Below are 144179 nucleotides of genomic sequence, written 5' to 3' on the forward strand. Positions count from 1 at the left end.
TAATATAAGAGAAAGTGAGGAAGAGCCTTGAAGATGTGGACACAAGGGAAATTTTCCTGAACAGAATACCAATGGGTAATGCTCTAAGGTCAAAAATTGACAAATGGGATCTCATAAAATTCTAAAGCTTTCTTTAAGGCAAAGGACACTGTCAATAGGACAAAATGGCAACGAACAGATTGGGAAAAGATCTTTACCAATCTACATCTGATAAAGGGCTCATATCCAATGTATACAAAGAACTCAAAATTAGACTCCAATCAAATAACCCTATAAAAATGGGGTACAGAGCTAAACAAAGAATTCTCGACTGAGGAAACTCAAATGGCCCAAATGACCGAGAAGCACCTAAAGAAATGTTCAGCATCCTTAGTCATCAGGGAAATGCAAATTGAAACCACCCTGAGATTCCACCTCACACCTGTCAGAATGGCTAAGGTCAGAAACTCAGGAGATAGCAGATGCTGGAGAGGATGTGGAAAAAGAGGAACACTCCTCCATTGTTGGTGGGATTGCAAGCTGGTACAACCACTCTGGAAAGCAGTCTGGTGGTTCCTCAGAAAATTGGACAAAGTATTACCTGATGACCCAGCTATACCATTTCTGGGCATATACCCAAAAGATGCTCCAAAGTATAAGGATACATGTTCTACTATGTTCATAGCTGCCTTATTTATAATAGCCAGATGCTGGAAAGAACCCAGATGTCCTTCAACAGAGGAATGGATACAGAAAATGTGGTACATTTACACAATAAAATACCATTTACCTATTAAAAACAATGAATTCATGAAATTCTTAAGCAAATGTATGGAACCTAGAAAATATTATCCTGAGTGAAGTAACCAAATCACACAAAAACACACATGGCATTCTCTCACTGATAAGTGGTTAGTAGCCCAAAAGCTCACAACACCTAAGATACAATGTATAGACCACATGAAGCTCAAGAGGGAGAAAGACCTAAGTATGGGTGCTTCAGTTCTTCTTACAAGGAGTAACAAAATTCTCACCTCAGAGAGTAAGTATGGAGACATAGTGTGGAACAAAGACTGGAGGAGGATTGTCTGGAGACTTCCCTACTTGGGGATCCTTCCCATGTGCAGTCACCAAATGCAGGCACTGTTGTAGATGACAGGAAGTACATGCTGACAGGAGCCTGATATACCTGTCTCCTGAGATGCTCTGCCAGAGGCAGATGTTCGCAGCTAACCCTTGACCTGATCATGGAGTGCCCAATGGAGGAGGTAGAGAGAAGACTGAAGAGGCTGAAGGAGCTTGTGGCCTAATTGAAAGAGTTCCCAGAGTCTAAACCGCCAGCTTGGGAACAATCTTGGAGGGACTCATGGCTCTAGATATATATGTACTGGAGAATGGCCTTGTCAGGCATTGGTGGGAGAAGAGGTCCTGTGAAGTCTGGATGCCCCAGTGTGGGAGAATTCGAGCGTGGCTAAGAGGGAGTGGTTGGATGGGTGGGAGCACACCCTCATAGAAGTAGCGGGGGGGGGGGGGTGGGGGGGCAGGATAAAAGATTTCTGGGGGCAGGATGGAGAAATGTGATAATATCTGAAATGCTAATGAATAAAATATCCAATAAAAATAAATAAATTAAGAAAAACCCTCAAAATAATATCCTGTATCTTATCAGACTGTAGTAGAGTAAAATTGGAAATCAAAAATAAAAGAAACTATAGACCTATAAAAAAAAAAAAAAAGAACATTAGACTACACAAATTTTAGATTAAATATTACCAATAGTGAGAGTCTTCTCAGATACTGAAACATTTGGATATGTAAGAGGACATGAGGACCATAAATATTCACTTATCTAATCAGCTTCCCTTTGCTTCATAACAAATTTCCTCAGGCTTAATGGCTTTCTAAAAACTACAAAGCTCTAATGGGTAGAATTTGAAGCAAATAATTTCTGCTCTCATTTCACAGGGCCAAAGTCAAGATGCCAGCTGAGTTATGGGCCTTTCTGGGGCCCAGGCCTTCAAAGACCACATCTTTGTGACAAGACTTAATTCTATCTATAAGACTCTCATTTGCCTGTTGACTGCCAGCTGGAGGCCACTCTTGGTATCCTGTGCTAAACCCTAGCCTCTCTTTTCAAAGCCACAACCAGGCAATCCCATCTCACAGATTCTCTTTCATACTTTAAACTATCTTAGCCATGATCCTGGTCCTGTCTAAGAACCCAGTTGATTACACAGCTCCACCAAGGAAGCTCTCTGTAATATTACAAAGGACACAAGGCAGAGGGTAAAACCAGGGCCATCTTAAGATTCTTGTACCTGTATCAAATAGCAAAGCTTCCGAAAATAATAAAATCAACACTATAAGAATTATATGAAGTAGAGATAAATTTTTATTTATATTATAGATTCAAACACTCTTCTCCTGACTTAAAACACTCAGAAAATCAGTAAGAGACTAGAAACTTAGACAGTATCCATCAAGTTGACCTAATTATTATTTTTAGAGCATTTTACTTTTCAAATTCATGTTGAACATCTAATAAAAGAAGCCATATCCTGTACCTAAAGTAAGTCTCAATTATTTTAAATAAAATGAACAAATACAAAGCTTCTTCTCTGAGAGCATGAAATAAAAATGAGCACACAATTTTTAAATTTGTAGAAGGTGCTGGCATGATAATACACAGACACACACACACACATGCACACAGACATCAGAAGCCCACAGACATATGCATGCACATATAGTCATGAACACACATAAGAAGATTTCAAAAGGTGGCAATAAAGAAAAAATTAAAATAGTGAAGGATGTTGCCATCAGGAGAAGTAGCATGCCCAAAGGCCCTCAGGTGAGGACATCTGAGGAGATCAGTATGGCTGGCTCACAATAGAAAGAAAGGTATAGAGATAATGGCAGATGCTGGGAAGGTCCATTGAGCATGGTCATGGAAGTCACCTATGAAAGCAATTCGGTGGTCTACTGGCAACAACCCACATGACACAGTCCCAGAACATAACTCCTCTGCCTCAACCACTTTATCAATAAAGCACAGTACCAACCACAGTGAGCAGAGTTTTACTCTGCAGGCCCCTCTCACTAACCTGTCCTTCAGGGCAACATACATTCAATTGGTTTGAAACAAACCAGAAAAGGAGAAAGTAATAAAACCAACTCCCATGTGCTCAATACTAAGATGAAATTTTTGAGATTTTACAAAATGATGTTTTTTTTTTTTTTCTCCTCTGGCTGAACTATTTTAAATGCAGTTTTATAAATTTGCTCCCCTAATCATATACCCTAAAAATATAGTGCTGCCGCATATAATTATAAAATCATGATCAAATGTAACTCAGTCAAATTATTCTTGCTTATTGAGCCTGGAGTTTATAAGCAAATATGTTGAAGTCTTTCCATACATATGTGTACACACACACACACACACACACACACACACACACACGTGCGCGCTCCCACGAGCAAACACACACATATTATATATATATGAAATCAATGTGTTTGTATCAATATACAGCATTGGTGGCACTTATTCATGGATAATAACAATTTAACTCGAATCAGTCTTGTTATAGTTTCATTGAGGCTGAGTGCCTGTCTAGTATGCAAAACAACACCACCAACAAAGCATCTTTTTTCTTTCTTAAACAGTAAACTTACAGAGGGAATTGAATAGCTACTTAGATGTCAAACATCCTAAAAATCACTGCCAAGTGTGACATTAAATGAAATTCAGCAGTCTAAGTGGTGTATTTTTGTGGGAACCAGCTCTGGAGGGGGTCCCACAAGGGTCTCTTGCTTGGCTGAGGACAGAGTGCAAACAGCTGCCTGTGCCCCTGCCTCTGTCTACCGGTGGCGAGTGGTCCGGATAGGAAGAGTCTGCTGCTGCCTCCAACAGTGTCTCTGATGCTTGACTGCTCCCAGAGAGGGGCGTTTGGGAGGCGTTTTGGGAGAGCTTGCATCTTCCCCTAGTGTTACCAACTCTGCTGAGCCTGGAGGTGCCTGCTAGCTAGCAAGGAAAAGAGCAGATCCCTTTCCCAGTGTTACAGCTCTTGCTGAGCAGGTGAGGTGCCCCAGTGAGGCTCCGGCTAGCTGGCAAAGAGGAGAGGGTCCACGAAAGAAGCTCTTGGGACATCGGGATGATTGTCGCACTCACTTTACTTCTGAGTTGGGCTAATATATACAGTTTGGGTGGGTTAAGGTTTGGCAGCAGGTAACCCCTATTGGTTTTGTCTGAGAGCGTCATCTACATGTGGGAGAGCCTGGAGCACTATTCCTACATGACAGATGGCCATAGACCTCTCTGTGGGAGGGGCTGTGTAGGGATGAAGCTGAGAGAGCCAGGGGCCCAGGAACAAAAGCTGAACACCTTCAGTCCCATGGGGGTCCCTGGGGTTCCAAGCTCATTCAACCAGGACACCGGCTGTCTTTCATAGCTCATCACCCCACATATTTGTATGATTATTTTGATTATATTTATCATTAATACAGCTAACTCATTTTACTATGAAATTATTTAAACTTTCCATAAAATGTAGAGAACACTTCAAAAGCAACCAGACTATTGATGGTAAAATGGTTTCAGCAGGGATGTGGCTACCCAGTGTTCTTTCAGTATGCATTGGCTCTAGGTTTCTGATCAGGAGCTTTGGATCCTGGTTAGATCATTCTTCGTAGATCTATCATTCTGGTAGCATATTTACAAATAATAGTTTATCTAGGCCACAATATTACTCAGTAATGGATATGTTATGACTCTTATAATGCCTCCCATGGGCTTTTTCTATGCTGTCCTGTTAATTAAAAACACTGTTATTAAGCTATTTTTCTGTTTTCTTAGTTTAAAGTCAGCAATTCTCTTTTCCTTCATGTTCATTTTGAGTTTTCTTTACTTTCTCAAACTTTCTTCAATAGCAAATCATCAGTGTGAAACATGGAGACCATGCAGTGCTGGTGACTCCATTCAACAAGTTTCAGAAAAACATGATTTTATGTCATCCTATAGGTCACAAGACTGAGCTTATACAAGACTCTACTGTGATTCATCCTCCTAGACTTCTTTTCCAACAATCATGTTGAACAACAGTCATACATTCATCTCTTGAAGTTGGTGAGACAATTTTCTTTGGAAGAAGTCAGTATGTTCAATCACAGATGTTTCTCAAATGGATTATCAATTTTGTCTCATAGCCTAGAGCCTTTGGCTAATCATATACAAAGATAGATATTAAAGTGGATGTTACTATTGGGGACATTTTTAATGTTACTGTTATTGAGCATTTTCTAATCACAATACATTTTGTTGAGTCCTGGGCCAGTATAGTTATGCTTCATAATAATTCTAGGAGCAAAGTGCTAGCCAGTTTTTGTGAGCTTGGCACATTTACTAGAGATGCTAGAGTAGATGGAACCTCATTTGAAGAATTGTCTCCATCAGTTAGCCGATGGGCAAGTCTGTGAAACATTTTCTTCCTTAGTGATTGATGTGGGAGAGCCCAGCTTACTGTGCGTAATGCAACTCTGGGATGTATAAGATGGCAAGATTAGGATGCTATCTATAGGGAGCAAGCCAGTAAGCAGTGATCGCTACTTTAGTTTTGCTTCAAGTTCTCACCTTAAACTTCTGTGTGACTTCCCTTGATATCTTAGAAAATTAAATAAACTCTCTCCTCCCAAAGTTTGCTTTTATTCCTAGCATTTTTTAAGGGAACTGAAAAACAAAAAAAGTTGTATATGGAACTTGTATTTATTTCATGGCCCTATAATACATTATCAGAGATAATTTATATAGAGAAAAGCTCATTTCCTTTATGACTCAGGTCTTGGAAATTCAAGAATAAAATAGCTTGGTACTTTGTGCCTCTGAGGAGGCAACACAACATAATGAAGACATGCAGAGGAGCAAAACCCCTTACTTTATCAGTCAGGAAGCAGAGAGAGAGAGTGGAGGCAGAAGGGAACGGGGGAGAGGCCTGCCATAAGCTTGTGGAGAGGGAGATGGAGGGGAATGGGTGAGAGGAGGAAGAGGGTAAGGGAGCCAGAGCAAGCACAAGAGGAGAAAAGACCAAGAAAGTGATAGGAGGCAAACAGACCCTTTCATAGTGAGTCAGGCATACCTGGCTGTTGCCAGGTAACTGTGGGGTGAAGCCAAGATGAAATGCCAACACAAGAACTTACAATCTTTGTTAAGGACAATAATCTCAGTAATTGTGATTTAGCCCTGTCTCCTCAAAAGTTTAATCACCACCCAACAACTTCAAGTAGGAACTAAGTTGTTACTACAGAGACAAGGGGTCATTTCACTGCACCATGTTTGAAGCCAAGTATAAGTGGGAAAGGGAGGGGCACAGCAATTAGGATGTCTACATGAGATTTGCCTTTTGAATTTGCTTAGTTTTTTCACACAAACATCTCTTACAAGATCATGCTCAGGTAAAGTTAAACAGGTGTCTCACCAAGTGGGGAACACTTAGTAGAGCAGAAAATGCTGCTGCATAGTTCCATTGGAGAATCTTCTCCTTGAGCTTGCTTCTGGAGCTTTGCTGGTTTGACACATGCCTGAAGGTACTGAAGAGCTTCAAGCAGCAGTTAATGCTGGGAGTAGGGCATATGTGAGCTCAGTAAAGGTGCCAGAAGTTCAACAGTAATTGAAGACTGCACAGAGAAACCAGTCTGTGAAGCCATGTCTCAGAATCATGGCAGTGTGTTCGCAGGGGCCATTTGCAAAGATTCAACTTCTGTACTGATTCATCAAGCAGCAGTCTTGCTCTCAGGGCTCACAGCTTAGCACTGGTTCACTAAAGAACTTATGCCACCTTGGGGTTAGCTCATTAGCATATGAAAGCTGTCTTAGACTCGGCTCTATCTGAGCTCCTTTGTGGCTGGTTCATTAACACTTGCTCTGGGACCTAGCTCCAATCTTTGCTGCCAGGTGGCAAGCTTCTATCTTACAAGCATTATTTTATTCTAAGTCACACCAAATGCTTTTCAAGTTGCACAAAATGTTTTCACTTAGATTCCTAATAGAAAGTCACTTGAACTTTGAGTAGATTTTAACATATGGTCTGACTGTGCTGAAAGTTATTTTATGTGATTTTTTTTAATGCATCTGCATTTTTATCTGTGCACTGTCACATGTGGTTGTGGATAGAAGTCTCCATTCTTGGCATAATTATTGGTTCATTACTTTTAAAGGCTGCTGGAGAGGGAAAGGGAGAGGGAAAGGGAGAGGGAAAGGGAGAGGGAAAGGGAGAGGGAAAGGGAGAGGGAGAAGCAGGGAGAGGGAAAAGGAGAGGGAAAGGGAGAGGGAAAGGGAGAGGGAGAAGCAGATGTAGAGGAAGAGAGAGAGAGAAAGAGAGAGAAAGAGAGAGAGAGAGAGAGAGAGAGAGAGAGAGAGAGAGAGAGAGAGGATCCTTGACCTGACCTAAGGTGGGATCATGTTTATTTACAGTAAGGGGCATCTTGTTACCCTCATATGTGGATAACAAAATCCCTATGGTGGAAGATGGAATTCAGAAATGAGATAAAATTACTTGCATAGTCTTTAAGGGAAGCTAGGAATTATAGTCCAGTAAACTATCATTCCTAACTCTGAGAGAATATTAAAAACGCAGAGCATAGTATTGTGACTGTTTTTGCTGAGAAAGTTCTTTGTCAGAGGGGTATTCCTGGGTCCATTGAAGAAGGGTTCGGTTGGATTGGAAGAGTCTTAAGTTGATCTGATGCAATGTATCAGGCAATTTCTATCCTGTGTTCCTAAAGAGGAATTAAAAATGATTGAAAAATAATTTTTAGAGGGCTGGAAGCAGATGATTTGGTTACAAAATAGAAAAGAGATTTCCTAGGAAGGTTGAGGGAGAGGGTGAAACAATGAAAGAGGGCACAGACTTAATTCTGGTAACTTAATAGTGACTGGTCCCATTGCCAGGACCATTGCATCAAAATGAGGTAGCGGAAATAGGATGAGCTACAGAATACCAAAGGAAAGGAACAGGAGAAAAATAGAGGACTATTCTAAAGAATAGTATTCCCAAAGCACTATAGATGAGCTGAGGTTGACCAGAATCTCCTTCATCTAAGTCATCTTATCCTGTATAATCTGAGGATTTAGGATTATTACAGAACCTAGTACAGTTAGTACAGATGTTCCTTAGTCTAATAAAACAGAGACACAATGATAAGCAGAGAGCTGGATTGTTCTAGTTAATCTATGGGTATTGACTTAGTTGATTTATAACATGTGGTCACCTTAACCAAGATAGTGGTGAAGTAAAATGGTGTGCCCTTTTTGTAACCTTAGGAAACATGAAGGCTGAGTCACATGGCTACCAAGATAGTGGTTGCCACATGGTTGTTGTTTACTTTATGGTGAGCCTAACTCATTAGCCAAGATAGCAGCAAGTCTCATGGTACTCTGAGCTCACCAGGCTCATACCCCTTCCTATACAAGAGTTGAATCCAAGTTACATGCATGCTAAGATATAGAAAATTAGGATTATCTATATATTCTTTCTCAAACACATTCAATAAACTTATAAATCCTAAACTACAGAAAGTTCAAGTTTTAACAAAACAGAGTCAGGTGGCCAGTCTAACAAAGGACAGAAATTTTAGATGAAACATTTAAACAAACATGCTTAGGTCTGGGGCAGACAGGCCAAATCCAACTCTAGAGCCAGTCTCTTCTGTAAAGCAGAGCAGCATGAAACACATTTTCAATATTATCCATACTCCAAAGATATTTGAATCTTTCTTTTTTATTATTATTATTATTAGAATCTTTCTAAGACTGAACCTAGAGATCTACATATCAATAACCAATTTGTGTGTGTCTACAGCTGAGAGCAGACAATCTGCAATGCTATTAAAGATACAAGCAGGATTTTCCAGACTTGGAGGGGAAATAACACAAGTAGCTCAAAAACATAAGAAAAAAAAGTTTTATGCTATTTTAGAGCACATTTGGAGGCCCAGAAGAAACTGTATTCTAGTGCTGAATTTTACTGTAAACTAGATCCTTGAGAAAAATTTAAGGCAGCTGGAAGTTTTATAGGGGAAGGGACTGTGGGACCAAATTGCCATTTCATCTTAATGGAGTTACGAAAATGGATTAAGGTATTAAATGTAAAAGTTCTGAATTTGGACCAGGTGTAGCCATTTGTCTAAAGTATACTGAGGCCAAATTTGCACTGAAAAGCAAAGGAGAGTAACTGGTGGTTTTACTGCTAACTGGAGCCTCCAAACAGGCCAAAAGAGCCTCTTTTGATGCAGAAAAAATGGGAAATCGTGGCTAAACCTAGGACCACCAAACAGAGCTCAGTGTTCAATTGCATAAAGCACACTCTATGTATGGAAATGACTGAATTCTTCTGGGACCTAAGGTGGTGTCCCAAACCTATACAATCCCAGGGTTTAGCAGTTACACAATGAATGGAAGGTTGTAAGAGCTTTCTGCTAAATGAGTGGTCTCAAAGCCAGTATAACGTCACCTGTGCCTTTGACTGAGTGGGTCCCTGGTGAAGCTTCAGGGAGCTTTGAAGCCTACGGCACTTCTGATGTAGGTCCATAGATCACTTTGTCCTAGCATTTTGCAATGTTACATATGTGTTTTACTTGAATGTATAATGGTACCCCCATTTAGGTCCAACTATATTAGAACAGTAAGGTGAGAGAGGAAGGGCAGAAAGTGGAAAGAAAACGATGCCTGGGAGAAATAGAGAGTATTTGAGAACTAGGAAGGTTGGTCCATTAGTGAGCTTTGAGTTGCTAGTAGGCTTACATTGTCTATCCTAAGTTTTGGCACTATATGTTAGATTATTTTTCTAAAGCAGCCTAAGAAAGAAAAGGCAAGAAGAGAGAAAAGCTTGGCTGACTGTATCCTGAATCACATATTCACAGAAAGAGGAGAATCTTGTCCTTCATGTGTGCTCAAAATGCCTCAAATGGAAGATAAGATGAAGCCTTTACGGGGCCAGAAGTTGGAGGAAATAGCTTTTGTGGTCTGCAAGGGAAGCTGGGAAGGATAGTCCTTCAACAAGAAATTGTCAATGATTGATGCCAAAAATTTTCAGAAATTTGGAGCATTTTGATTTTAAGATTTTAAGACTAGGCTTGCTCATACTACATATCCCAAAATTGAATACAGTGGACATGATCATTTATTTTACTACCATGGGATTTAGTGATTTTTAAAAAGTATGAATAACTTTATAAAAAGGAGATGAAAAAAGACTCTATGGGATTTTGTATATATTTTATTCATTACAATGCTTATTCCTTTCTATCATTTATTAGAGTTTATATGTGTGTATATGTATGTATATATATATATATAAAGTATATATACATATATACTTATATATACATACATGTGTATATAAATATCATGTATCTTTTCTATATTATACATTGAAATGTATATTATTATAGATAGATTCTTATGTACATATTGAGTATGTTATACATAATATATAGTGCCTTGTAGATATAATATGCCTTCATGCCATATAAAATGTTATGCTGATAATAAATGTTTTCATGGTTTTGCAATTTTTAAATAAATTTGTAATGATACTTTATAAAATACCGTCTCTTTGTTTTTTTTTTTTTTTTTCAGTTTCCTGCATTAGACCTTTACAGTAGTTTGTTGGAACTCACACTCTTCTGTTTGTGTATTGCCATAAAGTTAACTATGTTATTTCATTCTAATGGGCAAATTCCATCTCACATGGCTTTTCCTTTTTTAATTTTATATTAAAACATATCTACTTGTTCATACTTTATTTTAAAATGTAATTTTCAAGTTTAACAGTCATATTTACTCATGACTCATTTCATTTGTTCATTTGTGATAAAATAATAAATTTATGTAGCAATGCCTTGGCTAGACAGAATAGGCTACTGGCAAATAGAGGAGAGTGGCCATGTAATCTACCTGCCTTTGGTGTAAGATGGTTCTAGAGAATTCTACAGTAGTGATGAGAACAGGAGATAGAAACTGTTCAGATGATATCAAAGCAGCAGTTCTCAGAAAAGCTGGAGGCCCCCAAAGCATAAGAGAGTGCTGTTTCCTGGTTTCTTATTATTTCTTCAAAATAAAAACCTGTGCCTCCAGAGAGTGAGATACCATGAAACACTCATCCATAAATGAGATGCCTCCATCAATTTCCTCTCCTCAGAGCTCAAGGAAACCTGGGGAAGATGTGGAAAGAGTATATGGAAACAGAAGACACCAAGAAACAAAGATCTAAAGCAAAATGAGCAAAGCTTGTATGAACCCACAGAGTCTGAAGATGCCTGAGTCTGTACCAGGTCCTCTGTGCTTATGGGATGGCTTCCAGTTTTGTAGTTTTATGGGATTCCTGAACATATAAATGAGTGGGTCCCTGATTCTTGTGCTTTCTCTTGGGCTCTTTTCTTTCTGTTGGTTTGTCTTGTCCAACTTCACTGTGATAATTTTTGTTTTGTTTTATTATATTATTACATTATATGTTGTTATATTTTAAAATGAATAAATACATGAATCATGACTAGGCATTAGGGGTGAAAATTTACCTCAACGCTACATACAATTATGCAAGTGAAGTTGAGAAGAGACACCTAAGTACATGTGATGGGGTCAAATGGACCAGATTATACATTGGCTTATACTGCCCACTATTCATTCTCTTTCTGGTTTCTTCCAAAAGTTTTTTTTACTTGGAACTCACTATGTAAACTAAACTGGCCTTAAACTCAACAGATACACCTGCCTCTTCCTTCCTAGCACTGGAATCAAAGGTGTGGGCCAACATTCTTTGCCCCTGAGATTTTTAAAAGCTCCCAAACTAACAGCAGCCTCATGGTACCCTTGGTCCTGATATCTGTGAATGAAATTTTCTGAGAAAAAACTTGGTGTGGCTGTGAACAAAACCTTTCTAGATTAAATTTCTGTTACCATAGAGATTAAAGGAATCAGAATTTCAGCCCTGTGAAGAGATCAAATACCAGGTAATTCCTGAAGATACTACTTTATTTGGGGCTGGTTTTGTCTTCTGGGACAGTCATTCCTTGTATCTCTGTATCTGAACTAATACTTTGTGATAATAAATGAAAAACCTTTGAGAAGCTATTAATTTAGTAGAATGCTAGTTTCCATCAAATCAACAGTTAAGAATATTATCAGATTTGATCTTAGAAGTATAGAATAGCTCCCCTGTCTCGTTGTGCTCACCTCCCTGGTGAACCCACGAATGTATTTTAAGCTCGCCTTGCTTTATGATTTTCTTTGTTCTGTAAAACTATTTTTAAAATGCTTTAAAACTGCTTCCACATTGAAACATGGAGTTTTCAGTAACCTAAGTCTGTGTTTCTATGCCATGGTCACTCAAGATAGCTTCAGAATAAACTATTATTACAGTAAGCCCACTAGAGATCACCATTTCTCCACAATTTATAGTCTTTATTCCAACTTGTATTTAAAAACCAAGTGTCACATCAAGAGTTTGGGTTAAAATATGTTTAAAGGCATAATCCATCTCCTGGTATCTCACTTGACAGCTGCAAGGGAAGATTTTATGCAAGCAAGTAGTTAAACAGTTTTGATAAATTGTCTAGGTCCTTGGACTCCTAGAATAGAGTTGGAAAATATTCAATGAGATTTTTCCATCAAGATCAAATTTTACTTAAACCTAAAATGGTCTCATCAAGCATACAAGATGGTAGAACTTCTGCACTGTCTCGCCCTGTCATCACTCTATATAATAAACCTTTTGATCTTTTGTAGTACTAAGCCTCTGTCACTTCTTAAAGATATAGAGTAAACTTTCTTTTTAGTAAACCTAATCTCATGAAACTGTGCCATGTGTCTGATAATTAATTGTTTTTATGTATTCATGATTGTTTTCATGTGTTGTTTGTATTTAAAAAATTTAGCATACAGTAGTCACTCAGTTTTTTAAATTATTCTTTTTGTTGGTTGTGCATTAAACTATTTGAATATTATGATCATATATTAAGCCCTTGTAAATAACATACTATTTTATAAAAATGAGTACCCCACATATTTTTACCCATAAGTGATATTTTTGGTAATATTAAATGATTTATAAATCTTCATTGATAGGTACATAGATTTTGATAGTATTTCCCTCCAAAACAGTTTCTAAATATCTGCTTATGGAAATTTTATATTATTTATGTGTAATTGGTAATAGAAAACTCGTGGTTCTCCAAAATGTTTTTTATAAAAATAAAGAATCTAAGGTTTTCATTAAGATTGAATATATATATGTACATATATATATGCTTACTAGATATTTATATTAGATATTAGAAGAACTTCATGCTCTTTATTTCTTAAGAATGATGTTCAAAATTTTGGTTTATTATTTCATAGGTTTAGAGGCTAACTATTTTGTCTTGGGCTAAGTTTTAGCCTTCCTTCCCCTAATCTGGATTTGAAGTAACATCTCATAATAATGCATAAAAAAAACTCCTTAGATGATATTAACTTAGCAGAATATTAGCTTCCATCAATCCAAGAGCTAAGACTGTCAGCTGAGGACATCTTAGGCCTACATAATTGTGCCTCCCATCTCATACTATTCTCTCTGGTGTACTCACCAACATATTTTTTAATTTGCCTTGATTTACGGTTTTCTTTGTTTTATAAATCAATGAAAACCCAGTGAAAATCCGTACATGTAATATATATCCATTTTCCTGGGCCATGGTCACTCAAAATTGCTCCAGAATAAACTGTCTCTTATTACCTTTAAGATGAGAGATATGATTTTTACATTAAAATTGCTCTGCTATACAGGTGCTTCTCAATAAACTTCCACTTATGAATCTATAATAAACTCTCTAAAAAGCACCCTTATGGCCCTTGATATCTATTATTTTAATTTGTGAAAAATGAACCCCAATGTTAGTGGCTATAGAATCTTTGGTAGCCAACAAATTTTCTGGAACTCTACTCCTCCAAGACAACCTCACCAGCAGTTAAGAAAAATACTGTTGGTCTCAAAGACACTTATAATTGGCAGATATTTAGTTCTCTAATATAATAAATCTAGACAGGATGCTGTGGTTCTCTTCATTTTCTAAAACTAGACAACTAAAGATGTACTTATGTGTCTTTTAAAAACAAAGTTCTATTTGCAGTAAATGGTAATTAAAACAAAGATGCACAACTGGTTCAGAGTAAAAAAAGAACAGAATGCTCAGCCCTACATGTGGCATCTACCTCATACCTCCTCCTCATGAGGCTCAAGGATCATCGCAGAGGAAGAGGTAGAATGACTGTAAAAGCCACAGATAACATATTAGTAAAATCAAACAGGGTCTTCTGAATGCAACAAGGCAGTTTTAAATATGAACTCACAGTAGATTTGGCAGAATACAAAGACCTGCAGAAGCTCAAGTTAGACACAATTCTAGCACTGAGAAGGAAGGTGGACACAAAGTTCAATGAAATTGGGAGCTGAGGAAAGGGAAGGGTAAGTATTCTCTAAAAATGTTGTCCCTGGCAGGTGGACTACACAACTGTGGAAAGTCACACCTTCAAAAGCATGTGGACATTAAATTGGACTTGATGAAATGGGGGAAATGAGGACACAAAGTTGGGGATATAGTGAAGACAGAGCTGGATCTGGGAGACATAGTGCTGAAGATGAATGTAATCAAAACATATCACACAAAGTTAAAGAACTAATACAGATATTAAATGAATAAAATGCCTCATAAAATTCTTCATAAATATAATTTTGTATTTCTCCCCTAAATAGACATGTTTTTTGTTTTGTTTTTTTGTGTGTTTGTTTGTTTGGTTTGGTTTGGTTTTTGCTTTTTGTCTATTTTTCTATTTTTTAATTAATTAATTTATTTATTTATTTATTATTGGATATTTTATTTACATTTCAGATGGCATCTGCTTTCCCTATTTCCACTCCCTAGAAAACCCCTATCCCATCCCCCCTCCTCCTTTATGTTTTTATACACTTTTTAAAATGTTAATCAAAGGCTTTATAAGTTTGATAATGCTCAATAAGAAGATGCCCATGCAATCAGAAGTATAACCCAATACCCAACATAGGTACACCAATTATCTTTGACTGGTGGAAACATGCGAACATCCACCTTCGTGCTCCTCCTGTCTGTCTCTCATCTTCTAGCTCCTCCTTTCCTTCTCCTTCTCCTTCTCCTCTCCTTACTCCTTCTCTTCCTCTCCTTACTCGTCCCACCTAAGTTCCTCCTACATATCACCCTTCCTGTTAAAAATAAAACTTTTCTCTCAAAATACAATTAGAGCATAGCTACACCAATTTGTGTCAGTAAGGTACAAGATAGATCTAATACCCAGTCCATCATTTTGCTGACTAACCAGGACATCTGTCATCTCTCCTAACTAAAAGACTTAGTTCTGAACCTGGCTTTTTTCTTGGCTTTAGAAAGAATGTCAGCTGAAACCATCCTCTCAAATTTTTTCTCTCAAAGTAAATAGCCAGGATTGGCTATGAGACTATACGTCCTTCAACCCCGTCTGAAATCTAGAATGACTGAGTTAACTGAAATTATGGGAAGCATAAAGCATAGCTTCCACATCTTGGCCAATTTATGGAGACCGCTGAACACCTGGACAGTCCCTATACTACAAAACGTTGGAGCATCCGATCTTCAGCCTTCTGGCCCAGGATCATCTGACAGACCTGGTGATACAGAATTATTAAGGGGTGATTACTCTGTCTTGGCAGATATAATCAGTAGACTATTCTGCAAGTGTGTCCTTTTCTGGACAGTAATTTGTAGATGAAAAGAGGCAATTCTTGCCTAGTGGCTGTCTCACCACAACTGAGTAACTCAAAGATGCTCAATTTCTTTTTAAAATCCAAGACAGGAAGCTGTCAGGAGCAGACAGGTCTCTAATCAAAATGAACGTTAATACAGAAATGCTTGTAATGTGAATTCTGTGGACTTCTGACATTTTGAAAACCAACTATCCATGTAAGGTAATCTGGACTGTTGTCTGTTAACTCTTCTTAGCTATTTCTAAATAAAATATAGAAAACACCCTAACAATAAACTCAGAGCCATGAATTTGCTATAGGCCCTTAACTCACAGGCTAACCATCTCAAATCAGTTAAAAAAGTTAAAGAAGGACTGGGTCTAAGCCTTGTATTCCTAAATGTGTTATACAGGCACAATGGATTTGAGAGTAACAATATTAATCTCACTTTTATATCAATAAGAAACTTGTGCCAACGAAAACCGTGAATTTGAAATCAAAGCAAATTTTTTACCATTTAAGAAATTATAACTTCATCTTAATAACAATTATACATATTTCTACCAATAGGTTATGGCTATGCAATAAATCCTAGCTAATCTTCCCTGTTCCAACAAAACCACTACTTTTCCCTAGAAAGCCAGCCCAATATTAACCACCTCAGTCCCCAAGCCCAGGGAATAGGAACGCTGACTCTTCATTAACTTCTTCAAGCTGATTATGGGTGTTGAGATATTAGAAGAGGGGCAGAGGAAAGAGTAAACTGATAAGCCTCTGATGCTAAGTCTTCATTGCATCCAGCTGGAATTCCAGGACCTCAGAGGTTCCAGCAGGTCTGCTCAGCTAGCTTAATGAGTAGATACACCGAGGCTGTATATTCTGCAATATACAATTCTCAAAACAAATTTTAATATCAAGATAATTTTTTGTTTGAATTCTGGAATCTTGTCTTCCGGCAGCCTGCCTCTGTCATGTCTAATCTATATAATTCTGAAAGTTTCTATGAGGGTGTGCTCCCACCATCCTCCCATTCCTGCTTCCTTGCTCTTGAATTCCCCAACACTAGAAAATCCAAACTTTCAAGCACCAAGGCTATCCACTTCCTCTGATGCCTGACAAGGCCACCCTCAACTACTTATATAAGTGGAGCTATGAGTCCCTTCCTTTGTATTCTCTGGCTGGAGGTTTTAGAATGGCTACTCCATCTTGTTTCTTAGGACCATTTGTGTGAAAAATTGTTTTCCAGCCTTTTACTCTATGGTAGAGTCTGTCTTTGTAACTGAGGTGGGTTTCCTGTATGCAGCAAAAATGCTAAGTCCTGTTTGCATAGCCAGTCCCTTAGCCTGTGTCTTATAATGGGGGAATTGAGTCCATTGATTTTAAGAGACATTAAGAAACAGTGATTGTTGCTTCCTGTTATTTTTGTTATTAGAGGTGGAATTATCTTTCTATGGCTATCTTCTTTTGGATTTGTCAAAAGAGGATTACTTTCTTGCCCCTTCTAGGATATAATTTCCCTCTTTGTATCGGAGCTTTCCTGCTATTATCCTTTGTAATCCTGGGTTTGTGGAAAGATATTGGGTAAAGTTTTCTCTATCTATGGTAATTGAGAGTTTTGCTGGGTATAGTAGCCTTGGTTGGCATTTTTGTTGTCTTAGGGTCTGTATGACATCTGTCCAACATCTTCTAGCTTTTATAGTATCTGGTGAGAAGTCTGGTGTAATTTTGATAGGTCTGCCTTTATATGTTACTTGCCTTTTTCCCTTACTGCATTTAATATTCTTTCTTTGTTTTGTGCGCATGGTGTTTTGATTATTATGTGAGGGGAGGAGTTTCTTTTCTGGTCTAGTCTATTTGGCATTCTGTAGGCTTCTTGTATGTTTATGGGCATCTTGTTGTTTAGGTTAGGGAAGTTTTCTTCTATAATTTGGTTAAAGATATTTATTGGCCCTTTAAGTTGGGAATCTTCACACTCTTCTATACCTATTATCTTTAGGTTTGGTATTCTCATTGTGTCCTGAATTTCCTGGATGTTTTGTGTTAAGAACTTTTTGCATTTTGTGTTTTCTTTGACAGTTGTTTCAATATTTTTTATGGTATCTTCTGTACCTCAGATTCTCTCTTCTGTCTCTTGTATTCTGTTGGTGATGCCTGAGTCTATGAGTCCTGATTTGTTTCCTAGGTTTTCTATCTTCAGGGTAGTCTCCCTGTAGGTAATTGCTGCTGAAAACTCAAGGTTCCTCACTCCAGGCTGTGGGTAGTTGGCTGGGAGTGCTCTGGCTTCCTCCAGTGGGGAGTTAGGCCTGGCTGCTGTGGCTCCATACTTCCTCATGGCACGGTCCCAATGACATGAGAAAGTCCATGAGTTTTTACTGGCTTTAATGTCATGGTGAGTGGTAGATGGATCTGGATGCACCCCCCCCCCCCCAAACCCAGGGCAGACCTGAGCTAAATAGGAAGAGAAAGAGCAGGGAGGTGCTAGGGGCTCAGGAGGAATGCTTAATTGGCTCCACCCTCTGGCCTTCAGGTACCTCATTATTATGTAAATATTTCTAGGGCCTACTGCCTGTTAATCATGCCCTCTACCTGTGCCCTATGTGACTGAAGGGTACAGGTTGAATGGAGGTTGTCAGGAGCCTGGGTTCTGGGGGCATGGCCGAATACTCACAACTAAAGAACCAGGATACCCTTTCAAGGCCCAACATCTCCCTTTGTGATTTCTTTATTGTTTCTACTTCCATTTTTATTTCCTATATGGTTTTGTTCAATTCCTTCACCCATTTGGTTGTATTTTCTTGTAATTCTTTAAGGAATTTTTGTGTTTCCTCTTTAAGGGCTTCTACTTGTTTACCTGTGTTCTCAAATTTTTTTAGAGTGGTATTTATATCCTTCTTAAAGTCATCTATCATCATCATTAGAAATAATTTTAAGTCTGAATCTTGCTCTCTTAGTGATATGGGGGATTCAGGACTTTCTAGTGTGGGAGAACAAGGTTCTAATGATGCCAAGTACCCTGGGTTATTGATGCTTATGTTCTTGTGCTTGCCTTTTGCCATCTGGATCTCCTTAGTGCTACCTGCCCTGTCTCTGACTGGAGCCTGTCTTTCCTATTATCTTGGTTGTATCAAAACTGTGTGGGGTGGGTGTTATTACTGGGGTTAGAGCTGGGGCCCAAATTCTGCTCAGTGCTCAGGTGCATATAGGAAGAAACCAGTGCTTCTGGCCAAGAGTAAATTGCTGGGTCCTAGTGGGTCCCAGTTACTCCCTCTTTGGGGCGGGTATTGCTATCTTCTTACCTAAGATACTGCCCAGGTTAGAGCTCCTGGGAAATCTGCTTCCCCTGGGTTCTGTGAGATAGGAGGCAGAGCTGCTGCCCTGGATCTGCTCACCCCGGATCAGTGTGGGGCCCAGGCCAGGAGTGTCTTCCTGGGTCCTAGTGGGTCCCAGTTACTCCCTGTTTGGGGCAGGTGTTGCTGTCTCCTTACCTAAGATACTGCCTGAGTTAGAGCTCCTGGGAGGCCTGCTTCCTCTGGATTCTGTGAGATTGGGGCAGAGCTGCTGCCCAGGATCTGCTCTGTGCCTAGGCCCAGACCAGAAGAAACCAGTGCTCTGTGCCAGGAGTGAATTTCTGGGTCTTAGTCACTTTTTTTTTCCTTTCAATTGCAGAATGTTTTTCCCAATATAATATTTTTATTGATTGCTTGGGCGTTTCACATAATAAACTCTGATCCCATTCACTTCCTGATCTTCCCAGCTTCACTCACCCTCTCTTCTAACCATTTCCCCACAAAGAAATTAAGAAGAAGAAGAAAAAAGTCCAATTTGTGCTGCCCATATACTCACTGAAGCATAATCAAACTCTCAGTGGCCAGCTCCTTAAAGAACACTAAGTCTTTAACCCTGACCCCTGCTAGAAGCCATCAGCAGTGAAGGGACACATTCCAGGATCTCTATCACAATTTTGTTAAAATGTTTCCTGAAATTCAGATGTGAGGAATCTTTCCAACTTGAATGCCTAAAATTTCTACCATGTTTCTCATAGGGTGTGCAACTGGAGCACACTAAAGAATTACTGAAATAGTTGTTTAGTGATTAGAGGGAAAGGTTTGTTGTAGATAAATATTGAGAGAATATTTACATGCATCTGGAAGAGTTCAGAGCATGGAGAAAAAGACACCAACTGGTCATTGTTAGCATTTCTTCTAGGCTCTGCCCCACAGTTACCGGCAACAACCAGATGTGCCTGACTCACTATAAAAGGGGCTGCTTGCCCTCTCCCCTCTCTCTCTTTTTTGCTCTTAACCTTTTTACTCCCTTCCTCTCTTCCCCTTCTTTCCCTTCTCTCCCATTTACTTCACCCCCCCTCGTCCCTTTCTCTCTCCACATGCTCATGGCAGGCCTCTACTCCTCTATGTTCTCTCTTTCTCATTTCTTCCCCTCATCTCCCTTCAGGGTGCCTCTGTCAATCAAGACCTCTCACATGAGAACTATGCTTGCTTGATGTGATCTGTCCAGGAATTTGCTGCCTCATCTAACAGTCATGTCTTGGGATAGCTATGAAAGAAGGAAGAATAACAAGGACTAGTGGAGATCATGGGGCCCAGGCAGAGTCCAGAGAAGGATCTGGATCAGCCTTGGGGCTATGTCAATGCTGGAGGAGTGAGGCCAATGAGAAGGCCAGGAGAAAATAGAGCTTTAAACTGTATAACAAGTATGTTTGAATAGGGTCCAAAGTGTTGGAGGAATGCTTGCTTTTATCTAGCCACAAAAAAAAAAAAAAAAAAAAAAAAAAAAAAAAAAAAAAAAAAAAAAAAACAACAAAAAAACAAAAAAAAACAACCCTTTCTATAGTCTTGCCAGACTCAATTTTAGACCAAGCCAGTGGGCCTCCCCTTTTCAGGGGAAATAGTATACTCTTTGTACCTGACACACAGAAAGTTGGATGTCCTAGCATCTGAAGTCTTTCACCAGTTAATAGCCCGGGTATTTGTTTTCAGCAGCAAACAATGGGCTCAGTTGGACAGTTTCAGCTCTCAGAGGAAATCGGTGTACAAGGGAACAAAATGCACTTGGAAATGGCAAACTGGAAACCAGGAAGTCTTGAGTTCCCAAAGCAAATAGGGAGTCACAAATCAGTCACCTGTCTCGTGAAAGAGCAGCCTTTTCCTACTAAAAGAAAAAGTGTAAACCTGTGTCTCCCAACAATTTGCAGGAGATTAGTTGACTCAGCAAAATCAGTGGCAAAGTTTGAAATGAGGGCCAAAGCAACTGTAAAGGCTGGCAAAATGGTTCAACGCTTAAGAGTATAGGCTTTACTTCTAGAGGAGCAGATTCAGTTCCCAGAATATACCATAACCCATCTGCAATTTCAGGTCCAGAGTATCTGACACATAGACATGCACTCAGGCAAAACACCCATAGCCATAAAAGAATAATTATTATAATAAATACTTTTTTAAGTAACTGCAAAGGGATGTAGCTGACAGAGCCCACAGCAATGTCTAGGACTGAGCAACTAGCTTCCTATCTACTTAAACATGATGTATAAGGAACTTTAGAGGCTTCAAAAAGAGGACATGGATTTTGGAAATTTTGATTTTGAGTTATGGAGACCATGACATGGCTCCCAGAATGCACCTTGGGGTTAAAATAACAAGTGTATATCTCAGAGCTAGAGCCCAAACTTCTTAATTGAGTAAAGTCGCATTTCAATTCTTGCTCAAATATTATTAATAAATTATACTATCAGGTTTTGGAAGTGAAATCTGCCAAGTCTTACATTCATGACATGGGCAGTTAAGCCTTCAGTGTGGTGGGGGATCAGCCTCTCCCTGAGCCAGTCCTTTGATCAACTTCAAAGGACTTAGCTAGCCAGGTCAGTGACCTCAGGCTTCCTGGTGTCTACATCTTTGCACCCAGTTGCTAGGCACTCTTTGAAACAATAAAAGCAGCTGCCTGTAATGACAGCTTCGCACCTATAAAATTCACCCTTTCTTACTTCTGCAAGTAAGTGTATGCTTGCAAGCAGCTGATAGAAAAGCTCATGGAAGCTCAAGGAAGTGACCACTTGTTCACACCCAGGCTACATCTATGGACAAAAATCACTAAGATAAGAGCTTTCAATGGTTTGTTTGGAAAACTAAGATTCTGCCTAATGTTTTAATAAAAATATCTCATAATTGCTTCTAATGGCATCACAGGTTTATCTTGCATGTTAGCAGTTTGATTCCTAGTGAATACATGCCATGACTATTTTAAATGATTAATTTTCTTTAAATGTATATATTATTTATAATCATAAAGAAGATATGCATTTGATTTTCTGACAAAACTCAGGAGACATAAACATGCCCTAAAGGAGGCCAAAAGTGGTTATCTTGTGGTTTTGGCTTAGGGCACTCAGAGTTTATAGACTGAATCAAATGTTATACTAAATCAACAATGTTTGTACCATGAAATTTAATCTGTGGATGTATATGCTTTTTGTAAAAATAAAGTTCGGAGTCACCGTGTCTCAGGGTTGTATTGTGGTTGGGGTGTTATAATTTAACCTCTGTTCAATAGAATGTTGAATGGAGTCAGCACAGAAAGAGTTAAGAATTACTACAACCACCTCAAGGAGGTCCTGAGATAGGAGATTATGATATCATAATTTGGACTCCCAATCCTTGTGAATCAGGCTTTCCAATGTAAGAAAGAGAACTTTGCTGTGATTAACCAGGGAATTCATGTGTTCAGGGAATGGGTGTATACCAAGCCCTTGCTGAGGTAAAAAGAGAAGCAATATAATAATAGATAGATCCATTATCTTTTAAATAAAAGACAGACACGAGTATTAAGTAAAGGCCTTTGTGTTTTTGAAAGCTGTCAAGATTATATAATGTTGTTCCTTAGAGTGAGTCCTGGGCTGTATTAACAATGGCTCAGCTGTAGTGCCATGGAAACTTACCTGCTAGCTACTGTAGAAGTAAATAGTTTTAAATTAGTTGATACCTTACCAAAGAATGTAGGCTGAGCCTATTTGTATGCCTTTTAATTTGTGATTGAGTTTTTGAGAGCTGAGGAGAAATGAGGAAAGTAATAAAGCAGCAACAAGGAATAAAGCAGTCATCAAACTCAAAAGTAGTTCAAGTCAAGGTGCTGTGCTTTGCAGGCTGTTTGTGTGTTTTTAAATCTGACTCTAATACTTTTTTAAGCATCTGGTTATTTTGTAAATTTAATACTAGTAAGAATAGATCTGAAGAGAAAAAAATCTATATTTACACTATGTGTTGTAAATTAAACAATTAGCTGTCTTCCTATTTCTTGTGGTGAACAATTCAAAAGCGACTAACTTGGGCAGAATCATTTCTTAATAGAAAAATGATATTTTATTTACTTTTTATAATTTTGAGATGGGAGATATATTGCTGCCTTCTGGTTTTTCTACCTCAAATGGGTTTTGCCATCGTACTGATAAACTGTTTCTGTGAACTTAACACAAGCTGCAATCATCTGTGAAGAGAAAGGCTGAATGGCAAAGGCGCCTCCCTCAGATGTCCTGGTAAACAAATCTGTGAGATCACTGCTTTTGCTTTTTATGCTAGTGAAGGAAGTATGCTAGCTACTTTTCTGTTTCTGTGATAACACAGCATGACAAAAGCAACTTGAGGATGAATTATTTTGGTTTACACATTGTTCCAGAGGTTTAGATGTTAATAATAGTAGGAGAGGCATGGCAGTAAGAGGCAGAAATTGAGAGATTGCATCTCAACTGAACACAGGAAGGAGAGAATAAAAGGGAAGTGGGGAGAGGTTATAAATTCTCGAAGCTCACCCAGTGATGTTTCTTCCAGCAAGGCTCCATTACCTGTTTAGCCCCATAACCTTCCAAACAACACCACCAACTGGGGACCAAGGGTTCAAATATGTGTCCAGTGCAGACAGGTTTTATTCAAACCACCTTAGGATGTGAGTTGAAAAGTTGGTTTGATATTAAGTAAATATTTCATTTTATAAGTATTCTGGAACCTATGGCCTCATAAATTTTTGTCATATATTCTCTTGAGTTTTTGAAAGGATGTTTATATGGTTATCACAATACTTGAGAAAATTTATACTAGGATATCTGTGCCTGGATTTTTTATTGGCACCTTTTCACTGTGACTAAGGTCTTTTAGGTTTGTTTTGTTTTTAATGTCCCTTTCTGTCAGTTTTAACAAGTCCTCAAAATGAGTATGTCAATTCTACTTAAACTGTCAAATATAATGTCATAAAATTATTCCAAAAAGCTTCTTACCATTCAGTCAGTCTATAATCTCTGTCATTTTTCTACATTAAAAGCTAACATAATCTCTGTTTTTTTTACTTATGTGGGCTTGACTAACTTATTACATGTTTCATGTAATTATATGTTACAAATAATTGCATATTACACATCATTATACTGTGTCATATTTTCCATTAACATTTGCAATTGTACAATTTTATAATATACTACATAGAATATTAATACATAAATATAATAGCATAAACACAATATTAGCTTTGAAAATTGTATTAATTCCTATTATTTTCTTTTTTCCCCAAAACACTTTATTTATCAGTATTTGTATATACATACATACTTATACCTGTATACATATATACATACATATATGAACAATAATTAAATAAGATATATTTGAAAAGTATTGGGGTTTAGAAGAGTGGGAGAAAGGAGAGAAAGAAAAAATTATGTAAATACAGTGCTTATATATGAAATTCTCAAAAAGGAATCCATTTTAAAAAAAAAATGTTCAGCAGATTAACTTGCATTGTACAATATGAAAATAAATATGACCTATAATTATGTTGAAGGACATTTTAACTCACTAAAAATTTTGAAATTTAAAATGAAAGCAATAAAAAATATTTTACCCAGCATACTAACAAAAACCACAATAACATTTTATAATTCAAAGTATTTCTGAGAACAAGAAAATGGATTATCAGAAGCTAAGTCAGCAGAGCCAGGGGGACACTGTGTGTGTTATTTCTTTTCTTCTCATTTCTTTTTTTCTTTCTTTTTTCTTTTTTTTATTATTATCAAATCATAATTTTTACTTTTTAACACAGGGGTTATAAACACGAAAATGCAGGATGTGGGGAAGGGGATGACACAGGAGCATAGATGTTCGGGGGAGTACAGATATCTTTCAGAACAGGGTATCAGCTGGGTGAAGTTTCAGGGGTCAGGTCACTATGAGTCTGCCTATGCTTCACTTGTACTTATCTAAGTTGGTACTATCCACCAAGGCTGCCTATTTACAAGGTCTATAACTACTCAAGCTGGTAGATTTCCACAAAAGCTGCCTGTTTACAATAGTTTATAGACATCTGTTTCAGTGTTTTTCCATAGAGACCCAAGACTTTGTGTTAGCAGGCATGTATGTCAGGCCTATTGCTGATTTTAGGCCTTCAGTGTATAAGCAGGGCTGCCCCTGACATCTCCTCCCTTCTCCAAGTATAGAAGGGCTGTGGCGATTCTAATCTTTCCAAGGCAGGGATAGAGGCCTGACCTCCAATAATTAAAGGGGACCTTGTAATGGCTCCAGTCCTCTTGTCATTATTCAGTGAGGCATGAGGGCCATACCTGTCCCAATGTCTTTTTCCTGGAGAGGGGATACTTTTGACATCAACCCCTATGCAGTCAAGCTTGTCCCTCAGGGAACCCAGGAAACATATTTTTAACTTTTATTTATATTCCCTTGCAGTGCTTAGCCTCGCAGCCTAAGCAAGAATTCAGATCGCCAGACAGAGGGGGTTCTGTGTGGCCCCTCACTGCTTGGTCTAGGGGCAGAAGTCCCCTCTTTTAGGTTGGGTGGACATGGGACTTGGGGGCACCCTGGATAGAGTAACATCCTCATCTAGAGTCTTGTGGTCCTCCATAGTTAACATATGATAATATATCTGAATAGATTTTGCTATTAGATTATCTATTTGTTGTTTCACAAAGTTAGTCAGCCTATTTAAGGCCCAGGGACCAAAGGAAATAAGCAAAAATAACCTAATTAATGATCCCAACATGGAAGGAAGTAGGGTTACCAATCATGGAGAGGTTGAAGACCAATTCTTGTACAAGCTCTCATTTTTCTCTTTCTCTCTCTGTCTTTTCTCAAGACCTTCTCTGACCTTTTTCATGCTCTCTTTAATCATCCCTGTTTTGTCTATGTAAAAGCAGCATTCTTCTTTAAGGGCTGTACACAGTCTAGAGCTGTACACAGTCTTTTCTATTGTAAAAGAGAAAATCAAGTCCAATAAAGTCCTTTGCAATTTGGGGGGATTGCATCAGACAGTGAAATGAGGGATTTTTTCAGATTAGTGATATCAGTCTATAGCTGTTTGACGTACTTGTCAAAGGCCCATTGGAGGTCTGAGTAGTATAAGTCCAGAAACCAGCATCAGAGTTAGAACTCCTAACAGCAGACATCACCAGTGATTAATGTTTAATCTGGAAAGTAAAAAAGAAGGGAATTCTTAGGGAAATTTCTCTTCCCTGGATGTCAATTGTTATTCATCTTATTTATAATTGGGCCTGGTTTTTGGGGGGTATCTATTTAGTTCATTAATCTTTTTGGTGGCCATTTAGCTGTGCCTTCTGTGGTATCAAACATGAATATCAATACTCGGCCCCATGTAGGAACTGGGTCCTGGCCATTCCATTTAAGAGTAAAAGGGTCCTTCCACATAGTTGTGGCTTAGTTTTTATTGGTGTCAGCGATGCCAGAGGCAATCAGCAGCAGATTTGCCTTGAGCTTTCAGTTTTAGAAAGAGTAAACAAGGCATACCCCTTCCACCCTCAGAGAGTCATGAAGACACTATTTAAAGAAATATAATTCTTTATTAATAATTTCTTTTATCAAAGGACTATTATAAAACAGCCAACTATTAATCAATCTATATGAATCTATATAATATATAAATTAATGAGAGCTTCTTCTACTTTTTGTAAAATTACTCCTCTTTTGTCAATTAATTGTTGATAGAAATTAGGATTTGCTTCTCTCTTGAGAATATTAAACAGAGACATAAATTCTTTTGTGAAGAGCTTAAAATAAGATCTTAGCCAATAAGCATCTCCTGGAAACCTTTGAAAATCGATTGAAATAAGTAAACTATCTTTTTTTTTTCAGACCCATTATCTGGGGTTTTTTTGAGGGGGGATATTTTACATCTTTACCTTTCACTGTTATCTCCACTTCCTTTCTCCCCCAAAACCCCTTATCCCATACCCCCTCTTCCAATTTTTATGAGGGTGTGCTCCCATCATTCTCCTAATCCCGCCTCCCTGCTCTCAAATTCCCCAACACTATGGATCCAATCTTTCGGGGAACATGACCCTCCACTTCCATTCTGTCAAATTTTGCTTCATCTATTTTGAAGATCTCCCAGTGTCTTGTCCTTTCTGTTGTGGTTTTCTGACCTTGACCAGTATTACCTTTTAACTGGCATTACCATTCAATTTGTATTGAAGGTTTATTGTCTGTGACTTGGTTTGTCTCTGTTAGCTGGAGGTTTTTAATCCATTTTTCTAAACTGTTAATTTTCTCCTTTCTCTTTTCTTGCCCTTTGTGAATTGAATACTTTTCAAACATCCTATGTTAGGACTATTCATTGACATGTTTTGTATTTCCTTGCAATAGTGATCTCTATTTTAACTTACCCCAGTACATTTTCAAGCATTACTTTCCTTTCACAGATAGCAGTACTCCACAAATGGACAACTGTGTTGATGCTTCGGCAGAGTGCTGCCATCACCCTGTGCTTCACTTGTAAGCGCTGTAGCCATAGGAGTGGCTCCACAGGAGGTGTGAAGTTCATTCCCAAACTCAAATGTATGGAAGCTCTTTCAAGCATTATAATTGGTTATGCAATTAAGAAAACATCCCATGTTTTTGTGTACTTAGACACATCACTTCTCTGATGGTCATCACTTCTCTGACGGTCATCACTCCTTCCTGCCAGCCTACCTCCTTCTGGAGCAATTCCTCTTTTGGTGTGATGAGTTTCTACAGCATGCCTTACGGGAGAACATTTTCCCCCTTATGCTTTGCCTCTCAGTATCTTCATTTCTTTTATTCCAGGAAATATAATTTTTTATAATGCATTTTTTTATTCTTTAATGGTTTTTACAGTCCAGACTTTATCATCCTCCTCATGGTCCACCCTCTGACTGTTCCACATCCCACACCTCCCCACTGCCTGGTCTCCAACATGATGTGCCCACCCCACTCCCTGGGGCCCCAATTCTCTTAAGGGTTGGGTGCATTTTCTTTTACTGAGTCTGGACCCATCAGTCCTCTGCTATATATGTGTTGGGAACCTCATATGAGCTGGTGTATCTTGCATGGTTTCTGGCTCAGTGTCTGAACAATCTCATGGGGTCCAGGATAGTTTAGACTGCTGGTCTTCCTACAGGATTGCCCTCCTCCTCTGCTTCTTCCAGCATTTCCCTAATTCAGCCATAGGGGTCACCAGCTTCTGTACATTAGTTGGGTGTAAATATCTGCATCTGACTCTTTCAGCTGCTTGTTGGGCCTTTCCGGGGGCAGTCATGCTAGACTCTTGTCTGTAAGCACATCATAGCACCAGTATAGTGTCAGGCCTTAGGACCTCCTCCTGAGCTGGATCTCAATTTGGGCTTATCACTGGACCTTCTTTTCCTCAGGCTCTTCTCAATTTTGTTCCTGAAGTTCTTTCAGACAGGAACAATTATGGGTCAGAGTTTTTACTGTGGGATGGCAAACCCATCCCTTCACTTGATGCACTGTCTTTCTACTGGAGGTGGGCTCTACAAGTTCCCTCTCTCCACAGTAGGGTATTTCATCTAAGGTCCTTCCCTTTGAGTCCTGAGAGTCTTTAATCTCCCAGATCTCTAGTACATTATTTTTTTTTAATTTATAAGTTGGTCTTCCCTTTAAGCCCTTAAAGGATGACATTTCATTATTCTTTTCTTCTATTTAATTTAATGAAAAATTAACTTTAAGTATTTGGCTCTGTATATCCTGTCACTTTTTCCTAACTGTTTCCAATTTTTTTTCCTGTTATTTCTCAAACTGTTCCCTACAATTCGCCTGAAAATTCCTTCAAAGGCAGGGCTGAAGTTCTTCATCTCTACTCTTTGGAAGCGATTCTCCATGGTTCTTTAACAGCTCTCTTTTGCCCCCTTTGCTCATTTCTTAAAATCATAGACAAGCATTTGTGCTAAAATATAAAATTGTTCCACAGGTTCATGGACTTGGTAGTCTTGCTGTGTGTCTGTCATTCTTTGTGTTTGAATAATAGCTTTATTCAAGTTAACCCCTGTTCTTACCCGGTCACTTCAGCATCTCCAACGAGTCCTCTGACTCAGCTGTTTGTCTTCACATGCACTTAAATGTGGTCAAGTTCTCACTAGCACACACATGCTCCCCACCTTCTCACCCACATCCTGCCATAGCCTTTTAAATTTCTCTATACTGTGTGTTCTATTAGGTTATTTCCTGAGTATAGATCACATTTTCTCCTGTATAAAAGACAGTGTGTGAGGTAAGAGGCCAAGGCAAATGTGCATTCAAATCAACATAGATGCCCAGGAAGTGTACTGTTAGTACTGACTTCAAAGGCACACTTACCCTGTCCTGTCCAGTCTCCATTGGAGCCAAATCACCCCAACTTTGAATGTACACCTAATATGAACCCAAATGACAAGAGCTTTAGTAACTTTGAACTCATCAAGATCTTAAAATATTTTGAAGTTACACATGGAATTTTCCTTGCAGGCAAGGCTTTGGAGAGCTATTTATTCCTTGCTAGAAAAACAAATAAACAAAACCCCAGAAACCCCTCTGAGCTGAGCTGGTATGGTATGAGTGCCAAATTTAACAATAATGCATGCTTTTTGACATCTAAAACTGAAAGGCCTAGGGCAGCCTGACCACGAGATGGTTTTGTTCCTTCTGCTTCTCAGGATAAGATTCCATAGCCCTTTTATCAAGAAGAGCAGACACAGTTCCCATTTATCACTAAGAAGTGGCTTTCAGCAGGCTGTAGGCATGCAGAATTATTGAAGCAGGCTGAGCTCTCTCACTTGCCAGGTTGGGTACACCACTCTTGGTGTGAGTTGATCTTACTTGCCTGTGAAGCTAGGAATACCACTCTTGGTGTGACAAAGGCTGCCTCTGCAGCCTGTGAAATTGCAGTGGGCTATACAGTCCTCCCCAGTGCCTAGCATACCAGTGGAAGCATCCACTGTTGGCTGTTAAGTGTTTATCCATGAGACTCCTCTCCTACTGATAGGCTGAGAACATGTTATTAGAACTAAAGATGGGGGCTAGAAAGATATCTCAGTGCTTAAGAATATTTGTTGCTCTTTCAGAGGACATAATTTCAGTTCCCAGTAACACACAGTGTGGCTCACAACCATATGTATCTTCAATTCCAGATCTGATGCCTTCCTCTGCACTCTGCAGGTATCAGGTATTCATATGGTGCACATATATACACATATATACAGGCAGACAAGGCATTCATACATCCATCAAATAAAAATATTGAAAACAGGGTGGAAAGATGGCTTGGCAGTTGACAGCTCTAACTACTTTTCCAAAGGTCCTGAGTTCAGTTCCTAGCATCTACATGGCACCTCACAACCATCTATAATGGGATCTGATGGCCTCTTCTGGTGTGTATGAAAAGATTGACAGTGTACTCATGTAAATAAAATAAATAAATAAATCTTTTTTTAAAAAAACACTGAAACATAACACTTTAGGCAGGACATTTTATTTCTCTGCATGAAATCAGTCTTGTTAACTTTTCTGATCATAGTGACTCACATTTACCTATCTCTATTCTGGCACATTTATTGACTTGTATGATGGTTCTCATTATTGTTCAAACTAGAATCACCTGAAAACCAAATTTAAATGAGGAGCTGTCTACAAATGAATTGGCCTACAGATATGTCTGAAGAGGATCACCTCATCGAAGTAGATAGGACTATTCAACCCACTATGATGGAACCATCCTTTCGACAGCAAAGAATTCAAGCTGAGAACAGGAAGAAAGCAATGCATGCAGTCACTGTCTCTGCTCCACTGCTGAGTCTTCCATACAGTGATGGACAGAACCTGGATTGTAAGCCAATAAACACTTTCTCTCCTCAGTTCCTTTCTGTCTGGGTATTTATTGCCACAACTAGAATGATATGAAGCCAGAACACGTCTCTACTCTTTGGAAGACCATTTATTCAAAGTGTGCTCCTGTGGGCTGGGCATCCCTCCCTGGTAACTTCAGTTCCATTCTCTTCATCACACTTTGGGGGTTGTGACAGTCAACTTAGTGAATCCCCTTATTCTTTCTTTTCTTTCCTTCCTTCCCATTCCTTCCCTTCCCTTCCCTTCCCTTCCCTTCCCTTCCCTTCCCTTCCCTTCCCTTAGACTGTCCTTGAACTGGCAAGGTATGTGGTATGTGTATGTATGTAAGGGCTTTGTGGGGAAGGCTGTGGAGATATATATATATATATATATATATATATATATGGGTTATATGTATTTGTGTGTATATGAAAAAGAGATGTTTGATGTGTAGATATGTGTGGTGTATATATGTGAATATTTGTGCATATATGTGATGTGTATATGTGTTTTATATGTGATGTGGGTGTCAGGCATATATGTTTCTATGTATGTGGGGTGTGTGGTGTGTATGCATGTTTTGTGTGTATCCTTGTAGGGGTGTGTGTGTGTGTGTGTATGTGTGTGTGTGTGTGTGAGAGAGAGAGAGAGAGAGAGAGAGAGAGAGACAGAGACAGAGACAGAGAGACAGAGAGAGATGTGGGGAATGTAGAAGGGAAAGCTTTTCAACTGTATGAACAGTGCTATGTGTGTGTGTCATGGTGGGAACATGTAGATCAGAGGTCAATGCTGGTGTGAGGCCCTATCAACCACCCTGTTGAGACACGATCTTTTACTTTGTGTTTCCACTGCTTATGCCAGGCTGAATGACCCATGAGCTTCTGAGAATTCTTTCAACTCACCATGAAGCACTGGAATACAGGTATGTACTACAATTCCAGGTTCTGGAGATACGAGCTCAGGTTCTCAACTTGCAAACAGTGGTCATCTTAGCAGATCTAATGCTTTTAAGTATTTATGTTCCTAGCTTGAAAATTGTTTAACTTAAGTTTAATTTTCTGTAGTAATTTTTTTCCTCATGCCTTTGTCGATATGAAATTTTAACAGATTCTTAATATTTTCAACTAATGAAAAATTGCACAAAGATGAGAACTCTGGAATCTGCCATGAGTCTTTCAGTTTATAGAGGAAGAGTAGAATAAATTTTTATTTAAAGTGTTTTAAACTATTTTAAGACAATGAACTCCACAAAAGCAGGAAATATGCTGAGCCCTGTTACCTGTTGGGGTCATTCCTGCAGACAGAGGATAGCTTCAGATGTAACACGGCACAATCTACAGTCCTGTCCTCCGAGGGAGTCTCAACAACCATGCTGTACTGTGTTCTAACTTAATAGGTCTTTTGACTGATTTTCTTTTGATAAAAAGACTGACTCATGTATATTGTAAAAGATAAAAGAAAATAAAGCAAGTTTATTATCTCATCACCTAAAGGTAGAAAATGATGCAGGGGCTATTTGATGTAATCTTAATGATAAAATACCAGAGATGTTCAGAAAGTACAAAACATTTAACTTCATGTTTTATTTATTATAAAATATCAAAATGGATAAGTTGGTAGCAATATAAATATCACAGTGTGACATGGGGTATAGTAGAGTTTGGGGTCCCAATAATAGTGTTATTTGGGGTATAAAACATTTATTTTATTTTATTTTATTTTATTTCTTGGCTGTATACAAAATAATGTCCCATTATGTCCCTCAGTTCACTGTTCTTTCCAGTACTCATTGCTACCTGCCTGTTGGTACATTTTCTTCTCCCTACTATTTTTTCCTTCTGCTTTTGTGTTCTTGTTCCTCTCTTTCTCTCTCTGTCTCTGTCTTAGTCTTTCTCTCTGTCTCTCTATCTCTCTTGTCTCTCTGTGTCTATCTATCTCTCTCTGCCTCCTTCCCTCTTTTCCCTGTCTCTCTCCTTCCCTTCCTTCTCTCTTTTCTCTCCTTCCCTTTCTCCCCTTCTTCCTCCCTACCCCTCCTTCCTTTTTTGCCTCTCTCCCTACTTCTCTCCCACCTTCCTTCCCTTCCTCCTTTACTCCCTCTCTCTTTATCTCCCTCTCTATTCCTCTCTCATTGATATCTTTTTCTTTAGGGTATCCCCAAGAAGTAATATACTGAGTTTTCTTCATCCCAGAATTTTTATTTTTCTTAACATTTTAATACCTATTAATAAGTCTCAGAAAGCAGAAGCAGAGGTCAGGTTTTTGATGGTTTCTGTAGTATAAGTGTTTAATGAATAAGGACTGATCCATACACCAGGAAGGCATACTCAGGGGAGTTACAAAACAGCAGGGCTTAGCAGATCAATAATGACATGCTGGTCCTTTAGCCTACTGATCACAAGGTCACTTGTATGCCTGCATGGAGACAAGCACAAATATGATATGGGTCAGTCTCACAAGAGGCTAATGCGTTACTTGTTACCATCCAATCTGATTACCATTTGTTCACTAGTTGGTATCATGTATAAATCCAGGAAAAGAGCTCTTTGCCACCAACATTTCCTTACAGTGGCTAGGATCTGGTGGTCATCTTAAACCACAGAACCAAACAAATACAGAAAATTGAAGGAAACAGCATGCCCTTGATCTGTGTTTCAAACATTTGCCAGTGTCTGTTCATCTGTTTTTATGGATTCTTGTATCATGATCATTAAATTGTGCTTTAACTAGAAATTCTTTCCTAGAGGGTTTCTGACATACTGCCCTTCTATAAACTCAATCTATTTCCTCCTGTGTATTCTCAGTAAGTCTCCTATCATGTCGCTTATTATGACAGAAAACCATGTTCACAGGATAAACTTTTGCAGTTTGGGGCTCTTTTCCTTCTAGGGTCACCACTGTATACAGTTTCTGGATTATTCTGTTTTGAAGTCCATGTCAGCCCCAGAGCTGCTAGTTCTTACATCTTGATTTAAATCACACCCCATCTTACACTTTCAAGGCAGTCAACAATGCCATCATATTGCTACTTTCAAAAGTGGAGGCTGGAAAATGTACTTAGACAGGTATTTGGTAAATCTGAGAAAATTTTGCTTTTTTTCAAATGCTGGTGTCCAGCACCCATAATCAGGAATAATAACACATATCTGTAATGATTTATATATAGTAAGTCATCAGCAGAGTTCCAGTTTTCCATGCTTAGATCTATCTATCTATCTATCTATCTATCTATCTATCTATCTATCTATCTATATCAAAGTAGAAGTCCCTCCCATGGAGTTGGAGCCTCATAAATAATTGCATGAATGAATGTGAGAGTTACAAAGGCTGTGACAATGTCAGTTTGTCTAGTATCCCTTAGGGTTCCCTCCTAGATCCCTAACAGCTAAGTTTTTGCAGAGGGTAGAACTTAGCTGAAGACTAATTAGAGACTTACTGGAAAAATGAACTCATATTTTATAAAGTGTCTCTCCTAGAAAACTACCTTAGAAAACATTTTCTATTGCCTACAAAACCCATCTGCTCTTAGATTACAGCATCAGTCTAGCATTAACTATAACTATAACTCACTTAAATGAGATCACTTCATTGTTTCTTCATTAGTTTTTCAATGGCCAAGTCCTGATTATACAGTGTCACTCATATATGAGAACTAACAAGTACAGAAACTAACTACTGAAAATAATATAAGTATATTATTGTCTATACCTATATATTATTACTAAATACCATTATTAGTGTTACTGGTAAAACTTTTTAAGATCAAAACTTAAGATGGATTTTTATGTAACTTTATAGTTTCATTTTTTGACATCTTGTCTTTATTTATAATTTTTGAGATTAACTTTAAGTAATGATCCAACCAAGACATATTTATAAAATACATCTTTTCAGTGGTTCAGGAAAGGGACACAACAGTCCTAACTCTCTCTCTCTCTCTCTCTCTCTCTCTCTCTCTCTCTCTCTCTCTCTCACACACACACACACACACACAGAGAGAGAGAGAGAGAGAGAGAGAGAGAGAGAGAGAGAGAGAGAGAGAGAGAGAGAGAGAGAAGAGAGAGAGAGAGAGAATGAATGTGGCTTTCTGGGTGTGGCACAATGGGAAGAAAATCATGACAAATCCTTTCTGGATTTCCTGATGCAGTAGAACAGAACACTAAATTCTAGAACAGAACACTAAATTCTTTCATCAAGCCTAAACAAATTTCACTCTCCACTGCCAATGGGAAGTTTCCTTCTAAAGGCAGAGACACATTTGCATACCTGGGAAAGGGAAAGTTGATTCATGGTCTCCGCTGGCTTTTCCTGCTGATAATTGTCCATGTTTCCTCCTTTTCCTTCAGCTTCTCGGAGGTCCTTCACCACATCCATTGATCCATCCTAGGAGGGTCACAGATCGTGGAACAACCACAGAAACAGGAAAATGAACTTCCTGAGTACACTGCAAACACAGAAACCTGTTTCCTCTGCTCACATTAAATTGTCAAAACCCAATTTTAAAACGTTCAGTACGGAAGTGGCTATCAGAAAGGCTGGAAGAACGTTGTCTCCCAATTCCACATGATTTTTTGTGCCTAAATTTACTGCCATGCAGGGACTAAAGTTTCTTGTCCTGCTTTCTATTTTATGGGGCAGGGTCTTTGACCTTTCCAACACTCAGCATTCATGGACTGCACCTGGGAATGAAGACTCCTCACTGACTTGGAACTCCACTTCAGCCCCTGTAAGTGAAGTACTGAGCCCCCGAGTGCTCTCGGCCACTCAGAACCCCTCTACTAAGGACCCTGCAACTCCTGACAGATCTTCTGAAGACACTAATCTACAGGCAACACCGCAGCCCTCTGAGACATTCACCCCTCCTGAAGGGAGGAGAAGCCCAAACCCCTCATTCCTAGAGAAGACAGGAACAGCAGTGTTATCCCTGCCTCTCTCTCCACAGGACAAACCTAACATCAAGCCCAGCCCCGGAGCAGGGAAGGTCATGCTTGCTAATGCCACGTTGAAATTCCTTCAGAGTTTTTCCAGAAATTCTAATCAACAAGCAGTCTCCCCTAAGTCGGCAGGAGATATGGGAAACAGGTCTGCAAAAGAAACACTTCGCAGGAGAAGTGACAACAGTGGAAATCAAAGAGCCAGCTATCAAAAATCCAGTTTTGAAACAACTAGAGGGAAGTAAGAAACATTCTGTTCTTGTTGTGTCTCTGACTGTACTGTCTATACAAGTGAATGCTTCAGGTCTCTTGTGCTTATAGAGTTGTTCACAGTTCGTAGTTCCATCAGGTATCAAAATCACAGTCAGAGTCTTAGGGAAGAGAAGGGAAAAGGACAAAGAGTTGAAATATCTTCACTCTTCCAATTGTTGTTCAGGATGAGGAACAAAGGGGCACGCACCATCAAGGTGCCGAGAACCACACACACATGTTACTATGAAAGATGATCTTGAAAATTTCACTTAAAAGAACTTAGATATCCTTGGCTCATAGAACAGGTCATGAAGAGATCATATTTCAGCTATCCCAGAAAGTCACACTTGTCAGGAGCATGATGAGTCAGAAAGCCTGCTTTTCGGCTTGATTTAAGGTGACAGCAGTTTGAATTGTTGTAGTAAAATAAAACTAAGTTTAAATGAGCATTGTAAGAAAAGTCTCAAATGGACCCAAAATCAAAACAGGAAAAAAACGCACACCTAAGCAAAGGAATGTTTAATTCTCATATGATTTAGTCATCTATATATCTACGGGTATAAGCCAACATATACATAATTTTACCCATAGTGAAATAGCTTCAAGTGCCTAAATAGAGTTAGACATTATACCAATAATACAATAAAACTTAAATTAAAAATAGTAGTTCATACCTAATGTGTGAAAGATGTTTTGAGCAGGCTGTTGACTAGATAGCATGAGTAGCAGGAGGAAAAAAAGCTAAAGTCAGCACATTTCAGTTTCTTTAAGTCAAGTCTGTTTACTGATAGAATTTCAAGGTCATAAGAGTTTACAGATATACAGATAAGTGTGATTTTAGCTAAAAATTAACTTAGAATCTGGAATAACCCAGTTTATCTGTGAAACAAATGCTACCTATGTTTATCTTGGATGAGGAGATGTTCTGTATAGCAGTTAACACACATTCTACTTAGTAAGAAGTTCCCAATTAAATTAAAATGACAAATGCTATCTGTTGAAAATCTTTTCTAAATTGCTTTCATGCATTATTTCTACTTACCATGTTTTATTGGTGTTGGTAATTCAATTTTCTTTAATTGCAAAAGAACTCCTGAAAATTTATAAAAAATGATCATGAGCTTTTCATATGTCTCCAATTAGGAGAGGTTTTTGTCAAATAGGATAGGAAGCCAATAGAGCAAATAAAAAGACAATTCACCTAAAGAACCACTTAAATAAGAAGTATGTATCATTGTATCATAGTTAAAATTACTAACCATTTTATAAATAAATATTAGACTTGAGATTAAAATTGACATTACACTTTGAACTAACACTTGTTATTTTGTCTAACAACCTTGCTCTCAACACTTGGGAAGACTTATTGACCTGAACATTATTCATGAGTTTCCATCACATACCTAGCCCTCTGCCAGGACACACAAAGAATTTGAAAGTCCTACCTGTATGTATTTGTATTTACTATACAAAGTAAGTATCAATAAGCCTATTGAATTTCCCAAATTCAATATTTGTTTCAAGAAAACTATATACAAAATACAAACAGTTGAACAATAATTTGCCTTACGGATTCCCCAATGAGACTAGTCAAATTGTTTCTATAGTAAAGTAACCATTGAATTAGAGATTCTCTTGTTTGCTGTCCTGGAGAGCCTGTATTTCTCTTCTAGTAATCCTCTCTACTCAGTCTAAGTTACCCTACTCACACAGGCATCGAAATGACAGTCGTGTGAGAGAAAAGCCAGGTCACTCGCTCTCTCTCAATACACGAAGATCTAAAGAAGACTTGAGTTGAAAGAACTTTTTTGTGTTTTCATTTGATTAACAATGGTAACAGCAAACACTTATTTGACATCTGTGTGTGTGTGTGTCTTTGACACAGTTAACCATTACATATAACAATAACTCCATAACAAAGGAAACATGCTGTCATAGTGTCTTTATGGAGAGGTTTAATAATTGACTTAAATTAATTTAGTTACTATATCTCAAGGCAAAGAGATGAACTGGCTTCAGAGGCTTGGCAGCCAGCTCCACTAGGGCACTCCCTTAGCAGAAGAGAAGCCATCATCTTAACTGGGAGGACAGAGCAGGTGAATCTCCAAGGGCTTTTGCCTGCCTTCAGAATGTATTTCAGATTCCCTACCCAGTTACAAACACAACCTTGCACAGTGTCCCCAAGCTCATCTTCTACTACTTTCAGTCTGTCTAAATTTTAGTTCTTTGGTTTACAGTATGCTGTATTTTCCTTTCCTCTCTCTTTGTTTAGATAGCTTGGTTTTTTTCCCAATATCTATTCCTTTTCCACCCAATGGTAGCCGTCTGGGGCTATTAGACAGCCCTTCTAATGCCACTGTGGCTCTTGGTCTCCCATCACTGCACATAGAACAGAGAATTAATTAATTAATTTATATTTATGTTTGTTTGAGAGATTGAGATAGGGTCTCTCTGTGTGTAGCACACTGACTGTCCTCAAAGTCACTATGTTGACCAGACTGGCCTCGAACTCACAGAGATCCATCTAACTCTGCCTCTGAGTCCTAGGATTAAAGGCATGCACCACCACTGCGCAGCTCAAAGAAAGAGTCTCACAAAGAACTCATGATTTCTTTGCATGTAGGTACCCACTTTGAGTGTTATTTAAATCTCTGTTATATGGCATGCATGATAAATAACAACATTGTTCTCTGACCTGGGTTATAAGAGGTGTGTAGAAAAGAAAAATGGAGAACATGAAATATGAATGAGGGTACTTGTGTGATTAGAGCTATTCCCAAAAGTATTTCTCAGTAAGAATGAACACTGGTCAGTCTGGGATTAACACACCATACCTTTATCACTTGGTTGTGTTTACAATTGAATAATAATTCTTAGTGAGAAGGAATACTTGCACCTATGATAGGTTCTTTTCTCCAAGATTCATGTGGATTATTTGCATCTTACTTTGTTCCCTTTTAGCACTCTGGGGGCTGTCAGCTACATCAGATCTGTGGTTTCCTGTCTGACAGAAGGGGCGTTTGTAAATGACCAAGCACATTAAAATAGGCACAAAAAGATGAAATTAGAACTGGCACATTTCTATGTAGGACACACATTTGCTGGACACCCAACATGTCCTCAACAATGTGATCATGCTAAAACTTAGTGACCAAAAATTCCTCCATACTGCACACTCATAAGACCCAGGGCACATGGTGACAGGTGTGAGGAGGAGGACTAGTCTATTGAGACTGCCCTTGTCCAATGAAGCATATGTGTTGTTAACATATGTGAAGCTGAAGAGAGGAAATTGGGATAAATGAGCTAAGCACTCTAAATGGGGTCAGGAAGCCTTGACTGGCGATAAGAGATGGAATGGGGTGTACAGCTACTGTTTTACTTTACCTACACTCCCACCCACTACATCTGAGAATCCCAACTGCATCTATCTTAGTGAATTCAGCTGGTTCTATAACTAGAGGCCTCAGTAGTTTCTCTACCCTTTTCTGTCATTTCAAACATTTTCTGATCTATCAGCAAGTCTCTTCTTATTCTAGCTCTATTATGCCTTGGGTCACTCTGCTTCTCCTCATCTTGTCGTCACCCTGCCCTTCTAAGTCACCCCACACATCAGTGTCCCACTCCTGCAATCCATGTTCCACACGGCGACAGTTTGTTTAAACATGAAAGTCAGGTTAATGTTCCTCATTGGACATAATGATTCCCTTTATGATGCCTAAAATGAGTATTTTAAGTATAGACATGAAAAGGCGATCGTGTCATACTTTCTTAGAATGTGTTATCATCTCACACTTTGGTAAGCTTAAAATGAAAAAGAAATGAAACTGGTTTTAATAAGGTATTGGCAATAGTGACTGACTGGTCAGTGGGTGCATTTCAGAATATCTTCTGAATTCTCAGAGAACTGTTTCTCGATATCTGGGGGCATTTGGAGTCTCACCATCTACTCCCAGTCTTACTACACCTTGAGTCCTCCAGTCTTAGAACTGAGTAAGTTCTCATCTGTCCATCCAGTACCACAGAGGGTTTTTTTTTTTTTTTTTAAATTTCTGAAATGTTGCCCTGGGAGTGTTTAGAATAGGATTTCTTTTCCTCTTTCAACTTTAATTTTGACATCACCTCTTCAAAGAGACCCTCTCTGACAGTCTAACTTCAGCCCTCTCGCTTACTCTCCCTCCTTACCTCACCCATATTTTCATTTAGAACACTCACCTATATCTTCAGGCACCTGTGCAATATTTGACTTTCATGAAAGCATGGGCTTTGCCTATCTGACTGATAATTCTATTCAGTTCCCAGAACAGAGAAAGGAACAGAACAGAGAAAGAAATTAAGGAAGCTGCGAAGATGGATTATTGAGGTGTCTGAAAGCTCAATGAGCAGTCAAATCAGTACAGAGAAATATTCACCTCATGAGTGTGTGTGCTACTGACAGAAGGGTCTAGAATTAAGAATAAAGAAAAGGGTTGAGGGTTTTATGTAGCTCAGGCTAGCCTTCAACTTGCTGTGCTGCCAAGGTTGGCCTTGCACTCCTGGCTCTCACATGCCAAATGTGACTGCCAGGCGTGCATCAGCATACCCAATGGAATTAGAGAAATTCCAGTGTTTAATGCTATAACTATGGCAGATGCCTGCACTACAGCCTTCCCTTGAATGACTTCAGAAAGGAGAGGAGAAAAGAGTGGTCTACACACAGCAGGAGAAAATCTAATTTGTGAGTACTGATGAGAAGGAGTAAAATAAGAATGAATTTACTGATGTGATACAGAGTTTACAGGAACTCCTTATTGTAGTCTGAGTGAATTGGCCTATGCAGGATGGTGGGGAAAAAATGACAATCACTAGGTTTGGGGCTAGAAAGAAAAGCTTGTCCAGATAGGTCTCTGTTTTTTCCTGATGTCTTAAGTGTGCACAGTATTTAAAACTTTTACCGTTAAGTCTGAGGAATTCAGACATCCAAAGGAGAGCATTCCACTTTGCAAAATTTCAGAAATATCATTACACTAAGGGAAGTTTTCATTTTGTAGATATACAGATGCTTCCATTATAACACTGTCAGTAAAAACAAACACTAGAGTGTTTTCTGCATTTTAATATCTCCCATTAGTTATGGGCTTTCATTTTCTATTTCTTGTCATGGTTACTATAAAAGTACACATTTAAAGTTCTAGAATGAGACAAGAGTTTATTCAAACTGAGTAATTAAATAGGTAACTTCTGTATTCCCACACCTTTTGCTTTTATAATTATAAAGCTATAAGTTTAAAATATATTATGTAGGAAGGCATGCTGAAAGTCAATTTGTAGGAAGGTCTAGTCAGTTAAGCAGAAAAACAGACATCACACATCTAAACTGCACTGCTACCTTGGAAAGCCTGACCCCTGCTGGACCAAAAGACGTCAGCGACACTCTGTTCAGATCACAGTCTAAAGAAAACCACAGTAAAAGAAAAACACATTTTGATAAATTCTTTTAAATGGTCACATCACAGTTTGACAACAAGTGTGTGTGTGTGTGTGTGTGTGTGTGTGTGTCCTTTGTCTTATTAACTATATAAAACCCATCCTTTTCATTTTTACCATTTATTTCATACATACTATGCAAATTTCTTTCAATCTTTTCATTAATGAGTAGTAAATAAAATGATATTTCACTCTTTCAAGTTCATTTAGCTTTGATAAAGAACTTCTTTTCCTCAATCTTATCAAATAAAATCCTTGTAAAATACCTTATAAGATGTTAAGAATACTTGTCTTCCTAATTTCTCATGACTGTAAAGACATTTTAAGTACTAATGCTGTCATCCCCTTTCCCCATTTCCCCTCCCTAGAACCCGTATCCCATCCCTCCTCCTACCTTATGCTTTTATACCATTTTGATTACATGCATATTAAGGTCAGTTCTAGGTTGAGGGTCTAGCAATGCAATAGATGCAAATAGTGAAGGAATAAGCAATACAATAAACACAAATAGTCAAAGAAAAAGCAAAGACTATTCAATAAAAAATAATGACAGAAAAAAACGAAATGTGAAAAAATGAATAGGAAAGGCCTTATTGAAGCAGTTCTGTGTCTGTGACAGAAAATTCTGCTTGACAGTAAAATAAAGCAAAAATGTGATGAACAATCTCTATATATTTTTAAAAACTCATGTTATAAGCACAAGAAATGAAACTTGTATGCCTTCATTTACATTATAACATGAAGAAAGACTTAGGCAAGTTAATCCCGGATATGTGATAATCAAGTTATAATTGCATGATAATTTTCCTAGTCCATATACTAGCATGTGGAAGGATTATTTGTAAAAATAAGACATTAAAAAGGTGGCTAAAATATCATTTCTTGTTCAGGTATCTTATACTGCTCTAGGACAAGCAGAAATCCCTGTTTTCAACTAAAGTTTATGTTGACCAACTGAAAATTACATATGGGATATTAACCTCATGGATTTGAGGTAACATTTTAGAAATTCTTCAAATAAAAATGATTTTATTTGGACATTCACATTAGTAGAAACAAAAGATTAAATTTGGAGTGTATTTCATCCACTAACATGTCAAAAATAAAGCAGTTATTTCTAAATTAAAAAAAAAGAATACTAATGCTATCCTGAGAGCTGTCCTGTTATGTCATTCAAGCATAAGTGGTGGTGACAGCTTTCTATATTTGATTTCTGGAAATTATTGATTTGGAACACAGAATCAGTTATAGCTAAAAGGAATTTATCAGGTCATTATAAGGGAGCCATGGCTATTTACCTATAATATAAACAGTGTACATATAGGTATACCCAGAAAACCATTTCCTTACAGTTCCCAGCAATGTGTCCTAAATATGTTAGCCTCATAATCCAGTGATACACATCACACTGTTAAGCTTTCTGTGTGGAAAACAAAGCTGCATTATACATACAACAGGCTTTAACATTAACCTTTTTAAATAAATTCGCCTGTTAATACTTCTTTTATGGGATAAATGTGATCTATTTTGGAATGAGCTTCATGGGCTCTGGGGAAATGTGTGACCTATAGGTGTGGGTACCACTACCACTTGGTCTATTGTTCACTTTTACTTTAAATTTTCATTCTTGGTTTTCAATCAGGATGATTCTCCTAACAATGAAAAATGTCTTGCCCTATATTTCAGAAATTTCCTGATATGGTTTTGTACTTTTCTTTTGGATTCCCTATCTCAGTCTCTTGAAAGTTTTATAGAATTCTAAGTTTATCTCATTGGTTCACGTACTCTTTCCTGACGTCTAAACATAGCATTGTCTCCATGTTGTTTCCTGCCTATGATACACTGTCTTCTTCATCTCATCTATTGTGATGCTTTCTGCTGTGTTTGGGTTTCATAAATTCATTTTATTTTTAATTAAAATGTAGCTATTATATTATTCCCCTTTCATTCCCTCCCTCCAACATCTCTAGCACTATAACCTACAATTTGCTCTCAAATTACTGGGCTCTTTTTCTTTAATTATTATTGTTAGATACATATTTATAAACATATACACTCTCTAAGTCCATTTAGTGTTGTTTATATGTATACGTTTTTAGACCTGACCACTTGGTATTTAAAATCCAATTAAGATCCTCCCTGGAGAAGACTGATTCATCCCCTCTCAGCAGTTCTTAATTGCCTGTAGCTCTTCATCCACCATGGGATTCCTCTATTCATGTTGCCACATGAACTTGTCTTGTCATATTTGTGTCTTAAGATTTCTTTTGAGATTTCATCAATATAGCTTCACAGTCATAGCTAGAAGACACATTGATTTCCAAATGTATCTCAATAATCGAATGCCAGGAAGGGAAGGTTATTTAATCAATGAAGACCCCCAATACCAAGTTCCAGCTTCAGGGAGAGCACTGGCTTGGTTTAGGGTAGGAATTATTTGGTTCACATGACTACAAGCATCTCCAGGGCTAGGTGCTTCTCTACCACACTGTCAATTCAAGCCAAATGACTGAACAAGAAAATCTAAGATCTAAAAACTGCATTATCAGGATAGCCTTCATTTGAATTCCAAGGACTTGCATAACTTGGCACTTCTGAGACTGTTGTTGTCATTTCTTACAGCTGTGTTTCTGTGTGGCCATCATCAGGGGTGCACTCATTGCTCTGTCCCCTCTGGCTCACAAGATGAACAGACATGTTTGCAACATGATTCATAACTTAGTGGAAGTTTTTTTTAAAGTTAGTCTTTTACTGGCTCTTTGAATGACTGAGATTTCCAAATGTAATGTAGAAGCATGGTATATTATGCTTTTCCAACTGCATTTTAGTATTCACAAGAGGGTTAGTTTTAAGTTGAAATAGAATCCATGTCTCACTCCATTTTTTTTTTTTTTTGATTTGCTCATGACCAAAAATATCTGCTTTCCCCTTGAGGAAATCTTTTACCTATTCACTTGGAAAGTATAAAGAATCAACACTAGCCTTTCTCAGTACCTGTTGCTGGCCAGCAGCAAAGTCACTGCCCTTATAAAGGAATAGAATGCTGCATGCTGTGCCAGGTTGAAAGACTCTGGCCTAGAGTGTGAAAACTTCAAAGTTGGCACTCTCCAACAAGGCAGTCAGTGGGAGTGCAGTCAGGGAAGTTGCAAAGAGCTTCTAGTTTGTCTAATGAACTGTTGGTCATCATTTATCCATACTTGATTTTATATTTTTAATCTCTATTTTTGAATAACTTGGTTTAAAATTATATTTTTTATGAAATGAAATAAAATTTAATTAGTATAAAATACAGTTTAATGAGTTTATTTTTACAGTAGTGTAAACCCGATTATAAGTCAGGCAAGGAGCACTTTTGCTGTGAAGCTCTCTGTATCTCCATTGGATCAGAGATGTCTGCTGCTCACTGGCTAGTTCTCGGCCTTCACTGTTTTGGGCAAGTGGCTGTCTCCTTGTTTAGAGTTTTAAAAGTTCTTTGCAAGTGATGCTTTGGTTTCATATCACAAAGAAGGCATGTTTCATTTTGAACTCCCAAGAATATAGAGGTGATGGCACTGTGTTGATGGTACTGCTCTATCACTCTGTCATACAAACACTCACATGAAAATTGTATTGCTTTTCTTTTAAATTGGTATCTGTGTATAATATGTAACCTTGCTTATTAGCTTCTATATTTACATTTTTTCTACTTTGTCTGGGAGCTTTACGTGAACAACAGCTGGAATAAAGAATAAGCCAACTAGTGTTATTACTTTTCTTTCTATGCATTCATTTCTGGAATTTGATGAGATGTGCTTAAGTCAGGTTTGAGTGTAGATTTGCCCTCTAGGAATTCTGTGAGCATCTTAGACATTTTTTGAAAAGAATTAAACTTCGAGACTCTCTTTCATTTTATTAAATGTTTATTCTACCCTCATCTTTCACCCTCTCACTCTCTTTAAGAACTCAGGTTACATAATCATATAAAGTGTTCACATTTGCATTTCTGGTCTTTAAATCTTCTGTTCTACATCGCATGTTCTTATGTCTCATCTAGTTCATTGGACTTACATTGTTAATGTCCACAATTCTGGTGGTATTCACTCTATTTGGGATTAACTGCATGTGCTGTGTTGCTTTTAAATTAAATATTTATCAATTTTAATTACTGCTTCTAATTCCATCCATGACATCTCTGATTCATCTAACTTTTTCAACTACTGGAGTTTTGCTGCATGTATCATCTTCATTTTTTAAGTGTTATTCTGGTTTTATTCATTTGACTTTCTGTTCAACACTAAATGCTGTTATTCTCACATACAGGCTCTGTTGTCAGGCTCTGGAGAACCTTCTGTTGACTTTCATTTTGACATTTCTGCCATGTTTCTCATAATATGAATTCTCCATACAAATCTAACTATTTCTTAACAAAACTCTAAGTTTTATTTCATTCTGAAAGTGTTCTCTCTTTGCAAATACACTCTTCTAAGCTGCAGTTTGAAAACTTCTCCCAGCAAAATACTAGGCTTTACATTGGGCTCATGTCACATGCCAAGAAGCACATAGTGGTATAGTCCACTATACAATAGAAATGTAGTCTTTTATAGATATACACATGCCATAAAATATATATTATATAAATATATACATATCATCTGAGACTTTGCTGTGTCAGAGACAAAACTATGCAGTTGCTTTATAGACTAATCTGGTTTAAGACTTGATAGACAGGTTATGTTTTAATTTTTGAAGTGTCTGCTATTATAGACAATTATGACATGCTTGCATTGGGCTTCTTCATGGATTTGTATCACCAATTGATTTTCCTTTGTATTGAATCTTAGACTGCTTCTGTTAGTTTATTTCAAAGCACATTTTTCTTATTGTTTGCTACTTCAAGTCGGATCAATTTAAATTTGCTGATGGTACATAGAAGTGTGTTCTCTACATAGTGGAATACTAAATTATTTTGCCATATATTATAAAAATTTATGATGAACTTAACTATATTGCTTGATTCTTAATTTTTATCTACAATATTTTGTTTCTTATTTACAACCATATCATTGGAAAATAATCTACTTTTATCTTTTTATTTATATTTCCATCATTTATTACATATTTCTGTCTTTCTATACATGATACAATTTGTTAGCTTGATCTTATTACACAAAGTAATAGACCTAGATCTGAGTCTTTGTCCTCAGTATAAACACTTAAATTAGATACAAGAACAGACTTGGATTTTTGTCTTTCAATAATAAAATGCAGGCCCTAATTTAGTTCTGATTATTTTCATTGTGTAGTAGTTCTTAAAATCTCTTTGGGTACAGCAATAAATATACATTTTCTTTTCTGTATAGATATTAAATATTGGTCAAAAAGTGGTTTTTAAAGCACCTTATTGATATATCAAAGTAAAAGTCTAAGAAAATGATTTTGACAAAAATAGTACTAACAATAAGTTTTTTTCTATCAATAATGATTGCTCCCTCAGGAATTGGTGTGCTCATGTACATACCAAGTTAATGCCGACAGTGATACTGGACACTAATGGCTCTTATGTACCAAATTGGAGAGGCTCCTGCGGCTGGTGTAATGGACTTAGTTCCCAAAGGTATGCAACGTTGTCTGAAAATAGACACTGTGCATGTAAACTGGAAATACATAATCCCAGACACTGCATGACTGGGTGGATAGTCCTTAGATTAAATATATGAGCTTTAATAAATCAAGATATGGTCCCTACTAATAAAAAGATTTATGTTGTATATATTTGCTTTGAAAAATCATGTGAGTTTTATAGTCATATACTTAGCTTACTGCCTAGTATCCCTGTATTTAAGGCATGTTAACCTTCTGTTATAAAAACCTTCCATTCCGTAGTCACTCTTATAACAGTTGTGTAACCTAGTCAACAACCCTGAGCTGAGATCCTCATGAAATACATACATACTTTAAAAGATTTAGTAGTATTTTTTTTGTTCTAGGTAAGAAAGGAGTCCATATAGAACTTGGTTTGTATTTAAAATATAGAAGGCCATTAGCTGTGACTGTGAATGAGAAAGCAGCTCTGTCTTAGTGAGCATGTTGTTCATTACATATTTGAACACATTATATATTGTTTTACGTATACATTATATATATACAATTATATAGAAAGAAATTACACACACACATATATATACATACATACATATGTATGTATGTATATATATATATATATATATATATATATATGTCATAAAATGTAATGTATCTTGATAAATTCTCTGAATCCATATAGTGACTGTAGCCTGACTAGAGATGTTCATAAAGAAGCTGCAATAAAACTAGCACTGCTATTCAAGCCCTGAGACTGATGATACATGAATTACCATACAAATAACTCGGGAAATGAGTCTGATGCATCAGCAATCTGGAATAATGCATAGTAAGGACACATAAAATCCAGGTGTTTCTGAGTCCCTTGAGGACTGAGATTCATGGTCCAGAGAACTGTGTGTGTCTTAGGGATTTGTGAGTGCTAAGCTGTGTGGTCCTGCTTTCAGCTGGTTGTGTGTGTGTGTGTGTGTGTGTGTGTGTGTGTGTGTGTGTGACAATTTTCCTGGCAAGAAAGTCACAAAGAACATATTAAATCTTTGGCAAGGAAAATATTACCATAGTAACCATTATTGTATTGTTCTTCTGGGTTCAAGCTGAGTTCCTTTCCTGTTCATTACTCTTTTCTAAACCCAGCTACTTGTTTCTTTCTGGTCTTCTGTGTCCATCTCACTGGGTCTTTCCATTCATTCATGATTTCAGTATTTATATAATAGTTGTTCGTTTTTCCTTTATTATATCAACATTACATGCAACAGACATTCAGTTTTCCAGAGCTGGAAAACTCACCCTCAAGCATGATTCAGCCAAGTTCTAAGTTCTAGAGTCAACCCAACAAACTAAATAAACTCTATCTTCCTTTCTTACTTAGCTTTATAGCAGTTGGGCTAGTGATGATGTTTTCTCCAACAGAATTATTTATTGGGTATGACTTATTGAAGTAGATGTACCTAACTGGCTTAGCATGCATTTAGGGCTGGAAAAAAATCTTGCAACTTATTCTGCTATTGAAGAACACCCTCCAACATGCTGACATATCTGTCATGCTACAGCAGAAACTGAAAACCAAGCAATGCAGTTCCTTCCTACACAACTCTTGAAAGGTCACAACAGTTGACTGTGACAAATTTCTGGAGCATATTTCTCACACATATAAGCCAGCTTAAAACTCTAGTCTCAGTAATTTTAGATGTGGACATTTGAACAAGTTATTTTATCTATTGTTTGTGTTCCTCAGTTCCACATTAATACTATCTTTATTATAGAAGTAATGTGGTGATTAAGTAGGATTGTGTCTACCTGAATCATACACCTATTTGGTAAATACCACCTGCACAGTGGAGTGTTATGGTTAAGAACAATATGTTATATTTATATCTTAAATTTCCATACATACAAGGCCTATAATTGAGTGCCATTGTTATATTCAAATCTTGTATTTATTCACTTTCAATCTGTGATTTCATTTTACAAATATTTTCTCACATTCAATGTCTCCCCATCCTCTCCCCCCATTCCTCTCCCTCCCCCTCTCTTAAATGTAATATCAGAGAAAAAGTAGATTAGTATAATTCTGAATCTTAGAAAACTAAAAAGTAAAGATTGAAATGACAGCAGTTGTCCTAATTTCAATTTACACCAATATAACTAACTTATTTCATATGACCTGATTTATCTTCTGGAAATACAGATTTTTTTCAACTATAATCATTTAGGAAGTAATAGGAATTGAAATAGATAAAAATATTCTAATATTATGCTTTAAAGCTAAAATTAAAGTAAGCTCTAATCTTGATCTAGCTAGAAAACATTATGCACAGAAAAACTATCATATCTTTAGAATGTCATGACAGATAGTAATTTAAAATACCAGTAGTGAAACCACTCATGCTTTCGTTGCATACTCAAAAATTCTTTTAGGTATTTTGAATATAATACTGGTGATAAATTTATGGTTTTATATTAGTACCAAGACTAAATGGTTACTACATTTTAGGAATTATCCTAAGTACCTTATAAGTCCTAATTCTATTTAATATGAAGCAAATAATTTTGTATCAATTATTTTCTCCTCTAGATCTCAGCACAAGATTGTCACTTCCTTAGAATGGAGATGCTGTCCTGGATACATAGGACACAACTGTCAGCTCAAAGGTATATGCCAATAATAACATCATAATAGCAGATTCTGAGAAACGAACTATTTTGAACTGAGAAAAATTAGTGCGAAGCCAGACTTTAGACATATTCCTGTTTTAGAGCTTCCTGAGTAACAATCACTCACAGTCTCATAACCTGCCCCTTCCTTGTTCTTTGTGTTAGTTTTAGAAAATGGATAAGATTTCTCTACATTATTTATTCTTAACAAAGACACACCTTTTTGATATTATTGCAAATTCTAGTTTTATATTTTAAATAAATATGACTTGAAGTAACCCATATAACATAATTATACAAGTGTCTGATCTTATTCCAGTTCAACTACTTGATGTAATGGGGCTGAGAATGAAAGGAGCCATTTTTTTAAGCTGAGTTTTTAAGAGTTTCCTGGTGGAAGGCTGATCAAGCACACAGTAACCTGCTGTGACCTAACATCTATGTGACTATTATTTTGCTTCGGCTTTAAACAGGTTTTCTTTGAAAAATAAGATATGGCATCTACATTCATATTTTAAGTGAATGAATATTACAAGAAAGGGCATTAGCATTGCTGGGGAAATCATCAATAGTGTAGGAGGTTGTGATTAAAAATTAATGTAACTGTGGAGAAACCATTATGAGACACATTAAGAAACAGAAAATCATATAAGGGAGCTCTAAGAATCATGCTGTTCAGTCAGGAATATTATTCATGGCTGGCCAACCCAACCCATGCAGTGAGGATCTGTGGGCAAGTCTGCCACACTACTGTTTTTTTTTCTGGGTCTGGTTTAAATTTCACAGATAATGTAAAATCCAACACATTTTCAGGTGGTAATGTGGGTGCTTTACCTTTTGCAGAAAACATAGCCCACACTAAAAATATTTGGAAATGAGGTGATACAAAATAATTGGAAAAGATCCAAATATGGCACTGTTTTCAAAGAACTCATTTTATAAACTGTGAAAATATATTCACGTGTTGTAGTGCATTTTCTCCTTACCCACATTTTTTATGTTATTTAAAAAATCCTGACAATAAGAATTATGTTTAAGATTTTTTTCTTCTTACATGAAAGATACTTTGATACTATTTATTCCATGATTATTTTTTAAAAAATTAAAATATTGGCTTGCAAAGTGTCTTTTTGGAAATATAGGCTGCCATTACACACACCATTGTACAGAATGGTTGACTGCAGGTAGCAGAGAGCAAAGCAATGTGTCTAAGTATGTCAGAGGCTCAACTGCAGAGAGCTGTGCATGCCCACGTTCAGACTCATGTACCTGCTAATTGATTTTTAATTATTATGGCAGACTGCATACATGTAGGTGAAAAAAAGAAACCACAGAATTCCAGGATAGTAAATATTAAAACAAACAAACAAACCAAAAAAAAGCCAAAAAAATGAAACAGTTTTAATTTGAATATTTGCTCAATACTGCAATTCCCTTCTTAAGGGGATAACCAAGTGTTTAAATGTAAACTATTTATATTCCCTAGTTGATTCTACCTCAGATTCTTCCTTGAAGCCACCTATGGATGGCTTTTAGACAATACATTTTAGAAAACAAAGCTTCAGAAAAGCTTCAATGATGACCTCCTGTCATCGTCACTTAAAGCTTCACAGAAGGCCAGTATATGCTGATTATGCTGTTATGGGAGGGACTTTTCCTATAGAAATATATGTGAAAAATATGGCAAGGATGGCAGGTTTACCCAATTATTACAAATTGTCATACAGTCAATACTAATGTAGATTTGATACCAAAAGAATGTCATATTGCTCAGATAAAACCCTGGCCATTTGTCTCTTAGTTTTACTGTAAACCACCAAGCACTTGAATTTTCTGTCTGTACAATTGATACTGGCAGCATCAAGAGCCATTGCTGCATGCTGCCCCTGAACCATTGTTCACTAATTCTTTTCTGTTTTATTTTTTCCTTCACACATTCCTATTCTGATACCTACCTCATAATACCTCACCCTGCCCATTACACTTAACAAATGTAGCACCACCCTTTCCTTCTTACACAGTGGATCAAGTTGTCCTGTAAGAACATAGTGTTTAACATCACTGCCTTTAATATACCATGTGGCAGGCTGCCTCAAACAGGACAAGAATGGTCAATCTAACTGATCCATGTTTTAAACATCTGCTAGGTTGTCTAGAGTTTGGTTATGTATATACCTGAATGTGTACGTACAATAGCAATCATTTCAGGGCTTGTCCCTCAAAGTATCACAGAATTATTTGTTCATAAAAAAATTTGTAAAGTACCACCCACACCTCACAAGTCTCTGCTTCCCAAATTAGTTTCATCTCCAGAAACAAAATTAATTTCATAGTGTAAATATGATGATTTCCTTTGAACTTGATTGCAGCAAAAACTGGTATGATAAAGAAAACATATGATAAACATCAGTAGTAAGGTGGAAGCTGGACTGTCCTCCTCATCCTTCCCCAATAGTATCCACCCCTCCCTAGCTCTTTCTTCTCTGAACTCTATCCTCTGAGTGTTAGTCTTTGGACTCCTATGTTAATGTACTCATCTACTATGCATGTACTTGAGCACAATTAATTATTCAGAACACTCAGGTTCTAGTCTCACTTACCTACTAAATAGTATAGTATCAAAAGGAATTCTTTGATGATGGTTTGGGAAATTTTGTTTGTTGGTTGGTTTGTTGTTGTTGGGGAGTTTTGTTTGGTTTTAGTTATGGGACTGAAAGTTTTGGAGAGAGAGACAGAGACAGAGACACAGAGAGAGACAGAGAAACAGAGAGGCAGAGACAGAAAGACAGAGAGAAAAGAAAGAAAGAATAGATCCAACATCAAAGAATTAGTTTTCACTTGAGTATGGCTTAGGTCATGATCACAAATCTTCTTTCATCTTTCCCTTTAGGAAGAATATTTTATTTAGCATAAATCATATTAGAGATAATTTTTTAAAGATTTATTTATTTCATGTATGTGTGTACACTGGCACTGTGTTCAGACACACCAGAAGAGGGCATCAAATCTCCATTACAGATGGTTGTGAGCCACCATGTGGTTGCTGGGAATTGAACTCAGGACCTCTGGAAGAGCAGTCACTGAGTGCTCTTAACCTTGGAGCTATCTCTCTAGCCCGAGACAAGTTTTTAAATGTCTATAGTAGCATACCACTTAAGCCTATGAGATAAAATTTGCAATTACGTACTTCTCCAGTAGATGTCTCCAAAAGTCCGATGTGGGAGAAAGAAATTATGATTTGCTCTTATATAACAAAAGAAAATAATTTATGTTCAGTTGGTGTTGGATTAGAGATGGTCCTTTTGCAAATCTGCTAAAGGTTAGAGCCTACAAAGGTTTTTTGGAAACAGAAAAAAAATTCTATAAATTTACATTTAAAAATATCTATCACAGATATGAACACAGAAAAGATATATGCTGATATGGAATCAACTAATCTCTTATTGTACATTATAAGTACCTACCAAATATTTTATTTTTCAAATGTGAGAATATTCAACCAGTTATAAAACAACTACTTGCACTTATATTTTTAAGTACATAGTTTCTGTGGCGAGACTATTTTAAAATGGGTTCCAAATTGATCATGCTGAAATTTATCCTATGTGAAAGAGAAAAATTACGTATTTTGTACATTTTCTCAAAACTGGTTCTTTTCAGTATTGTCCAATGAGCATCTTGCTCCATAACATGGTGTAGCTTTTGGCTAAAGGATATAAACTGTCAGGGTCTCTGAGTGCCATACTGCCTATTCCGGCTTACTTAATGCGTCCTCAGGAGCACAGTGAGCATCCACCCTGCTGTTTTACCCAATGCTACACAACCAGCTGGAAGTCTGTCTTGTGGAGGAAAGGTTTCTGGCAATAAGCAGGAAAGAGGGAGCACCCTCGTTACTGAGTTACCACTAATGATTTCCTCCATATGGCTCAAAGGGCATAAGAAAAATATCTTTAAAAATGCAAATAAACCTGTCTAATTAAAGAGGAAAAAAATACCTAATAAGAAAGCTGTTTGTTCTGGACACCTGCTGACCTTGCCTCTGAGTCCTTGATCACTAATGTCAGAGTTTGCATCTCAGGGAGAAACATTAATTGTGCTAAAGAGCACAATTAAAATCCCAGGTTGCCTTTTAAACACAAGTTTATTGGCTTAAGTTAATCCTTTTCTGTAGCTGCATCTGTCATGTAAAGAGGACAAGAGAAAGAGACCTAGAAATCTACACTCCACGAAATCAAACAGTCTGTGTTTATGTGAAAGGGAAGACAGATTACCAGCAAACCCTCAGCAATCCTTGTGGAAGAGAATACTTCTGGGGAGACAGAAAGATTTCTAAATAAAAAAATAAAAATAAACCATCGATCAAACAGGTTCATCACAGGGGAATCACAGACTGTGTGTCAGAGATGCTGTCAGCTCTCTGCAGCTGCTGGTCAAAATCCTAGACTATAAATTGGTATGAATGGAAGTATTGAATTTGAGAAGACAAACACAGTCAGGAAAAGATAACATAAACTCTTGAATTTGTAAAACAGGCATTTCAAGTTTTTAGCAACCTTGGCAGGGAACAAATTCCGAAGCAGAGAGGTTCATGTGACAACCAGATCCTAAGGCTTCTCGTGTGGTGTTAAACTACCTTCAGTTTGGAGGCTATTTTTGGCAATGTCTTCACCTAGTTTACATGCATAAAAACATTTGAAATGTATCACTCTATTGTATTTTTTGTTCAGATTAGTCTTTTTAAAACTTCACCAAAATGTGAAAGTTCAATTCTCTGTCATCGAGGTCTTAATCCTAAAACAGTAGAATGTGTTAAGAAACTAAGGGATTTTGCTTGACATTTCGGTGCATTTTTCCTTGTTCTGAGGTTTAAGGTAAGATGCCTTGTAGTCAGGCTTGGGACAAGTGCCTGTAGGCAGAGTCACCTAACAGATTTCTTTCCTCTGCCACTTGTCATTAGCTCAAAAGTGGTTGTCTTCATGTTTCTCAGGTCCTGTTTTAAGACTTCTAAGTTCTGTGATGCATCACCATGTATTTCTCTGTTTATAACACAAAACTCTTCTTTCCAGAATTCATGAATGATATTTTATGGCTGTGTATACTCTAAGGTCAATAGAAAATTAGGCTTTGGTGTTCAGTGTTATCTTCCTTTCTGTTTCTCAGTTTACCTTATAGCTGGGCTTCTTACATCCTGAATATTTAGACTTGCTTTAAACTAGGTAGTACAAGAAAAACTATCCAGGTTGATGATAAACTAATCTCTGAAACTATAAGGAAGCCCCCAATTAAATACTCTTTTAGAAGAGTTGCCTTGTTCGTGGTGTCTCTTCACAATAGGACAATAACCCAGGCAGAGTGCAAATATCACTTATGTGTATCTGTATCAGAGATAAGAATCCCAGTCCTACCAAGATGCTAAGTGAAATGTAATGATATAACCTCCATATTAAAGTATATGGCATGCTTTATAAGGAGTAAAATAAGCAGGTTTGATTTTGTTCTTATGAAGTAATAGTGTTTGAAACACACCTTAACTACCTAAACAAAAGCTTTAGCAAAGAATATTGAGACTGAGCCCAAGAGCTATGGGGAGGGACTAGGGTATTATTCAACCAGTTTCCCACCATTTTAGTAATATTAATATATAAACTATAATAAGAATGAATTACTTATTTTCTTACATTAACACATATATTAGCCATAATAAATATAGAACCAAATTTCAAGTCACGGGATTCATAAACATAAGCCACTCACACTCTAATAATTGCTAGTGACTTTTGGATGCCTCCTGGTTACTGCATGCTTTTTTTTTTTTTTTTTTTTTTTTTTTTTTTTTTTTTTTGCCATGGATGACACCAGAAAAATGTCACATTCAGAGAAATGATTAAACCTAAACCTAAGAAACTGCTATGACTTTCTCTGAAAAGCTCCCACTCAGATCCAGAGCCTTTTGGTGACACAAAGTCTGTGTACATTTGTAATGTCTCAGTCTTTGGGCTATATTGAAAGAAAAGTGTTAACATTCATGTTTTACAATTTATAAAAGCTGTGTGCTTTTAAATGTTGCCGCTTCCTTGACAGCTAAATCATGGGAATTCCTAGATTAAACTGCAAATGCAGTTACTTCTTGAGCTGTGCAAAGCACCGTTTGGTTCAAGTTGGGGCAACAACAATGAAGACACATTGTCAATTTGATAGTTTTGTCACATGCATTTATTTTATTAGAAAAGACCTTATTTTCTCAACAAACTGATCACATTATATTTGGTCTCAAATAATACATATATAAATATTTCAAATGTGTTTCAAATAGCATCTGTTTCAAATATGGATGTTTTCATATCACATATATAAACCTTGGTCCCAGTGGTTACTACTGAAGCCTGAACACTCTTGCGGTGTTCTGTGTTTGAGTCTATAGCATGAGCTCTCTCTGCCTTCTTGCCCTCTTCTTTATTTAGACTGTCATATATTCACCACCTAATAGAAGATATGATGTTCATATTTGAATCCCGGCACAACCATGCTCAGCTGCTTGCTGGCACTATATTCATCTTGTCTCCATCTGAAATGTCTGAATGTGCTGACTGATAGCAGCAGAATTATATCTAAAGCTGTGTCTGGGTTTCTAGGCTGATTTTCTTACTCTTGCTCTGTTGTTCTATTTGTCTGGAAAATGTAGTATATTCTTTTTTCTTTGTTTTCCAACAATGGTGGGGTTTTCTGCTTGTTTGTTTGGGTTTCTGTTCGTTTTTGTTTGTTTGATTGTGTTTTGTTTTGTTAGTGACAGAGTTTCTCTTTAACCTAGACAGGCATATAACTCTTAGCAATCCTCCTGCCTCATCTTCCCAAGCATTGGAATTACAGATTAAACTATCTAGCTTGACCACACTTTCACAAGCACAATTCATAGAAAATATTTTTCTTGAATGCTCATATATGTGATTATATTATTAATAATACTAAAGATGTTTTTCCTTCCTGTTTTCTGAGATAAAACTATTAAATTCAATCACATTCATGCCTTTTACATTTTAGTCAACATTTTAAAAGTTATGTATAAAAAATATTAATTTCAGTAATAATATTTAAACTTTTATTTAATTAACCTTTAGTTTCCTAAACATTGTTTTTTTCATTTCATTGTATATTTATTCCACAAACAGTAGTAGTATCATAGAATATATTTCCATGATATTTCTATTTTAGAATTATTATTATATTATGTGACATAAGAATAGTTTCAGATGGTCCTGAGGATAGGAATTCCATTCACCATATATGCTGAAGAATATATCCTTTATATATCACATATACACAATTAACTTGAAATAATATTACAGTTTTAAGATGAATTATTTGTTTCTGTATAGTATTACTGTGTACTTGCTGAAAGGCATGGTTCATATTTCAATATTAGACAATTGATAAACCACATTGGTTTACTCTGTCTAGAACCTGAAGGTAAGAATAAAGACTGGCAGCCTAGTTTTACAGTGAAAGGGAACTTTCTTCTGAGGAACGTTAAGCAATCAGTAGCTCATGGTCACACTAGATATGATGAATGAGAAGACAACAAAAGCATCTTTCATGTTCTGCAACCCATTTGCTCTGCCCTACTGTCTGAGCCTCAGAGAAAATGATAATGTGCTTATGAAGGAAAGGAGAGGTCCTGAGCAGTTCCTGCCGATGCTACTTTCTGTAATGGCCCATGTCTTTATGGAATGATGGACACATGATTTTTACACCTTAGACTCGTAGGAAATCATGTTCTGGTCATAACTGGGATCATATTTAAAAATTTGTGATGACCGACTTTTGTATTTCAGCTTTACTGTGAGAATAGAATTTTTCTGTCTTTTATCAATAAATTTTATTTTATTTAGAAAAATTTTCAATTCGTTTTTAAATTAGTGTATTGTAACAAGAGTCGTGAATCAAAATCATCAAAACACTTAAAATTTTTGAAATACAAATGCGCCCAGTTGCCAAATTGTCCAATGAACCAGGGTCCTGGGAGAGTGGAAATACAGAAATATTTTAGTGTTTCCAAATCAGTAGGGACTTCTGTTTTCTATCTATAATCTGATTAAAGAAACAAACAAACTCTACTCTTAGGCAAAGATGCATGATATGTATAAAATGCTGAGAATGAAAGAGTTAGCATGGCAATAGCCTGTGTCACACTGCCACGGTCCTGGCCACTCTGACCATGCTTTACCTCCAAATACACTGCCTTACTCCCTTTTAAATGCCCATCGCTTTTTCTTGCTGTGGTCTAGCCACAGAAAGTAAGCAGTAAAGAAATGGAAAGGCCATTGTTACCCGGTTGGTTCGTCTTGCTATCAGTATTTACAGATTATGGTCTGCATTCTTGCTGTTCGGAGAAACAGAGGGCGTGGTAAGGTGAGCTCTCAGAAGATGTGGATCCTCCAGTGGTTCGCAAGCTTTAGCCTGCATTAGAGTCATGTGACCAGCTTGGTCAACGAGAGATAGGTGTCCCATCATAGAGTTCTTTAAATTGAAGTGATGTTCTGAAGCTGCAGGTTCAAAATTTCCCAGGGAATGTTTTCATGGTTACTGCAGAGATTTAAAATTTGCGAAGGATTACTTTCGTCTTTAGCTATGCGCTTGAGTGGACAGAAATGGAAATTGTCAGAAACATGTTTTACTATCCTACACACGGAGGAGCCATGGCAGGAGAGTTATGCATTTATTTCATAGATACTTTTGCATGAATCAATTTGAATTTAGACCATAAGAACCTTATTGCTGGGGTATAACAGGAGATTAATCTTTCCCTCCTTACCCTAATTCCCAAACCACCGTATTTCTCTCTAAGCTCTAAATCATTTTCTTCCACTAAATAACCCATCGGTTATGGCGGGAAATGGCATCAAAACAAACTGTACAAAATGGAAACTCAATTTATTTAGCCCAAGCCCTTGAAGAATAGCACTGGATAATTCAATGTAACAATAGAGACAAAACCAAATTAATAACAAACCGAGGACATGTTTTACGGAATAGGAAAACTTAAGAATTGTCAGCATGGCCACATGTGCATCTGGAGGGCGGTTGTCAACATGCACCACAAGTAGAGTTTTACTGTCACAGAATCTCATAGAAAAAGAAATCCAGCTCGGCAGCAGATTTGCACATGTCTGTGTGTAGGCATCATTGAATACATTTGTTCTTTCAAAGCTTGTAAATTAAAGATATATTCTTTCAGATGCTCAGTATTTTAAATGAGTCTCTCAAAAATTGTTTTCCCAGAGAACTATTATATAAACATTCACAATATCAGATTTGTAAGAAATGGGACTTCTTAAATATAGATATAAGGATTTCTGTTTTTATGGAACGTCACTGTTTTTACAGATTGATTGCCTTGAAGATATACCTGTAACTGTTTAATTTGACCATTAGATTATAAGAAGCCATGTATTTAAATCTTGGAACAGCCTATTTACATGGCAATGTTAACTCACTGATTTGGGGTTAGGAAGGCATGTATAGCTTTCACTCCTTCCAGCAGTCACCAGTTGCAAAATGCATTATTGAAAAATCAGTCACTTACAAGTCTGTCGTCACTTTTACCATAATGGATAGTAAAGTCCACTCAGTATCACAGGCTGTAGCTGCAAAGGCTTCCAACCATTTTTGACCCACATGAATTTTGAATAATTTTTTTTCTGAGACTGAATTAGAGCTTTAACTTCTGAGTACTTGTGGCATTACACTGTCCTACAGATGGGGCAGAGAAGTCTGCTCTTCATCATGCTTCAGTACACAGGAAAATGAATGTCAGCCCCATTATCACTCAGCATTGGAAAACAGGAGGCCCTTCCAGTGCTAATACTTGATACTCTCTCTGCTTCTGTCTAGTGAATGAACAGCGGCAACTAGCATACAGTAACCAGGCTGAAAGTCACACAGCTGTTGACCAAGGAACAGCCCGGCAGCAGAAGCAAGACTGTAGTGACCCAGGTCAGTAGACTGTAGTCACTATCACCTTCAACCCTATGATTGCCCACACTATTTCAGTGGTGATGGATTAACATGCTTCTTGGTTCTGTTCTGTTTTGCTAATTTGGAGAAACTGCACAGAGTTGTGGGTTCCAAGTGAAAAACTTCAATATACATCCAGGGGAACAGAACAGTCTTCCAAAAACAAACTCAGCTTTTGTTTTCCAAACAGTAAGATCATTGAAGAATTTTGATGTCGAAGGAACAACTTGTCTGCATTCAAGGAGATGGGAAGGCTGTTTGGGCCACAAGAGGCCACCAAGGGATGCAGATAACTTGTGGAAAGAGTTATTTATGGCCAAGATTTTGTATTGACCAAAAGACAGCCTGAGACATGTGTTCTGTTCAAAATAGAATACTTTGCCATCTTAGGCTTAACTTTAACTCCAAAACAAGGTCCAATAGTGACCTATTCACAAATACATTTGCAGAGATTTTATTGAACAAAACAAGGCCTTAGGTTGAGAAATGGGATTTGAAGAGATCTCTTTTTTGAAAATGATGCAATAGGTCATCATGTTAAAAGCAATAAGCTAGATTCAGAAAAACAAACATGATGTTTTCCATCATGTGGGAAACGTGGATTTGCATATATTCACGTATAGGAGATACACACACACACACACACACACACACACTATATATATATATATATATATATATATATATATATATATATATACTAAAAAGAAAGATAGATCAGAACAGTTTTTGTATTGTCATGTCTTCTGATATATACATGTATATACATATATACATATTTATATATCAGATACATATATACTATATATTTATCAGAAGACATGATGGATGGTGGTGGATGGTGGTAGGGGAGCTCTTTTGAAAGGAGCAAGGAGAAAACTACAAGTAGGATTGTGGTGACAAAGAGGAGGGTAATGAAACTTGAATATGAATGAAGTAGGATGATAAATGTACAGGAAGTGCCATAATGAAACTTATTGTTTTAGATGATAACTCAGGGAATTAATCTTAAAAAGTGAATTTGGGTAATGTACTTAGAGTTGTTCTTTAATTTATATTGTGATTCTATATGTATAAAATACTGCCAAGTCTTGAATCAATACAGTGCATGTGTAAAGGAACAGTGAATATTGTTGCTGTACAGCGTGATTTGTTCTAAATTAGAATCTGCCTCTCATTGAGGATTAGTCCAGTAAGCAATGAAACACTTGACTACTACAATACGTGTAAATGTAAAACCACATATGTTTAGTGCTGGGAGATGGTTTAAAAATAGCAATGAACATTAGCTGGGTGATGGCAAGTGCATTACTTTGGTTTTCTGACCCTCAATAATTTTATTTATTCTGAATGTCTAAGATATTTTTAAAAGGTCAAATTATACAAATTAAAGACATTATAACATTGTAATATTTTTGTAAATGTGTCCCCTGAAGTTGTTGCATTTTTCATGTTGCCACTCACCTATAATCTGTATTTTAAAATATATAAGCACATGTATAGTCTGCTTAAGTTTCCTTTATACAACATAGTTTTGACAGGTTTTAAGTCTGCATGTTGAATGTCTCTGTCTCGTACATGCAGCCATGATTCGCAAAATGGCAGAACAACTGAGCCAGCAGGAGAGGAAGCTGATGCTTCTGCAGAAGAAGGTTGACAATGTTTCTCTGGTGGCAGATGACATGAGGAATGCATACCTCTCCCTAGAAGGGAAAGTTGGTGAAGACAACAGCAGGGAATTTCAATCTTTTTTAAAAGGTAAAAGTAAAGAAGATTAAAAAATGCATTCACTTCAAGACACAAAGCAAATTCCTCACTGGCGTTGTCTCCTGTCATTTGCTTTAAATGATCTTTGCTTTAAATGAGATAGTAAAGAAACAGGTATTCTTAATCAGGTAATTGAAAATATGTAAATTCAAAATAATTGAAAATTATGCATTGAAACATATTTTGTAGTACTCATTTGATGGGTATTTTGTACCTAGTTACGGCATAACTTATATTTAGCTAAAGTTAGGATAAGCCCACAGGTCTATTAAGGTTGTTAGAAAGGGTGACCCTGGTGTTGCACAAAGGAATACACAAAAGGGGAATGTAACAATTATAATCTAAAAACTTTAAAGAACTAAATATCAATAGCAACAAAGAGAATAATATTTAAATTACATGAAACAATGTCACATGGAGTTTACAGAGCTAACCTACAGTGGTAGCATGAAGCATGGTGACATGGTTTTGTAAATTCAGAAACAGCTAAATGTTTCTTTACTAATGAGTTGTAGAAATGCAGATGGAAAAAATGTTATCAGAAAACACATTTTTTTTTTTTTTTTAGTTAATGCTCTTCTTTGTGTCTTTTCAAACACTGCTATGATTTTGAGATTTCCTCTGGGATTTTCCCAATGATATCCTAAAGAAGAATAGCTGAAAAGACAAATACATTTTCATCTTGTCCTCATAACCTTCAGCAAGATCCGTAGTGATCATATCTATGCATGCTGTTCCTAGCCTGTCAATCACACTCTGACCTCCAGATCATGTCATTTTTTGATAGTTGACATGAAACATCTATCAGCAATTTTTGCACCTAATTCAATGAGGCTTAAAATTTATTTTTTTTTTCTTATCAATCTTGAAAGCACTGTGGGTATCTAATGTGAAATTACAAATTCAAAAACCTAACCCTCACTGGTACGTTCATTTTATTGTACCTTATCAAGTTTTAGAAGCTGTTACAATTAAAAATAATTTCAACTGACAATAAATGACTAAATTATTCTGTAGACTGTCAAGACATATTTATACTATAAAGCAATGCCTTACAACTTCCTTTTATTTTAAGTTGTCATTTTGTTATCTATATAGGATATAGAAATATATTCGCAAAATATTTGTCAAATAAACAGGTAATTGGCAAACTGCTAGGCAATATTTCTGGCTTGTTAGCAGATAAAAGGAAAGAACTTTTTTTTTTTTCTGTATAATTTCTCTCTATTGTCACTATTCAAACTTTTCTAATTTAGTTTTTCCTAATAGTTTGCTAACATAAAGTAGTGAATGATATTTCATGAGTTTTATATTCTTATTCTTTTGTGCTTTTCTATACTTAGCAAACCTAATCTTTTTAATACATTTCCAGGAATAGTGTTTACAGAATATTTTTGTACCAAAATAATTAAGGCATTCAAGAAAGACATTTTGTTCTTCTAAAATTTCTCTTTTACAACACTTTATATGTTATTCTTCATGTATGCTAAATACTTTTTAAAATGTGATACCATGGAGCCCATTCACCAATGTTGGGAACTGGCTGCCTGATAGCTATAACTTTTGTGGTGATGGCCCACTGAACAAAACTTTCTTTTTAAAATCCTTTGTTGCCTGAATCTCATATATCATCATTGTACATTTTTGGTAAATTTTAATGAATATTTATTCTATTTATAATTCTTTGTAGCTAGACTTTATGATTATATGTTTTATTTTTCCTGTTGTTTCTGTGTGAGAGAGCAAAATTTTTTGGTTGGTTGGTTTTGGTTTTATTTTAAACTTTTCAAATATTAGCTTTCTATTTTTATTGTCTGGAATAATTCAGACCATTTTCCTTCACCTCCATCCCCTTTCTTTTCCAAATCTCTTTTCTTCCTTTCTTTCTTTCTTTCTTTCTTTCTTTCTTTCTTTCTTTCTTTCTTTCCTTCCTTCCTTCTCTCTCTCTCTCTCTCTCTCTCTCTCTCTCTCTCTCTCTCTCTCTCTCTCTTTCTTTCTTTCTTTCTTTCTTTCTTTCTTGTTTCACACAGTCTCAGTGTGTGATCAGATATATTTCTAAGTGTTGGAAATACTATCATGTGTTAAGTACTAGAAATTTTTCCTTTCTTTTTATGCCAAAAGAAAATGTCATGTAATAAACACATCTTAAATTCCTGTTGTGAATGTCACTCATTTTGTAAAAACAACTAATTTCACTTCCTGTTATTGTAAACAATTTTGAAGTCTTATGAATATCTCTATTTCCCTCCACTGTTTAAAGTTTTTCTCTGTGATTTTCGAACACTTGTGAGTTCAAAATGTAAGCCTTGTACTAATTACTAGATACTAGACAATAGACTCATATACTAACACCAGGTATTTACTCATACAAAAGTACAGGCCCACCTGTTTTCATCATAACTAGACCTGGAATTTCTGTAAAGCAGCCTCTGTCACTGCAGTGAATAGCAGTTTTCTTTTGCCTTTTGCCTTCAGAATCATTGGTGTATACTGTTTTTCTACATGATAATTGACTTTTTATGTCAGATTTCTATCTAGAATGTGGTTATCTCTTATGAATTCTAGAATTTTTTTCAAATGTCATAAATGTACATGAAGAAAAATTATTTTCATTAATACATGTGATTAGTGTTTGATTTTAAAACTTTAATCTCTCTACAGATGCTTCTGATTAAAACTTATGTGTTTACTATTTATTATCTTGTTCTCTACAGCTCTAAAATCAAAGAGAATTGACGATCTGCTAAAAAATATAGTAAAAGAACAATTTAAAGTCTTCCAAGATGACATGCAGGAGACTATTGCCAAGGTCTTCAAGACTGTGTCAAGTCTATCAGAGGACCTGGAAAGTACCAGGCAGGCAGTTCTACAAGTGAACCAGTCCTTTGTTTCAGTGACAGCCCATCAAGACACTGCTTTAATGCAAGAAAATCAGCCCACATGGAAGGACATCACAGATTTAATGAACAGCATCACGAACATCAGGCAGGAAATGGCACTGACCTGTGAGAAGCCTGTAAAGGAACTGGAAGCAAAGCAATCTCATTTTGAAGGAGCACTAAAACAAGAACACTCACAGATTGTTCTATATCACCAATCCCTCAATGAAACTCTCTCTAAAATGCAAGAAGCACACACACAGCTGTTATCAGTTCTACAAGTATCAGGAACAGAGAATGTTGCCACTGAGGAATCAGTCAACAGGAATGTCACTAAGTATATATCTGTGCTACAGGAGACAGCAAGCAAGCAAGGTCTGATGCTACTGCAGATGCTCAGTGATTTGCATATCCAAGAGAGCAAAGTCAGCAACCTCACCATCCTTTTGGAAATGGAGAAAGAATCATCCAGGGGAGAATGTGAAGAAATGCTATCTAAATGCAGGAATGACTTTAAATTTCAACTCAGGGACACAGAAGAAAATCTGCATCTGTTAAATCAAACATTATCTGAGGTTATCTTCCCCATGGACATCAAGGTAGAAAAAATGAGTGAGCAGCTGAATGATTTGACATATGACATGGAGATCCTCCAGCCTTTGCTGGAGCAGAGGTCATCACTTCAACAACAGGTTATACGTGAGCCAAAGGAACCCACAGTTACACGCAGAGAGTTACAAAACCTGATTGGTGCCATCAACCAACTGAATGTTCTTACCAAAGAACTTACAAAAAGACACAACTTACTCAGAAATGAAGTGCAGAGCCAAGGTGAAGCCTTTAAAAGACATATCAGTGACCATGCCTTAGAAACAGAAGAGGGCCTAAATAAGACAATGACTGTTATAAACAATGCCATCAATTTTGTTCAAGATAACTATGTGTTAAAGGAGACTTTAAGTGCTACGACATGTATTTCCAAGGCTTGTGAGTATAACCAAAATATGGACACTATTTTAACATTTATTTCTAAATTCCAACAGTTGAATGATTCTATTCAGACTTTGGTCAATGACAATCAGAAGTATAATTTTATCTTGCAAATTGCTAAAGCCCTTACAGCTATTCCTAAAGATGAGAAACTAAGCCAGTTAAACTTTCAAAAGATTTATCAAATGTTCAATGAAACCACTTCCCAGGTGAACAAATGTCAGCAAAACATGAGTTATTTAGGAGAAAATATGCTCTCAGTAACAAAGATTGCCAAAGAGTTTGAAACTCGTTTGCAAGGCATTGAATCTAAAGTTACCAAGACACTCATACCTTACTATATTTCATTTAAAAAAGGTGGAATACTACCAAATGAGAGAGATGTTGATCTTCAGCTGAAGGTATTAAATACCAGATTTAAGGCACTGGAAGCAAAATCCATCCATCTTTCAGTGAGTTTCTCCTTGCTTAATAAAACTGTCCATGAGCTTTCAGTGTCATGCCATAATGCTTCTATAAGTACATATGGACAGAATGCACCCATACCCATGTGGAACAAAGACTCTCTGCCAGACAATCACAGTTCTCAGAAAAGTCTGACAGAACTTGTGGAATCAATAGTTGAAATAAAAACTCAAGCTGCCCTATCTAATTTAACTTGGAATGTTGATCGATTCTTAGCTGATAGTCTGGCAAATATTGTCAAGCCTCAGAAGCAAATAAAACTGCAGAAGAAACCCAACACTCTTAAGAAAACAGTGAACATGACCACCATCCTGATAGGACGAACACAAAGGAACACAGATACTGTTACTCATCCAGGTAAGCAGGAATTAAAAAACAACTTTGAACCTCTTTCATGCTATAGGTTGCATGCTATTGAGTAGATCCTGATGTATAGCCAGGCTGAGGCATGAGAGGCACTTACTCATATTTGAGCAGAGTAGGTTGCAAGGTGACTGATATACTCTATTTCATCTGATTGAATGTACATTAGATGTCAATGCACAGCTGGACCCTAGTAGATGTCCTGTCTACATGTTTCAACTCTTTCTTACCAGAACACTACAAAATAGCTAAACTTGTTCATAATAAAAGCATCTCTCTATATAGCTAGTTAAAGAAATGTATTATACAATGAGTTTCTTAAGTAAGGCCATAAATTAATGTGGGTGTTTAGTGGTTACAATTTGAAATAATTTCTAAATAAATATCTCCAGAAAATGACTGCCTTAAGTGACTAGTTAGGAATTGGATTTAAGTAGACCCCAGAAAGCAATGAATGTAAAAGACAAACAAAAATGCACTTATCTATGATTTTCTAAAAAGTGAGATACCTTTGAAAGTTTAGAGCACTGGTTTGGGTGCAGTGACATTATGATTCAGAAGCATGGAGCTTCTGGTGCCAATTATCGTCTCACAGACCAACAGTGGGATACAAGTTAGGACCATGCTGATTAAATGTGGGCTGACATAGTGAGGGTAAGAAGAGGTAATTGGAAGGAGACTTGAATACTGCTCTGACGGTGTAATCAACAGAACACATGAGCAGTGGAAAGAGTAGGGACCCGAGAGTTAGGTCTTCATTCTGGTCCTCACTGTAGCACTAAGTTTCTATTTTAGTTAGTAGCCTTAAAATAGAACACAACAAACAAGCAATCAAAAAACATTCTCCTTCTGCATCTATTTCTTCTGCTGAAAAGAAGGGACTGCAGTTGGTACTCTACTGTGGTCACTGGGAGACGTACTGCTATTTGGCACTGGTGAGAACAACCACTGTTCACAGCCTGGATGCAGGGCATGTGCAGAAGAGAGAAATGAATTCTGAAGTTCAGAAAGGGTGTAATGAGAGGATACCATCAACAGATGTTGCTGAGTTCTCTCACTCGAATGATTGACTTGATACTTGAATTAAGCAGTTAATAGGAAATAACGTAGCTCTGATTTTTATTTTACTGATTGAAGCCCTGATAAAACTTCTTGCTATTTAGTTACTCCTTTATTTATCAGTCAAATTTTATAGTCTTATTTATTGAGGTTAATAATTAAAATTTCTTTATTGCATCTCAATTAAGACACCAATAATGCTGCCAAGAGAATAGAGAAGCCTTGGCCCAGTTCCAAGTAGCAATCACTTTCATGAATTCACTTTCTTAGGACTGGATCCTTTCAGGTAGATCTTTGTTTGCTCACATGGTAACCTGGTTCTGCTACTGTGGACTATAAGCTGGCGGGACCAACAAAGACTAGATAAGGTAATAAAACTAGGAATGGTGGCTAAAGCACCTGAGGGGCTGGAGGATGACTCACAGGGCAAAGTACCTGCTATGAAAGCCTGTGGGCCTGAGTAGAAGGCCCAAATCCATGCAAACAGCCAGGCACCGCTGTGAACATCTATAGCCCTAGCACAGTGGATCAGAGACAGACAGGTCTCTGGAGCTCATTGGCCAACCAGTCTAGCAGAAATGTTAAGATTTAGATTCAGGGAAGAGACCCTGTCTCAAACAGAAAGACTGTGAGCCATTGAGGAAGGCACTTCAGTTATGAAGGTTGAATGAATTTAGAATTCATCATCTATATTAGAAAGTCTGAGAACCACACACATTCAGTGATCCTCAGGTATAACTACAGTGCCTGGAATTAGTTGGGCTCACAGCTAAAATTATACTTAAAACATACACACACACACATACATAGACACACACAAACACACAGACACACACACACAGAGACAGAGAGACAGAGCGAGCTATGACAAAAAAAATCATAAAGACTCAAAAAATTACCAATAGGCTTCTCTGTGTTCCCTACATGAAGGGAACAGTGTCTTTATGCTTTTTAATAAAGTAAGAAAAACTGTAGGAGAATGTGCACCATATTTCTTCTTAGAGAAGCCCCTTGGATTTCAACAGCTGTCAGTAAGCATACTGTGCTTAGCAGGCATAGAAGCTCATCTTCTACAAAGGCAATCACTTACGTGAAAGAACAAATTCTAAGTACAAAGCAACTATGTAAGAATGATACAACTTTTTCTCAGTTTAACTCATATATATATATATATATATATATATATATATGAATTTCTTTTCCTTCACACCCAACTTCTTTTTGTGTTTTAGATAGTGTATATGATTTTATATGATTTGTAAAGAATAACAGCTTTCACCATGACATTTTTATGCATGTTTATCATGTATTATATTCCTTTCACTTCTCTCTAATCCCCTTCTTTTCTACAGCTAGCCCACTTCTTTCAAGATTAGCTCTTTTGTATGCGTGGAAGTCTTAAAGATATTCCTTGTATCAGAATTGGTTATAAGCCTATCTACTAGGAATGGCTTCACTTTTTCCTATAAGATAAAATATAAAAGAGTTGAAGAGAATATTAAATGAACAATGTTGTATTTTATTTTTTTTAAAAAAGACCAGAATATGTTTTATAGAGCTCAGTATGATGAGGTGAGAGAGGTGCCTGGGTGCCTTCCCCATGAGGTACCAGCCAGAACTAAAATTTGTAACATTTTGTCTGATGGTAATGCGGGGGGGTGGGGGGGTAGGTAGGGAATTGAACAGTTTTTAGCTGTGTTTACCTTCCCACCACCTAGGCTTGCATGCTTGCATATGCTAGAATCACAGGAGCTTCCTTAGTTAACACAAAGATTGGAGAGATTACTAACTGCTGCTCACATTAAAAACAATCTATTTTTTGCTGCTCATTAATTGTATTTTTCATTTGAAACACTTCAAAATGTCATTATATTTTATGTATTAAGTATCAAATTATTTTTTTACGATTAGTCAATACTGATATGAAAATTCTTTTTACACTGCATAATTTAAAGTACTAATTTGAACTCCTAGACCTGGGGAGATGGCTCAGTGGGTAAGCTTATATGTTCTGCAAACATAAAGACCTAAGCTTGATTACACAACACCCATACAAACCCACAAGGAGTGATGCACATGATAGTGATCCCCGCATTGGAAGAGGTGTAGGTAAATGGACCTTAAGCTTTCTTGCAAGCCTAGCTGAAATAAACAGTAGACTTCCCATTCCTTGTTTCAAAGGAGTAAGGCCACAAAGGACATCCAATGTCCTATACACACACTCACACACATACACAATCATCAATCAATAAATAAAATTTGAATTTTTTTTAATACAGACTTGAGAGAAATCAGCAGGCCAATCTTGTTTGGAAATTCTCAATGTAATAAAAACTAATCAGGTGAAAATACCAGTAACCAAGGTTTCAGAAGAGGGTCTGGAAGCACTGGCTCATTAGATATTGATATCCAGGTACATTTTTTTACCCACTAAAGCATATTAGAACTTAGGAAAAGTGTTCAGCAACCTAGTGTTAAAGAATAATTTGATAACACAAAGGCAACATCAGCAGTGCTTTACGATCTCAATAAACTGATTGTCAGTAAGGAAGAGATTACATAGACAAAATTATGTGTCCATTTATTTATTATTTTATTTTTCAAAAATCTGTTTGAGTAATATCAGAATTCAAACATAGCTCAAGAAAAATATTGTTAAACAACTTCCCAGATTACAGGTACAGTAAACACAAATAATTTGTCTTTAATCATGTCATGGTAAAGTGTAGTGTTGTGCTAAAACGCATTTACATAGCTTTCTCATCAGTGAGTGTCTGAGCTTGGATTCCAGAAGAAATCAAGCTCATTTCATATCTCAGCTCTTATATGGCATCTCCATGGGGTGCAAAAAATCCACCTACAGTTACATACCTGTATTTTATTTTTATCTTTTGGATCATTTTCAATTTTACTCTAAAGTAAATATTGCTACACAAACAGAGCTCTCTGTGAATAAAGCCTAAAAAGCAAGATTATTGGAACACAGTCCATCTTTCAAGAGAATTGAATAAATGTTACCCAGATTCTTTTCAGAAATCAATTTGCATTCTCAAAAACAACTTATAAAAGGTCCTCAATGTTGTTCTATCTACACACAAAATACATACACAGATATATTTCACAATAGAAGGTTTTAACAAGCAATGACACCTACATTTTAGAGTATTAGGTCCACACGTTTCACATTTGTGCAGACAGTGGTTTAGAGGCCCAGTGCAGTAGTTTTGAAGAACATTGTATTCCAGAGCATTTGGAGAAAAATAAAAATATTAATCGCAAAATCTAACAAAGATAAATGGATACCATCTTAGTCACTGTTCTATTTCTCTGAAGAGCTACTATAACCAAGGCAATTTTTGTAAGAGAAAGCATTTAATTGGGGCTTGCTTATAGTTTCAGAGGTTTAGTGTATTATGGTGGGGAGCATAATTGTAGGGTGACATGCAGGCAGGCATTGGAGCAGTAGCTAATAGCTATATTCTGATCCATAGGCTGAGAAAGACAGAGAGTGGAGAGAGGGAAGAAAGAGGGAAGAGAGAAGGAAGGGGGGAGGATACTGAGTCTGGTGTAGACTTCTGAAACCTCAAAGCCCATTCCCAGTTACACACTTTCTCCAACAAGACCACACCCCCTAGTTTTTCTAATCCTCTCAAATTGTTCTACTTCCTGGTACCTAAGCATTCAAACATGTAAGCCTATGGAAGACATCTCATTCAAACCACTACAATTACTGAATGCTCAAATCAGATGTGGAGACAGCACAAAGAGTCTAACACAATTGCCAGCTGTGTTACAACTATTTCCTTGTGGTTGTTCATCCTAAGTAGGAAATCAAGACTCCCAAAATACTGTTCTCTTTTCTTTTCTTTCATTTCTTTCTTTCTTTCTGTTATAAGTTGCCACAGCTACTTTTGCTGACATCTATATACAGACTATAAGCTTTGACAAATAGTCATTTGATCTCCTCCACCATTAAGCTAGTGAGACACCCATCACACTTTACTCTAATTTGTTTCTTTTTCATGTGATAAATACCATGACCAAAATCACCTGAGGGAAGAAAGGGGTTTTTTCACCTTACACTTTCAGGTAACGCTATCACCAAGGGAAATCAGGGCAGGAACTCAAGGAAGGAGCCTAGAGACAGGAAGTGAAGCAGAAGGAATGCTGCTTACATTCCAGGAGTTGCTAAATTTGTTTCTTTTATTACCCAGGACCCACTGCCCATACTGGATTAAACCCTCCCACAGTAATCATTAATTAAGAAAACACTCCACAGACATCGCACTGACAAATCTGGTAGGGGTGTTTCTCTTTCCAAGACTCTAGTTTGTGTCAAGTTGACATAAACTAAGTTTATCTTATGTTGTAATTATTTCTATAAAACCTGTAGCAGGGTTTTTGTCCACCTTTAACTATTTATGTTCCCAGATGAAAGTACACACACAGCCTTTATATTTTTAAATATCCTTAGGCAACAGAATAGTTGGGCAACAGCCTACCCTCCATGTTGTCATTATCACTTACTATGTTTTATTGATCATCTGGGCTGTTCTTAGCTCCAATTGGCCAGCCCACATGGTCATGTTCTCTTGACCTTTAGCCCATGGAGTCTCAGGCTGTCCTGCCTGCACGTTCTTCCATGGCTGCTTCCTTCTTTTTCTCTTCTTCTTTCTTTGTGGTCTCTACTCTCACTAAGCCTGTGAAAACTTCCTCCCCACCTTTGTCTCTTCTCCCAGCTATTGGCTGTTGACATGTTTATTTACCAATCAAAATTAACTTGGAGGCAGGGTGCCATGGACTACTGCAGACTCCAGATTTTGGGGGCCCTCACTTAGCATTACAATAGACAGTAAAAGTCAAAACCTCAACAATCTTATACCTTTGTTTAAAAAAAATCCCAAATCATGTTAGTGCCTAGAGTAATTCTATACATTTATGTTAGTGAGCTCAATATGTGTAAGTAGGATAAATTTAAATACATGCACTTTGACACTTTTAATAATAATTAATAATAATTTTAATAATAGAAGCATAAGTCTTATGTAATAAACAGGGAAGCAGTATAAGAGCAGAAGAATTTTGTCACTAGAATCAGAATGAAATATAAAGAAAAGTGAACATGTGAGAGCATGTGACAAAGTTGTACAGAGAGTGACAGTTTACTCTCACCTGTGTGCTGTGAAGCTGTCCAAAGGCTGCAGGGCAGAACCCCTCACTAAGCCTCTTGGACCTCCATTGTGCCATCATGAGAAGGGATCAGTTACTAGCTCTTGGCAATGTTATCATTTAACCCTTTAATACAGTTCTCATGTTGTGGTGACCCCAACCATAAAATTATTTCATTGCTACTTCATAACTGTAATTTTACTACTGTTATGAGTCATATGCAAATTTCTAATACGCAGAATATCTGTTATGAGTCCTTGGTAAAATGGGTATTTGACCACAAAGGTGTCATGCCCCACAGGTTGAGAACTGCTGGTTTAAATGAAGTAACATAAAGTAATATAATGATGCTAAAACAGAAGTAAATAATAAAATCATAAAATAAAATAATAATATTAATAGTTTGTGTATATAACCATGTTTTATAAATTATACAGTCTGTCTCATATGTAATAAATACAAATAAGAATAACGTAGAAGAACACAGAGTGTGAGTTTGGTCGCAAAACTCCTTTTGAATTAGTTCTGAGTGAGTTCTGAGAAAGACTAAGTAGATGGGGTATTCATTCAAGTCAGCATCTATCTTCATGCACCTGACCCATGTAGCAGGCAGTTACAATCACAGTTGGCAAGTGTTCATAAAGGCAAGGTGCTCTGAAATAGAAGGACAGCTATAGTGTGCTCAAAATTATCACAGACCTTTTTGAAATATAGATGTAGAAGAGACTGTAAATGGACTACAAACTAGAGATCAAAAAGCAGAGGCCAGAATAAACAGAAATTCCCAAACTATCTGAAGACAACAGAAAATTAATTTTAGTCATGTTTCACGTAGGGAAGTTAGCATTGAAAGATTAGCCCTGCTACTTGCACAAGATAGCAGAATGTTGAGCTGGTAAAACTACTCAACTAATTGTAATGATTCCCATCACACCCATATGATATTTGTGAAACTGAGAAGGCAGAATTTGGATAAGGAACTAACCACCAATTGGAACTTGTTCATTTATACTTCAAGGCTTTGCCATTTTGCATATGTCCCCCACTGTGTGAATTCATAGTGATGTGTTTAAGGAGCAAACTGTGAGCCTTGATATAATAAAGTATGATATTCTGTTGGAAGTAAAGCCACATGAACAATTATAATCAAATGTGATAAGTTCAGTGGAAGACCACATACAGTATTGGACAATAACTGACAGACTGAAAGTAGCTTTAACATCAGGGATGAGGAAGGTGACAAAATTGTTTTATTGGAGTTCATTTTTTTATGTTACTTCCAGAATGAATTGCCTATTGAACACCTAACCATTTTTAAAGTACTGTAGAAATAAAGGAGAACAATATGAGTCACAGGATGTAAAAATTCGAGTTGTAGCAACCTATATGTAGTCCAACTGGAATACTGTCATCAACCATGCTTGCTTGTCTGTGAGACCATATACCTGAAATGGAGTCGTGATATATTTCAGCACTGATTGGATGATAAACAGACAACATAAATGTGGAACTGATATCTAAGCTGGGATGGGTTGCTGACACATTCACACAAAATAAAACAAGGTATAGTTTCTATGGACAGGAAAGACAAGTTAGTATTATTCATAAACACATGTACAAATGAATTAATATAAACTTTTAAGCCCTTAAATAACATCAGAGTACAGGTGACCTGTAGGACCCTTGTTCTGGAGGATGTACCACAACTATCTCCCGACTGGGTACAGGGTGAGAGCAGGGAGGGCTTGCTACTGTCTCTGCGCTGCCTCCAGCCTGCGTTTCCGCTGTCTGTAGATCTCCGTCCCGACCTGATAGGGAGGCTGAGGCCAAAGGACACAGAGATCGAGCGGGAGGGGATATTGCCTGCCCCCGCCACTGCCTCTGTCACCCTGTCGATGACCGGTCTCTCCCAGGTGTTGCCCCTGTCTCTCTACACTGAACTGGTCCAGGCCCAGGCTGGGCTGATAAGGAGCCGACTAGCTGGCAAGGAGGCAGCCTGGTGTCCCAGGCAGGTTCCAGGAGAGCTGGTGGGTTCTGAAGTGTTACAGCTCTTTGCTAAGCCAGGAAGTGCCGGCTAGGTAGCAGGGAAAGAGAGTAGATCCCTTGCCCAGTGTTAACAACTGTGGAGCCAGCTAGCTGGCGAAGAGGGGAGGGTCCACGACAGAAGCTCTCAGACAACAGGATGATTCTTGTGCGTGCTTTACTTCTCAATTAAGCTCAATATATACAGTTTGGGGTGGATGAAGGTTTTAGCAGCAGGTAACCCCATTGGCTTAGTCTGAGGTTTTTGGGGATGCCTCATATGCATGTAAGGAGAGGCTGGGGCACCATTCCTACGTGACCGATGGTCATAGACCTCTCAACCTCTCTGTGGGAGGGGCTGTGAAGGGCGGAAGCTGAGAAAGCCAGGGGGCTAGGAATCGAGCTGAACTCCTGCTGTCCCTAAAGGGTTTCCGGGGTTCAGAAGCTCTTTCAACCAGACACCTGGTTGTCTCTCAGCTCAATGCCCCACAATGACCTGTTATGACAAAGTTTGAACTTATTTTGCTTTGGAAGAAATGTGAAACTGCTTCAAAAGTGGCAATTAGCAATTATCACTGTAGTCTCTACTACCAACATTCAGTCGGTATTACGTGTTCAGTACTAGGTATCAGGGATAGTACATGTTAAAATGTGAGTTACTGTCTCTACAGCTTTAAAGCCAGAAATAATTTATGTAGCAAGTGAGGCAAAAAAGGCAACCTAAAAGAGAAACCATAGACACAGTTGCAGAAGCCAGGAGGCATCCTGGTAGATGAACAGGAGGCACAGGGAAAAAATCATAGTAGGCAACTGTATGGTTACAGGAAGTTTGGACTACTGCAGTAATAGGATAAAGTTCAGTTCCTCAACTAGACAGAATTGAAGCCATTCTTGCAGATTAGTGACTCCACAGAACAATTGGGATGAAGGACAAGTAACATGCTCTGCAGTGCTAAGAGACGAGAACAAAGTGAGACTCCATCACAGGAAGTAACAGGACAGGGGAGGGAGAGTTGAGTGTGCACACAAGACACTGAATAGCAAGAAGAAATCTTGTCCTTGAAGAAGGGATTGGAATGAGTAGAAATGGAGGAAAAAGCCATCATATCACAGAGCCTTGACTTTTTCCTCCCTGGAATAGGTTTGATGTCTTCACAAGACTGTTATGACAGTGAGTGAGACTATAAATGAGACTGATTGACTTCCTCATCTGGGAAAGTAAGAATTGTAGAGCCGATCAATCTGCAGAAATAATTCATTATCCTGCAACTGTATTGTGTAATCAACCATTGCTAGTGAAGCTCGTTAATGAAGCAGCTCCCAGGAGTCGATCTTGGTGCTTGTTCAGAGGATGGAAAGACCAATGGAACTAGTGCTTTGCAGATAAGAATTCACATTTCAACAAGTAATGAAGACTTGCTGGTTGTTTTCAAGCTTTCAAGTAGTAAGCTAAGTTCTAAAATAATAGCTAACTGCAAATGAAAAGCTAGAAGCCTGATTCAAGGGACAAAAGCGTTTAAGAAATACAGGCTAGATTAACACATTTTTCTTCAAATATATTGTATGTATATATTATGTAATGTATTGTATGTATACATATAAATGTATTGTATGTATACATATATATCATACAACATATATATGATGAAATCTATTTCACATATATTTAAAATTTATTACCTAAGCTGTTTAAATACTTTTCTAGATGAGAGAAGTAGTTTATAGAGAATATGTCAAGAAAATTCAAATCATTTTAGAGTTTTCCAGGAACATACTAACATATTCTCTTTAAAAATCCTTAATACAGGCATGAAGTTTGACACTTTGAATGAATCACTAATAACACCTTTAGAAACAGAGAATATACACATACATAAAACAATTGTTAGACAAAACAAATTACAAATATATATATATATATATATATATATATATATATATATATATTCACAAGGGATGTGACTCAGTAAATAAAGTATCTGACATATACCCATGAGGATCTGATCCTCAGCACCCACGTAAATAGCCAGGCATAGCTTGTGTTTGTAACCCCAGAATTGGGTTGGAGGTGGGAATATTGTGGGACTTGTTAGCCAGCCATAGTAGCCAAATCAATAATATACAGATTTAATGAAAGGCAAGGTCAAAAACTCAGGTGGAGAGTGATCAAAAACAAACCCCACACCAACCTCTGATCTCCACATGTACACATATCCACCTAATAACACAGCTGAACACACACTCAGGAAAAGTGTGTCATGCATACACATGCACACACACATACACACATACACAAATGAAGGTTTGTTCAACTGTAAAATAATAGTAATAATAATAATGCATATGTAGAAAATTTAAATGGAACTAGATGTCATCAATGTGAGCAAAATAAGCCAGGCTCAGACAAATGTCATTTCTTTCACATGTGAAGTCCAACCATTACATATGATAGAGCAGGCTATGTGGGACCCAAAATGTAAGTTATCTACAATCACAATCGGAAAGGAGAGAATTTTAAATGTGCATTACTGCCACAAGATGGTGCTATAACAGTAACTGTGGCAAGTAAAGGAAAGATTTTTTTTCAGCATATTTCTCTGACGAATTCTCTGACAAATTATCATAATTTTACATTATGTTTGTGCCTGTCATTGTAACTTGGAGTTCTAGAGAAATTAAGTATTTTATGTGTACTACTCAAACTGTAACCTCAGAAATATTCTTGTGTGTGATTATCAGGGGCTTTCATGAGATACAAATATAAGTCCCTAAATTTGTGGGTTAAAAGTTTTGTTGGAATTTGTCACTCATTAAAATTTTAATTTTCAAAATAAGTTTTTATTTTTAGGTGATCAAATATGAGAGACTTTTGTTTTAGTGTTGACTAGGTAGATCTGGAAGAATGGCTGAGAGGACTAGAGCACTTACTCCCCTACAGAGAACACTGGTTCTGCCCCCAGCACCCATGCCATGCACCTCAAAACTGCCTATAACACTAGTTCCAGGAAATCTAAATCCCTCTGCTAAGGTGAACAGGAATCTGCACATATATGGCACATATAAATTCACTCAGATGTACACACAAACGCCTAAATGTTTTAAATAATAGCACATCCTTAAGAAAATAAAAGTGTATTTCTTCTCTGATTTAAAATATTACCCTTGTTTTTATTTAGGTCAAATATGCTTAGTCCTGTAGTTTGATAGTTATATCTGTTTCAAAGTTAACCAAAATTATAATATACTCACATACACTTGATCACAAAATTATCCTTGCATCACACAATGGAGTCAAATATGAGGGTTTTGCATGAAGTCCCCTACCCTCCCTGATGAGTGCCAGAGATCTGCACTATGACCCAGGCCCACACTGGTTAGTGGCTTCCGTCTAAGGACTCAGTTTTCCTTCTTTCAAATTTATCATTTCAATTATCTCGGGTTTGAGACAAAAATCCATTATCCGTTTTTGCTGTAATTCCTTTTCAGTAGCGCAGGGACATTCCAGCTGCAGCAGCTTCCCATGCCAGAATGGTGGCACATGCATCAGCGGGAGATCCGGCTTCATCTGCGCTTGCCGGCACCCGTTCATGGGAGACACTTGCACCGTGAAGATCGTGGAAGATAATGCAGTAGCACCAGGTACAAGTATCACCTTCTATGCTTCTCAGTGTCGCCTACAAACACATGATGGAGATACTCTGAAAGACCATTTGTACCTTCTTAGCTTGTTTTTCATTTTTTCTTCACTTCTGTCGATCGCTGGTGTTGCACATTTGCATTGAGAGTGTAGCACTGCCGACCCTGAGGCTACTCAACAGGAAAGGCTGCTAGATAGATGGCAACTAACACTTGAGTTGGATACTCATATCTCACAGGGAAAGGGGAGAATTATTTCCCAAAAGCTGTCCTATGGGACACACACACACACACACACACACACACACACACACACTATTCATAATAACAAGGTTTAATGTAGCACTCCAGACTTAAATAAGAAAACACACACAGCATTTAAAAATATATTACCTTTAGTAGCCACGGAATATTTCAAATCAGACCTTACTGATTTTCTGTATCTAAGAGTACATTTTGGTTCATTTTAAATCTTTTCTAAGTCTATGTGGCATTAATTACATAGCAACTTACCTTTGCCTGCTTCTCCTTGGTGAGCTTGGCTTCATGTCACGTCATTCTCAGCCTCTAGAAATTATCATGGAACCTTGTATCTCCATCCTGGAGGTTTCAGTTCCTGCAGGGAATTCCCACATCCTATAATAATTGTTCAGTACTTTGAATTTCTTTATCTGTAGGCAGTGCAATGCAGCATGCAAATGACCTTGCAGGCATTTCTACAAGACAGTTGCCAGATGTCACAATCGAGCCTTATCTAAGTGGAGAAACTGAGACTCCAGGAGAGTTGTTTCTACATTTAGCCTACAGTGGAGGCATACATCCAGACACATGGGCATCGTTCAGTTTGATAGAGAGCTTTATGTTTCTGCTAAGTCTGTACTACTGAGATAAAATGAGAGCTAAAGGAAGAAAAACAAGATAAAACCCTGAAAAATAACTCCTGTCATGTTTTTTCCTGAACAGATTTTTCCAAAGGATCTTACAGATATGCTCCAATGGTGGCGTTTTTCGTATCTCACACTCACGGAATGACGGCACCTGGGCCTATCCTGTTCAATGATCTAAGCGTCAATTATGGGGCCTCATATAACCCAAGAACTGGCAAGTTCAGAATTCCATACCTTGGAGTGTACATATTCAAGTACACTATTGAGTCATTCAGTGCTCACATCTCGGGGTTTTTTGTGGTAGATGGAGTAGACAAGCTTAGATTTGAGTCTGAAAATATCGACAATGAGATACACTGTGACAGAGTCTTGACTGGGGATGCCTTATTTGAATTAAATTATGGACAGGAAGTGTGGTTGCGACTTGTAAAAGGAACAATTCCAATCAAATATCCCCCTGTGACCACATTCAGTGGTTACTTGTTATACCGCACCTAAGTTTGTGTGAGAGGTAGGCTCTTACCTCTACTCCATAGTTCTCTGCCTTTTTATTTATCCTTGCAGGCACATCAGCTCTATTGTGGCATTTCTACACTAAATGAGATATGTCATTGAAAAGCCTGAATGTTTATTTCACAAAATGATTTGGCTGTCCTGTGCAGAAAGGGATCCTCTTTCCTAAGGAGACACAGAGGCACAGAAACCAAATGTGACCACTACTCAAGCATTATGTCTGCCACCCAAGCATGCCTACCTGTGCTCCTTCCCTGTGAGTCTTTCCAGTGTAGAAAAAAATGTCACAGCAGAGTTCCCAAAGAAACTTAAATTTTGTTATATTCTCTGTTTATAACCTTAGAAAAGAATTTTCTAAAATAACAAACTTAAATAAATAATTCAAAGGAAAATCTCATTTTTTAACTTTTAATTTTGCTTTACTGTTGAGTTGATCAGTTTTATAAACTAAAATTTGCATTTGTGTTCAAAACTAAGAAAGGTATATTATAAATATAAAGTATGCTTAAATATTTATTATCTTTGTAAAATTGGAAAATAGAGATACAACTGATGCCTATTTGGAAATTTTACACCTAATTTCATGTACACTACTTCTCTGCCTCCATTAGATAGCATGTGCACAAAGACGAGTACAACACTTTTTTATTCATATTCTTCTATTATACTGTTGTGGAGAACTTTGGGTTTCCTTTTGTGTATTCTTAGTCTTAATAATAAAGGGATTTAAAGATAGACTCTAAAGGAAGTTCAACTATCATTTCTTTAAAACTCTAGCAAAAAGTAATATCTATATATTTGGGCAACTGCTGAGAAGAGAAAGACAGAGAAGGAAGAAGAGAAATCATGTTTTTTGGGTCTCTCTCTGTGTGTGCGTGCATTCATGCGTGTGTGTGTGTGTGTGTGTGTTGTGCAGATCCATACATGCATGGTTTTACACATGTGTAAGCATGCATGTGAAGCCCCTAGGTTGGTATTAGGATTTACCCTTGATCACTTTTCCACTTTATTCTTGAGGCCAGGCATCTCAATCATACCAGGAGCTCTAGGTTATATCCAGTCTAGCCAGCTTGTGTTGGGGCTCCTTTGTTACTGGAATTAAAAACAGGCAGCCACACCCATCATCAGTGTGTGCTTCTCAAAGATATGTAATGCCCATGATTTTCACAATAAGCATCTATGCAGTTTTAGTGGCATTTGTGGGTATAAACTCAGATCTGGGTGGCCCTTATCCCAGTGATCAGCATCTGGCAAGATTAGTTAATAAGGGAAGAGTCTACCCCACAGGGGTGGTGTAAAGAAGGTCAAGTTTCTTTTGAGAGTCTCACAGAAAGTTCTGCGGAGAAGAATGAGCACTGCATTGGAGAAGGAGCTTTGAGGAAATACATTATCCCATTAAGGAGACAATTATTCCACCAATCTTCTTAGCATGTCTTCCCTGAATCACTTTTCTGAGGAATCTCCTAACAAGGTGATTCACAGACAGTGTGAAATAATTCTTAAAGAAGGAGACAGTAAGATGTAATATTCTAATCTTTGTAGCAGAAAAGAATGTCCTGTCTGCACCTAGGACCAAAGATAGCACTCAGATTTCATTCTTTTAACTATAAAGATGCGTCTTTCCCATAATAGGCCTCAACCAAGCCCAGACACCAACACCCTTCTATATGATACATTAAATCCTCTGGAGGGAAAGTTATGATGTTTTCCTTTTTAGTGTTACTGGGGAAGTGGGAGATAGTAACTATAGCAGACTGTGAAGGAGAGATTCATCCTCATAGACTGCAAGGCTACTTATATTTTTCTAGGCACCTAAAAGTAAGACATGGAGATCTACTCATATTCCTAAAAGAGTAAATACTAATCTATATGGTGGAATGGATTCTGAGATGCTTACTGTCTGCCAAAGAATATGTATACATATTCTTTGCTTGTCTTCCAAAGAATATGCACACACAGAGGGTCTCATTGACTACAATAATACATGTCATGTAGGAGGGTGTCATGTCACTAGCAATGAAGATAACTATGATTATTTTTAGAATAATATTTTGAGAATAATATTCTATTCATATTTGAAAAAATCTGAATATATTCTTATGAGTAGTGGTAAAAACAATGAGAAAAAAATTTTATTGCTATCCCTTCTTATGAATTAATTTTGATGGTTATATCTCCATTAACTATCTATTAATCTATCAAATACACATTATCTCTTTTCTTCCTCATTCTGCCAACAAGAAATAGAGGCACACTAAAACTGAGAGATTTTTTTCAGTACAGCAAAGATGAACATCTAGACAGAGAATAAACTATTATTACTCTTTTAATTTCAATAAGTACAGCCAGTTGACCTATAAATATTTCTTCCAACTGTAGTCCATTGATGGAGGACCTTGAAAGACAGCCTGGTTTCTGGTCAAGCACAGACTAGAAACCCCCTAGAGACCCCAGGTGATCCTGAGTGGCCCCTGGAGGGACTGCAGGTGACCCTAAGGGACGGCAGGCATTTCACCATGCCCCCAGACTCCAGACTCCTGACACAGGCAGCAAGCCTACTAAGATTTGTGTCCTTCAATCATGTAGGACAACACCCCCTCACAGGTAGAGGGCATGACTACAGGTAGCCTCAAGACAGATATCCATATTAATGAGGTACCTAAAGGCCAGAAGGGCTTAGCCAAATAAGCTTTTCTTCCCAGAATCCTCCCTGCAAAAGGTATTTAACCGCAGGCCCACACTGAAAAACTGGGATACTGTTTCTCATCTACTTTCTGCCATGACAATAAACGTCTTAAAACTATGAACCGCTTTTCATCGAGATTCAAGATTCGCAGTGGGGAACAATGGAACAGGCCTTCGCCTACAGAGCTGCCATCTTTTCTCCCGCAGAAGACCTCTCTGTGTTCCCAGCCATGACAACCACCAACCCAAGCCAGCCACCTGCGACTAAGCCAAGCCAAACCTCCAAGACAAGCCAAGGACTCTCCTCTTCACTCATGGGCCAGTCCAGTCCACTGGCCCCACTTCATTCTCAGCTCTTCCTCCGCTTCCAGTGGCACCTGGGTGCCCAAGAGCCTGAGAACCAGAAGGTCCCCAGCCACTCTGCAGGCACAGGGAATGCCCCGCCCCCCAACTAGTTCCCCCCACCTCAGACTGTGCTCCCCCACCCCCTAGAGCAGTGTCCCCACAGTGACTTCCCATAGCTGGACACCTGCCCAGTGCCTGAGTGGGGTGAGTACAGTCAAACTTCCCGCATCTCGACTCATGCCTCCCCAGCAGTGGCCCTAGCCCCATGGCGGGGCACACACGCGACCCCGACATTAACCCAACACATTGATATAAAATGACTCCACATACCCTCATCAAATCTTACAACTTTTCAAATGAAAATAACATTTTCATATAATAGATGATAGATTGTTTCTCTGCAGGTGAAATGAGCCAATTCAAACCAGATTATATTAAAGACACATTTATTAGGAAGCTGTTCTCAGGTGAGTTCACTGGCCACAAGGACTGAGGGAAGGGGAATCATCATGGGGAGAGGTGGGGGTTGGGAGAGAAAAAAGAGAAAGAGCATGCATAGAGAGAGAGAACAAAAAGGAGAAGAGGAAGGGGGAAAAGAGGGAGAGATGTCTGAATTATATAAAGCTGAGCCTCTGGGGGGGGGGAGGGGGGCGGGCAGGGAAGCCCAGCCCTGGGCTGGAAAGTTCAGGGTTTGGCATAGGGTATGCCAGGTGGGACTGAAGGATGCTGGGAGACCCTGGAGGCCAGGTCAGCTTTGATATTTAAAATATACACCTTAATCCTTTGTCCTTTGTCTAAAACCAAACCAAACATCTCAGCATTTTGTAGATTACAAATGAATAAGGAGTGCCTATTGTCTATGACTACTTACTGTTGACAGTGGAGTGCCTCTTTGGGGGAGTGTGGGCAAAAAGCTGAAATGCTGAGAAGAGCTGGTTGTTTCACTGCTGTCCAGGATCTGTGGGACCCTCTGGTGGCTTGGAAATTGCAGGCCCAATAGAAGCGGCTGTGAGTGTGCTCACAGGAGCACCTATGAGTAGCTAGTTTGGAACATTTCTGGACACAGGTTCTGAGAGAACACCTGGATGTTAGGGGCAGAAGATAAGGGGTGTCGGGAGAAAAAAAAATTCCTAGATGTGCATTTGAAATTCTTAGGCCCAGACTGGGCCAGAGCACTGAGCAGATCTTGGGTGGCAGCTCTGTCCCCAACATCCAAGAACCCAGAGGAAGCAGGGATCCCAGGTGCTCTAACTTGGACAGTGTCTTAGAAACTAGTTCTCAGATCTGAGGCCTGGATCAGACCTCTGCCAGGTCTGCTGTTGTGTGGACCCCGGATTCCACCTGAGACATACTGGAAGGTCCAATCAATCCAGAGCCACAGAAGAACAAATGAACTCAGCTTCAGACAAAATATCCTGGGATATTCTAGAAGAGACACTGCACCCAGAACAGCAGACACCTAGCTGGACTACTACCTTGGAGGCACCATATCCTGAGGCATCCTAGAGGTACCACTGTAATCAGTGCAGCTGGAAAAGATCACAGAGACATCTGGACCCCTAGGAGATCAGACACAAGCTAGATAACTAGAAAGACAGGCTTCAGTCAGAGACAGCAAGTACAGGCAGCACTAGAGTTAACCGGATGGCAAAAGGCAAGAGCAAGAACGTAAGCAACAGAAACCAAAATTACATGGCATCATCAGAACCCAGCTCCCCCATCAGAGCAAGCCCTGAACACCCCATCACACCAGAAAAGCAGGAATCAGAATTAAAATTACTTCTCATGATGATGATAGAGGGCTTTAAGAAAGACATAAATAACACTCTCAAAGAACTTAAGGAGAGCAGTGGTAGACATATAGAAACACTTAAAGAGGAAACACAAAAATCCCTTAAGGGATTGCAAGAAAATGCAACCAAACGGGAAAAGGAATTAAACAGAACCATGCATGCTCTAAAAATGGAAGTAGAAACAATAACGAAATCACAAAGGGACAATACCCTGGAGATAGAAAACCTAAAAAAAAAGATCAGGAGTCATAGACACAAGTATCACCAACAGAATACAAGAGATGGAAGAGAGAATCTCATGTGCAGAAGATACCATGGAAAACATTGACATAACTGTCAAAGAAAATGCAAAATACAAAAAGCTACTAACCCAAAATATACAAGAAATCCAAGACACAATGAGAAGGCCAAACCTAAGGATAATAGGTATAGATGAGGGGGAAGACTCCCAATTAAAAGGACCAGTAAATATCCTCAACAAAATTATAGAGGAAAACTTCCCTAACCTAAAGAAAGAGATGTCCATAAATATACAAGAAGCTTACAGAACTCCAAATAGTTTAGACCAGAAAAGAAATACTTCCCACCATATAATAGTCAAAACATCAAATGTACAAAACAAAGAAAAAATACTAAAAGCAGTAAGGGAAAAAGGCAAAGTAACATATAAAGGCAGACCTATAAGAATTACACCAGACTTCTCACCAGAGACCATAAAAGCCAGAAGATCCTGGACCGATATCATACAGACCCTAAGAGAACACAAATGCCAGCCCAGACTACTATACCCAGCAAAACTCTCAATCATTATTGATGGAGAAACCAAAATATTCCATGACAAATCCAAATTTACACAGTATCTCAACACAAATCCAGCACTTCAAAGAATAATTGGTGGAAAACTCCAACACAAGGAGGGAAACTACAACCTAGAAAAAGCAAGAAAGTAATCTTCCAAAAACCCCAAAAGAAGATAGTTACACAAACATATCTCCTTGGATGTTAGCCCAAAAGCTTGGATTAGCAAAATCTCAACCCACAGACCACATGAAGCTCATGAAGAAGGAAGACCAAGAGAGGATGCCTCAGTTCTACTTAGAACGAGAAACAAAAATGCTCAAGGGAGCAAATAAGGAAACAAAACATGGAACAGAAACTGAAGGAGGGGCCATCAGGAGACCATTCCACCTGGGTATTCACCCCATGTATAGTCACCTAATCTAAACACTGTTGTGGATGGCTGGAAGTGCATAATGTGAGGAACATGATATAGCTGTCTCCTTAGAGGTCAGCCAAAGACTAACACACTCAGAGGACAATGTTCACAATTAACCACTGATATGATCAGGGGGTTCCCAATGGAGAACTTAGTGAGAGAACTGAAGGAGCAGAAAGGGTTATTGACCCCAGGTGGAAAGCAACAATACCAAACAACCAGAGCCCCCCAAGGTCTAAACCACCAGCCTGGGAACACATAGGGAGGGACCCAAGACTCCAGAGGTATATGTAGGGGAGGATGGCCTTGTCGAACATAGGTGGGAGAGGAGTTTCTTGGTCCCATAAAAAAAAAATGAACACACGGGGGGGGGGGGGAATGTGAGGGCGGGGAGGGGATAGTGAGGGGGGTAGGTGTGGTCACTGCCTCATAGAAGCATGAGGAGGGGGATGGGATAGGAGGTTTCTGGGTGGTGGGAGGAAGTAGGCTAAGGGGATAAAATCTGAAACGTAAATACTACAACCAATTTTAACAAGCGGGGAAAAAAAAAGTGTTCAGAACCAACATCTTTAAAAAAAAAATGTCAGCCCCCTGGGGGTGGAAAAAAATTTTTTTTTCTCTTGATACTAAAACTTGTTCTGAGAATTGTATATTGCAAAATACACAGCCTTGGTATATCTACTCATCAAGCATACTGAGCAGACCTGCCCAAACCTCCGATGTCCTGGAATTCCATCTGGATTCAGTGAAGACACAGCATCAGAGGCTTATCAACTTACTCTTTCCCCCACCCCTCTGCTAAAATCTCAACGCCCTTAATCAGCTTGAAGAAGTTAAAGAAGAGTCAGCACCCTATTCCCTGAGCTTGGGGACTAATGTGGTTAATAATGGTCTGTCTTTCTAAGGAAAAGTAGTGGTTTTGTTGGAACAGGGGGGATTAGCTAGGACTTATTGCATAGCCATAACCTATTGGTAGAAATCTGTATAATTATTATCAAGATAAAGTTATAATTTCTTAAAAGTTACAAAATTTACTTTGATCTCAAATTTAAGGTTTTCATTGGTACGAGCCTCTTATTAATATAAAAATAAGATGAATATTGATATGCTCATGGGCATTGTGCCTGTATAACACATTTAGGAATACAATGCCTAGACCCAGCCCTTTTTTAACTTTTTTATCTGATTTGGGACGGTTAACCTATGAGTTAAGGGACTATAGCAAATTCATGGCTTTGAGTTTATTGTTAGGGTGTTTTCCATATTTTATTTAGAAATAGCTGAGAGGAGTGAACAGACAACAGTCTAGGTTACCTTACATGGATAGTTGGTTTTCAAAACATCAGAAGTCCATAGAACTGATGCTACAAATATTTATATATTAATGTTCATATTGATTAGAGACCTATCTGCTCCTGAGAGCTTCCTGTTGTGGATTCTAAGAAGAAATTGAGCATCCTTGAAGTTACTCCAGTTGTGTGGTAACAGCCACTAGGCAAGAATTGCCTCTCTCCATCTACAGACAAATTACTGTCCAGAAAAGGACACACATGCAGAATAGTGACTGATTATATCTGCCTAGACAGAGTAATCAGTCCTTAATAATCCTGCATCACCAAGGTCTGTCAGATGATTCTGGGCCAGAAGGCTGAAGATTTGGTGCTCCAACGTTCGGTAGTATAGGGGCTTTTTAGGTGTTCAGAGGTCTCTATAAATTGGCTAAGTTTTAGAAGCTATGCTTTGTGCTTCCCACAATTATAGTTAACTCAGTCATTCTGGATTTCTGACGGGGTTGAAAACTTATAGCTATTTACTATAAGAGAAAAGATTTGAGTAGATGGTCATCAGCTGACATTCATCCTAAAGCCAGGTTCAGAACTAAATGTTTTAGTTAGGACAGATGATAGAGGTGCTGGTTAGTCAACAAAAGGATGGACTGGGTATTAAGACTATCTTGTACCTCACTGGTACAAATTGGCATAATTATACTCTAATTGTATTTTGAGAGAAAAGTTTCATTTTAACAGGAAGGGTGATGTGTAGGAGAAGCTAAGGTAGGAGAAGTACTGAGAGGAAGAAAAGGAGTAAGAAGAGGAGAAGAAGAAGGAGAGATGCTAGGTGATGAAAGAGAGAAAGAGGGGGGAGACAGGGAGGCAGATATTCATGTATCTCCACCAGTCAAAGATAGTTGTTATATCTAGGTTGGTCAGTGGGTTACACCTCTGATTGAACAATTCCAAACTTATAACGCTTATGATTAACATTATTTTAAAACCATGTATAAATGCAAAAAGGAAAAGGGGGCATGGGATAGGGGTTTTCTAAGGGGGGGGGAATGGGGAAAGGGGATGGCATCTGAAGTGTAAATAAAATATCTCATAAAAAAAATTAAAAAAAAAAAAGAAATTCTTAGGCCCAGGGACTGGAAAGTTGGAGGAGACATAGGGGTTCCAAGGACCAGGAAAATAGATCCTATCTTAGGAGCAGGCAGATGGGGAGAGACGCAGGCTGTTTGTTAGTTGACAATAATTATCTTGACTCAATTTTGACCAATAAGAGGTAGATTTGAGTGGATTCTGTTTTAGTTTATAAAAAGATAAATGCTTCATAACCTGTATTTACCAATTTCAAAACACCTTCCTTGACCCTCAAACACTTTCCCAGAAGCCTTCATATCCTCAGACCTCACATAAACTTTTCCTTTCCAATTATTTATCATGAGATACAAGTGGTTGATCACTGGGTTCAAACTCCTCAGAGACCTGAGAAGGATATACTGTAATATAAATGGCCTATGTGTCAATTAAAATGACAGACTTACCCATTACCCAGTAACCCATTCCACTAAGTTTCTGTGATGTTGATGGCTTCACTGGGGACACTGGTCCCAGGGTAGAATCAATCTTTGGCTGTCCAGCCCAGCAAATCTGAGAGGCCTTCCTGTGTAGGAGGAACTTAGGAAACTGACCTTGCTTTGTCTTAAGCGACACCAGGCATGCCCTCTTTCTCCATAGTTCAGGCTGGGCCTCAGCAGCAAGTGAGGCAATGGACCCGTATTTTTCAGTAATTATCACAACACAGTCCAGGTGGAGACTTTTCTTGTTATATCTGTATCTTCTTGGAGATCTTGGGGTGTGTCACTGTTAGGATTTGGGAGTCTCCATCATGTTAAGCTTCTTATGTTTAAGATTTTAAATGCCATATTCCCCAGGTTTCTGACAGGATTGAGGACCAGTACCTACTGAGCATATCTGGGTTAGACAATCGGCCTCTCCCTGTGACAAGTCCCCTGGCCTCAACCCCTGGAGCCAGTGAACTCACCTGAGAGCAGCTTCCAAACAAACCTACCTTTAATATAAATTAATACGACTTGAATTGGCTGATTTCACTGGCAGAAAAACAACCTATCATCTATTATATGAAAATGATATTTTCATTTGAAAAGTCATAAGCTTTGATGAGGGAAATAACCTATCAATAAACACTTGAAATGTTTTCATATTTATCAGAAATTGAAAGTATATATCAACATCAGGAATACACATGAACGTTTATCGTACTTTTATGGGTGGTAGCTCAAAGCACTATGTCACTCAGGTGTCAAAAAGATGAATAGAAAACTATATAGTCATACAGTGGACAAATACCAATTGATGCAAGGACAGAAACATAAGACTGCAAACTACCACCAATTCTGCAAGTGAAGATTTCTGCTTGTGGAGGCCCAGGCACACCCAGAGCTGATTGGGGTTACAGGGGAGAATGTGGGCTAGAAGCTGAACCCAGAAGACTTCAATGACTTTTCACTAAATTTAATCAGTGGTTTTTAAGAAGATTTAGAAGTCGAATGCTTTCTGTAGTCCCTGACTAAAATATTTACCATAATTGAAATGCTGTTTACTTTATTTCTTCAAGTAAAGAGTAAATATACTTTCTCTTTCCTCTTGGGCTGTCAGTGTCCCTGTCAGTAGTGCCAACACTCTGTTCTTCTGGATTGCAAAGCAAGGAAGGAAAACATTCAATGGCACTCGTTTGAGACCCAGTTGAGCCATGAGTTTTCTAATTAAATAACTGACATGTAGCATTAGCTGGGTCTGGGGGGACTTGGAATTTTAATGAGTAACATTAATCATTGTATACATATTTGTGAAATATAAAGATAGCAGTGTTACCTAGAGCTAATAGGTAATACAGCAACTTTAGGTTATTTGAACTTGCTTGGTTGTGTTTTGAAAGTTAACAAGTATAATTTAAAGCAACTTTCTTCCATTGCCTCTCCCCACATGGTGGTTCTCACTGCCTACTCCCCAGCTCAGACCTGTCTACCCTAGTGTCTCTCTCTCTCTCTCTCTCTCTCTCTCTCTCTCTCTCTCTCTCTCTCTCTCTCTCTCTCTCCTCCAACACTGGCTGCCACTGGTTCTTTATTATGCAAAAAACCACATTCCTTACTCAACTAGTTGGTTTTGAGGTCTAAGGGGGGGGGGGAGGAAGGTGACCTTCCCCACACCAGCTTGCCTTACTTTCAAAAGCAGGTAAGGAGGTGACATTTACATACCTTGCTAGCCTGGTGCTGCCCACTTCAATTAATAACTGAAAACAAAAGCACATACTTTGAAAAAACAGTATGAATGGGTCATCCCAAGAAGGTTGAGTTCTCCTAAGGAGACAGTGGGCTTCTTCTCCCGCTGCAGAGTCAGTTACAGAGTACTCCTTGTGCCATTCTGCTCAGCAAGCTCCGGGGAATTTTCAAGATTCTGACTTCTGACATCATTCTCTCATCCATGCTTAATAGATAATATGATGGAGATTGAAAACCATCTATAGCTATCTAAAAGCAAATATCCTGTGAGCCAGTACAAACATGTTCTGAGTTAATACTCCCAGAGTCAGAAAGTAGATTACCCCAGTCCACGTCATTCATGTTCCTGAAGAACCAAAGTTGATCTTCTAGGGACTCCTCTTTCTTCTGTGCCTTTGATCAAACTTATAGTCCAGGGAATTGAGAGTTCATAGTTTAAACCCTTAGAACTAGAGAGATGGCCCTTCAGTAAAGAGCACTTTTTGATCTTGTAGAGGATCTGGTTCAGTTCACAGAACCCACACGGCAGCTCACAATCACCTACATAATCTCTTTTCTAGCTGATCGGATGCCTTTTTCTGAGGGGTCCTGAATGCACTCTAGCACACATACATGTACATATTTAATTAATTAGCTAATTAATTAATTAAACAAAAAATGTGTTTGTAAAAACCAATTGTGCCGAAATATACTTTTTCTCTCACTACTCTACTAATGCAAAGGAGAAACATCTCATTCCAGAAGAATGAGCTACTTTTATTTGGACATTAACAAATGACTCAAGTACGGCATGCAGTTTTTTGTTTTTTTTTTTTTTTTTCTTGGTTGGCTGTTTAATCTTGGTATTGTGTTGATTATTTGTTCAAAAAATATACTATTTTAAAGAATTCTAATTTGTAATTGTAAATATTCAGTTAAATTATACAAACATACATTTTATGTCTTATATACTTCATTTATGAAAATGTCATTTTATTATATGTGCATATTAAATATGTATATAATATATTTCCTATCACTTCTTTATAACAAATTATCGCTATTTCTTATTAACTGTTATGAATCTTGTTAAATTATATATGCAACATGCAAACTTTATCTTACACTGTCAGCTGATTATGAACATAACAGGAGGCTCCCTCAGCTCCTTCAATGAAAACTACTATTTTATTAGTGTGTTCTTCCTCAGGCTAGAAAAATAGTAAGTAGCATCCTGTCATGATCAAAACCAATTTCAAATGTAGCAAAAATGTCATCAATCAAAGGCATTTACCTCCCATCTGTTATCATGGGATACACGAGAGACATATTAAAGTGAAATATAGGCCTACCTTGCTGGCATGTGCTATTGAGTCAAGTGGCTCTCCTGGGCTTTGCACACAGGCTTCATCGGTCCTAGGGAGGTTATTAAGCACCATTCCTCAGTACCTTTACCAAAGCTTATTAAGAATTCTCCATAAAGCCTGCTACAATCCAACACAGTGAATTTGCATTCATTTCTCTAGTTTGGCACTCTAACTGAATAAAAAACTCTGGAAAAAGTCCAAATTTGTGAGTTTTTATGATTTACATATTAATCCTTGCATAGGTTGTGAAAGCCCAGGTATTTGCCTGGGGGATATTTTGTTGGTGGTAGTTGTGATAGTTTGTTTTGTTTTAATTTTTGCTTTATATTTGATCTTCAATCTATCCGAGACTTGCCTCAAGCTTGTTATCTCTTGCCATACCCTCATTTTTATTGGATATTTACATTTCAGATGTTATCCCCTTTCCCCATTCCCCCACCACCCAGAAAGCCCCTATCCCATCCCCCCCCCCTGCTTCTATGGGGATGTGCCCCCACCCACACACTCATTCCCACCTCCCTGCCCTCAAATTTCCCCACACTGGGGCATCCAGCCAGTATGTGCCACTAAACCAGACCATACAGCCCAGATTTGAATAAAACATTTTCCAGATACCAATTGTCTTAGTTTGAGCTGCTCTGAGGAAATACTATCGTCTTCTAGGTTTAAACAGAATATATTTCTCCAATTCTGGAAGGTTAGAAGGTGCCTGCAGACTTGGTGTCTGGTAAGGAATGTTCCTTGGCTTTCTGAATTCTTTTCAGGGTGTCTTTCCATGGAAAAGATGTAGATTAAAGAACTTTCTCTTAGAAGTGCTCAGCCTAGCAAGGTGTGATGGTATACACAAGTAATGATAGCACTTAGGAGGCTGAGACAAAAGATCTCAAGTTCAAGGTCAGCCTGGGTTATATAATGAGTTCCAGGCCAGCCAAACATACATAATGAGACCCTTGTCATTCTCTCACACTAAGGCTTTTCTCTTGTAATGGAAAGAAATCCCATATGTATGGTCTCCTCTAAATCAAATTTCATCCTAAAGACTTTATCTCCAATCACATTCTTTTGGAGTGAAGTTTTAATACACAAAGTTCTGAGGGGAACAAGCATGTCATTCATAGAACCAGGTTTCCAATACAGCAGTATTAAGGACGGTGCTCTACAACCCTGCTATCCTCGGTTGTGAACTGTGAGCACACACTGCACTCTGGGTAGAACAGAGTTCTCATTACTTGGATTGACACAGTCCTACATTACTCCCACTGAAAATGCTAAGTGACATGATCTAGAGATTGGTGTACTTTCAATGTGTGAATTCATTTATGTTACTCCCATTTCCTTTTGAGGATTTAAAGTAGATGTAAGATATACACCAACTTTACTCAACAGTGAAAATATCACACCATACAGACCCAGAGAATATGACTTCTCAAGCTTATTCAAGTCTGTTACTGTCACTATTGTTGAAGTACATTTAGACTAGAATACCAACAATGACAAATAATTCTTAACTTTTTTCTGTTTTATAATTTATTTGTCATTTATGCCTCCTGTCAATGTCATTAAGATCAACCTCTTAATTGTACACAACATATATAAAGAACACTGCTTGTCTAGTTTGTTATTCATATGAAAAATGTAGGTGGATTGAGAATTAAAAACAGTTGCCAAAAAACATATGTAGGGAAACACTTCTATTAACTAGCCATCTCTAATGTATAATGTGAGCTAGATGCGTAATTTATGATAAAAATATTAAACTTGGACAAAGCCATTTAGCATTAGTTATGCATGTGCCAAAATCATGTACCATTCTTGTCCTAATCTCTTCAATCTATTGACAAAAACCAAGTTTCACGGACTATCAGAATATTATTGCAATAGTGAAGAATGTCTCACAAAAACTTCTACATTGTTTACTTTTCAACTATCTGTTATATCTATTTTTCTGCAGATTTGCTATTTAACTAATTTTATAATTCTTTACTCCTGTTAATGAGCAGTTAAATAATATGGAAATTATTCTGTAGAAGAAATGTAAAAACCCTCCAGAGATCTCATGCCTATTGAATGTGACTTTCATTGCCCTTTCTAAGCATTGCTATTAAATGTTTAAATTGTGATTATGTTTTATAAACTCTAATTCTGTTTCCTATAAATAGTTGAAACACTAATGGATCATCACTGGATTTTTTCATGTCACAGGTTCTGTGCTAAAAGCAATTTAGCAACTCTGTACCACACACACACAAAAAAAGAAATGATAAGAAAGGTAACTATTGCATTTCTGTATAACTTTGGCTCTTTTTCTTCCTATGTGATGTACTGTAAGCACAACGTGTGTCTGAGAAAGAAAAACATCATAAAATATACCCATGTTTACTAACAGCACAGTGGACATCTAAGGACAAGCTGTTGGTCCAAATTTAAGGGACACAAGTTAAATATCTCTTGCTATTTAAAGACCTATTCCATTTTTGGGTCTAAAGAACAATAAGACGAGCATGCTACAGAGCATTACAGATGGCAGAAGGACATGTCAATGAAGTTTTTCATTTTATGGCTAAGAGGAAAACATTGAAGTCACCAGCCAGATACAAAGAACAGGCAGAGAGTGAGAGTAAAGAATAAATATCACAAATCATGAATAAAACTTTTGTAATTTGTAGGTAAATGTTCAGAAGTTTATCAAACTATGAAGAAAATTTACTAGAAACATTCAATTTACTCACTGTAATGGAAAGACATTTGAATTCACAATTCTGAAACCTCCTACTTAGTCTTAATCTACATATGATGTCTACATTTCGTCTATTCTGTTGTCTTCCTTTTTTTTCTTTAGAAATAAAACTTCATAAACATCATTCAATGTTAAATTTAGCATTAAGAAATTTTTAACGTAGTTTTTAAAATTTTTATTATTTTTTTATTTTTTTAATGTTAATCAAAAGGCTTATATATTTGGTAATACTCAATAACAAGATGCCCATACAAATCAATACTCAACCTGGATAAATCAACTATCTTTGACTGGCGGAGACACATGAACATGTACCTCCTGCCCCCCCTCGTCACCTTGCCTCTCCTCTCCTTCTCCTCCTCCACCCCTTACTCCTCCTCTTCCTCTCCTTACTCCTTCCACCTTAGCTCTTCCTACATATCACCCTTCCTGTTAAAATAAAAATTTCTCTAAAATACAATTAGAGCATAACTATACCAATTTATGTCAGCAAGGTACAAAATAGACCTAATACCAAGTCCATCATTTTGTTGGCTAAACAGAACCTCTGTCATCTCTGCTAACTAAAACACTTAGTTCTGAACCTGGCTTTTTTCTTGGCTTTAGAAGGAATGTCAGCTGAAAACCATCCTCTCAAACCTTTTCTCTCAAAAAACTTTTTGAGATTGACTGGATTGACTTTGAGACTATAAGTCTTCAACCCCTTCAGAAATCCAGAATGATTGAGTTAACTGAAATTATGAAAAGCACAAAGCATAGTTTCTAAAACTCAGCCTATTTATAGAGACCCCCGAACACCTGGACAGTCCCTATACTACAAAACGTTAGAGCATCTGATCTTCAGCCTTCTGGCCCAGGATCATCTGACAGACCTAGTGATGCAGAATTATTAAGGACTAATTACTCTTTCTTGGCAGATATCATCAGTCAACTATTCTGCAAGTGTGTCCTTTTTTGGATACTAATTTGCCTGTAGATGACAAAAGGCAATTCTTGCCTAGTGGCTGTCTTACCCACAACTAGAGTAACTCCAAGGATGCTCAATTTCTTCTTAGAATCCAAAGACAGAAAAGCTGTCAGGAGCAGTCAGGTCTCTAATCAAAATGAACATTAATATAAAAATGTTTGTAACGTCAATTCTGTGAACTTCTGATGTTTTGAAAACCAACTATCCATGTAAGGCAATCTGGACTGTTGTCTGTTAACTCCTCTTAGCTATTTCTAAATAAAATATAGAAAACACCCTAACAGTAAACTCAGAGCCATGAATTTGCTATAGGCCTTTAACTCACAGGCTAACCATCTCAAATCACTTAGAAAAGTTAAAGAAGAACTGAGTCTAAGCCTTGTATTTGTAAATGTGTTATATAGACAGAATGCCTGTGAGAGTAACAATATTAATCTCACTTTTATATTAAGAAACTCATACCAATGAAACCCTTATATTTGAAATCAAAGTAAATTTTGTACCATTTAATAAATTATAACTTCAGCTTAATAACAACTATACATATTTCTACCAATAGGTTATGACTATGCAATAAATCCTAGCTAATCCTCCCTGTTCCAACAAAACCACTACTTTTTCCTAGAAAGAAAGCCCAATATTAACTACCTCAGTCCCCAAGCCCAGGAAATAGGGACACCAACTCTTCATTAACTTCTTCAAGCTAAGTATGGGTGTTGAGATTTTAGAAGAGGGGCAGGGGCAAGAGTAAGTTGATAAGCCTCTGACATTGTGTCTTCACTGCATCCAGCTGGAATTCCAGGACATCAAAGGTTCGAGCAGATCTGCTCAACTTGCTTGATGAGTAGATGTAGGGAAAAATAAGGCAGGGGAACCCAGGGTTCTTCCCGCCATGCTGGTGGCAGTCAGTTGAGAACGCTCTGGGTTCCTCCAGCTGGAAGTTGGATCCGGCTGCTCATTAACTAAAAGCCTCTCCATGGTTCCTTGAGGCTCCTCACGGTGCCGCCCCAACACACGAGGAAGTCCTTGGGTTTCCAAAACCGGTTTATTGACATGGCAGATGGTGGATGGATCTGGGTGCATACCCCCTAAAACCCAGGGTGGACCTGAGTTAAAAAGGGAGGGGAGGAGGGGGGGCTGGGGAGGAATGTTTAATCGGCTCCACCTCTGGCCTTCAGGTACCTCATTAGTATGTAAATCTCTCTAGGGACTGTTCATGCCCTCCACCTATGTACCTGACTGAAGGGTGAACGTGGAATGGAGATTAGACCTTGTGTTAGGCCCAAGTAGATACACAGAGGCTGTGTATTCTGCAATATACAATTCTCAAAACAAATTTTACAATCAAGATAATTTTTGTTTGAATTCTCTAGTCTAGTGTTCTGGGGGCATGCCTCTGTCATGTCTAATCCATATAATTCTGGGAGTGTCTATGATGGTGTGCTCCCACCATCCTCCCATTCCTGCCTACCTGCTCTCAAATTCCCCAAAACTAGAAAGTTCAAATTTTCAGGCACCAAGGCCATCCATTTTCACTAATGGCTAACCCCTTATCCCATCCCACCTCCTCCAATTACTATGAGGATGTGCTCCCACTATCCTCCCATTCCCACCTCACTGCTCTCCAAATTTCCCAACACTAGGGAATCCAAACTTTCAGGCACCAAGGCCCTCTACTTCCACTGATGCCTGGCAAGGCTACCCTCAACTACCTATACAGGTGGAGCCATGAGTCCCTCCCTTTGTGTTCTCTGGCTGGAGATTTTAGAATGGCTACTCCAGCTTGTTTCTTAGGACCATTTGCTTGAAAATTTGTTTTCCAGCCTTTTACCCTAAGGTAAAGTCTGTCTTTGTCACTGAGGTGGGTTTCCTCTATGCAGCAAAATGCTGGATCCTGTTTAAGTATGCAGTCCATTAGCCTATGTCTTTTTATTGGAGAATTGAGTCCATTGTTGTTAAGAGATGTTAAAGAATAGTGATTGTTGCTTTCTGTTATTTTTGTTATTAGAGATGGAGTTATTTTTGTGTGGCTATCTTCTTTTGGATTTGTTGGAAGAAGATTACATTTTTGCTCTTTCTAGGGTATAATTTCTCTCCTTGTATAGGAGCTTTCCTACTGTTATCCTTTGTAATGCTGGGTTTGTGGAAAGATATAGTGTAAATTTTGGTTTTGTCATGGAATATCTTGGTTTCTCCATCTATGGTAATTGAGAGTTTTGCTGGGTATAGTAGCCTTGGCTGGTATTTGTGTTTTCTTAGGGTCTGTATGACATCTGTCCAGCATCTTCTCACTTTTATAGTATCTGGTGAGAAGTCTAGTGTAATTCTGATTGGTATGCCTTTATATGTTACTTGGCTTTTTTCCCTTACTGCATTTAATATTCTTTCTTTGTTTTGTGCACTTGGTGTTTTGATTATTATGTGACAGGAGATATTTCTTTTCTGGTCTAGTTTATTTGTTGTTCTATAGGCTTCTTGTATGTTTATGGTCATTTCGTTCTTTAGGTTAGGGAAGTTTTCTTCTACAATTTTGTTGAAGATATTTGTTGGCCCTTTAAGTTGGGAATCTTCACTATCATCTATACCTATTATCCTTAGATTTGGTCTTCTCATTGTGTTCTGCATTTCCTGGATGTTTTGGGTTAAGAACTTTTTGCATTTTGTGTTTTCTTTGACAGTTGTGTCAATATTTTCTATGGTATCTTCTGCACCTGAGATTCTCTTTTCTATCTCTTGTATTCTGTTGGTGATGCTTGTGTCTATGACTCCTGATTTCTTTCCTAAGTTTTTTATCTCCAGGGTAGTCTCCCTTTTTGATTTCTCATTGTTTTTACTTCCATTTTTGTGTCCTGGATGGTTTTTTCAATTCTTTCACCTGTTTGGTTGTGTTCTCTTGTAATTATTTAAGGGATTTTTGTGTTTTCTCTTTATGGACTTCTATCTGTTTACCTGTGTTCTCCTCAAATTCTTTGAGAGTGTTATTTATTTTTTTCTTAAATTCTTCTATCATCATCATTAGACGTGATTTTAAATCTGAATCTTGCTTTCCCAGTGATATGGGGAATTCAGGACTTTTTGTGTGGGAGAACTAGGTTCTGATGATGCCAAGTACCCTGGGTTACTGATGCTTATGTTCTTGCACTTGCCTTTTACCATCTGGATCTCCTTAGTGCTACCTGCCCTGTCCCTGACTGAAACCTGTCTTTCCTATTATCTTGGTTGTATCAGAACTGTGTGAGGTGGGTGTTACTACTGGGCTTAGAGCTGGGGCCCAAGATCGGCTCAGTGCTTGGGACAGACCAGAAGGAACCAGTGCTCTGGGCCAGGAGTGACTTCCTGGGTCCTAGTGGGTCCCGTTACTTCCCTTTTGGGGCCAGAGGTTGCATTCTCCTTACCTAAGATACTGCCTGTGTTAGAGCTCCTGGGAGACCCACTTCTTCTGTGTTCTGTGAGATTGGGTGCAGAGCTGCTGCCCAGGATCTGCTCAGTGCTTGGGCCCAGACCAGAAGGAGACTGTTGTCCTCCTGAATAGAGATTCAAGATTGTTACAAAGAAAGCAGATTGTTTTGTGCTTTCATTTTGCATTCTAACAGTTACTATATCCTGCAGCTGTGGCCTTACTGTATTCTTGTAGTTTTATCAATAAGTTGTGTCATGTCTGCAAATGCACACATTGCCTGACATGTGGCCTGTGAGCAAGCTGTGCTCAAAAGGCAAAGGACTCCAAAATCATTACTGTGTGTAGCTTCTCTACCCCACCTAAACATCAGGAATGGGCCTTGCTACCAGCCCCCACCCAGCTGCCCTTGAATCCACAGGTGAAACACACATACACAGGTTGCTCATTTTCAACTTGCCTTTGGACACAATTGTTGGGCACTACTATCTCCTGCCTGTAGAAGTGTGCCCTTATTTACATCCTGACCACCTGCTTACAGGAGAGGCCACAGGCTGCTGCTTCTTCTGATACCTCACATGGCTGGTTGGCTTTTCTCCCTTCAAAGCATGGTGCACTCTCTTTCTCTCTTGCATCTGTCTCTTATCCTCCACCTGGAAGTCCTGTCTATTCCTTCTGCCCAGTAATTAGTCCATGTCTTCTTTACTGACAGATCAATTGCCAATTGGCGAACAAAATTTTAGTTAGCATCAGAACTGTCCCTACAGATGACTTCTTTCCATGTAGATAATTCTGCAGAATTCAATTTTGCCAAACTTTGTTGTTGTTGTTACCTGGCGATATTAAACTTTCTTGTACCTAGACAGCTAAAGATGTTCTTGATGCTGCAATCTCAAGTCTCCACTGTCCAAACACAAGCAAAATATTTACAGAGGGAAAGTAGAGGCAGAGTGGGAAAAAAAGAAAAGGGTGGCCGTGGAAAGAAAAAGGAAGGAGGAGAGAGAAAGGCAGTTGTGTTGATCAGTATTGAGATTGTGGCCAAATCCATCCTGAGGTGGTGTGAAAGAGTGAATATCACTGGAGTAGAAATGCTGAGGCTAGTTTGTCAACTTTTCTTCAGCCAAATGATAGAAACTAGTGCAGGAACTCTGTAAGAGTCTTCACATATAGCATAGTGCATACTGGAGCTCACGGTATAGCTCCAAATGGCTTCAAACTTTCAGCAATTCTCTTGCTTAAACCTTTAATATACTGAGACAATGAGCATGTGCCACCACACCAGCTAGAAAAGGAAGTTTTAGTCACTGTGGCTCACTTCATCTGCCATTTGGCAAATATGTAACTTTGTCCTGAAACAAGTCTTACACTGTCCTTTGGACTTTGTGGGATTGCTACTCTGATTGGCTGAGTAGTGCTGGCATAAAACAGGCTGTAAGGCAGAGGACTGTTTCAGCTTCAAACTTTCTGTCACTCGATTCCCATTTACCACTCTTATTATATATATATATGTGTATTTATATATATATATATATATATATATATATATATATATATGAACATATGTGTATACATATATATGTATACATATATATACATATATATGTATAGATATATGTATAGATATACATATATATCATATATATATGCAATTTGTCTAACATGAAAACAATTGTTGTTACTATAAAGTTTCTTTTAATGGTTTCCTGCTTTAAAAATATTATTGGTGAATTGTTCAATACATTAATTAGACCTTGAAACAGCAGCCCCTTAAAGCAGAAAGCACAGGTGGCTGAAGCTGGAGTATTATCAATAACAGAGCCAACCTTGCTGCTAGATATATGAGGGAGGCTAAGAAAGGGCATCTTTCCTGTGTCCCCTGTGTGCTAATAATAAAGACAATGTTATATGACATCTTACCTGTCTTGGCTAACAACACATTACTGAGAATTGTTGTTTTAAGCCAAATCCATATTGACTTTAGTTTAGCCAGGACACAAAGTACAGATTCATAAGTATTAATGAGGAAATACCCCCAACATACACTTCTCAAAAAAAAAAAAAAAAAAAAAAAACCTTCTGAAAAGACAAAAAAAAAAAAAAAAAAAAAAAAAAAAAAAAACCCAAATTTTTGTCTACAGAAAAATGTATGATCTGAGCATGCATCTGTTCTTGGAGAAGGTGGAATGCTCATGGAAAAATGCATGAAGTAATAGATAGTTGCTCTGTACTGTTTCTCTGTAATTCCTCCAACACACACACACACACACACACACACACACACACACACACACACACACACATTTTCTCTTGTCCATCTTCCTCCTGCTCTTTACCTGCTGTCTCCTTTTCTCCCCTCCCTTCCTTTCTTCCTTCTACTTCTTTGCTCTCCTTTCTTCCATACGTCCCCACTCACAGTCATCTCTTTATTGCGATTGACTTCTGTTTCTCACCTTCTGAGTCCTTTCTCTGTCCCACAATTCCTGATTCACACATGATTTCATAATGCTTTCTTCAGAAAATGTGCAGACTATACAACCCTGTCATCCCCTAGCTCCTCTTAAGTTTGGCTCATATTTGTTAGTGCCCAATACTGGTTGAGAACATATGTAAAAATGACTACAATAGCTATAAAATTAATCTCTATTGACTATAATGTGGAATGTCTCTAAATTGTGTTTTGTTTATAACAGTGAGGGACCTGTTTTCATAGTATCTGTAACTATCTAGACAAATTAATTAAATCATTATATGAGCAACATTTAAAAAAACAACAACAACAACAATGGTATTTTTTCTTTACAGATCTGACTTTAAAAATGAAATCCAGCCTAACAAAGAAAATATTTACTTTTACTGAGGTGAGGTATTTGTTATGTACAAATATGCATGAATGATCAGGTTTTTTTTTTTAAGGGAAAAAAAGAAAACCTATAAGTACAGTGCACAATAGTGACTTCTATTTAAAAAAATGTAATTGAAAATTATAGTTACATTCAGGAAACAGAAGTCTGCAGAGTAAATTCTACTGTTAAAAGCTACTTTTAAAGACCATGCTCTCAACAATAAAATAACTTCTGGAGGAATCACCATCCCTAACCTCAAGCTATACTACAGAACAATAGTGATAAAAACTGCATGGTATTCATACAGAGACAGGCAGGAAGATCAATGGAGTAAAATTGAAGACCCAGAAATGAACCCACACACCTATGGTCACTTGATCTATGACAAAGGATCTAAAACTGTCCAGTGGAAAATGGACAGCATTTTCAACAAATGGTGCTGGTTCAACTGAAGGTCAACATGTAGAAGAATGCAAATCGATCCATTCTTATGTCCTTTTATAAAGCTCAAGTCCAAGTGGGTCAGGGACCTCCACATAAAACCAGCTACACTGAAACTGATAGAAGAAAAGGTGGGTAAGAACCTTGAATACTTGGGCACAGGGGAAAAGTTTCTTGACAGAACACCAATGGCTTATTATCTAAGATCAAGAATTGACAAATAGGATCTCATAAAATTGCAAAGTTTCTGTAAGGCAAAGGACACTGTCAATAGGACAAAATGGCAACCAACAGATTGGGGAAAGATCTTTACCAATCCTACATTCAATAAAGGGCTAATATCCAATATATACAAAGCACTCAAGAAATTAGACTCCAGACAATCAAATAACCCTATTAAAAAATGGGGTATAGAGCTAAAACAAGAATTCTTAACTGAGAAAACTTGAATGCCTGAAAAGCACCTAACAAAATGTTCCGCATCCTTAGTCATCAGGCAAATACAAATCAAAACAACCCTGAGATTCCATCTCATACCAGTCAGAATAGCTAACATCAAAAATTCAGGTAACAGTAGATGCTGGCAAGGATATAGAGAAAGAGGCACATTCCTCCATTGCTGGTAGGATTGCAAGATGGTGCAACCACTTTGGAAATCAGTCTGGTATTTTCTCAGAAAATTGGACATAGCATTACCTGAGAACCCAGCTATAGCACTTCTGGGTATATACTCAGAAGATGCTCTAACATATAACAAGGACTAATGCTCCGCTATGTTCATAGCAGCTTTATTTATAATAGCCAGAAGCTGGAAAGAACCCAGATGTCCTTCAACAGAGGAATAGATACAAAAAAATGTGGTAAATTTACACAATGAAATATTGCTCACCCACTGAAAACAATGAATTTGAGAAATTCTTAGGTAAATGAATGGAACTAGAAAATATCATCCTGAGTGAGGTAACCCAATCACAAAAGAACATACATGGTAATTGCTCACTGATAATTGGTTATTAGCCCAGAAGCTTAAAATACCAAAGATTCCACTCACAGACCACATGAAGCTCATGAAGAAGGAAGACCAAGTGTAGGTCCTTCGGTCCTTTTTAGAAGGAGTAACAAAATACTCAAGGGAGCAAATATGAAGACAACATATAGTACAGAAACTGAAGGAGGGGTCCATCTAAAGACCATTTCACCTGGATATCCATACCATGTGCAGTCACCAAAGGCAGACGCTGATGTGAATGTCAGAAAGTGCATGCTTATATAGTTGTGTCCTTAGAGGTCTGCCAGAGTTTGATATATTCAAAGGCAGATGCTCACAGCTAACCATTGAACTGATCAAGGGATTCCCAATGGATGAGTTAGAGTGACAACTGAAGGAGCTGAAAGAATTTGTGGCCCCATGAGGAGAGCAACAATACCAACCAACCAGATCTCCCAGGGTCTAAACCACCAGCCTGGGAACACTTAGGGAGGGACCCATGGCTCCAGCTGTGTATGGAGGGGAGGATGGCCGTATTGGGCATAGGTGGGAAAGGAAATCCTTGGTTCTATGAAGGCTGGATGCAGTGTTTGGGGAATTCCAGGGTGGGGAGGTGGGAATAGTGGGAGGAGGTAGGGGCACATTCTGAATTGTAAATAAAATATCAAAAAAAAAAAAAAAAACCAGTGCTTTTGCTTCCTGTGTTTGATGCCTTTTGAATTTGCAGAGCTCATGCTACTGCAAATCAGTCCATTTCAGTTGATGACAGTCAACTGAATGCATGATGAATGTAAAAAGTCTGCATTGAAATCAATGTGCTGACAGAACATCTGTTACAGCCTCCCTTTATGTTATTTTATTTCAAATTTAAAACCTATAGCAATTAAAATGACATGATTATAAATCAGATTTTTGAACGAAGGACAATTTATAGACCTCTCTAAATAACCAACCTGCTTTACAAATGGATGAAATTTTAACAAGAAAAAATTTCTGAACACCTATTTGTTACTTTTCCTAATTAAAAAATAGGTATTTAATATATTCATAGGGCATATTTGCTATAGGGGAAAAAGGCTTGCATAATCAGTTACTCGGTAATAGTAACCTTTTTTGTTTATTTGGCAGGAAGTTCACAGACACAGAGCATACATTAGGCAATTTACAAGTCAACACATAGGAAACCATTCAGGTTTTTTTTCTAAGTAAAGATTTGATTTGGAAGACAAAGGTATGAATAAAGTATTCTCGAGATCTAGTTACAGTGTGTATAACCAAGACCCATTACAGAGAAAGTAACAAATTATTTTAAGCAGATATTGCCCAGAAAAGTCACATAGCTTAGATTATAAGAATACAGAAACAGTTAACCATGCTATTATATGTTGATAGAATAGTCCCTAGGACTGTGCAATATACTGCCATTCCCTGTTTACTAACCAATTCAATTAATTTTGTAATGCTGGACACTTCTAAAGTTAGATGCATCTTTTATCTTGGGCAACAATGGCCAACTCAAGGCTAGCACGGGAAGCAAGGATATTTGAACAAGAACATGCAAAAGAAAATGCATGTTTAGCTTTGGGTCCTATCTTAGTTCTTTATTTTTGTTTCATATAAAACCAATCTTATAGGAGTGAAAAAAAGACATAACCACAAGAAAATATTAAAATAATGTTGCTATGCTGAGTGCATAGCTCAGTGAAGGAGTGCTTGCCAACATGTGAGTGCCCTGGTTTCAATTCCCAGTATGACAATAATGAACAGAAATGTCACTACCAAAAGCTAAAAGAAATTCTTACATAAAAAATTTAAACTCTATATAATGAGTTTCAGGACAGCCAGAGCTACCTGAAACCAACCCAATAAAAAGCATTTTATCTGCCTTTCTGCTTCCTCTACAACCAGTTTCATTGTAGTCACAGACACTTTATGTAACATACTAACCACAAATGTTACTATGATGAGGTCAGTAGACCAGGCAAGCACCAGTGCAGCCATAAACTGTCAATAAAAAAATTATTTTAAACCAAAATTAGTTCAGTATTAAGATGCTTCAGTAACCTTTCTTGATTCATTTCTTTAATTCAAGATTTTTAGATGTCTCGCTGAAAATGTCCTCTCTCTTTCTCAATAACATTTGACTGCTTTCCCAGTGCTCAAGCTTAGGCAGGAATACTGGAAGCTCCGAACTGTCTAAGCTTCAAAGAAAGACCTTGTCTCATAGCGTAAAAATTCCATCGTCACTCCAGCAAACTGGAAAATAATTAATTAAACTAATTCCTAAATTAATTAAACTGTTTGTTTGAAGTAGAACATATAGTGTTTCAAATAAGACTGTTGAGTCCAACCCCTGTCTCTGCCTTAACCTGCTGTGTGACCTGTGCTTACTTTTTTTCATCTCAGCCTATGCTTCATCTTCTATAAAATAAATAATAATTAAATGTGTCTAACTCAAAGCTTTGGAAGATTAAATTAATCAGTAAGCACACAGTGTTTCCTTGGCACATCTACAGGACTTTTGATGTATTTGTATTTTGGTATTTCTCGAATGTTTTACTTAACAATGGCAGAAACAGATATTTTATACAATCTCAGAATACTTATGTACATACATAATACAGTGTCTTTGAATTTCAGGACATGGCATCTCAGAACTATAAATTCCAATGTGTTCTCTAATAGGAGTTTTTACCAAATGCCAAAGAGATTTTATTTGAAATAAAATTGTTACCATGTTCATTTGATGCAAATATAAGAAGCATAGCAAGAAGCATTTTATTTAGGTATGAAACAAATTATAAAACACTAAAATAAATTTCATTTGTGTTTTTTTAGCAAGCTTCTGAAGGTTTTTGTTGTTGTTGTTGTTGTTGTTGTTGTTGTTGTTGTTGTTTTCAATCTGCTGAGGCTTTTTTTTTTCCATACAGGCCTGTGGTCTAGGTAAATAACAGACTATTAATGTCCATCCACATGGATTTTTACATGGCTGCTTTAGTTGAAAGTCACTTATGACCTTGCTGATTATTTTACAGTTATCCATTAGAAGAAGTTATTTTGAATGAAAGAATGTCACTGAAAAAACAAGCATGTTAGCCAACCCACTGTTAATCAGGGTATTTGAGAAGAGTAAAGTGGAAATGGGAGGCTGCTTTAATTGTGATATAGATGATGGTTTTAACAATAACAACAATAATTGATCATAACAAAGAGACAAACAAGATAAATATTAATAAAGAAATTAACAAAAGATGCCATATGTCTTTTATCCTCAGCAAGTTCTTATACAAATATATACTACATTTGACACCTTGAAATTTAAAATTTCTGTACTTAAAACCAATTGTGTACATAGGATTTCTCAGCTACATGTCATGTCTGCAAATGCACACATTGCCTGACATGTGGCCTGTGAGCAAGCTGTGCTCAAAAGGCAAAGGACTCCAAAATCATTACTGTGTGTAGCTTCTCTACCCCACCTAAACATCAGGAATGGGCCTTGCTACCAGCCCCCACCCAGCTGCCCTTGAATCCACAGGTGAAACACACATACACAGGTTGCTCATTTTCAACTTGCCTTTGGACATAATTGTTGGGCACTACTATCTCCTGCCTGTAGAAGTGTGCCCTTATTTATATCTTGACCACCTGCTTACAGGAGAGGCCACAGGCTGCTGCTTCTTCTGAGACCTCACATGGCTGGTTGGCTTTTCTCCCTTCAAAGCATGGTGCATTCTCTTTCTCTCTTGCATCTGTCTCTTATCCTCCAGGGACCTGGAAGTCCTGTCTATTCCTTTTGCCCAGTAATTAGTCCATGTCTTCTTTACTGATGGATCAATTGCCAATTGGCGAACAAAATTTTAGTTAGCATCAGAACTGTCCCTACAGATGACTTCTTTCCATGTAGATCATTCTGCAGAATTCAATTTCTAGAACAAACTGAAGGGAAAAATATTGTCATTCAAGAATTTAGAATTCTACTTATCTTTGTCATATTAAATAAATGTAGCATTCTATTTATAATTGCAAGAATAAACATAAACTATGACATAAATATTAGATTTCAAATATTTAAAACTATATAAAATTATGTGACTTTTACAAAATCATAATATTAATATTTTATGTCATAGTATTCATAATTGTGATAAAATTTTAGAAAATTTTGAACTTAAAGTATTATTGAGGAAGAACCATGTCACTTCAATGCAAATGCCTTTCAGACATACTATGTAGACTATGCTAACCTTGAATTCCTAGAGGTTTTCTTCCCTCTCCCTCCTAAGAGCTGGGAATAAAGGCATGCATCACCATACCTGCCCTATTTCTTTTATTTTTCTCTAACCCCCCAAGATAATCCTTACACCTCAACTCATTTTTTATACACAAATAAGATACTGGAAAATAGTGTCTCACAGTTCCTCCTCTCAGAAATAGGTAGCAGTTTGGAAATTACTCATCAACTCCACTTTTGTTTTATGAGAGGCTGGTTTAGAACCTAAGCCATAAGTGATGATATACTCTGGGAAAGGCCAGTGAAGCATCATCACATAACTATCTTTACATAAAGGGAAACATTTCTGCTTCTTCAATGAAAACCAGTAACAAAAATTCTCATGTTCATTTTTTGCACTACTAATTACTTTGATAATGCTAAAAATATCAGTAAATTAAAGGAGAATAAAATTGAAATAGTCTCTAGGTATGGTTGTCCCTGTCTTTAATCTCTAAACTCAGAAGCCAAGAAGGCAGGTGGATCACTTAGGTCAAGACTAGTCTGATCTATACAGAGTTGATCTATGTTTCCAGATGAGCCAGGGATACACAGAGAAAACCTGTCCCAAAACCAAACAAACAAACAAAATCCTGCAGTAGTCTATTTTCCTATACTTCACAGGCTTTAAAGCTTCTAGAAACTCTTGTTATCATCAGATCCTAAAAACTATCTATAAGACTAGAAGTCAGACTTTGTGGTACACCAATAAGCCTAGTGTCTAGGAGCCAGGGATAAGAAGATAAGATCAGAAACAGCCAGGGCCCCATAGCAAGATCCTATCTGGACAACCAATCAACCAAAACCAAATGAATAGCAAATTCATTTGGTTCAAAAACACAAGACCCTCCCCCCACTGTAATTATTGCATATTTCCTGTCTCTGGTAGAAAACCAATTATTAATTGCATTCAGAATTTAGATAAAGGTCAGTGATCCAATTCTACTAGCAATAGAAATGAAAAGACAATATGGGGTTGTGCCTGGTGCTTTCCCTGTCTCTTACTTAGTGGACATAAAGATTGGTAAATGGTCAAAAGTTTATTCAATTTTGAAACATACATATTGTTGCTAACTTATTTTTGCTATTTTCACATTAATTTATTTTCTGTAATATTGCCGACACACACACTTCTGTGATCTTGCTACTGTTTGTCAAATGTCCCTTTACTTATTGTAGCAAGAAGAAAATGCCAGATTGTAAACTCCAATTAGAATACCACACAGGAAGATGCTCCCAAGCTTACTTCTAACAGTAACTGTGGAGGATACCATGGAGATTGCCAATCTTAACCCCTAAACAGTTCCGTTTGCCAGGAAGTGCTGTGCAAGAATCATTTGAGATGGGGTTTCAGGTTTTCTCCATGACTGTCTTAGCCACTAAGGCACAAAATGCATCTAGAACATGTTCATATGGACTAAGGTATTTTATACATGAAATGAATCTCTGCACTGAGTTAATGGCAACTCTGAAAGTTTTTATTTATATTATTATACACATAATTGATACACACGAAGGTCTATCACTGACCTACAGCAGAAAATGGCAGCCTTGTTATATCACAGCTGATGACTGCCAAAGGAGACCTTCGCTTTGAAAGTGGCTGTTACTACTTAGGACTTCCAGCAAACTACAAGGCAAATTGTTTTCTTCCCTGTGAGTACTTTTGGAGGATGGGCTCTTACAACCAGTTTGTCCAGTAAGAAGAACCCAATGAAACTAAAGAAAGATCCACAGTTGTGTGAATCACAACCCAGAAACAATCATGAAGAAGAAAGGGAGCAGGATTCTTCCCAACTATTACAAATCTTCAGCAACTATAGCAAACTATGTCGGCAGAAGTAACATGAAGGAGATATTAAAGTTAGTAGGAAAAAAAATTAATGATTGTGGCAGAGTACAAACTAACAGGATGAATTAAGTCCAAGTTCTGTGAACTCTGCAGCATAAAGGAGATGGGTGAGAACATTAATGATATGTATAAAAAATAAGTCAGCAACATAAAGAAAAGGAGGAAATTAAGATTTTATAAAAACAAATAAAATATTAGAAATAAAAACTCAATGGATTAAATATGAATGAAGAGAATCACCAATACATTTTCCCAAACAGAAGGAAGAGTATCGGGAATAATCAAGGTTAACGAAATTGCACATTCAAATATCAATTAAAAAAAGAATATGACCACAACTTCCAAAATCAAAAGACCAAAGAAACTTAGGAATTCAAAATAAATAAAAAAGAGCTGAGGTAAATACTAAATGTATAAATACTTTATGTCTATAGAGATGACTCATTAGATAAAGTGCTTCCACATAAAGATTAAGGACTGAATACAGATTCCCAGCATGTAGCAACTCTCATAAAAACTTGAATGAGCATATGTACCCATTACTCTAATGCTGGAGGTGATGGTGTAGAGGCAGGTGTAATTCTAGAACTTGCTAGAAAGCAAGTCTAAGCAACAGATAAACTCAGGGTTCAATAAGATACACTGCCTCAAAAAGTAATATATAGAGCAATTGAAGAAGGCACCTGAAGCCAGCCTCTACTTCCATATACACATGCATACACATGCATGTACACCCATAGCATACATTTACATATGAACAAGCACAAATACATACCATATGAACATACACACACAAAATATTTCATTAAACTGTATTTCATAAAATTATGACAGAAAATTTTCTGTGCCTAGAGAAAGAAGTAGACATTTAGCACTCCAAAAGATAGAATAAGAAAAAAAAATCCATAACATTATAGTCAAAATGTTTCAAAACAGCATTCAAAGCTATAAAAGAAAAATAAATAGCTTCATAGGTGTATAGAGGCAAGCACATTGTGTAACAATATATTTTAAGCACTGAAAGTAACTATCTGCAGAATTGTATTGGATTCTTTTAAAATAAAGAAATAAGAACTTTTCAACATATGCATAATATAAGTATTATTATCCTGAGTTCAGTTTCCAACAACCACATGTTGGCTCACAGCTATCTGTAATTAGATCTCATGGCCTCTTCTGGTTTGTGTCTGAAAACATCATACTCATACACGTAAAATAAAATTTAAAAAATAAGACAGAAAGGAATAATAATACCACAACCACCCCCTCTACCCACAAAACAAACAAATAAAAAACAACTTAACAAAAGCAAAGAAAATAGTGAACATATCACAATAATGAGCTTAAGTATATATGGCTTCAACCTACCAACAAAAACACACAGTCTATCTCTTTTAGAAATAAGAATCAATTATCAGTTGTCTCCAAGAACACATCTCATAAGCAAAGACACAAACAGACTGACAGTCAAAGGATGAAAAACAATCTAGAAAGTAATTCAAATCTGTATACCACCTCATGTAGCTTTTCTAAGATTGATAAGGTACACCTAACCAAAAAGAAGTTAAAGAAATCATTACATATTAATAAGAACCTATGATGATTATAAATGTGAATACACTGAGAATAAAGCAAATCATTGTGGCAGAAAATTTTCCTGCCCATTGTATTTGCAGTGGAGCTCAGTGATTGGGCAGTAGATGAGGTAGGTGGAGCTGGGAGTTCGGAGGTTTAAAAAGGAAAGGGAGAAAGAGGAGGAAAGAAGCAAGATGAGGAAGATGTGAATGTCTCTAGGACTCTCCAGTAGTTATTCATACCAAAGGGTTAGATATTGGGTTAACTATTCTGGTTGTGTGGACATCTTATGTATTGAGTATTTGCTAATATATAAATCTATTGGATAATCTTAAGCACTAAGAGTCTCATTTCTACTGGGTATTAAAATTGTTATAGCTACTGCATTGGTGGGTGGCAGTTATTCCCTGGGTTTGGGGGCATAGACTCCACGAAGCTCATTGGCTGAGGAAGCCACCATGCTAAAGTCTCTTGGGTCCAGAGCTGGTGCTTGTGGCTAGCTGGTGTTGTGGTCAGTGCAGGAACATGGCAGCAGCCCAGGCACTAGCTGACGGTGCCATTTTTTCAATATCTCCAGCTACAAATCATGTTTTCATAAAATACTTATTAATGAGCATAAAGGATCAGATGGGTTCTGATAGAGTAATAGAGAATGACTTTAGCATTCCACGTTTCATCTTTAAATTGGTTATTGGTGCTGGCTAGTTTTTATGTCAATTTTACAAAAACTAAAGGGATCTGAGATAAGGTGATTCAATGAGGAAATATCTCCACAACACTGGGCTATAGGGCATTTTCTTGATTGATGGTTGAAGTGGGAGGGCCAAGCCTACTGTGGATGATGGTCCTGGGTTCTATATGAAAGCAAGAGAAGCCAGGCATGTTAAGCAGTTATGTAGAAGTATAAGCAAATAAATTCTTCCCAAGTGGTTTATGGTCCTAGAGTTTTATCACAATAACTAAGATATTATCTGAACTAAAGATAAACAATGAAATTTTAGAGTTAATTTACATCATGCATTAATTGGACTTCATTTCCATTTTTATTCAGTATAGTGCTTGAAATCTTAGCAAGACCAATAAAACTGAAGAAAGAAATAAATGGGATCAAATAGATAAAGGGAAAGTCAAATTATCCCTGTTTGCAGATATTGTGCCATACATAAGATATCATGTAGATTCCACCAGAAAATGATTAGAATTGATGAATACCTACAATAGAGTAGCATAATACAATGTCAGCATATAAAAGTCAGTACCTTCTGATATACCAATAATAGAATAATGAGAAAGAAATCAGGGTAACAATCCCATTCCCCAGGGGTCCCATAGGTACTTTGAAAAGCTGGACAAAGTAGTGTATGCCTTTAATCCCAACACTAATGAGGCAGAGAAGGTAGGTGTCTGAGAGTTCAAGTCAAGCCTGGCATATAGAGGAAGTTCCATGGCAACTAGGTCTGCATAGTGAAACCTTTTCTCCAAAAAACAAACAAAAATTAAGTTTTTAAAAGTATCTCAAAATAATCTTAATCAAAGAAAAAATCTACATTGAAAAGTAAAACACTGAACAAAGAAATTAAAGCTATTAGAAAATGGACAATCATCTCTCATTCTCATGGATCAGCAAAATTAATAGGGAAATGATTATATTACTTACTGAAAACAATCTACAAATTTTTGTTCATGTGCAGACTCTAAATTTAGCCTTTTCCTTCCTTCCTTCCTTCCTTCCTTCCTTCCTTCCTTCCTTCCTTCCTTTCTCTGTTTGTGTGTAAATACAGGCCATGAAAGTTTTAAAAAGTAACCTAAGAGTGGAGAAAGAGATCCTCCTGGACAACTAAAGATTAGAGGTTAATTGAATTGGTGTCACACAACTGGTGAACCTGGAATGTTTGTAGAGAGGAGAGAGGCCACCAAAGCAGGGTAAAAGGCTGAAGTACAGAAGCTAGAAAAGGGGTGAATAAGAGAAATCGGGGATAAACAGGCTGGGTAGTGTAAATGGGGAGAGGATAGCAGCTCAATATAGAAGAAGAGAAAAGGAATAGAGAAATGGCCCTAAGAATGTTTGAAAATGCTATGAGTTATGTTTTATTACCTAGAAGTACATATAATACAACTAAGGCTATATGTATACATAAATAGTTTAAATAAATTTATGCCACTTAAGCTGATACAGCTTCTCCCACTGATACTGCTCCTCCCATGGAGGTTACCATAGACTATCTAACAAAACCACAAGTACTGGGTGTGAGAAATCCTCTTACTAGTTGTTGGACAGGGGACCAACATTTTTGAATGCCTTATAGAAGTTAAAGGTAAGTCCCTGTTATTGAAGACAACATGCATTTTAGACACAGGACTTAGAGGATTTGAACTGAATCTAACCTGAAAGACTCCTCACTGAGGGACTAACATTGATAGTTCCAGAAGGTGCTGGGCAAGATTCCAAGATAAAGAGTCAATCAATAATCCTACCCAACTCTGATGTCTGTAAAACACAACAGTGATCAGAAAGCCAAGATATACCTACAGGTCTAATAGTGCCACTCATAACTTGGCTATACCAACAGCTCTCTAGCTGGACTTAAGAACCACTAAACATTTAAGGAAATCATTCCTGATACCAGAAGCCAAGCCAACTACTCAGGGCTAGCACATGTATCTTAGAAGAGAACCTACTACATCTACTTTATCAAGCCAGTAAACTTCCATACCTGGCCTGGTATGATGACATAGACTTTAATTCCACTACTCCTGAGGCAGAAGTAGGCAGATCTCTGTGAGTTCAAGATGAGCCTCTTGTACATAATGAATTCTAATCCACCAAGTACTACAAAGTGAGATCCTGTATCAAAATATTAACTAATGATAAACAATAATTCTTAATTGCATTGTAGATACTTATTCTTCAAAGATAATTGATGATCTCATCCCTCAGAAAAACATGTCTTTTTGAAACAAATGAAGATCATTACAAAGAACAACTCTAGTGTGATGATAAGTCCCAGTAGAACCATTTACCACATAGATCTTGCATCTAAGCCTCAGGAAAAATCTTAAAAGATAGAGACCAAAGAGCCAGAGGAGCAGGAAGCCTGCTGTAGAATTGTATCTCCAATTATAGGGAAGCTTCACCTAGGAAACTTTTAGCAATATAACTGAATAAATAAGACCTAAACAAGAACAAGAACAACAAAATAAAAATAAATCATCGATAGACATGCTATCATGAAAGGAGGAAACCTCTCAGGGACACACCCATAGACAAAGAACTATAGACAACTACGGAATGATGAGAGCAAAATAGTCTTTCCCAGGGATGAGCTCCATAACTCATCATCCAATATCAAGCTGTTAGCCTTGAAATCAAATATATCAGCCAACAATAAATAAACTGATCAGTTGTAATTACATATTTATTTATTTATTTATTTATTTATTTATATGTATGTGTGTCTGTAATAATAATAATAATAATAATAATAATAATAATAATAATAATAAGCCACATGTTTGAAAGGGAGTTGGAATGATAGACATGAGAAAAGCAGGAGGGAGAAGAGAGAGGAGGAGAAATGATAAAATCATAATGGAATTTTAAAAATCATAAACAAAAAATAATCATATATGAATTCATAATACAAGTGGCTAAAAAAAAAAAATACCTGGGAGCTGGTACCCTCAGCAGACCTTGGGTGTTGGATCCGCACCCAGTCTCACAACATCCAGAGGACACTCAACTCCCAGGTACTCTAAAACTTTCAGGATCACAGGCGAGGAGTCCACACCATTTGCCCCAACACCCAAAGTAACTGCGTCCCCCGAGATTCAGGGGTGCAAGAACCCCAAACTGGTAAGTGGCACGGGTTCATTCCAGTCTGAGCCAGTACCTTGAGCAGACCTCGGGCTCTGGATTCTCACCCAGTCCCACAACACCAAGAGGAAACACGATTCCCAGGTGTTCTAATATGCCTAGGATCACAAGATTTCAGGATCCCAGAAGCAGCTTGACTCCCAGGAGCTCTAACACACCCAGAACCTCAGGAACACAGGATCCCAAAATCACAGGATCACAGACACAGCTGGAATCTGAGGAGTACTGACACAACCAGGATCACAGGAGGGACAGGCTCCAGTCAAAGACTGCAAGGGCAGGGAGCACTAGAGATAACCAGATGGCGAAAGGCAAGCACAAGAACATAAGCAACAGAAACTAAGGGTTCGTGGCATCATCAGAACCCAGTTCTCCTACAACAGCAAGTCCTGGGTACCCCATCACACTGGAAAAGCAAGATTTGGATTAGGATCTAAAATCATTTCTTATGATGATGATAGAGGACATAAATAACTCCCTTAAAGAAATACAGGAGAACACAGATAAACAGATAGAAGCACTTAAAGAGGAAGCAAAAATCACTTAAAAATTACAGGAAAACACAACAAAACAGGTGAAGAAATTGAAGAAAACCATCCAGGATCTAAAAATGGAAATAGAAACAATAAAAAAAAAAAATCACAAAGGGAGACAATCCTGGAGATAGAAAACCTAGGAAACAGATCACGAGTCATAGATGCAAGCATCACCAACAAAATACAAGAAGAGATGGAAGAGAGAATCTCAGGTGCAGAAGATACCATAGAAAACATTGACACAATGGTCAAAGAAAATGCATAATGCAAAAACTCCTAACCCAAAACACCCAGGAAATTCAGGACACAATACAAAGACCAAACCTAAGGATAATAGGTATGGAAAATGGTGAAGATTCCCAACTTGAAAGTCCAGTAAATATCTTCAACAAGATTATAGAAGAACACTTCTATATCCTAATGAAACAGATGTCCATAAATATACAAGAAACCTACAGAACTCCAAATAAACTGGAACAAAAAATTTTTTTTCCTGTCACAAAATAGTCAAAAGACCAAATGCACATAAAAGAGAGAGAGAGAGAGAGAGAGAGAGAGAGAGAGAGAGAGAGAGAGAGAGAGAGAGAGAGAGAGACAGAGAGACAGAGAGAGAGAAAGAGACACACAGAGAGAATATTAAAAGCAGTAAGGGAAAAATATCAAGTAACATATAAAGGTAGGCCTATCAGTATTACACTAGACTTCTAATCAGAGACTATAAAAGCCAGAGGATACTGGATAGATATTATACAGCCCCTAAGAGACCACAAATGCCTGCCCAGGCTACTATACCCAACAAAACTCTAGATCACTATAGATGGAGAAAGCAAGATATTCCATGACAAAATCAAATTTATATAATATCTTTCCACAAATCCAGCACAACAAAGGAAGATAGATGGAAAACTCCAACACAAGGAGGAAAACTATACTCTAGAAAAAGCAAGAAAGAAATCATCTTAGAACAAACCCAAAAGAAGATAGCCAAACAAACATAATTCCAACTCTAATAACAAAAACAACAGAAAGCAACAATCATTTTTTCTTAATTTCTCTGCATGTCAATGAACTCAATTCCTCAATAAAAAGACATAGACTAAAAGACAGGATAGTAAACAGGACCCAACAGGAAATGCACCTCAGTAACAAAGACAGACAATACCTAAGAGTAAAAGGCTGGAAAACAATTTTCCAAGAAAATGGTCCCAAGAAACAAGCTGGAGGCACTCCCCTTCTGCCCCTCTCCCGGATCTGAGGCTTGGACCAGACCTCTGCCAGGTCTGCTGTTGTGTGGACCCCGGATTTCACCCAAGACATCCTGGAGGCTCCACAGATCCCACAGCCATAGGTAGGAAGACCCACAAACTGCCCTAAGCCCATAGCTGGGTGTTGTGAGCGCTCAGATTCCAGCAGATACACAACCACCCCACCTGCCCCTGTGGAATAACACTCCTCTTCCACCCCTCTCCCAGATCTGAGGCCTGGACCAGACCTCTGCCCGGTCTGCTCTTGTATGGATCCCGAATTCCGCCTGAGACATTCTGGAAGGTCCACTCAACTCAGAGCCACAGAGGAACAACTGAACTCAGAGCATCAGACAACATATCCTGAGATATCCTAGAAAAGCCACTGCACTCAGATCAGTGGGCACCTTATCCTGAGACATCCTAGAGGAGACATTGCACCCAGAACAGCAGACACCTAGCTAGACTGCTACCTTGGAGGCACCATATCCTGAGGCATTAAGAGGTACCACTGTACTCAGTGCAGCTGGAGAAGATCACAGAGACATCTGAACCCCGAGGAGATCAGACACAAACAAGATAACTGGAAAGGCAGGCTTCAGTCAGAGACAGCAAGTACAGGCAGCACTAGAGTTAACCAGATAGCAAAAGGCAAGTGCAAGAACTTAAGCAACAGAAACCAAACTTACATGGCATCATCAGAACCCAGTTCCCCCATTATAAAAAGCCCTGAACACCCCATTACACCAGAAAAGCAGGATTCAGAATTAAAATGACTTCTCATGACGATGATAGAGGACTTTAAGAAAGACATAAATAACACTTTCAAAGAACTTAAGGAGAACACTGGTAGACAGATAGAAACCCTTAAAGAGGAAACACAAAAATCCCTTAAGGAATTGCAAGAAAACACAACCAAACAGGAGAAGGAATTATACAAAACCATCCAGGATCTAAAAATGGAAGTAGAAACAATAAAGAAATCACAAAGGGAGACTACCCTGGAGATAGAAAACCTAAAAAAAAGATCAGGAGACATAGACACAAGTATCACCAACAGAATACAAGAGATAGAAGAGAGAATCTCATGTGCAGAAGATACCATGGAAAACATTGACACAACTATCAAAGAAAATGCAAAATCCAAAAAGCTATTAACCCAAAATATACAGAAAATCCAAGACACAATGAGAAGGCCAAACCTAAGGATAATAGGTATAGATGAGGGGGAAGACTCCCAACTTAAAGGACCAGTAAATATCCTCAACAAAACTATAGAGGAAAACTTCCCTAACCTAAAGAAAGATGTTCATAAATATACAAGAAGCCTACATAACTTCACATAGTTTAGACCAGAAAAGAAATACTTCCCACCACACAATAATCAAAATATCAAATGAAAAAAAAAAAAAAAAACAAAAAAAAAAACCAAAGAAAAAATACTAAAAGCAGTAAGGGAAAACGGTAAAGTAACATATAAAGGCAGACCTATAAGAATTACACCAGACTTCTCACCAGAGACCATAAAAGCCAGAAGATCCTGGACCGATATCATACAGACCCTAAGAGAACACAAAACTCTCAATCAATATTAACCAACCCAGACTACCATACCCAGCAAAACTCTCAATCAATATTGATGGAGAAACCAAAATACTCCATGACAAATCCAAATTTACACAATATCTTACCACAAATCCAGCACTTCAAAGGATAATTGCTGGAAAACTCCAACACAAGGAGGGAAACTACAACCTAGAAAAAGCAAGAAAGTAATCTTCCAACAACCCTAAAAGAAGGTAACTATACAAACATATCTCCACAGCCAATAACAAAAATAACAGGAAACAACATTCATTTTTCCTTAATATCTCTTAATATCAATGGACTCAATTCTCCAGTAAAAAGACATAGACTATCAGACTGGATACATAAACAGGACCCAACATTTTGCTGCATTCAGGAAACGCACCTTTGTGGAAAAGACAGACACTACTTCAGAGTAAAAGGTTGGAAAACAATCTTCCAAACAAATGGTACCAAGTAACAAGCGGGAGTAGCGACTCTAAAATCAAATAAAATCATTTTTCAACCAAAAGTAATCAAAAAAGATAAAGAAGGACACTTCATATTCATCAAAGGAAAAATGTACCAAGAGGAACTCGCAATTCTCAACATATATGCCCCAAATGTAAGGGCACCCACATACATAAAAGAAACTTTACAAAAGCTTAAAGCATACATTGCACCCTACATAATAGAAGTGGGAGATTTCAACACCCCACTCTCAGCTATGGACAGATCATGGAAACAGAAAGTAAACCGAGACACAATGAAACTAACAGAAGTTATGAACCAATTGGACTTAACTGACATCTATAGAACATTTCATCCTAAAACAAAAGAATAAATCTTCTTCTCAGCACCTCATGGTACCTTCTCCAAAATAGACCATGTAATTGGTCACAAAACAGGCCTCAACAGATACAAAAAGATTGAAATAATCCTCTGTACCTTATCAGACCATCATGGACTAAGACTCATCTTTACATGGACAAAAACAACAGAAAGCCCACATACACTTGGCAACTGGACAATGCTCTACTCAATGATAACTTGGTCAAGGAAGAAATAAAGAAAGAAATTAAAGACTTTTTAGATTTAAATGAAAATGAGGACACATCATATCAAAACTTGTGAAACTCCCTGAAAGCAGCACTAAGAGGAAAAATCATAGTTCTAAGTGCCCACAAAAAGAAAATGGAAAGAGCATACATTAACAACTTGACAGCATACATGAAAACGATAGAACCAAAAGAAGTTAATATACCCAAGAGGAGTAGATGGCAGGAAATAATCAAACTCAGGGCTAAAATCAACCAAGTTGAAACAAAAAGTTGATACAAAGTATCAACAAAACCAAGAGCTGGTTCTTTGAGAAAATCAATAAGATAGACAAACCCTTAGCCAGGCTAACCAAAGGGTGCAGAGAGAGTACACAAATTAATAAAATCAGAACTGAAAAGGGAGACATAACAACAGAAACAGAGGAAATTAAAAAAATCATCAGGTCCTACTACAAAGGCCTATACTCAACAAAATTGGAAAATCTGGATGAAATGGACAATTTTCTAGACAGATACCAGGTACCAAAGTTAAATGACAAGTAGATAAGCCATCTAAAGAGTCGCATAACTCCTAAAGAAATAGAAGCAGTCATTAAAAACCTCCCCATCAAAAAAAAAAAAAAATGTCCGGGCCAGATGGTTTCAGTGCAGAATTCTATCACACCTTCAAGGAAGACCTAATACCAATCCTCTTCAAGCTATTCCATCAAATAGAAACAGAAGAAACACTACCCAATTCATTCTATGAAGCTACCATTATGCTCATACCTAAACCACAGAAAGACCCAAGAAAGAAAGAGAACTACAGACTAATCTCTCTTATGAATATTGATGCAAAAATACTCAATAAAATTCTCACAAACTGAATCCAACAACACATCAAAGCAATTATCCATCAAGATCAAGTAGGCTTTATCCCAGGAATGCAGGGATGCTTCAATATTAGAAAATCCATCAATGTAATCCACTAAATAAATAAACTCAAAGAAAAAAAACCACACAGTCATCTCACTAGACGATGAGAAAGCATTTGACAAAATTCAACATCCTTTCATGTGAAAAGTCTTGGAAAGATTAGGAATTCAAGGCCCATACCTAAACATAGTAAAAGTAATATACAGCAAGCCAGTAGACAACATCAAACTAAATGGAGAGAAAATTGAAGCAATCCCACTAAGATCAGGGAGTAGACAAGGCTGCTCACTCTCACCTTACCTACTTAATATAGTACTGAAAGTCCTAGCTAGACCAATTAGACAACAAAAGGAAGTCAAAGGGATAAAAATAGGAAAGGAAGTAGTCAAAATTTCACTATTTGCAGATGATATGATAGTATACTTAAGTGACCCTAAATCTTCCACCAGAGAACTCCTAAACCTGACAAACAACTTTAGCAACCTGGCTGGATATAAAATCAACTCAAACAAATCAGTAGCCTTCCTCTACTCAAAGGATAAACAGGCTGAGAAAGAAATTAGGGAAATGACACCCTTCACAATAGTCACAAATAAAATAAAATATCTTGGAGTGAATCTAACCAAGCAAGTGACAGATCTGTATGACAAGAACTTCAAGTCTCTGAAGAAAGTAATTGAAGAAGATCTCAGAAGATGGAAAGATCTCACATGCTCCTGGATTGGCAGGATTAACTTAGTAATAATGGCCATCCCGCCAAAAGCAAGCTACAGATTCAATGCAATCCCCATCAAAATTCCAAATCAATTCTTCATAGAGATAGAAAGAGAAATTTACAAATTCATTTGGAATAACAAAAAAACCAGGATAGCGAGAACTATTCTCAACAATAAAAGAACTTCTGGGGGAATCACTATCCCTGACCTCAAACTGTACTACAGAGCAGTAGTGATAAAAACTGCATGGTATTGGTACAGAGACAGACAGGAAGATCAATGGAATAGAATTGAAGACCCAGAAATGAACCTGCACACCTATGGTCACTTGATCTTTGACAAGGGAGCTAAAACTATCCAGTGGAAAAAGGTCAGCATTTTCAACAAGTGGTGCTGGCTCAACTGGAAGTCATCATGTAGAAGAATGCAAATTAATCCATTCTTATCCCCTTGTACAAAGCTCAACTCCAAGTGGATAAAGGACCTTCACATAAAGCCAGATACACTGAAACTAATAGAAGAGAAGTTGGGGAAGACCCTCAAATAACTAGGCACAGGAGAAAAGTTCCTGAACAGAACACCAATGGCTTATGCTCTAAGATCAAGAATCGACAAATGGGACCTCATCAAATTGCAAAGCTTCTGTAAGGCAAAGGACACTGTCAACAAGACAAAATGGCAGATGTTCACGAATCTCCACCAGTCAAAGATAGTTTATATATCTACATTGGGTAGTGGGTTACACCTCTGATTGAGCATTACCAAACTTATAAAGCCTTTAACATTTGTAAAAAAAAAATGTATAAATGCAAAAAGAAAAAGGGGCATGGGTTAGGGGTTTTCTAAGGGAGGGGAATGGGGAAAGGGAATGTCATCTTAAGTATAAATAAAATATCCAATAAAAAATGAAAAAAAAAAGAAACAAGCTGGAGTAGCCATTCTAATATCGAATAAATTTGACTTTCAACCAAAAGTTATCAAAAAATATAAGGAAGAACACTTTACACTTGTCAAAGGTAAAATCTACCAACATGAACTTTGAATTCTAAACATCTATGCTCCAAATGCAAGAGCACCCACATAAATAAAAGAAACTTTACTAAAGCTCTAAGAACAGATTGTACCTCACAGAATAATAGTGGGAGACTTCAACACCCCACTCTCAGCAATAAACAGATCATGGAAACAGAAATTAACAGAGACACATTTGAATTTACAGAAGTTATGAACCAAATGGATTTAACAGATATTTATAGAACATTTCATCATAAAACAAAGCAATATATATTCTTCTCAGCACCTCATGATACATTCTCCAAAATTAACCAAACATTTGTCACAAAACAGGCCTCAATAGACACAGGAAGTGAAATAATCCCATGCATCCTATCAGATGACCATTGTCTAAGGCTGGTCTTTAATATCAACAAAAACAACAGAAAGCACACATACACTTAGAAACTGATCAATGTTCTACTTGATAACTTGGTCAGGGAAGAAATAAAGAAAGAAATTAAAGACTTTTAAAATTTAATGAAAATGAAGGCACAACATACCCAAACTTATGGAACACAATATAAGGAGTGCTGAGAGGAAAAACTCATAGCTCTAAGTGCCTCCAAAAAGAAACTGGAGAGAGCATACATGAGCAGCTAGGCAGCACACCTGAAAGCTCTAGAACAAAAAGAAGCAAATATAACCAAGAGGAGTAGAAGGCAGGAAATAATCAAATTCAGGGCTGTATCAACCAAGTAGAAACAAAAAGAGATGTACAAAGAATCATCAAAACTAGGAGCTGGTTCTTTGAGAAAATCAACAAGATAGATAAAACTTTAGCCAGACTAACCAGAGGATACAGAAACAGTATTCAAATTAACAAAACCAAAAATGAAAAGAGAGACATAACAACAGAAACAGAGGTAATTCAAAAAATTATCAGTTCCTACTACAAAATCCTATACTCAACAAAACTGGAAAATCTGAATGAAATGAACAATTTTCTAGACAGATACCAGGTACCAAAGTTAAATCAGGAGAAGATAAACCATCTAAACAGCCCCATAACCCCTAAAGAAATAGCAGCAGTCATTAACAGTCTCCCAACCAAAAAAAAAAAAAAAAAAAAAAAAAAAAAAAAAAAAAGCCCAGGACTAGATAGATGGGTTTAGTAAGAATTCTATCAGACCTTCAAAGAAGACCTAATATGAAAACTCTTCAAACCGTTCCACAAAATAAAAACAGAAGGAACACTACCCAATTTGTTCTATGAAGCCACAATTATGCTTATGTCTAAACCAAAGACCCAACAAAGAAAAAGAACTTCAGTCCAATTTCTCTTATGAATATCAATTCAAGATGCAAAAATACTCAATAAAATTTTTGCAAACTGAATCCAAAAGCACATCAAAATGATCATCCAACACGATCATGTAGGTGTAATCTTAGGGATGCAGTGATGGTTCAGTATATGGAAACTCATCAACATAATCCACTATATAAACAAACTCAAAGAGAAAAACCACCTGATCATCTCACAAAATGTTGACAAAGAATTTGACAAAATTCAACATTCCTTCATGATAAAAGTCTTAGAAAGATCAGGAATTCAAGGACCATACCTAAACATAGTAAAAGGAAATTAGAGCAAAGCAGTAGCCAACATCAAACTAAATGGAGAGAAACTTAACCAATTGAAATCAAGAGTTAGACAATGCTGCCTACTCTCTCCCTACCTATTCAATATAGTATTCTAGTATTCGAAGTCCTAGGCAGTGCAATTAGACAATAAAAGGAGGTCAAAGGGATACAAATTGGAAAGGAAGAAGTCAAAATATCATTATTTGCTAATGATATGATAGTATACTTAAGTGACCCCAAAACTTCCACAAAGAACCCCTAAACCTGATTAACAGCTTCAGCAAAGTGGCTGAATATAAAATTAACTCAAACAAATCTGTATCCTTTATCTACTAAAAAGATAAACAGGCTGAGGAAGAAATTGGGGAAACAATGCCCTTTGAAATAATCACAATTAATATAAAATACCTTGGCATGAATCTAACCATCCAAGTGAAAGATCTGTATGACAAGAACTTCTAGTCTCTGAAGAAAGAAATCGAAGATCTCAGAAGATGGAAAGATCTCCCATGCTCATGGATGGGCAGGATTAATATAGTAAAAATGGCCATCTGGCTGAGAGCAATCTAAAGATTCAATGCAATCTCCATCAAAATTTCAAATCAATTCAATTTCTATGAAATCCTTCATAGAGTTAGAAAGACCAATTTGCAAATTCATTTGGAATAACAAAAACAGGATATCAAGAACTATTCTCAAAAATAAAAGAACCTCAGGGAGAATCACCATCCAGGATCTCAAGCTGTACTACAGAGCAATAGTGATAAAACTGCATGGTATTGGTACAGACACAGGCAGGAAGATCAATGGAATAGAATTGAAGATCGAGAAATGAACCCACAAACCTATGGTCACTTGATCTTTGACAAAGGAGCTAAAACTATCCAGTGGAAAAAAGACAGCATTTTTAACAAATGGTGCTGGTACAACTGGAGGTCAGCATGTAGAAGAATGCAAATTGATACATTCTTATCTCAAGTGGGTCAAGGACCTCCACTTAAAACCAGATACACAAAAACTAATAGAAGAGAAAGTAGGAAAGAGCCTCAAACACATGGGCACAGATGGAACGTTTCTGAACAGAACACCAATGACTTATGCTCTAAGATCAACAATCAACAAATGGGATCTCATAAAATTGCAAAGCTTCTACAAGGCAAAGGACATTGTCAATAGGACAAAATGGCAACCAACAGATTGGGAAAAGATCTTTACCAATCCTACATCTGATAGAGGGCTAATATCCAATATATACAAGGAACTGAAGAAGTTAGACTCCACAAAATCAAATAATCCTACCTGTGGGGAGCCAACAGAAGGTGGCTATCATCCTTGCAGCCATCTTGAGCCATATACCCTGACAAGAGACTTGATTACAACAGCCTACAATAGCTGAGCACACTCTGATAACATCTTGTTTTAGATACCCAGGATCTTCCCTTGGGTGTGTGAAACTTAAAGGTGTAATTTAGAGATAAGACCTAAGGGCATGACTTAAGGGTGTGACTTAGAGGCGTGGCTTAGAAGTGAGACATATAAAAGGCAAGAGGCAGAAGAAATTATTAGGTAGTTGGGCACTTAGCACTTGGAGAAAGAACTTGGAACTGGGAAAGAGACTAGTAACTGGAACTAGGATTAGGACCTGAGACTTGGTGCTAGGAACTAGGGACTTGGAACTAGGGACTTGGAGAAAAGAAGAGAGACTGAAGAGTAAATGGGATTGAATCACACTCTGTCTGGTCTCCATTCTTCCTGTCCATCCTCACTCTCTCTCTTGCTGAACCCCACCCTTAGATTGGAACAGCTTGGAGCAGTGCGGGCTCTAAAAATTTAGCCCCCAAGGCTTTTGGCAGTGCAGGTTCCAACACTGATAGAGTGGTCCATGATATTTTGGTCCCCAAGCTTGAGGCAGCACAGTTCTCAGCATTTTGGCCCCCAACGTGAGGCAGTGAGGTTTTCAACATTTTTGAGACCCAACGTGGGGCAGTGTGGTCCACAATATTTTTGGCACTCAATGTGGGACAGCAAGAACAAGAGACCCAGTGAGGGACATTACTGGAAGAAGGATCTGCCAAAAATTCAGAAGTGAAAGGAAGGTGATCACTGCGGGAATCTGCCACATTGAGAAAGGTAAGTCATGTTAATAAAAATGAGGTAAGAAATAAGTCAGCCTGAACTCAACTCTCTGTTTTTGTTTTGTTGTTTGCTACTCACGTGTATTAATTGTCTGTTTTTGTTTCGTTGTTTGAATGCTATTTTTCATGATCAAAGTAAAAAGAAACATATTTATCCAAAATTAGAATCTAAAATACAATCAAAGGTTGATGAGGCTTTTTCAGAGCCAGATTGTGCTGTCCTGGAAGAAGAGGCAGCCGAACATTATGACCCTGAATGGCCCTCTTCCCAAAGACCCCCTCCCTTCGCATCTCTGCCTCCAAGTGCTCCCCCAGTGGAGATGGTGGTGATAGATCCCATAAGGGAGTTACAGGGAAAAAAATCTGCTCTTAAACAACAAATAGAGTTAGAAAAAAGAGTATCAGGACTTAATCAGCTACAAAAATTAAAGACAGGGAAGATGTCTCGAGAGGTAAACTGTGAAAATCCCCCAGCTCCTTGTATTCCTCAACCAGGAGTCCAAAGGCAGTCCCTATCACCTAGCTTAATATTAGCCACAGATCATCCAGAGAAGGGAGATGCCAAGGCTTTCCCTGTATCCAAGACCAGAGATGCTCAAGGGGTTGCTTGGAAACATCACACAGGGTTTAATTTTCAAATTATTAAAAAATTAAAAATATCAGTATCACAATACGGTGCCACTGTTCCCTTTACTCTTGCAATTTTAGAGTCTGCCACAGAGGAGTGGCTGACTCCTAGTGATTGGAATACATTAGTGAGAGCAGTTCTTAGTGGTGGTGACTATCTTATTTGGAAATCAGAGTATCATAAGAATTGTAAAAAAAAACAGCTAGGAGAAACATTTAGGCAGGCAATGATTGGTCCTTTGATGTTTTAGTAGGAGAAGGGCAATTTACTTCTAGCGATAACCAGATGCAATATGACCCAGGCTTATTCGCTCAAATTCAAAATGCAGCCATGAAGGCTTGGCGTAAACTCCTGGCAAAAGGGGACCCTAGTGCGTCCTTAACAGCAGTCAGACAAGGACCTGATGAACAATATTCTGATTTTGTTCATTGATTAATGACAACAGCAGGGAGAATTTTTGGTAATGCAGAGGCAGGTGTAGATTATGTGAAACAACTTGCATATGAAAATGCCAATCCTGCCTGCCAAGTGGACATTAGACCTTACAGGAAAAAGACAGACCTTACAGGGTATATCAGACTCTGTTCTGATATAGGTCCCTCCTACCAACAGGGCTTAGCTATGGCAGCTGCCATGCAAGGACAATCAGTAAGAGATTTTTTTGGCTAGTGGAAACCAAAAGGCCTGTTTTAAATGTGGCAAGCCTAGATACTTTGCAAGAGATTTCGAGGCAGAAAATGAGTTAACCTGGATACAGCCCAGAAAACAGCCTGAGTTCTGCCCACATTGCAAATGTGGAAGGCATTGGGCTAGTGAATGTAGGTCCAAAAGAGACGCACAAGAAAACACACTTTTCCATAATCAGGGAAACGGGAACAGGGGCCAGCTCCAGGCCCCGAACCAAAGCAAGCCAAAACAGGCTTATGGAGCAGTCAGTTTTATACCAGCAAACAACAATCCCTTTCAGAACTTAGTTGAGCAACAAACACCAGGAAGCGCAGGATTAGACTTCAGTTCTGCCACCCACATAGTATTAACCCCAGAAATGAAGCCTCAGGCCTTACCCACTGGAGTGTTTGGACCACTCTATCCAAATGTATTTGGTCTGATAGTGAGAAGAAGCAGTACTACTATGCAGGGACTACAAATTTTTCCTGGAATAATAGACAATGATTATTAAGGTGAGATTAAGGTAATGGCACAGGCAATTCAAAATATAGTCATTATTCCTACAGGAAGGAGGATAGCTCAACTATTGTTACTTCCATTGTTCCCTACTAATCACAAATATAAGAATCCTAAAAGAGGGGATCAAGGCTTTGGTTCCTCTGATGTATATTGGGTACAGCCTATAGTTAAACAAAAACCTATGGTGACACTATGGCTGGATGGAAAGGCATTCCAAGGCTTAGTTGACACAGGAGCTGATGTGACTATCCTAAAACAGAGTGATTGGCCTGCCACCAGGACTCTGAGCTAATACCCCTTAACCAATCTAAGGGGTATTAGCCAAAGTCAAAATCCACTCAAGAGCTCTAAGGTGCTGATGTGGAAAGATAAAGAAGGAAATACAGGAAATATACAACCCTATATCATCCCGGGCCTTCCTATTAATCTCTGGGGCAGAGATCTGTTATCTCAGTTGGGACTTATTATGTGCAGCCCTAATGAAGTGTCAGTGTGTAGGGCATTGGACCATGAGACATAGCCTAGTCCTTTGTTAAGCTAAAGGCTTTGAAGCCCTGGAGACACTGAAGGGATGGTAGGAGCCCTAATGAAGTAACCATGGCTCAAATGGTAAACTCTGGATTTTACCCCAGGGAAAGCATTAGGAAAAGGTGAAGAAATGATTACTCATCCTGTTGAGGTCCATGGTATTGGATGTTACTCATTATAATGAATTTGGCAATCAAAAATATATACATGTGTGTATAGATACATACAGTGGTTTCACTTATGCGACATTACAATCTGGAGAAACAAGCAAGCATGTGATCACTTATATGCTTGCTACAATTGCTGTATTGGGTGTGCCTAAACAAATAAAGACTGACAATGGCCCAGGTTATACAAGCTCCAGTTTCTGCCAATTCTGTGAAAAATTGAGAATACTACATGAAATGGTATTCCATATAATCCACAGGGCCAAGGTATGGTAGAAAGGGCATCGAACCATTAAATGTCAATTTGAAAAAATTAAAAATGGGGAATGGTACCCTACCAAGGGATCCCCCAGAAATATCCTACATCACACACTCTTTATTTTAAATTTTTAAATTTGGATTCTGAAGGAAAATCTGCTGCAGATAGATTCTGGCATCCTGATACCAAAAAGAATTTTGCAACAGTCCTCTGGAAAGACCCATTAACTGGAACATGGAATGGGTCAGATCCAGTGCTTATCTGGGGAAGAGGTTCTGTCTGCATACATCCCCAAACTGCAGATGCCACACAATGGCTGCCAGAAAGAGTGATTAAACAAGTAGACAGCAATAACAAATCCAGGGAGGAGAAACCTCCTGAGAAGCATACTTTTTCTTTGCAGGAAATATGAAGAAGCTTCTCAATTGCCTTCATACTGGAACAGATCAACCAGCAAACCTGACTTGGGAAGTCTTCCGTGTGGAAGGAGACATCACCACCCGTACCTCCAGGGTGGCTCTATTGGACTCTTTGTTACCCAATTTATGATTTAGTGGCGAACATTGTTTAGACCCAGGAGAAAATCCACTACCACAGTTACTATAGTTGTTTTTTGGGTTTGAGATTGACTGAAGCAGGAATGGGAATTTCCTTACTTGTTATGTTAAGATCAAAGCTATGATCAGTTCTGTATTTCTATAGATTTAGATTCTGCTATAACACATTTGTAAACAGAATAGAAGAGGCTTATACTTTTTACTCCTTGGACAGAGGGAGTTATGTGTTGCCCTTAAAAAAGAGTGTTGCTGTTATACTGACTATTCAGGCATCATTAAGTCTCTTGTCTCTTGGGTCCATGCTGTTCAACAAACTGATGGCTTTGTACAACAGATAGATGCTATTCAAATGAAACCCTTACAGGTCTGTCATTACAGGCTGGAAGTAGGGGATTGTAAAACCTCTGTCATTAAGACTAACAAGGATTATCCCCTAATTTACGTGCTAAGCCAGATAGTCAATGACAGATAAGAGAATACTTCAAGACCCTTGCCCCTAAAAAGGGAGGCCTCACCATCCTAAGACAGGAGCTCAACCAATGGCTGTTGAGTATCCAAAGACAGGAAAGGGAGGCTGGGGTCCTTTGTTCCAATCTAAGGCAGGCACCATTTCCTTAAGTTTCCCCAGACTTCCCTTTTGAAAAATTTAAAAAGGGGGACAGCTATCATCCTTGTAGCCATCTTGAGCCATATACCCTGATAAGAGACTTGATTACAATAGCCTACAACCGCTGAACACACTCTGATAACATCTTGTTTTAGATACCCAGGATTTTCCCTTGGGTGTGTGAGACTTAAAGGTGTGTGACTTAAGGGCATGACTTAGAGATCAGATTTAGAGCCAAGACCTAAGGGCATGATTTAAATGTGTGACTTAAAGGTGTGGCTTAGAGGTAAGACATATAAAAGGCAAAAGGCAGATAGAAGAAATTATTATTAGGTATTAGGCACTTGGCACTTGGAGGAAGAACTTGGGATTAGACAGTAGGCACTTGAGACTCGAGACAGGCAACTATTATTAGCCACTAGGCATTAGACATTAGACACTTGGAACTGGGAAAGAAACTAGCAACTGGAACTAGGATTGGGTGCTAGGAACTAGGGACTTGGAGAGAAGAAGAGAGACTGAAGTATAAATGGGATTGAATCACACTCTGTCTGGTCTCCATTCTTCAAGTCCTGAACTGGACACCTGAAAATGGGAAAACAAGTGAAATGTAAATAAAGAAAATATCCAATAAAAAAGGATAAATATAAAGAAATGCAAAAAGTAATATTAGCAATAGAGAAAAGCCAATTTTTGTTGTTTACAACAAAAGTACACAGGATTGAATGCACTTGTGTTTTAAAGGTGTGTCTTACAATGTGAATGAGGAATTTGGAGCTGCCACCCAATATGTGCAGACATGGAGGATGGATCAATGTGTGGTACAGATGTTTGAGAAGAACAGGTGTATAAAGAGTTGTCAGAACTGTGCTTCCTACCCGTTACAAGCTAGAAAGAGGCCAATGAGAAAGCTGCTTCTCTTGTACCCAGGTGAAAAAGCAGTTCTCACCAGTACCTGGAACTTGGTGCTGTGGTGGAGAAATAGAGCATCCTTCTAAAGAAGCCCTTACCTTCTACTTGCTTCATATCCCTTTATTCTCCTTCTTGTCACCCTCTTGCAATTGACTGACACTTGCCAGGTCACAGGGCTCTCCATTTCTTCACAAGTGTATCATCTTTTGTCCAAATCATATAAAATCTTTGCTTCTTTCCCAGGTCTTCACTCTACTTTGAATATCCCCATGGGCATTTAAAATTAGCACTTGAATGATTTCTGTTTTTTTTTTTTTTTTAAAAGTGTAAGTTAAAATGCAATCCTTGGTGTAGGCCATACTCCAATCTAAATGCTGTTCTTATATTGAGATGGACATGAAAGGCTATGTGACAGCCTAGGAAAGAGACTTCAGAAAAACTTAAACATGGCAATAACCCGATCCTGTAGTTTTAGCCTGCATAACTACAAGAATATAAATTTCTGTTGCTTAAGCATCCAGGCTGTAGAATTTTTTTATTTGTCAGCTGTAATAAACTAATTAATGCTCACAAGTTAAATACATATGTATAAAATAATTGAGTTATATTTTCTCTTATCTACATGTCAGTTTCCTCAATGCTATGAATTTCCCTAAAAGAGATAGTAGAGTTTACTTATGTCAGCATAAAATTTTAACTGTACAAAGAGAACACATAAATTTGATCTCATGGACAGCTTATGAAGGTGGTATTATGGTTCTACATTTCCATGAAGCAATTTTCTTCTCTAGCTAAGAGCATTTGAAAGGGTGCTGACTACAGCATTTATACAATTGCCTTTGGTCCAACAACCTTAATGAGAAACTGATGTCTGTGTTTTCATCTCCCCACTGCATGGTGTCTGCCTCTTTCAGAGTATTGCAGCACTCATTTGCTTCTGTACACTAGTAATAGCATGCTCTCAACAGTCACATTGCTGAGCAGGCTGTTATATTTGGTTTCTCATACTCTTCTTATTCTTTTTTAATTGTGATGTTTTTAATTCTTTGAGAATCTCATACAAGCACACAATGTATTTTAATCATATTCGCACATCCACTGCTTCTTCTTACTCCTCACTGGCACCTCTATCTTCTCCCTACAACTTCATGTTTTTTTTTAATTTTTTTTTATACCTGACTGATTACAATTTGTGTGTAGGTCCATACACTGGAACATAATCCACCTGCCACAAGCCTCACCCTCAAAGAAAACTCACTCTTCTTCCCCAGAGGTCATCAACTACTAGTAGCTCCTCAGCTGTCTGTGGAGACTTGTAACATCATGTCTGATCCATACTGGAATATTGATTGGCTTGATCCTGTGCATGTCTTCTGAATGAAACCACAGTAGCTGTGTGTTCTGAAGATAATAGTCCTGTCATGTCTAGAAGAAGGTGTGCAATTCCATAGAAGTGGAATTACAGTCTCTGGAACCTCTATGTCATCTGAAAGAACATTGCATGCTCTTAAACACTGAGCATCTTGCCAGCTTTCCTTTAATATATAGATATATTTGACCTTTAGGTAAATTTATTTTATATTCTTTCAAAACATAATCTCACAAAGGACAATGATGTTTACAGCTGGGGCAAATGCACATAAATCACTCATCTGAAGTTCATTCTGTCCCCCGGACAACTGTGCTGTAGACATTTCTTTTTCTTTTTCTTTCTTTTTTTTTTTTATGTATGTGAGTACACTGTTGCTGTCTTCAGACCCACCAGAAGAGGGCACTGGACCCCATTATAGATGGTTGTGAGCCACCATGTGGTTACTGGGAATTGAACTCAGGACCCCTAGAAGAACAGTCAGTGCTATTAACTGAGCCATCTCTCCAGCCCCTGACATTTCTTAAAACTTACCAAATTAAAAAAGAAGGCACAATGATACATAAGGAGGAGTATTAATTGTTAATTGGCTTTTTAAAAAGGAAATACTTCTGTCTTTCTGGAACAGCAACTACACAAGAGCTTACATGGGACAATATGAGAACTAAGACACTTCTTGAGAGTATTAAGATGAATCTTCTCACACATTTATAAGGTGAGATAAGTGAGTGATGGAATTTATAAAACAACATGGCTATCAAAATATAACAAACAATAAATTTAGACAATTAAAAATATTTTAAGAACAAGAGGCAGCATTTCAGCCACTAAATGCTCAATAAAATATATATTGTAGAGGGTGATACAAGAAGGTTGATGTAAAAGAGGGCAAAAAAATGGGCCACTGGGGTGGCAGATGACTCCATGGAAATATAGAATCATAGCTCTGGGAAGAATAACATGTACTGACCTTGGAACTGTCCTGAATAACTTTGGTTCTTTCATACTAATGTCTTGAAGACCATGATGGAAGTAATGTTAACAGTAGTTAGGAACAGACCACACTGTGACCAGATCCTTGTCAAATATTAACTTACATCCTCCATGCACAAGCTCATGTGCTCTGAAGATGAACTTTAAACAGTTGAAATAAACAAACTCATTTTCAACTTTTGTTTCAAAAAGCCACTCTTGCCTTCAGGACTGATTGCCCGAGTGTCTCTACATCTTCAGGTGCTGATTATATCAAGCCAAAGGCTCCTTTGTGAGGGATTTTCTGATTTGTTCAATGATTTGAGTTTGATCTAGTGTTTTCATACAAGGAGATAAACATCATGAACACACAAAGTCTGCTCATCAATTTAGTGCTGCTACTGTGACTATCAAAAACTTTGGTGCAGTATCTTCATGCATTAACATTTTCATGTTTGCTTTGGCATGCATCATAAAATCTACATACCCTATGTTATCTATTCACCCTCGTGATTTCCTATCAAAAATATAGTATGATTAGGCTATTTAGCCTTTAGTGCAAGAAAGTAAGTGAAAGACTCCAAACTGTAGTAACCTCTTTCTACACATTAACCCATAAATATGCAGTTTGTGTCAGGAATCTTAATTCTGGTTCTGAAGAGCTTTCCAGGATTATACATGTATGCCCATGTATATGCCCTACACTGTTGCTGGCATTGATAGTGGCTTGATAGTGAGGTCTTCCAAGAATGGATTACAAAATCACCTGGCTGCTTCAGGCGTTTCTCAGGAAGGCACCTCCTCTGCCATGCCATCTCTAGGTACTTGTCCAGATCCAGAAGTTCCAGTTTAGGAAGAACAAGCTGCAGCAGCACTAGGAGCAGAGGCAATAGGGACTGAAGCCCAAAGTCTCCTTTCACATTCTTAATTAGCATCTGCTGCCAAAGTCCAGGTAGGAAAGTTACAGACCTCCATGCATAAAAGGCCAAATTAAAGTTTTTATTAGCAGTCAATCAGAGCAAGCCACAGCCCCAATAAATTCTCCACCCTAAAGCTCAGGCTTCTTAAAGACAAAAACCACAATTCCATCTTTGTCAAATGTAGGTCAAGAGAACCTTGTAGCATTTGTGATACAGAAAGATACATTGTTTTGGTTATATATGGGCTATGGGCCACTATGCTCAAAGTTATGGAAAGTTCAGATATATCTAAGATAGATATGACTCTTTAGGAGTTTGGTGATGGAAAAAAACACCTATGCAAACACAAAATGGAGTCAGGGAAAAATTTGCACAAGATAACATTATCTTATTTACTTTTATGTATTATATATTATGTACTGCTTTCAGTAGAGCCTATGTATATATGTATGTGGTTATGTATGTCACTTCATTACTATCATTGCCAAGTGTTTTCCCACTTTCCATTAAAACTTACATGACTGCAGGATATAGTGCCATATAAATTTCGTCCTAATCTGCAGGGTGCAAAGGCAGATGGATCTCTGTCAGTTTTGGCTGCATGAAGCCTGGTCTATATAGTAAATAAATATCTAGTTATATATATGGACAGCCAGAACTATGTAGAGAGACCTCATCTCAAAATATAAAATATAAAATAAAACAAACTATAACATAAGCTTTAAGTCTAAAATAAAGGTAGTTCTGGGGTCTTGGAATATGACATTTTTTTTCTTATAAAACAACAATCACCCTGAAATGTACTTTTAGTTGTCCTTATATTGCTTATTTCTGTTTGCTTTTCATCTCTCTGAAAGCACTTAGGCCTTAAATACCCAAACTATTTTGTGTAAAGTAGGATTGTGAACCTCCACATCCTGTATAAAGTAGGATTGTGAGCCTCCACCTATCATGTGGAAGAGTGAGGAACAATTCATATGAATGCTGTGATTCTATAACTCTTGTGATGTTTTAATGTGTTCATTGAGAGAGACAAAGACACGAAGAGGGAGAGGGAGAGGGAGAGAGAGAGGGAGAGGGAGAGGGAGAGGGAGAGGGAGAGGGAGAGGGAGAGGGAGAGAGAGAGAGAGAGAGAGAGAGAGAGAGAGAGAGAGAGAGAGAGAGAGAGATTTCAAAGGGTTTCTGGTTAAAGCATTTTGGTACTTTTTTTTCTTAAATGCTTTTAACACCTGAGAATAACATCATATTAAGCCATCTTATAAATAAAGATAATTTAAGAGCCTACCAAGTATGTATTATAACCAGGTTTAACCAAGAGATTCAAAAGAGATTCCTCACTAATTAGAACTAGATATAAGAGGAATATAAATCATCTCTGAGGGTAAACTACACTCTTTCTTACTATGTTACACTGACACAACCTGGTTCATATAATTGAATGAATTCTAAATCTCCAATGAATTGTACAAAAATTGCTTTTAGTCAATGAACCAGATGGTTTGAAATTGTTATTTAAATTATACAGAGCCTTGACAGAAGAGAATATTGGCATGAACACAGAGCATGTAAAGAAGTTCACAGCCTCACAGATGCAAGCAAGACCTGGACACATAAGCCTTCATCACAAAACTACTACAAATTAGATGCCTGAAAATAATAAGCATTGGGAAGGATGTAAATGGATTAAATTAAAAATTTTGCTCAGTGCAGAAGAGCACACTGTCTGTAAATAGGAAGCAAGGATGTAAATACATTGAATTAAAAATTTTGCTCAATACAGAAGTAAGAGCACATTGTGTGTGAAAGATCATCCATTAGATGTGCATGCTGGACTGAACTCAGTGACTTTCAGAAACGCTTTTTAGGGTGGTTCACATAGAGTTCCACACTATACCATGCATGCCCTGAATACCCTCATTCTTCTCTATCATCACATAGAGTGACTATGGAGTAAGCAACTAAAATTGAAATGCTTTTTTCCAGTGTTTTATGATCTTTTCCATGTAACATTGATGGGACACCATTGTAGAAACTGGTCATTTGAGCCAAAGAGCCAAATCAGGTATGCCTGCTTGCAAGGGACCATCGCCAGAGTGCCTGTTACTACTGACATGATCCCAGAAGAGGAGTAGACAGGGACAGGCATTGAACCCCCTACCTGAGCTTCTAGAAGCTCTGACCAGGTCCTTCGAAGTCATTTTTATGCAGTGGAGTTCTGCCCTAACAAGTGAATTCTGAGTTTATCTAGAGATGTGTGAAAGTTAGTTATGAGGGTAACCTATGCAGCAAAGGAGAAGTAATCATTCAAGCCAGGGGAAGACATTCTCATAAACTGAAGAAATTTTACTCTGGTTTGGGGATATGCCGAGACAAGAGACATTGTCTCCTCAGGAAAGGAATTAGTTATCATAATAGGCACTAAGCAGAGTTTGAAATCATGATTGACAGCAGAAGTTTTACCAAATAACTATCTACTGTGGTTTCATCTGACCATCTAAAGCAGTGTTTTTAACTATTTCCCCTTTGACTAGCACTAATTATGTGTGAAGCATAAATAAAATGAAAGAGGCTCTTGAGAACTGATTGTAGAAATGGTTTGCCAAGATGTAAATACCTCTGCTACTCCCCCAACATAGAGGATCTTAGACACAGGGAGCTAATTCTAAGTGACTTGAGGAAAAAAGCATTTAAGGACTGGGGCACTAATTATAACAGTGACTTTATCCCTTCCTTCCTTTCTTCCTCCCTCCCTTCCTTCCTTCTTTCCTTCTTTCCTTCCTTCCTTCCTTCCTTTTCTCTTCTCCCATTTCTTCCCCCTCTTCCTTTCTTCCTCCTTCCGCTCTTTCTTCCCTTTTCCCTTCCCTCTTTGTCCCTCTTTCCTTGTTTCCTCCCTTCTTTTTTCCCTTTCTTCCTCTGAACAGAGAGCAGAATCAAACTTTGGAACTAGAAAACCACACTTTAAACAGGTGTGTGCACATGATATTAATTATTTAATGCATCAAAACTGAAGCCTCAGCATACCAGCAACTGGGGGTGAGCAGGTTGGCACCCCTCCTTGAGTATTTATCACTGCTCGTATGATTTCTTGGGCTTTGCCTCATGTTCACTATGACTTTATTCTGCTCTGTGACTCTGGTCATCAAAGTCGTCTGGGTTACTCTGATGTAGCCATATGTCAGTTAGTATGTTTCTTCCCAAACAGTGATCAGTCACATGCCGACTGTCAGGCACTATGATTAAAGCCAAGTAGACTATTTTGAGAAGCTTCTCCCAGAAACCCTGACACTGTACTTTGTACTAGGCAGTAGCTCTATGGGAATAGAAACCTAAATCAAAGATGAAAGAGAGGGATTTAAAGCATGGTGTGGTGGCAAACACCCTTAATCCTCAGGCAGATTTCAATGAGCTCAAGGCCAGCCAAGGTTTCAGAGTAAGACTCTGAAATTTTTGGTTTTGTTTTTTTAAGTGGGGTAGGTGGGGGTGGGGTTACTAAATCAAAGGAACTAAGCAAAGAATTACAACTTTAAGAATTGGAAGATTAGTTGGTTTTGTTTTCTAACTGACACAGAAAATAAACTGATTAAAAAATGGCTTCAGAATTAGGAAAAAAATATTTCAAGCTACAAACTGAGATAAGAAGGGGAACATTGTAAAGTGTAAAACATACAGCATGCAGCAACCTTGGTCAAATAATCTGCAAAGATAGATTTAACATCTAGTCAGCTGAAATAAGCAAGGAAACACAAGACACACACACATACACATACACACATACACACACCTAAATGACGAGGTTAATTACTCTAACTCATACTTTCTGTGTCTGAAGAAATTTCAATCACAGCCTCAGTCATTTGAAAGAAGAAAGGAAAGAGCATTTGCTGTTTCTACAACAGTAACAGCAACAAAAGGACATACTTTATCAGGTATTAACATGTATAAAAACAAAATGAGAAAACCTGTTCTTTTTTTCCTTCTAGCCCGTGAAACCACATTAGTTTGTATTTTTTATATCTCATATGTGTCTTCCATCTAAGACACATTTGTCTTTTTGCATTATATGCTTAGCAGAGTATGAAAGCAGGTAAGCTTTGTGTGTAACCAGAAGGCCATATCATTGAAGATTCCTGTCCAGAGATATGAGCTGGACTTCAGACACAGGATGGACACGCCCAGAGAGTTACTCCTACGGTGCTCTGAGTACTGATGAAGGTAGTTTCCCAGAATTCCCAAAAAAGGTGTTCCATCAACACCCAGAGCTATGTGGAAAAAGAGGGTGGAGATTAAGGATGGCCTTGAACCAAACTAGTAATAAATACTTCTTTATTATACTTGGTTCATCTTTTCTTTCTCAGCAATGGGTGAGTTTGAAAGTGTAATCATCTCCTAAATTTGTTACTATTTTGTCACTGAAACATTTTAAATCTACTATTATGTGTCAGCAAGTATAACCTGACTTCTCATTACCCTTGAAATTTATTAAGAACTTAAACTTATTCTACAGTTACAGATAAGTAAAAGTCTTTGCTTAAATTAATGGAGAGTTTCAGGTTTCATCTACTCATTTGATCTCAAGCCTATACCTATTCTTCTCTGAAACTTAACTCTTTGTACAACATACATGTGTGAAGTATACCCAGAGAGACTCATCCAGGAAGGCTATGGAGGTAAGGGAGGTACATATGAAGCAATATAACAGGCTGCTCTGATCCATGGGATTTTCTATGTGAAGAGAATTCCTGAAAAGAAGTTGTGTCTTCAAAGACCGATTCAAACTGTAGCAATGTGGAGAGTTTGGACCTTAACTTAGTCTTGTTTTTAGCTCCCTTACTAGCCTCAACTTGACCTCCTTGGAGTTGGAACTAACATTCTATGATTCATTGATAAAAACATTTTGAAATCTACTATTTTAGTAGACTTCTTACACCAACTCAGAAGCCACCAAAATCAGCAGATAACATCTGAACCCTAGGAAGGGATTCCTTTGATTTGCTGTAACCTACCTCTGATGTTCTCAGAAAAATATTTTTAAATGCTTGATGTATGACTTTATTCTGCCATTCCACAACTAGCTTCATGTTTTCTGGGCCAAGATCACTAATTTGGCTCCCAAATAATCTTTTATTGCCTTTGAGGAGAGAGCTGTGTGTTTTTGCATCAACAGTATATCACAGTGGAGGTGGGAGGAATCCAAAACTTTACACTTTACACAGGAGGAATTACCTGAATGAAAATGAGGTATCTGCATGGACTTATTGAATCCAGGCCCATCTTTCTTCAGGTGGGTTGTGTGAATTCTTTCCAGGGATCCAGACTTTTCTTGTTTTGGTCAACAGTCCATTTGTTTGTTCTTTGCTAGTTCATTAAGAATCCTAATTTTATAAATACATTTTGAGTCCTCTTTCAACTTATTTGATTTAAGATATCTAATTTGCTTGCTTGCTTTGAAAAGATCCAGGTCTCAACTTTGGTTGTGTTTGGTTTTCTCTCTGGTCTCAAAACATTTTGGATTCTGACTTTAGCTTGTTTTTAGTATTTCATATGCTTTTAGACCTCTGGAAGCATTTTGGTTTCTATTATTTGTTTTGGTTTTCTTTGCCTTTGAAAGAGTTTCATTTTTACCATTTGACCTTTGTCTCCTGACTCTCTGTCTCAAATATTTAACTCTTCCTCTATGGGGAAACACAGGTCGTAGGGTAATGTAGCTCCAATTTTCCTGAGACGTGGTCACTGAAATTCAACCTTATAATAAACTATCCCTTACTCCTTTTGAAATGAGAGCTGTGCTTTGTGTCAACACTCACTGATATAGGGTTGTGGGCCCCTTGAGTCTGCTCTGCCACAGACCACAGCCACTTGGGAAGGCAGAACTCTGGGAGTTTGACTGCACTTTTCTCATGCCCTGCTAAGGGGGTGCTTGGCTGTAGGGAAACACTGAGGCACTGCTCAGGGTGGGAAAGCATGGAAGAGGTGAGAACAAAGTGGGGGCCTACAGGTTGGCTCTAGCCTAGGGTGTGTGTGGGGGGGGTAGTGGAGCTCCAACTGATCCCATGGTGATTGTCTTTGGTTTGCTTGATGGCTGCAGCAGCTTGGTGGTAGGTGTGGCTGGGAGTGCAGAGAGACCTTCTGTGGGAGACTAGAAAGCACCTCTATAGATAAAGACTTTTTACATGGCTCCTCACAGCGGATCTCAAATAAAAAAGGCAGTCCATGCTTTAAGGCATTTATTTTCATGATGGAAATTGGATGTGTAAAACCATATCCCACTTCTCAAGGTGGGCTTGAGATTAAATACCTTTTGTAGGGAGGAATATCTAGGAAGGAAAGCTTATTGGTTATGCCCTTCATGGCTCTCGGTACCTCATTAGCATGGAGACCTCTGTCTTGAGCCTATGTGACCACAGGTCATGTCTCTTTTCCTATTGTCTTGTTCTGAGATATTAGAGATGTCTCATCTACATGTGGAAGGGCATTGCCCTTACATGACTGATGACCATAAATCTATGAGGAGCTGTGACTACCTGACAGGGGCCTGGTTCAGGGGACCAGGTGAAGCTCCTACCTTCCCTTCAGTGTCTCCAGGGCTTCAAAGCCTTTAGCTTAACAAAGGACTAGGCTATGTCTCATGGTCCAGTGCCCTACACACTGACACATCATTCTGCAATGCCCATCCTTCATACACAGTCCTCACTTCTACTCTTTTTCCTGCTCCCCATCAACTCAAATTCAGTCACTTGAGTTATTTTGGTTTTCTTTCCAGATCACAGTGCTTATATGTGCTTCAACAGAGAACGATCTAAAGAATTTAGTCAGCAAAAGCCACTAAACTGCAGTGGAAATTACTGACCTATCCTCCTATGCAAAGGGCTAAATAAAAAAATAAATTAAAAAAAAAGCTAAATAAACTTAGCTAGTTTATTCTTTGCAGACACTATATCAAGTCACCAAAATTGCCTTCCTGGATTGTATGTTACTTACCCAGGTCATTATACCTTTGCTATGTGCCTTCAAGTGTTAGCCATCTTCAAGAACTGGCTCAAAAAGAGAGTTTTCTTAAGAATATTAAAGGTCAGGCTGCCATTCTGTGGCTATCTCCCATCTCATATCTCATGAATGATTGAAGATTGAGCTTTTTTACTAAAATTTATTAGCTCTGATGCTCTATCTAGGCCCATAGTTGCCTCTGAAATCAAGAGTTGATGGTGTCATTGCTATGTTAGAGCTGAGCTCTTATGTCTACTGAATCTGCTGGTATGTCTATAGACTAAATCATGTGCTACACCCAAATTTGTGTATTAAAATTTCCACAGAAAGAAAAGGTTCTCACTAAATGAATAAAAGACATGATTTATTCCGGATCAAATTATGTTGGCCATGGCATGGAAACATAGATTTATGTGTTCCAAAATACAGTGCTCCAACACAAATACATTTTCATGTAATTGTTATAACAGAACAAAGAAAGTTATAAATCAAAGCCTTTAATATATATATATATATATATATATATATATATATATATATATATATATTGGTGGAAACTTTCTCTACCATGGGAACACTACACTATCTCATCTATGAGCTTCAGAGACCATCTGATAGTCTTCTTGATCCTTCCATTAGTGGATAATAATCTTTTGTCAAGTATTACACTTCAAATGTTTTTATCTATCAGGTTTGGCACAGAGGTGGGTTTAAAAAATAGCTCTTTGAGGGACAAAAGATAGCCTGAGAAAACCTGTAATTAGGTTCTAAGACCTGTAACATTTGAATCTCTCCACAGTCATTGACATTTTAATACACCACCCTTTGTAGACACAGCTCTTCTTTTGGAAATTCTTGTATAGGCAGAAAGTGCTTCTGTTTGGTGATTTTTATCAGCACTGTGTTTTCCTTATGAAGGATACTAGAGAATTCCTTCAAAATGTGAAGACAGTAGAACATTTCCATCAGCGAATCATGAAGCATCTCTCCTCAGACCCACCAAGGAACCTTGGACATCTAGCTGCCAGAGCTATGGAAAATAAAGTTTGTTGGTCCCTTGTTCTGGAGGGTGTCCCACGACAATCTCCCAGCTGTCTCTCCACGCTGAGCTGGTTCAGGCCTGGGCTGGGCCAATAAGAAGCCGGCTAGCTGGCAAGGAGGTAGCTTACTGTCCCAGATGGGTTCTGGGAGAGCAGATCTCTCCCCAAGTGTTACAGCTCTTGTGACAGAAACTCTCAGACACCAGGATGATTCTTGAGTGCTTTACTTCCCCTATATAGAGCCCTTATATACAGTTTTGGGGTGGGTTAGGGTCTGGCAGCAGATAATGCCTATTGGCTTGGTCTGAGAGCTTGGAGATACCTCATCTGCATGTGGGAGAGCCTGAGGGACTGTTCCTCGTGATTGGTGGTCATAAACCTGTCTGTGGGAGGCGTTGTTGGAGGACTGAAACTAAATGAAAAGAACTAGGGCCTGGGAGCAAAGCTGAACTCCTGCCGTCCAATAAAAGTTCTGGGGTTCGAAACTCATGCTTGACCAAGCACCCAGCTGCTTCTCACAGCCTACCGCCCCACAAAAGTTCAGTTGTTTGTCTAGGATATTCTGTTTCAGTTGCTCAGATGGACTGAAATACCCACACACATCTTTTCTATTTGATTATTAATCTAGAAACTTAGGCTGCTTTCTATTAGAATTTCTACAGCAGTTTATTCATTGTAAGTTAAATATAATAAACAACATAAAGTAATGTTACTTGAAACAGAAGTGGGAAAGATGACTAATGCAGAGGGACCTCAAGAACTCACAGAAGAGTTGTATGGAAGCCAGGTGGTAGTGACACATGCCTTTATTCCCAGCACTAGGGAGACAGATTCAGGAGGATCTCTATGAGTTCAAATCAAGCCTGGTCTAGAGAACTAGTTCTAGGATAGTCAAGGCTACTCAAAGAAACTGAGTCTCAAAAAAATGTATAGAGTGAAGTAATCAAGCCAAGTGATGTGATAGTTTTGTAAAGCACAATATGGTGTGGTAAAGAGGATGCCTCAGAGGGCCCTCGTTGAGGCATCCCTTTCCCCTGAGGTACAGTCATAAGATGGGAGTTTATTTAGGAGCATGGAAAGGGAAGTTGAGAAAAGAGTAGAGGCAGAGAAAGAATGGGGTAGAGATTGACAAGGACAGAGTGAGAGAGGGAGAGAGAGAGAGAAGAAAGGAAGAGGTACAGAGAGGGAGGGAGGGGAAAGAGGAAGAGGGAAAATGAAGGGGAGGGGAGGAGAAGAGGAAATGGAGGAAGAAGGAGAGGGGGAAGGAGGGAGCAGAAAAAGGGGGGAGTGAGGAGAAGAGGCCTGCTAGGGACACAAAGAGAGAGGCAGGAGTAGGAAGAAGGGAGAGGTGGGTCAGAGAGAGTGGGAAGAGAGGCCAAACAGTCCTTTTTATAGCAAGCCAGGCTTACCTGGCTATTGCTAGGTAACTATTGGGCAGAGCCTAGAAGGGATGCTAACATACTAGCACAAACAATCTTAACACTTGAGAATGGAATGCTATTTGGAACAGATGGGCAGTCTTCATCTAGAAGTCAAACTTGAAGCTGCAGTTGAATAACACAAAATTGTTGAGAAAGTTGAAAGACATTTCTAGAGTCAATGTGCAGAATAGAATTTAAATTCATTGTTGAGTCTTTAGTAGTTCAGAGTTACACTTTTATTACTGTCTAGGGGTTTTGATGGGATATGCTATCTCAGGCAGGTAATGAATTAAAAAGCAAAAAAAAAAAATCTTGAGCTTGACAAGTAGCAGCATTAAGCACAGCAGACAGCAGCAGTCAGCAGTAGCTGAAGAAGGCAAGGAAACACATGCATATAGCAAGCACTCAAAGAAAAATACCATTTGCCAAGCAGGGGAGAGACTTAAGAAAACAAAACAAAACAAAAACCAAAAAAAACCCAAAAACCTCCAGACTTCTTTAGAGCACTGGGTTTTCTTTTTAAGTCTCTGAAGGGTCTTACTCCTGTACATTTGAAGACCCCCATACTCGGGAGACCCTTCCTCAAGTCTCAGGAAATCACGACCACCCAAAGATCACAAGAAACCATACCTGGATGCAATCAGCAGAGGTTTATTAGGGAAAAGAGCTGGCAGCCAGCGGTCTGACCACCTTTTAAAGAGAAAACCCACAAACCAGGGGAGTGGGGCGGGGGGGGGGGGAGGGGGTGGTGAGGGGTTGCCAAGGATACATAACATAAGAATAGTGAAACATTCCAGAGAAACCCTCCATGAAAGGTTAATGGCCATGGAAATTACTCAGTACTATCATTTTCTCAAAAATGTGGTCTTACCAAGTCACTGTCCCTTATACCGTCATTACAAACCATTTCTCACTTCCTCCAGTCACAGCCCCACCTAGATGGCTTGTATCTTTTATGGTCAGGAATGCGTCTTCCTGCTTCAGCCCCCCCCTTACACACACACACACACACACACACACACACACACACACACACACACGTGGGCTCGTTGCCTGAGGCTTGAGAAATGTAATCCAGCAAGTGTCCTCTGATTCAGAGGCATTGTCCTTCCCCGGAATGTGAAGGCCTGAAATCTTATTTTCAGTTCCTTGTTCTGGAATCTGCACTTTCCCTGCTCAGGTCTAAGGTGAAAAATCTACACATATTTCTTAAAATGGCCTTTATAATTTTTCACTCTGTACATTAGTGTTGGTCAGTTTGAAGGAAGTTCTGCAGGTTGATTAGCCTAAATGTGCAAACATGTCCTAGTCAGGCCTAAAACTTGTTGGACCAGTTCAAGGCAGGAAGTGGTTGGTG

At 37.9% G+C, this 144179-nt stretch overlaps 1 protein-coding gene, 1 long non-coding RNA gene and 1 pseudogene across 5 annotated transcripts; 1 reads left to right on the forward strand and 2 right to left on the reverse strand.

Moving 5' to 3' along the window:
• The first annotated feature begins 31733 nt into the window (after positions 1 to 31733).
• Mmrn1 (multimerin 1) lies at positions 31734 to 80279 on the forward strand. Of its 3 annotated transcripts, none has more exons than XM_076939863.1 (9): positions 31734 to 31826; positions 35248 to 36076; positions 47027 to 47146; positions 49709 to 49785; positions 59677 to 59778; positions 61384 to 61557; positions 64281 to 66257; positions 78000 to 78152; positions 79113 to 80279. In XM_076939863.1, the coding sequence occupies exons 2-9, from the start codon at positions 35493 to 35495 to the stop codon at positions 79532 to 79534; spliced, it is 3609 nt and encodes a 1202-aa protein (XP_076795978.1). In that variant the 5' UTR covers positions 31734 to 31826; positions 35248 to 35492; the 3' UTR covers positions 79535 to 80279. The 3 variants fall into 3 exon arrangements, with proteins under 3 accessions (XP_076795978.1, XP_076795980.1, XP_076795979.1); XM_076939865.1 differs by lacking the exon at positions 31734 to 31826 and having other exon boundaries at positions 35284 to 35627; positions 35844 to 36076; XM_076939864.1 differs by lacking the exon at positions 31734 to 31826 and having other exon boundaries at positions 35284 to 36076; positions 78003 to 78152.
• On the reverse strand, positions 33182 to 37180 carry LOC143443440 (uncharacterized). Of its 2 annotated transcripts, none has more exons than XR_013112398.1 (3): positions 37130 to 37180; positions 35168 to 35284; positions 33182 to 33316 (listed from the first exon to the last, which is right to left on the reverse strand). It is a non-coding gene; the product is annotated as an uncharacterized LOC143443440 (long non-coding RNA). The 2 variants fall into 2 exon arrangements; XR_013112397.1 differs by lacking the exon at positions 37130 to 37180 and adding an exon at positions 35581 to 35700.
• A 51986-nt stretch (positions 80280 to 132265) lies between the features above and the next one.
• LOC117714938 (serine/threonine-protein phosphatase 6 catalytic subunit pseudogene) lies at positions 132266 to 133392 on the reverse strand (annotated as a pseudogene).
• Positions 133393 to 144179: the final 10787 nt, after the last annotated feature.

Source organism: Arvicanthis niloticus, chromosome 9 (genome assembly GCF_011762505.2).
Source record: "Arvicanthis niloticus isolate mArvNil1 chromosome 9, mArvNil1.pat.X, whole genome shotgun sequence".
Taxonomy (NCBI): Eukaryota; Metazoa; Chordata; class Mammalia; order Rodentia; family Muridae; genus Arvicanthis; species Arvicanthis niloticus.

What these genes read in the sequence shown, in the direction of transcription:
- Mmrn1 (XM_076939863.1), top strand. Translation starts at nt 35,493, where the DNA reads ATGCAGGGACTAAAGTTTCTTGTCCTGCTTTCTATTTTATGGGGCAGG. An exon ending in AATGGACTTAGTTCCCAAAG is followed by an intron (nt 47,147 to 49,708) that starts GTATGCAACGTT and finishes TTTCTCCTCTAG; the next exon opens with ATCTCAGCACAAGATTGTCA. An exon ending in ACACAACTGTCAGCTCAAAG is followed by an intron (nt 49,786 to 59,676) that starts GTATATGCCAAT and finishes GCTTCTGTCTAG; the next exon opens with TGAATGAACAGCGGCAACTA.